Source organism: Mytilus californianus, unplaced genomic scaffold (assembly GCF_021869535.1).
Source record: "Mytilus californianus isolate M0D057914Y unplaced genomic scaffold, xbMytCali1.0.p SCAF_8, whole genome shotgun sequence".
Classification (NCBI taxonomy): Eukaryota; Metazoa; Mollusca; class Bivalvia; order Mytilida; family Mytilidae; genus Mytilus; species Mytilus californianus.
Window position 1 is genome coordinate 7867988 of NW_026262734.1, and position 144179 is coordinate 8012166.

Sequence of the window (144179 nt, forward strand, 5' to 3'; positions counted from 1 at the left end):
TCGTGAAAATTGAACTTGACCTTCATTTAGTCACAGGAAATAACATAATTGTCTAAATTTGAAAATATTTTGTCAAAGGGTTTTCATGTAAATGAACGGACCCTGTTTGGTAGCCGCCTATACCGTCCACCTGCCCACCATACATCCCCAAATCAATAACTGTTTTTTTTCCTTTCGAAAATTCGGTTAAAAATGAATTAATCAAATGTTTTAATAAATGATATCTATGTAATGCATCTAAATCTACTTTATTTCTTTATGAAAATAATAAATGGGACAAACATTACAAGTTTCTGTATCTTTCCTATTTGAATATTTTTTTAGCTTTATGTCAGTTTTCAGCGATTAGATACCATCTGACGGTTCCTTGTCTCCCTTCATGAAACTGATTTCTGTAGCTTGGTCACTCTTGGTTTGCATATTTGAAGGAGCTTTAAGAGGTGGAAGCATATCCAATTGCCCATATTTCTTACGACTGCTGTCAACAAGATATCTGGAAAATCCATAGTTTGGTTGTGTGTCCCTATCTTTTTCACCATTCTTCATTATTAACGGCTTGTGGTGTGGTGACTTTTGACCAATTGTTGAAGTCAATACAGAAATAGGTTCCAGTGTTTTGGTAAATCTGTCTATGGTTTTCTCAGGCATCAACAAAATTCTGTCTGCAGTATCAGGGCTGTTTTTTGTGTTGATGCCTGCTTTCTCATCAAATGATTCACCAATGCCAACATTAATTTCTCTAACTGTACATGGGGGAATATGATCCCTACCAATGCCAACATTACTATTTTCACCTGTACATGGGGGAATAAGTTCTCTACCAATACCCACATTAATATCTTTAACAATAGGTGAGGGGATAAGGTCTTCAGTTGAACATGCTGATGATGGTCTAATAAATCTTCCTTTCTTCTGACCAAGGACCTCACTTCCAAAACTCCTGAAAATAAATTAGAATTATGAAACAAAGTTATTGCAAAGTGAGGTATCTCAGATGCCTGTGTGACAACTAAAAAACACTATGCATTTTCTTAATCTATGCATTTGCTTTCTTGACCTTTAATTTTGATACCATTTTCGTTTAAGCATGTGAATTAACTTCTGTATTTAGGTGTAATACCACCAAATCATAGTAAGTCACATCCGGTTGCATACGAAAATAGGTCGAAAAAAAATATTCCCTTGAATTTGACAGTTGTAGGTAATTGATCCTACATTTCATTGCAGTAAAACATTTCTGGGTCATAAACATATATCTTGGGTATTTCAAAGCACCATTATTTTTTTATTTGGGGTTTCTATAGAATATTTTGGAAACTTGAGGTTACATGGTTACTAAAGCTTGTACACAGGTTAAAAAAGGGGGAAAATTTGATTGGTTAACTTCCAGTGATGGTTATTTTCTTATATGCAATGAAATGTTATGTGAATTTTTTTCTATAGTACTGGACAGGATAAAACTTTACTCATGCCAAGTATTTCTTTATTTGAAACAAAGATAAATTCTGCACAATTTTTTGAAAAGTGCAAATTTAACAAAGACTAATAGTGGAAAATCAATGGTGGTATTACACCTAATATTGGAAGCTGTACATGCACTTTTGACCTTGTGAGTACTCTCATGTGTTAAAATTTCTTGCTATTTAAGTGAAATAATACAAATAATGAAATATTCTGAGTGGATTGAGTCTCCAAAACACATTTTATGAGAAAATTTCCTTGAAATAGGACTTTACCATGAATATTAGTTGACAGAACAAGCCATACTTTGAGTTTTGGAGAGCTTTTTCTCCTTATTTCTTATATTCTGCTATACTAGAAAATTTTTCCCAAGAAATACTTTAACAAATATATAGTTTGAAATAAATGAAATTATTTTTAAAGCAGTAACAACAAATTATTCACCAAAAGAGAAGCTTTTTATGTCCCTCTCTGGAATGCGGCGTAAATTTAAGTTTTACGTAAGGACTTATTGAAACCTCCTTGGAGACAGTAAACTTTTATACGGATAGTTCATTCAGCTTGATTACTTCAATTAATCATTTATTATAACATTTCTATCATAAATGAATGAAAGTTACCCCCAATTTTTTATTTATTAGCCTAAAAAGTAGAAATTTTGAGGAAATGAGAGGTATAAATGGACCAAAAGAGACCTTATAAGGAAGACAAAGAGGTCCATTAGTAGTATTTATCATCCTAAAGTCATCTCTTGTATCACATTCAACTGTTTGTAGGCAGATGAGATAAATATTTGATCATTTATTGGTCCACACTATATTCTATCATGATGTGGCTTGGTTTGGATTTTTTCGAAGAAATTTTGCTCGAATCGCTGTAGATGTCGTCTTACATTATACTAGATTTTTCTCAAACTATTGAACTGATTATGACAAAACTTGACAGGAATGCTTGAAATAACCAGTATTACAAAGGAAAAAAGTCACATTCAGTTTATTTAACAAAAAAGTCTTCTTTAGGTGTAATACCACCAAATCATAGTAAGTCACATCCGGTTGCATACGAAAATAGGTCGAAAAAAAATATTCCCTTGAATTTGACAGTTGTAGGTAATTGATCCTACATTTCATTGCAGTAAAACATTTCTGGGTCATAAACATATATCTTGGGTATTTCAAAGCACCATTATTTTTTTATTTGGGGTTTCTATAGAATATTTTGGAAACTTGAGGTTACATGGTTACTAAAGCTTGTACACAGGTTAAAAAAGGGGGAAAATTTGATTGGTTAACTTCCAGTGATGGTTATTTTCTTATATGCAATGAAATGTTATGTGAATTTTTTTCTATAGTACTGGACAGGATAAAACTTTACTCATGCCAAGTATTTCTTTATTTGAAACAAAGATAAATTCTGCACAATTTTTTGAAAAGTGCAAATTTAACAAAGACTAATAGTGGAAAATCAATGGTGGTATTACACCTTTATTGATTTACCATTATTTACACTTGCTTCTGAATTAAATTTTGAGTGTACTTTTCTCATATTTGAATGAATAATAAAACAATATTTATAAAGATGAGAGAGAGGCTGTGAGGTAGACCATGTTCCAAGCAAGAAACATCTCCTAAAAATCAGTTTAAGTTTGAAAGACAAAGGGCCTGACTTTTCAAACAAATATATGTTATCATATTTAAAAAAGGGAGGCAACAACATCAAAAACCATAAGTGGACAACTTCTATGTACTCCTCTTAATAAAAATGGTGGTTCATGAATTATAGTTTTAGGGTAGATTAGAAATTTCCTCTTGCAGCCACATTACTTTTGTCTCATAATAATGACAATAACAGTTCTAACACATGTGATGGCACCTCATTTACCTGTCCTTTTGGAACCTGCAGACCTGAACTCAATATCTCTTACAGACTAAAACATACCATGTATTTGATCCAGGATCTATTTTGTTGGGTCTTTTCTTCTTGTAGTATCGTCTGATTAACATGAAACACATAACCAGAGTCAGTAAAACTGCAAGAGTCAACAAGATCGTCTTGACAACATTCAAGTTACATTTCTGGTACCCAATCAAATCCTCACAATCATAGAACACAGAACAGGGATTAGGATCACACTCGTTAATATCTGTCTGACACCACTCATCAGTATATCCACGGTTACATCTACAAGAATATTTCTCAAAACTGGAAGCTCGTTCAATGTCATTACATTCAGTCGATGTTTTATTATGGCAGTTGCCATGGACACACGGTGCAATTAAGATGTAAACATTGACCTCTATATTTTTGGTTGTGTATCTGGCTTGATCATAACCTCTGGCTGTAAAAACTGTTCTTCCACAAAATGTTTTGTCAACTGAAAAACTCAGCTTTAATTTCTTTTTAAGTAAGCCATGAAACTGGACTGGTTCAAAGGAAAAATTGGTGAGTATAGTATTGTTTATTCTCATTGTGTAGTTTATTTCATTAATTGAAGGATCGACAAAATCAACGTCCAAGAAAGTCACATGTCCCAATTCATACTTCTTTGTAACATTTCCATCCAATAAAATTTGAACTGATTTCAAACCCTTGCCAGGAATTTCTACTTCTTCAAATTTTAAATCTGATTCAAACGGCATAAGCACTGGAGCATCATTTATAGGAGCAATGTTAATTGTTATATTTCTGGTAGCAGATAGCGGATGGAATGGTGGCACTAGTCCTGTTTCTACTACTTTTACAATGATAAAGTCTACTCCATTATAATTACTATCTGGAAGATAATAAAGTGTCCCATCCGGTGTCATGTTGGCATGTCCATGGAATGGTGGCTGAAGAATTGTGAATTCAACATCATCTGATTCATTGTCTTCATACTGTATTACTCTCTGTCCATTCTTGTCCTGGATGTCATCCATGTCTTCACTAACAAATAGTTCTGATGTAGTGATGTGAGGTGGTGTGTTTGGTGCTCTCCTCGACATCACCATTAATGACCACATTCTAGGTAATGGTATACTGCTGGGTACCGATCTTTTCTTTCTTGTTGAAGGTCCAGTTGTTGTCTTTGAGAATACTTCTTTACATGCCTACATTAATAAGAAGAAAAAACCTGTTTAGAGAAGACAAATCAAGTTCTTCTAATCTACTGGAGATTCATTATTATTTGTTGGATACCAATTTTCGTGGTTTCATGGGTACAGGTGAACCATGAATACAAATTTTCAATGAATTACAAATTTTATATAGGCTTTGTATGCAGAGATTGGCAAATTCCTGAAATCAAATATTCACGAAAATGCAAGCTTTCCTCACTCCACAAAAAAAGATACCCATGAAAATAAATGAATCCACAGTATTCCACTGAGAATTTTGACAGAAATGCTGGATTTCATTAATAAAGAATACAGTTTAAAAAAATTATGAAATAAAATGATTTTGTGTTTTTAAGGCAATGCATTACATTTGTAGTCTGCGTGATTTAGCTTGTAAGAAAATCAAATATCAAGATAGAGATATACATAGTTATATAGAACATCTACTTACCTGTGTAGTGAACATTTTGTTGACAAAGTCTGTGTTATCTTCTACATCATTACATGTGTCAGTAGGGTGCTTCCATAATTCGTCAACTATTAAATATACAAAATATAAAGTCTTAAAGAAGAATGTGTATGAGGACAAGAATGCCCCTCCCTCAAGCTTTGCAATTTTCTAAGTTAAAAAGGGGCATTACTCTAGATCGGTAAGTGACTCGCTTACCAAATTCGAACTCTGAGTGTCTGTAAGTTTTTATTCTTAACATTGTGTATGAGTTTCATAAAATTTGCATGAGGCAAACATAAGTTAGAGTGCGGAAATGAAAATAGGACAGACGGACGGACGGACGGTCAAGGGTAACACTTAATGCCCCCATTTCCTACCGCAGGGGCATAAAAAGGGAAATAATATTGTATTCTCCCAAATCATATGAAATATCTTTTAAGTATATCAAAAGATCTTAATAATCTCAAAGGAATAAATCAATGGTTTCATATCGTGTTCATTTTATTTAAATGAAGTATTAATATAGGGGGAACTTGATCTAATATGTTGCTAAGAGATACAATTGCATTTAACCAATCAGATTGAGTTTTTCCCAGTATCTGCAGCCCTTACTAATAAATTAAGTTGCTATTTAGGTTACTAAGACATTAGCCAATCAGTACCCAGTATTTATTTGAATTATCCAATCAGGGCACTAATAAGTGGCTCTTGTTTTATCAAAAGCGCAATTATTCACTTTCAAATTTACATTTTCAGTTTTTGGCAGAAAAAATTTCTATTTTTATACACATCGTTTTTGTGTGAATAATGGATTATAATACAAGGATTTAATTCTATATTTATTGCTAACTCTATGTTTAAATATGAGTGAACGTGATTACAATCGTGCAGACCAGAAAATTAGAAACATTTTGAAAATCCCAAGCTGGTATCTTCTGTCCAAAGCTGAAATTCGTTATGTGGCAAGAAATATAAAAAACTGCAATGGAAATATATCCCAATTAAATTGGATTTTTCGATTAGATTGTGCAGCTGCCTGCAATGGATGTTATTTTTGTGGAGGCGTTTCTGATTTGTGTGACACTAGATGTCAATGGCCGGAGTAAATTTATTCATCTTTAGACTATCATTATACGCATTATTTTTATTTTCTAAGAATAACTTTGAATTTGTTCAAACACACAGTAATTATGCCGGAGGATATATGTGTACCAAGGTTTATATATTTTATACCGAAAAATATGCACAAGCCCTAATTTTTCCACTTCTAAATTTTTTGAGTTGCTAACTTAATTGTTGTTTGCTTGATGTCCACTGCCAAGTATTTCATAAGTATCCAAACTCTTTCCATGTCAAACATAAAATGTATATAAATATAACTTACAATTATCCCAATAAACCAGGACAGGAACTTCTGTGTTTGTATCAAATAAACTGCTGTCAAACGTTACACTGATACTGATTTCTGTCAAGCTTTCTACTGAACTTGATGGTGATAAGTAAAACATCAATCCAGCATACTGCTTCAGTCTGGAATTAAACAAGCATTCTGAGAGTATTGCATGGCAATACATAGTCCCCTACCGGGTAAAAATTCATTTTACTGGAACAAAATGCTAACTTGTTCTATAACTTGTCATGGTGCAAACAAAAAGTAAATATCATGTCAATATCTTCAAGCATGACTAAAAACAGTGTGGAAAACTGATTATATGAGTGAAAAAAACATTAGATATAATTAATAGTTCTCTAAAATTAGATATGATGTAATACAGTGTATGTCTATTTTCAAATTATAATCAAATATAATTAATAGTTCCAAATATTTTTTTTTTCATTTGTTACAAACTAATATAGATTTGTAACTTATCTATAAAATGTCAACAACTTTTATCTACACAATGTAATGTATTGAAATATATACATTAATAAAAATAGATTATTATCATAATTTTTTTTTTTATCTATAGCATTCAGAAAGTTAGTTTATACTAAATAACAAACAAACCTGCCAAAAAATTCTTCAAATAATTTAACAAAGAATGCCTTTTAAAAAATGAGTTATCTCCCTTTGTACAGAAATATGGTTTAACATAGTACTCTAACATTAGATATGGTCCATAACTCTGGACTCAATCATCAGACCGGAACAAAATTCAAACTTGATCTATAACTTGTAATGATAAAACTATATACCAAATATCAAATCAATATCTTCAAGAAGGGGGCATAAAAAAGTTTGGAAAGCTGATTTGCCGGACTGACGGATGGACAGACGGAAAGATAGACAGACAGACAGACGGACAGAGTGCAAACCTAAATTCCCCTTCGACTTCGTCGGTAGGGGACTAAAAACAGCTATTATGACATATTGCTTTTATTTGGAACTTTAGAAAGTGGCATAACGGTAAATGACTCACTGCCCAAATTCAAACTCTCTCTGCTTGTTGTGGTTCTTAGCTTTGTGTATGAGTTTCATAAAATTTGCATGAGGCAAACTCAAGTAAGAGTGCGAAAATGAAAAAATTTGCAATTTTCCAAGTTATAAATGGGCATAACTCTAGAACGGTAAATGACTCACTGCCCAAATTCAAACTCTGTCTGCAATTTTAGTTCTTAGTATTGCATATGAGTTTTATAAAATTTGGATGAGGAAACTTAAGTTAGAGTGCAGAAACGAAAATGGGAGGGACAGACAAAAAGACAGACGGAGGAAAGGACAGAAAGACAGACAGTCAAGGGTAACACTTAATGCCCCAATTACCTACGGCGGAGGCATAAAAACACACAAATAAGTAACTATAGAGATGACAAATAAGACTGAATTAATTGACCATTCAAACTCACACCATGGTGTATTATTAAAATGTATTAAACATTTAAGCAATATCATAAAGACTTTGCTTTATTCATTTGTCACAGAGAGGTGGAAGGTGACCTCAGAATTTATTTTAATTGTTAATTTTTTTTTATAATAAGGCTACTTCTCCTTAGAGTTAGATACTTAATTTCAATCAGAGAACCTATATATAGACGGATAATTAATTTCCAAAATACTGAAAAGTAGGCAAATGGTTCAATGATAAATATATGCAGGAAGATAACATTGTTAGATATGACTGGTTATATGTCTATGTTTGTACAGATGTTTGATTAACATTTCATATTAAAGAAATCAGCATGATACATTTGTATAGCACAAGTCCATTTCTTTTAAAAAGCAAAATCAGCACCATGCAGCCAATACTAAAAGAAAAGTTGTTTCATTTGTATTAACATGCAAGATAAAAAAAAATTCCCAAAAGCTAGATGACACTTTATCCAAAATATGCAAAATGTGCACCATTTTTAGCATTCATATCAAATTTCTGAAAGATTTATTCAGAAAAAACAGACAATTTGACTATTGATGACATTTTATCAAAATCAATGCTCTTGTATTCATCAGTGTTTCTGATTGTTTTACTCTCAATTGAACTCTGATAAAGTATTGCAGATTTTACCTATATAATTACCATGAATCTGAAAAACAATGATTTTTGGAATATCAATGATATTTTCACCAAATAATAAAAAGATACTAACAATTCAATACAGCTTGAATAAGCATGTATATAATTTACCATATTAAAAACTAACCTATTTTTACCATTTAACTAACCTATTTCTAAGAAATCTAGATGTATCATTCTGTCTAGTATGAGGATCTATAAGATATCTAGTATATTTAGCAGAGGCTGCAGTTCCATAGTCAGCTGTCACATCTGTCTTATTTAATATTCCCGCCGAGATGGTCACATTTAAACCTAAAAAGATATATAATTCTTTTAAATTTAAACAAAACAAAGAAGTGGCTATACGAAAAATACTATAAAATGGAATCCCATTCTCCAGGTGAGTTGTACATTATATATAAAAGCCAGTAGTGAAACCTGTGCCCATAATTAGGAGTTTGAGGTTAGTAAAGGACTATGGGTTCAGTCGTTAGCTTTTTATGTTGTGTTTTATAGACTAATGTCTATCTTTTTGTTTTTTGCCATAATGCTGTCAGTTTGTCTTCAACTTATGAGTGTAAATATCCCTGTTGTATCTCCCACCTCCTCTCTCTTTTTGATGACCTTAGTATTGATTTTACAATTAAATATCAGAATCCTATTGATTTTTCAAGTTATGAGAAGGTATGTCTCTTGAACTAAAAAACCAACAAGTACAATACAATTCTTAAAATACACTCTTCACAATGTTCATAATATAAAAATAAGGAGATGAGGTATAATTGCCAATGAGACAACTATCCACCAAAGTTAGAATAAAGTGGATGTAAGCAATTAATCAAAAATCTAAATACATGTTTAGATTCAGCATATCAAAGAACCCTAAGAATTCAATTTTTGTTAAAATCAAACTAAGTTTAATTTTGGACCCTTTGGACCTTAATGTAGACCAATTTGAAAATGGAACCAAAAATTAAGAATCTAAATACACGGTTAGATTCGGCATATCAAAGAACCCCAATAATTCAATTTTGGACCCTTTGGACCTCAATGTGGACCAATTTAAAAACGGGGCCCAAAATCCAAAAACTAAATACACGGTTAGATTCAGCATATTAAGGAACCCCAAGAATTCAAGAATAAAACCCCATTGAAATTGGTCAAGAAATAAGCAATTTATACGAAGTATCTTCTTTTGCACAATACTGTGCAATTAAATATTTCTTCCTATTGCGCAATACTGTACAATTGACAATTGCGCAATATTGTGCTATTGGATATTTCTTGCTATTGCGCAATACTGTGCAATTGAAGATTTCTTGCTATTGCGCAATACTGTGCAATTGAAGATTTCTTGCTATTGTGCAATACTGTGCAATTGAAAATTTCTTGCTATTGCACAATACTTATTATATAATAATTTACACATCCTGTTTGGTGTGTATCTCCTACCATATCATTATTATTTGCTTTTAAATATAAATCAGAAATAACCAACTTAAAATGGAAAATTTTAAAAGAAAAAAAAAAAGGAAAAAAAGGGGAAAAAACATCCCCCCCCCCAAAATTTTTTGAACCCCCTTAAGATTCATCACCCCCAAACTCAATCCCAGCCTTCCCTTTGTGGTATGGTACCTTGCAGTACAATTTCAGAGAGATCCATACACTTGAACACAAGTTATTGTCTGGAAACTAGAAAAATGCTTGTTTTTTGCCCCTTTTTGGCCCCCAGTTCCTAAACGTTTCGGCAATTACCCCCAAACTCAATTCCAGCTTTCCCTTTGTGATATGGAACCTTGTAGTACAATTTCAGAAAGATCCATACACTTACACACAAGTTATTGTCATGAAACTAGAAAAATGCTTGTTTTTTGCCCCTTTTTTGGCCCCTAATTCCTAAAATTTTGAGGCAATTACCCCCAAAATCAATCCCAGCATTCCTTTTGTGATATGGAACCTTGTGGTACAATGTCAGAGAGATCCATACACTAACACACAAGTTATGTCTGGAAGTTACAAAAATGCTTATTTTTGGCCCCTAATTCCTTTACTGTTGGTACCATAACCCCCAAAATCAATCCCAACCTTCCTTTTGTGGTATTGAACCTTGTGGTAAAATTTCATAGAGATCCATTCACTTAAACTAAAGTTAGAGTGTGAAAACCAATGTGTCTTCGGACGACGCAGGACGAAGATGACAACGACGACGACGACGCCAACGTCATACCAATATACGACCACAAAATTTTTTTTGCGGTCGTATAAAAACCCATACCGTATAGTCGGCTTTAAAAGGCCCTGACATGAAAACTATGAAACTATTTGAGAAAAAATAACGACCTAACTTTTAACAAAACCATCAATGAAAAACAAATATGACAGACATGAACCAATGACAACCACTGAACTACAGGCTCCTGACTTGGGACAGGCACATAAAGAATGTGACGGGGTTAAACATGTTTGTGAGCACCAAACCCTCCCCCTGACCTGGGACAGTGGTGTAACAGCACAACATAAGAACAAACTATAATCAAAGCGCGAAAGCGCTGTAAAGGCAGTTAATTACAGGTTGTGTGTATTTTTAGTCCAGTTATATCATTATCTTGCATAGTACAGTGTACTTATCAGAGGTGGCTTTCAGTATTTAAGATTTAGAGTTCTCTAATGATATTGAACAAGTTTTATGAATGTCATATTCTGAGCACTATATGAAGGCGATTGTTCTCACTTGTTTATGAACTAGTGCATTATGTCCAGTTTGTACCTTTTTTATCTATGTTTATAGTCAAATTAGTTATCAAAGGTACCAGGATTATAATTTAATACGCCAGACGCGTGTTTCGTCTACATACACTACAAACCAGTAAAAGTCTGAAATGGCCTATATCTGTACTCGACTGTACTGATTTTTACTCGACCAGTCTGAATTGGTCTGAATTTTACTCGACATTACTCGACCCCAGTCTTAACCATACTCGACTGTACTGATTTGTACTTGACCCTTATCTTTGCCATTAAAAATAGTCTGAACTATTACTCGACCAGTCTGAAACAGTCTTAACCCATTCTCGACCTGTACTCGACCTATTTTTTTCAGTCTCAACCATACTCGACCAAAGGTCTGAACAATACTCGACCAGTCTGAAGCATACTTGACCAAATAACCTCTACTTTTTCTAAATTCTAACTGTTAAAATAAATTTCTTTTTAACTGACATGACAACAGCCACAATAAAATAAAGATATATTATAAAAACACAGATTTTTACATTCTTACATGATTCTCAAATTTATCGAATAGAGATAGTTAAACAAAATTATCTTATATAATGATTTAATTATATTAATTTTAAAGTTTTAGAGTTTTGTTAAAAAAAGATTTTCTTTTACATAAAAACCACACCTATACTGAGGGTAATTAACCCTTATTAAGGTGCTTCTTGTTTGGCATGTGTTTTTTTTAAATTAATTTTCCTAAATTCCTAAATAAAAACTACATAGGTTTCATGGTTACATACAAAAAATGTAAAATAGTTATATAATTATCTTTTTAATGAGGTAACAACAGCCAACAAAATCACTGAAATTGTTTAACCTTATTTTAGAAATATATCTATTATTATAATTTGGGATATATTATATACAATATATATCAAAAAGGGATAAAAATTAAAGAAATTAATAAAATTGTTCTTCTGATTAGTGGTGAAGTATAAAGTAATACCTCCTGCTTGGGGCAAACTCATGAAAAAGATCACACCTGGTCAGAGGGTATTAAAATCTAAATAACATTCATTCAAAATTGCAACATCCTGTGAAACTTAAATCGCAAGGCCTTTTGAATTCACTAGATAAGTAATACACGAGTTTAAGAAAAATAGGGCTTTCTTTTTACCTGTAAAACACACATGTACTGAGGTAATTAAACCTTATTAAAGTGCTTCTTGTATGCCATGTCTTTAATTTTGACAAAAATTATTTAAATTTAATTGAAATAATTGTTTACTGTAACTTTGGAACACATTTCCTTTTTTAAAAGTTTATCACAGGATTACTATGGAAGTTCTATTATCATGATTATATTAAATTCTTGGTTTAACAAAACAAAGGTGTCATTTTTTTAATTTATTAAGTTGCTTTATATGCTATTTTATATATATTTTGATAAAAAAAAAATGTTCACTGCATTATTAACTAAACTCAACTGACACCATAAATCTATACGAGGCTTAAGTTAATGGTGAAAATTGTCCAGTAACCATAAAATATATCTGAAAAATTCAAAAAATTTTGAATAACATTGAAAATATTAGTCACAATTCAGTTTTGAGATTATTTGATCAGCTTGTTTTATTTTTATTCTAAAGGAGATATATATGTATGTATATAAGTGTTGATGAATATGGTGATGAAGTTATATTATGTATATTGTGAAATTTTGGTTTCAATGCTATATTGAATACATTTTTAATTTCAAATTGTTGTTCAAATTTCTAGCCAGGGGAAATAGCTGTTGTTAAAAACAGTTCCTAAATTGATGAAATAAAATAGGTAGATACAAAAAATTGGTCTAGGTTGGTTAAGACTTGGTCGAGTATGGTTCAGACTAGGTCGAGTATGGTTCAGACTAGGTCGAGCATGGTTCAGACTACGTCGAGCATGGTTCAGACGCGTATAAAATGGTTAAGTACTGGTCGAGTAAGGGTCGAGTACAAGTTCAGACTGTTAAGTATGGTTCAGACTACAGTCGAGTATTATCAAGTAAATTTCAGACCAATTCAGACTGGTCGAGTAAAAATCAGTACAGTCGAGTACAGATATAGGCCATTTCAGACTTTTACTGGTTTGTAGTGATAAGACTCATCAGTGACGTTCAGATCAAAATAGCAATAAAGCCAAACAAGTACAAAGTTGAAGAGCATTGAGGACCCAAAATTCCAAAAAGTTGTGCCAAATATGGCTAAGGTAATCTATTCCTTGGATAAGAAAATCCTTAGTTTTTTCATTGGCAATCATAACACATCTCCTTATTTATATAATGATCTATATTCAACGACCTCAGGTACAAAAAAGATGTATGTAACTAAACTATGATGGGAAACCTTTGACTTCTTTCTTTTATATAAACTTTTGATTTGGTACCATAGAACTATGTAGAATAAATGTACATTGCAACATGTCAACTCTTTCAACTCCAAGCAAAATTATATTTCCAAGCATAAAGTAATTTATGAATGAAAAAAGGAGTTCTTAATTAAGAAATAAACTGATTCGCTGAGCACAGCTGGATACACCCGCAGAGGTCCAACCCTGAACAGTTGGAGCAAAAATGGACACAATATTCAAGCTTGATACAGGTCTGAATTTGGATTGTAATTAAATATTTGACATATTATAGTTTCTGAATAAATGTAGTCAATGAACTTGAAATCGGTTATATGAATTGAATTTATATTCAATTAAAGATTTCTTGCTGTTGTGCAATACACTGTGCTGTTGCGCAATACTTAATAAATCTGTTGCCAGACTATAAACAAATAAAGTTCAATTTCTTCTCAATGTCATATTTGAAATTTATGAAAATCAATAAGGAGATTACATCAATAGCTATAAATAATTCACCAAAGTTTCATGTGAACTGCTTAAAGCATTTTTGAGTTGTTGTCCAAAAACTGGAAAATCCCCCCTTTTTTAATGAATAAAACCCCATAACTCAGAAATGTAAAATCTAAAATTTATAAAATTCTAAAGGGAGCTTACGGATTGATAATTTAGTCTTAGATGCAAGATTTTTTTATCAGTTGTTAGTGGCTTTGAACTAGCTGTCAGTAACTGTGAGTACTCTCAGATCTGTACTTGATGTCTTTTTGTTGTTTGGATGTACAACTACCCGACCACGTCCACTTGTATTTGTATTTATCCATCTGATGAGTTAAGCCTCTTTCAACTGATTTTTATAGTTCTTTCTTATATTGTACTGTTACACCACTGTCCCAGGTTAGGGGAGGGTTGGGATCCCACTAACATGTTTAAGCCCGCCACATTCTGTATGTACATGTATGTGCCTGTCCCAAGTCAGGAGCCTGTAAAAGTGTAATTCAGTGGTTGTCGTTTGTTTATGTGTTGCATATTTGTTATATTTGTTCATTTTTTGTACATAAATTAGGCCGTTAGTTTTCTTGTTTGAATTGTTTAACATTGTCATTTCGGGGCCTTTTATAGCTGACTGTGCGGTATGGGCTTTGCTCATTGTTGAAGGCCGTACTGTGACCTATAGCTGTTAATTTCTGTGTAATTTGGTCTCTTGTGGAGAGTTGTCTCATTGGCAATCATACCACATCTTCTTTTTTATATATACATCAACAGATATAAAAAATTCACCAAAGTCAAGGTGAGACAACAAAACTCTGAAATTTTTTACAGGGTACGAGTTTTTCTCATTGTTGGAGATTGTACGGTGACAGTAACACTTGTAACTGCTTAAACCCATTTCTTTTGCACTTTAGTTCGATAAACTCACTGAATATCATACCACATCTCCTTATTTTTACAATGTTTTATATGCATTACAATTTACATGTGCATGTAATTGTAAATGTATATATATCAGAACAAAATTCATTGCGTCACTTTTATTTATGCATCCTTTGGCACAATACAAGTTCTAAAATGACACAACATAAAACAACTAAATGTTATTTCAGATGAAAGTTTTGTTTCAGTTCCATTCATAGGATTTATTGGAATTTTGTATGTTTTGCCAAGTCCAATAATTCGCTCTATGTGACATAGAGACATAGTTGACTTAACCACCAGGTGTCGAACATTCAAGAATTTTCAGTGTTTCTGTTTTTATTTGATGAAAAGGTTGCCTGAGCTCTAGGAGCTTTAGGTTTTATCACGGGATATTCTGTGCTGTCAATAATAATCCAATTCGTAGGAAACTTTAATTTGAAGTTGGATGGTGAAAAATTCCTGACTAAACCACTAGATGGCCAAGTGTTAGCCTCACACCACTGTTTAGACATAAAAACAATCCATGTATACACAATATTCTTAACACTAGATTCAATCTAGAATCTAGACAGTTCAAAGTTGGTTGTATAATGCCTCAATTTCATCAAAGTCATAAAAAAACTGATTTTCAACTGACACCCTATCAATTTGAAAATATATGTATCTCAAACAATGTGCTGCTGGACCAAGTGTGGTCAAAACAAATAAAAATTTAGTATACAACTCTAAACCGGTATAAAAATGCATGGCTGTGTCACGTGTCTTCATTTCAAAATTCTCTGCTGAAAACATAGGCATTGATGGTGTTTGCGTTATTCCATCTGTGAAGCTCAACATTAGCTCGGCAGTTGGTGGTGGACAGTCATAAATCCTTTCTGCAGTATGAATTACTTCTTCAGGAAAACCAACTTTACAATCAAAACTTTCCTCTAGATTTCTACTACAATATTCATCAAGTTTAGTTCTTTTGTTTTCACAGGAAACTGCCCTGATTTTTCTTTTTGTGGACGATTCAGTCTCTTGCTTGGTCCAGCAAAATAGGCTGGGAATGGCAGTAGACTTAAGTCTCTGTATGGTGGGTTTGCGCCCTGAAAAAGGTTATAAAACATTAGTTTTTTGATAATTAAATGAACTTCCATTAGTAATGTATACTTTGTACTACCTGGCGAAATATTAACTAGATTTATTCATTACAATCTGGATAAAACTATGTTTGCCTGATTCAATGTATGTTATATGTAAATCCAAAGGACAAACAATGAGAGACTTATGCAACAAACGTACATTGTTTGTACCTAAATAACTATAATATAGATGAGAGCATGTCATTGTTTTGTTCCTGTTAACATTGTCATTGATATTTTTCAAGAAAGTCTATGAGGCATAGCTTATGCATTCCTGTCATTACTACATTAGCATAATTACTGCTAAAATAATTCTCAGTATGATATACCTCTTGTAAGAAATCATTATAATTGTAGCAATCACCAAAAAATCTCAAACAGATCACATTGAATCGTAATCCAAAAAATTATGACGTCTTGAATTACCCACCCCCTTTTATTCTAAAACGATAATTGCGGTTGTAAACAGACTTTGGTTTATTCGCATGGCGATTACATATATAACTATATATTTCACAAAGAAAATAGAGTTTTACCATGAATAGTTTCCTGCACGTAGTCTTTTTCAGTAAAACGTGCCTTGCAAACAACAGCTGATTGAGATGGACTCCACGATATCATCGTGTTCTGGTCCAATCTGTGTATGGGCAATGGCGTTGATCCAACTTTTCCTTCTTTTTAAGTCATTTGGAAATGCATGTCCTCCTCTTAAATGACATCCAGGTACACAACAACAAGTACTTGGCATCGTTAATTAAAAATATAACTGAAATAGTTGCACTGTGCAGAAACCGGAAGTTGAGGAACAGGATCCGCTACCACGGCGCCACCTATTCAGGAACGATAATTTGCTACTTTACATAACTGCGAAATAACAATAACGTTAGACGGGTTTACGTGCATAAACAGAAATGCGCTTCAAATTGTATAATATAATTCATGTTCAGTCGACCTTTAATTATTATATCAACGACTGAAATGATTTATAAACATCTAGATTGCAGATAACACTCGAAATTAACCCGAGCTCTTTCCCACAGAATTCAAATAATTCTAGTTTGTCAATCGGTTGACTGCTTATAATGCAAAATACTAATATATCAAAAGTTTTTAAAACTAACAAAACACAATGATCGTTTCTCTATTTCCCAATGTAAATGAAATGAAACAAAAAACATTTTATATCGCAATAAGAAGAGGAGAGAATTCAACATTTCCGGATCTACTTGGAGCCTAATGACCCCCCACGTAGATAAGTTGGATATCGCGGAAGGAAGGATTAACCCGGCAACCAGAAAGGCATTAAAGCACTGCCTTTAAAAATCAGTTGAAAAAGCCTTAACTCATTCATAAGTCTGTATCAAATTGTATTAAATAAAGTCCATATTCACTGACAAAGTGTTAAACTAATAAAATTCAATCAATATTTCTCACAAACAATACCTTTGATAATAATATCAGCAGATACTCTGCTTGTAGTATCTTGTAATTTTATTTCTCCATGAAGCTTGCTACTTTTACGTTTTCTTTTGTCTGGAGATCCTAGTTCCAGATGAGAATCTCCTGTGCCTATAACAAACAAAACAAATAAGATTTTATTAAAGATTTACCGGTATATTCAAATATTCATGTCAAATTTTCATGAAAATATTGATTTAAATACTGTGACATTATAAAATAATGAGATGTGGTATAATTACCAATCAGACATCTATCCACCAGAGTCCAAATGACATGGATTTAAGCAACTATAGGTTACTGTACCTACAATCAGCAAAACCAATACCAACTACTATCTCAATTGTTTGTAAAATAATTGAAAGGTCTTTCCCTTAAAAGTCTGATATTTGTAATGCACCCTTTACGACCTTTCATTTGATATGCGACGAGCATACCTTCTCAAACTTTTCACTTTTAGCACTGTATGACCCTATCCACCTAAATTTTTAAGATCAGAAGTATGATGTTTGTAATGTTGAATTGATGACCTTTCATTTGAAATGCGACAACACCATTTTCTAGAAAGTTTGATTTTTGCACTTAATAACCCCATCCAACTCATTTTTGGGGAACAGGAATTTGATATTTGAAATGTACATATTATGACCTTTCATTTGATATATGAGAACCTTACCTTAGAAGTCAATTTATTTTTTTTTGCACTCAATGACCCCACCCAATACGTTTTTTGGGGATGTAAAATTGATATTTGAAATATAAGCTTTACGGACTTTCATTTGATATGCAACAACCTTACCATCCTAGAAATAATTTTTTTTTTTCACTTAATGACTCAACCCTCTTCTTTCGGAAGGGAAAGGGGGTTTAAAATTTTTATTTTTGAATAAAACTCATTTGGATTTTCAATTTCATATGTCACATGAGACATGACCCCAATTGGCAAAGTCCAAAAATTGATGCAATATCAATTCTATAAATAGAACCTATGAAACTTACAAAGTCAATGTAAATATGAAATTTTCAAACTGCTTATTTTTCTTTATTTTTTATCAAATGTTTTTGGTATTTAGTCAAACATAAAACCATGTTAAACTCTTCAATTTCTGAAAATTTCAGGTCGCTAGCTTTTGTTGATTCAGAAATATATGCTCCCCCCTTCACAAAATTTCAATCTGCAATACCTCTAAAACGACAACAAATATCTCAAATAAAATGATCTGCAGACAAAGTACAACATTTAAAAAAAAAAAAAAAAAAAAATTGGGGCAATTCCATAGCTCATTAAGGGCACAATGAATAATTAAATGTATGATGCAATACCGAACTTGAGAAAAGATGTAAAGACTTGGGACTACCACCAATCAACTCAGGACCACTTGGTCTTTCAAAAGGTCACAAGGTCAAGGTTAAGTACCCTTTGAAGGTCAAGGTGAAATTTCCTCATGACCTTGACCTCAAATTGAAGGTCTTGAAATACTGATCATTTTTGCAGTTTATAGTAGGTTGACATTTGTTACGATTTCAAAGGGGCCATGTTGAAATAAAAACAATAAAAGGAAGATAACTTCTAAAGGGGATGATCAAATCCTACACAGCCTCATTTGGTAATATTTCATGATGAGGTCTATCGATGGTCCAAATTTGGTTATGATAACTTCCAACAGAAAAATAAAATAAAAAATTAAATGTTGGAAGAAAAAAAAACATTAGAAAAACAATAAGGTCTTTCCTCAGGTAGGGAAAGAACTTAAATAGACAGCTATAAACAGCCTCAACATGACAAAATGTAAAACTATTGAAAGAAACAACCACCAGAATGATTCATGACAAAATAATAAACTGAAATGATGGACAGTAACCAATGATAACCACTGAAATACAGGCTCCTGATTAGGGACAGGCACATATATAATGCAGCAGGGTTACACATGTTTGTGAGTGATTGACCCTCCACTAACCTGAGACAGTAGCGTAACAGCACAACATCATAAAGTACAAACTGTAAATAAACTGTTAACACAGAGATATGACTCGCCTTTTTGTACCTTTGATAATGCAAATGTGGAAATTAAAATAGCAATATTTTAACATGTAAGTTATGCAAATATTCAAAGTCAATGAACCATGACTGAAGGTACATGGCAAAACAATCTCCATGGAAATGAGATGTGCCAATGCTAATACAACTACATACCAAATACCATAGACTTATCATAAGTCGTTCCCTTTCAACAAACCTAAACACAAACATTGACTTGTAAAACTATGTAAAAGTTTCAAAGTCAATGAACCATGATGAGGGGGTGGGGCTATATAATCTCCATGGAAACGAGACTTGCAAATGCCAATAAATTTGCATACCAAATATCACTGACTTAAAAGAGGGACAGTTAAACTCATAGATCGAAAACAAACTGACAACGCCATGGCCATAAATAAAGAGACAAATAGACAAATAATAGTAGAGATGACACAACATAGAAAACTAAAGAATAAGCAACACGAACCCCACCAAAAACTGGGGGTGATCTCAGGTGCTCCGGAAGGGTAAGCAGATCCTGCTCCACATGTGGCACCCGTCGTGTTGCTTATGTTATTACAAATCCAGTAAATAGTCTAATTCGGTAGGTCACATTCGTGAAAAGGGAAGGGTATTGTAGTTATGACATAAGGAACATATCCGATATCATCTGTGAAACGGTTATTCCATAACAGTCAACCAACTCGTGATGGCGTCCGTAAAATTTACGAAGGGATGATTTCAACTTCACCATTTGGAACTCTTGGTTTAATACCTTCCTTGTGAGCAGCAATCCTCTATCAAGGAAATCATGATAGGAAATACAAGCCCAGGAATATCGTATCAATTGGGAGATATATACTCCGTATGCAGGCGCTGCTGGAATGTTGCTACATAGAAATGGAAAGTTCACAATTGGGAAGCTGAAATCATCTCTTTTGTTGTAAAGTTTTGTTTTCAATTGACCCTCATTGTCAATTTCTAGATGTAAGTCAAGATATGAGGCAGACTTAACTGTATCTGCATTAGAGGTTCATCTTAAACTGATCTAATCACAAACTAATACATGTAAACTAAGCAAAAGTTTCAAAGTCAATAGACCATGACTGAGGCGGCGGGACCAAATATTCTCCATGGAAATAAGATGTGCCGATGCTTATACAATTGCATACCAAATATCATTGACTTACCACTAGTGGTTCCCCCTGAACTGACCTAATCACAAACTAATACATGTAAACTAAGCAAAAGTTTTAAAGTCAATAGACCATGACTGAGGGGGCGGAGCCAAATAATCTCCATGGAAATAAGATATGCCAATGCTTATACAACTGCATACCAAATATCATTGACTTACCACTAGTGGTTCCCCATAAACTGACCTAATCACAAACTAATACCTGTAAACTAAGCAAAAGTTTCAAAGTCAATAGACCATGACTGAGGGTGCAGGGCCAAATAATCTCCATGGAAATGAGATGTGCCAGTGCTAATACTACTGCATACCAAATATCATTGACCAACCACTAGTGGTTCACCTAAAACTAGACCTAATCACAAACTAATACGCTGGAAACAGCATACCTATGTCTCGCTTTTTGACTCCGTCAAGGCGAGACAAAAATCAGTTGAAAATCTCCTGACTCATCAGATGAAGCACAAAAAAATACCTATCTAACAAAAAGGTGAAAGACATAAAGTACCGATCTAAGAGTACTTGCAGTTTATACTGAAAGCTAGTTTAAAGCCAATAACAACTAATAAAAAACTCATTTTCTATCAGACTGAGGTCATTATACTTTGATAATAGACCTTACCAAGTGTTAACAATTTAAGGGTTATAACATTTTGCCTTTACAACTTTTTTTTAAAGACAGGCATTAAATTAAATCAAGCCAGTTAAAGATTTTGTATCTTTCAAAAAGATATTAAATTCTACTGTTATCCTGTATAACAATCTAATAGCTTCTTTTGTTTCTATTTTTTTTTTTTTTTTAATATTCATGGTTCACATTTTTTTAGATTTGTTAATTGCCTGTTTAATAGAATGTAAGTTACTTATCCATACTCTAGATGGTCATAGGAGGGAGTAACCTAGCTACTGCATAACAACATTCTAAGATAACATTGTAAGGCCACAACTCTTAAACAGCAAAAGTGGAAAATGTTTAATTGAACTTGATATAATTTTTTTTCATAAGAAACAGTATATCATAATTTGAAAAGACTTGGTTCAAAGTTCTACAGTTGATGCAAGGAGACAATAATTATATTAGTCAATCAATAAAGGACTATAACTCCTAAATGGACAAAACTGAAATCATCAAAATCAAACTTGATCTATATTTTGTCATGAAAACAACACATCAAATTGGAGAATTGGTTGAAAAGTTCTGAATTTAGTACATGGAAACAACATGAAGTGCCATTTTTCAATGAATCAAGGACCGTTACTCCTGAATGGCAAAAATAGCAAGAGGCTCTCAAGAGCCTGAATTGCTCACCTGTAGTTTTTTATTTAAATTTTTCACCACAGTTTTTCTTTTGCTTTTAAGTTTTTAATGTATAATTATTAAGTGTGGACACAAACCAGTGTGGATAGTATCCAGCATTCTGAGAGTATTGCATGGCAATTAGGAAAGGTGAGCTAAAAACAAGAAACGAAAAGCAAATATGAAACACAGCAACAAATGAAAACCACTAAAATTATTGGATTTTGAGTTGTGCAAGGAGGGATAAAATTTATGTACTGTATCCAAACATTGTCTATAACATGGGACTGTGGTGTTACAGCACAACATAAGAACAAACATTTATTTTTTTTTAAATAGACTTCCTGTATGTATCAGTGAGTTTATTTATTCCACATTAGCTAGAGGTATAAAATTTATTGGTGATAGGTTTATATCTCGCAAAACATGTATAACTTGCTGAATCTTTGTGCATGTTCTAATTCAGGAACATCCAGGTAGCTTTTGTTAGTCTTGTATGTTTTTTTATCTTAGTTCGGGAGGTAGATCTTGTCCTAATGAACACTTTAACTCATTGTCAGATTTGCTCAAATGAGCTAAAAATTGTTGAAAAATCAAATATGACTTCAATTCAGTCATGAAAAACTGCATATTTAAATTTGGAAAAGTATTAGTTCAAATGTTCTTAACTTATTGCATAAAAATTACAGTATAAAACGATAATAAAGACAACAACACCCATCAATTACAGCATGGTAAGAGTTTATTCTGTTCGACATGTCTTCACGCTTGATGGCGAAACATGTCGACCAGAATAAACTCTTACCATGCGGTAATTGATGGGTGTTGTTGTCTTTATTATCATTTTATTTACTTATCTAGTGAAAGACAACTGTGAATACCTTTCGGTATCCACCCACTATTACCTAACCGCACGATTACCACTTCAGGTGTTGGTTCACCATATATAAATTCTAATTTATGTATAAGTTTTGTTGCTTCTCCAAACATCTCTAATATTAAAATACTTACATTAAACATACATATAATGGAATAAAGTAAACAATACATGACAGCTGAAATGCCATAAACATTTACATATTATTAAAGATGCATTATATTATATTACATTATACTTTAAACACTTATTGAAATAGACAAAACAACAGATGATAGATAAAATACTTACGTTTAATACATAATGGGCTAGAGTAAACAGTCGATGACAGATGAGATCTTCCTACAGCATACAATGTCACATAGACACATTTACCAGGCTCCAGATTGAAGAAGGTGTTCATTTTAGCAGCCTTCATTGTCTCATTATTCCAGGTTGTGTTAGCAAATTCTCCGACTGACGCATTGAGTGGAGTCTCATCAATCCAAAGTTTTCCATCTCTGATGTAGGCTTTCTTTGATTCTGTGATACCAACCATAATTCTGGGGAAGACATCATCTGTACCTGGCTCAGATCCTATCTCCCATTCTGAAAAATGAAGCATAAATATTAGCTTGAATTGTTCCTCATTCTTCCATGCTGGAGACTTTTATAGCTTACAGTATGGGTTTTGGTAATTTTTAAAGGCCATACAGTGACCTATAGTTTACATCCTTGTCATTTAGTCTCTGATTGGTAGTTTAACTTGTCTCATTGACAATCATACCATATTCCTTTATTTTTATCTATAAGCTAACCGGTATAGTGTAATCACTCACATGATATCTATAAGCTAACCGGTATAGTGTAATCACTCACATGATATCTATAAGCTAACCGGTATAATGTAATCACTCACATGATATCTATAAACTAACCGGTATAGTGTAATCACTCACATGATATCTATAAGCTAACCGGTATAGTGTAATCACTCACATGATATCTATAAGCTAACCGGTATAGTGTAATCACTCACATGATATCTATAAGCTAACCGGTATAGTGTAATCACTCACATGATATCTATAAGCTAACCGGTATAATGTAATCACTCACATGATATCTATAAGCTAACCGGTATAATGTAATCACTCACATGATATCTATAAACTAACAGGTATAGTGTAATCACTCACATGATATCTATAAACTAACAGGTATAATGTAATCACTCACATGATATCTATAAACTAATAATTCACAACTTGAAAAATTATTGGTTCACACATGAAATATTTTGGTTGTAAAAGTTATCTCATTCGATCTCTGTATTCATAAAACATAAGTAATAACTCATCAAATATAACAGGCTTAGATAAGCTACCAGACTATGAAGTCATTCATGTAGATTTGTCATTCATGTTTTTTGGTTTGGTTTTATTGTGTTGTTGTATTGTTTCTTTTCTTTTTCTGTTCATTTTTATCACTTGAACTGAATTACTCTTTTTTCAAGCATCCCTGCATCATACAAAATTCTGAAAACTTTCTGAAAAGCTAAATATCAAATCAGAGGGGTATTATGAAAGTTCATGTGTAAAATTAATAATCAAACAAATTCAGTTATGTAACTATTCATATACTAAAGTGTATGATTTTAACTGTCTCTGTGGTCTTGTGGTAGCATGCTTGCCTTGATTGTGGGATGTCAGGAGATTTAGCCCCTGCAAGTTCAAACCATACACTTTAAAAATAAATTGGTACATGTATCTGCCTCATCTGGGTATGTTTCATTAACTAGTAAAGGTCTGCTTGGAATCAGAATACTGTGTTAGGGCATGCCATATAGTCAGCTATAAATGTCCCCGACATGAAAAATGTGAAACAATTATTATGAAATTAAAGAACCTTTGTGAGCACATCTCCACATTGTCACTTGGCAAACTCAAAGACTCATAACTCCTACAAAAGTCAACTGATACAAAGTTCTTGTGAATATGCACATATACATAGTATGTCCTTGTTATTAAAAAAATTTCATGAAATTCTGTTGTATGGATTCAGATGACAAACTTGCAGTAGTATATTTAGGCCAAAGTTCTATGTTCAAAGGGGCATAACTTCTAGAAATAAACTGTTATCACAGAGATATGTCTCGCTTTTTTGTAATTTTGATTATGCAAATGTTGAAATTAAAATGGCAATAGTTAACAAGTTAGGCTAATATTCAAAGTCAATGAACCATGACGTAGGTACATGGCTAAACCATCTCCATGTAAATCAGATGCGCCAATGCTAATACAACGGCATAATAAATATCATTGACTTATTATACGTTGTTCCCTTTAAGGTAGCACAATACAAAAGCAACTAAATTTTATCAAAATTTCATTTTCAGTTGTTTTTGTTACTTCTTAATATTACAAAACCACAGAAGAAAAAAATATTTATATATCTTGCACTGTTAATGAGTTTTGATGATAATTAGTTTTATAAACAAATGCATGTGTCTGACTGATACAAGATAAGAACATGTGGGCAGTACTCTGTGGTTAATCAATAGAAATGTTTGATAGCTTTATGACCACTGACCCGCAATAAAATTAACAGTTATGAAAAAAGAGGTGGATTAGGGATTTATGAAAAAAATAAGATAAAGAATTCCAAATAATAATACATTTCTATATTGGAGCTGCCAGGAGAAAAAACAAAACAACTATTTGGAGATGTAGAGGGAATCAAAATATAAATGTACAGATATTAAACAAATATAATAATTGTACAACAAGTAATGTTGCTGATGTTTATACTTGAATTTCTTGAGGAGAATGTTTAAATATGAATTCTTTTTAAAGGAAAATACATTTTTAATATTTCATTTTCAAACTGCAAAAAATGAAAAAAATCTACCTTGTGTAAAACACTGTATTGGCATTGTTTACAATTATAATTCTTGAAATCCCCCATAAGGATCCTCTAGACTGACCAACTGATCATTTTGTGTACACATATGCATAACTTACTTTTTGTAACAATGCAAAAAACAAAATATATTATTTTATGTACTAAAAGAATAAAATCCATATGGAAAAAAGTAAATGCAATGTGTAATTAAACTTCTCAGATCATTAATAGTAAAGGTTTATCATGGTGGGCGGAGTTTTGACCATATCGGTAGCAACTGACTTACAGCAAGGTCAATAATGATATAACATCTCCCGCCAGATCTGATTTTTGATGCATAGGGTGTGCATTTTCTTTATATATTTAGAATTGCTGAAATGGAATGCTTTCTTACTGGTCAACACCTAATTGATTTATGATTAAAGGCCAATCCTGAAGTATCCCCATGGTACATGTGTGAATTGACTTGAAGTTAATGAGGTATAATTAGGAAAATTCTTATTTATTCAATTGTGACACATTCATTTTCGTCATGAAAATGTAGTTTTAAATGAATTTAACTCCTAGATGGGTGCCCCTATATGCCTCATTTTCACACATGTTGTTCCTTGACCAGTTATCTTCAAAACCGTGTCTCAGATTTCTTAAAACATCAATAAAACAAATTTTATACCCAATCAAATTTAGTGATCTCTTATGAATTGAGGTTGCAAACTTCATTGAAGGTTTATGAGAGAATGAAATACAATAGGGAAAATCTGAGACACGGTTTTGGAGATCAAACTGTGTTGTGCAAGAATCTATAAAATATTTTGGGATGGTATGAATAACACAGTGGCTAATTTCATTGAAGTGTGGACATCACAATATAGCCACTAATTACATGATAATCACAAACTAATACATGTTAACTAAGCAAAATTTTCAAAGTCAATAGACCATGACTAAGGGGGCTGAGCCAAATAATCTCCATGGAAATGAGATGTGCCAATGTTAATACAACTGCATACCAAATATCATTGACCCACCAATAATGGTCCCCCATAAACTGACCTAATCACAAACTAATACATGTAAAATAAGCAAAAGTTTCAAAGTCAATAGACCATGACTGAGGGGGCAGGGCCAAATAATCTCCATGGAAATGAGATGTGCCAATGCTAATACAACTGTATACCAAATATGATTGACCTACAACTTGTGGTTCACCACAAACTAGACATAATCACAAACTAATACATTGTTGCTGCCGCAGCCGCCGAAGCCGGAAACAACATACCTATGTCTCGCTTTTTGACTCCGTAAAGCGAGACAAAAAATGGAATCATAATTGCCTGTTGATATGCACATCTACATAGTACAGTGATATTGTTGTCTTTTTTCAAAACTACCTCTACCGTTTTTTATTGGGAAAAATGCATATTTTTTATGGAAATTGGGAAATTTGGAAATTTTGTTCTAAACACATCTCCGATTTTTTGCTGACCTTTGCTGTCTTTTTTGCACTGTTGTTTTCATGTATATTTTGGTTGTCAGACATTTTCAACCTGAAAGGTACTTTTCGAAGAGGGGAAAGAAACAGAAGCAATGATGGTACTTAATGCATTGAAAACCACGTGTTACAAACACCATGATGATTCTGATCAGAAAACCGGATCTCAAAAGTGCTTTCTAATATCAAAATAATAACATGAGTACGATATTTACAAACATTACTACCAATGCCATCACTGTTTGGGGAAAATGTAAAACTTTTTGGGAGGAATTTTAAGCCATTTTTTTTAGTAATTGGGAATTTTCTATAGGGGAAAAGGTCCAATTTCGGCTGTAATCTGAGGCAAACAATATCACTGTAGTATGTCCTTATTATCTACAAAGTTTCATGAAATTCTGTTGTGTGGTTTCAGAGGAGTTGTCATAACAAACTGTTGCAGTAGTATATTTAGGCCAAAATTCTAAGTAAAATTGGGCGAAACGCCTACAAAAAAAAATTAATCATAATTTCCTGTTGATATGCACATCTACAAAGTATGTTCTTATTATCTTTAAAGTTTTATGAAATTCTGTACTGTAGTGTAAATTCAGAGAAGTTGTGATGACAAACCCTGCAGTAGTACATTTAGACAGAAATTCTAAGTTCAAAGGGGCATAACTCCTAGAAAAACTGTGTTGTCACCTAGGTCTATGTGCATATTCAACAATGGACTTTCTCCGACATTGTAGCCAAAATTAGAATTCATGACAAAAATCTCTTTTTTGTTGATCTTGTATTGCTGATCATTTTGTCTGTTTAATTTCTCTCTTTTTTCTTCAGTTTTTGCTCAAAACACAAATGAGGGCGAAAAAAATCCTATTTAACGGCAAACATTCCTATGAAGAGAGACAGTCTACTAAATATAAAGGCAAAAATTTACTTGTTTGTGGATCTTGTCTTGCTGATCATTTTTGTTATTCAAAGTTTCTACTTATCTGTTATAATTTTTATCATAAAAGGCAAAATGCAAAAAATTGGTAAAAAGCATCATTAAAGGGCAATAACTTCAATAATGAGTTGTCGGAAAATTTCCTTCATCATTATCTTAAATGTAGATCTTGTCTTCTTTTCTAAAGGCAATTAATTGAGGTAAAAGGTATAATGAAGCATTACTGATCACTCTTTAAAATCACAGAAGCCAAGAACATTTTGATGATAATTTTCTTTGTACAATGAAATGTAAAATGTAGTATATTTACGCTTTCATCTTCACAATGTATCCATAAATAAGTCTAAATTTAGCACTCATAATAAAACACATAAACACATAGTAAAAAGATTATAATACTGACCATAAAATGCAACATCATCTCTCCCTCCATCCCATTTTAATCCAATATCATGTTCTTCTGCTGTAAATATGGTATCATCTACAACATCATCACTGTACATGTATGACAGGGTGACATTACTAACATCTGGTGGTATGATCTCCACGGTAACATTACAGGAATCCTGGGACGTCAGGCCTGCTGAGTTAACAGCTGTCACAGTGAGAAAATAGATATGGTCATGCAGGAGTTTACCCCTCAGTCCATCTATCTTGATTTTCTTACTGAATCCAACAGAAACAGGTGGCTTGATGTCAGATTTACCTGCAAAATAATTTTAGGGTTAGGGTTAGGGTTAGGGTTATTAATTTAATATTATATTTCAGACAAATAATATGCTATTAATATCTTAACAGTATTTTGGTTTTTCTTGTAGGTGGGATGATACTGCTATTCTCTTAAATATCAACATAGAAATAGACCCAATATTAAAAAACACACTAAGCACATTTTTTGCAAGTCTGTTTGAAGACGTTTATAACCTGATAGATACTTAATTCACAGGGGTTTGTTACAATTTGCCGGGTTTACTATCAATACGGAATGGAAAAAAATTTTCGGGGTTCGTATGGATAGTAAACCCGGCAAATTGTAACAAACCCCTGTGCTTAATTGAAACTTTTGGATTTTTTTATAAAAAGAGTAACATTTATTTGTTGAAGGGCATAGAATTCATTTAAACTGTACACATAACCAAAAGCATACACCTTTCATATCATGTACAATAATTCATTAACTTTTGATGTAAATCAAGACAAAAGAGCTACAAAGTTGGTCATGACAGACGGATTGACAGACTATCACAAATATATTCATATTGCCTTAAAAACATTCAGGGGGAGATAACTTAAATATCATACCTGCTTCTGTTCCAATTTGTATGATATAATCCACAGTTTCAGGGGGAGATAACTTAAATATCATACCTGCTTCTGTTCCAATTTGTATGATATAATCCACAATGTTTCAGGGGGAGATAACTTAAATATCATACCTGCTTCTGTTCCAATTTGTATGATATAATCCACAATGTTTCAGGGGGAGATAACTTAAATATCATACCTGTCTCTGTTCAAATTTGTATGATATAATCCACAATGTTTCAGGGGGAGATAACTTAAATATCATTCCCGTCTCTGTTCCAATTTGTATGATATAATCTACAATGTTTCAGGGGGAGAAAACTTAAATATCATTCCCGTCTCTGTTCCAATTTGTATGATATAATCTACAATGTTTCAGGGGGAGATAACTTAAATATCATTCCTGTCTCTGTTCCAATTTATATGATATAATCCACAATGTTTCAGGGGGAGATAACTTAAATATCATACCTGCTTCTGTTCCAATTTGTATCATATAATCCACAATGTTTCAGGGGGAGATAACTTAAATATCATACCTGTCTCTGTTCCAATTTGTATGATATAATCCACAATGTTTCAGGGGGAGATAACTTAAATATCATTCCTGTCTCTGTTCCAATTTGTATGATATAATCTACAATGTTTCAGGGGGAGATAACTGAAATATTATACCTGTCTCTGTTCCAATTTGTATGATATAATCTACAATGTTTCAGGGGGAGGTAACTTAAATATCATACCTGTTTCTGTTCCAATTTGTATGATATAATCCACAATGTTTCAGGGGGAGATAACTTAAATATCATTCCTGTTTCTGTTCCAATTTGTATGATATAATCCACAATGTTTCAGGGGGAGATAACTTAAATATCATACCTGTTTCTGTTCCAATTTGTATGATATAATCCACAATGTCTCCCACATCTTCACTACATTCCCAGTAAGCTCCCATACTACTGTTAGTACCCTGGTATGTAGTTGGTTCTTCCATAGAGTTAGAAGGATCCACACATCTCACATACTGCAAGTCTGGAGGAGTTGTATCCACCATAATTCCCTTTGAATGAATCAGAGTTTCTTGTCCAGCAAAATTAACTGCCTTGACATTGTAATAATATGTGGTGGCATTGAATTGATTGTCGTCTACAGAACTGTAGTTTGACTTCTCCACTGTAGCAGGTGTAAGTGACAGGTTTCTAACAACAATATTGATTATCTCAAAATCTTCTGTACGTTTTTCTGCACATGACTTTTCACATCCGATGTTACAACCAGATTGACACTGAATACAAAATGTACTATACAAAGTCATTGGGGCAATGGAATCTGTGTTGTTTGTAGAATCTGATATTCCTACCCACAATTCCTTTATTTGACTTTCTCCATCATAAAATGCTGCTCCATATACACATTTCATACTATCAACTTTAGGCAATGGTATTTTCAGACTTGTTATAACAGCTTCTCCAATGAAAGGATCCATTATGTTTTCTATCGGAGGAAAATAATTATCTTTATTCCAGGTATAAAGTCCAGAGACACCAAAGTCCTTAAACTGTATTCCGTTAAACTGGACAATGGTTTCTCCATTCAGAAACACTTGAATACTCCAAGTTGTAGTAATAGGAGTCATGACCTTTTCTAGATTGACAATAAAGTTGTTATAAGTTACAGTGGGGTCAAATTTAAGTTCAACTTGTCGTGTGATTGTTTTATACTTGTCTCTTATCCATATGAAACCATACCATTTCACATTAAACTGGTAACCAGGAATGTGGAAGCCGACTCCGTAATGATCTAGAAGTTCTGTACCAGGGTCATTTGAGCCATTCAGTTGTATATTCCCATGACCTTTGGTTGTTTTAATTTGGTTAGCAATTACTGGATTCAATGTTGAAGTAATGAAACCTGTTACAGTTTTATAGGCTGCAGTTGTATTATCTAATCCATCATCAGTTGTATTGTCGCTGATCTCATCATCAGCCTTCAAATCTGTGGAGTAAGTAGTCTCTGCAGTAAACATCTTGCTTCTAGTTGTACTGGTCAGTATAGGGACAGCTAAGGAGTTTCCAATACCTTCCATTTCCACATTGCTATCATTATCTGGGAGACTGAAAACAAAGTCAGAGAACACAGAATCAAAATTGGAAGCCAGGAACCAACTAGTAACCATCTGGTTCCCAGATGCAGCTTTCAGTATGGTACTATAGTTACCCTCTAGGATCTTATGAGAAGATAATTTTACACCACCCTTTATTATATGCTGTAACTGGTCATCGTGGCGAATGAACAAGGATAATGTGTCATCTTTACGAACTATACATTCTGAATGAAAGTCTAATCCTATTGGTTCTATCTGCACTGATGACTGGAATTCTGGGAAGACTTGAACTTGTCTCGGACATTTTGATGCCTTCTCTGTATGAGCTATCCCAATCATTCCCTCCATCTTGTCTGTAGAAGACTGGAAGGTTATGTCAGATTTCCAGTCAGTTCCCATTTTGACAGCCCCAGGAACAGGTGGTGTTGTATCTAACCGTACTGGAGGGGACCTGACTGTTGTCGTCAATCCAGCTCCATTGATAGCTCTTATAGTTATTACATAGGTAAATGCTCTATTAAGTTTTAAATCGTAGAATTCAGTTTGAAGGTCACTGGTTACATCAGTTGATCTTATAACAGAATAACTACTACCAATGCCATCTTCTAGGAGTTTTCCTTCATCATAACATGTGGTTCCAGAATACAGTTTGACTTCATACTTGTGTACAGAACTTTCTGGGTCCTTAAATTCAGTCCAGGATATTCCCAGTCTCTTTGGATCAAAAACATATGCAGCATTTGGACCAACTCCACCAGGCAGATATAATTCTCCAGCTGAAGGGGGTGTGGCATCTATCATTAGGGATGGACCAAAAGATCCCATACATCTGTGTGTAGAGTCTGTGGCTATTACTGCAACATAATACTGATGACTATGAATTAAAGACAAATTCTTCATTTCGGTAAAGGTATCAATTCCAACATCATAGAGAGGAACCACATCAAATTCAGGAATGTACTTATCATACTCTTTACAGTTAAGTGTTATATTTGGCAACTGTATTGGTTTAAATGTAGAAACACCGACTCTGAATTGATCAATGCCCATATCAGCTTGGAACCCACTCCAGGATACGTATAGTTTATCAGTGTATGATTGTACTGTACTATACTCTACCAATCCAGGGAATATTTCATCATGGTAGCCTACTTTAATCCCATTAGAGCTTTCTTCCTGGTAGCTGCCAGCATTGCTGTAGCCTCTTACTGTCATATAATATGTTACAGTTTTGGCCGTTAAGTTCATGTTTTTGAATGAATATGAGGTGTTCAGTCCAACATCAACAAAGTAGTGTACATTGCTCCTGGTTTTAGCATATCTTCTGTCAGTACCTATAGCTACTTCATACTTTCTGATTTTCTGTGTTGGATCATGAGACTTGGCATTTCCAAAGGGATCCCAGTTAACAAGTAATTCATGTATAGATTCTTGATAAGTTAAATCGTCTCTCTCCCCATCCCTGACTGTCCCTGGAACAGGGGGTTCTATCTTTACAGCTATCCCATCAGACCTAGCAATTCTTGTCCTATTAAGTGCATCGACTGTTCGAATGATACTAATGTAAGTTATTCCATTTGTAAGATTCATGACATCAGAGTAGAAATGAGATCCTGCTGCAGGCAAGGGGAGGTAATCCTGTAATACATTTCCAGCAATATCCTCGACAGACCATTCCGCAGATATAATCTTACATCTGTCTGAATACTTCCAATAACCTTGAATGACATTCAGTGACGTCTGGTAGTCCTCATCCTCAAGACTGTTTCCATCAATTACAGTTAGCTGAGGTACCAGGCTAATAATCACAGGGTCAGAGGTCATCTGTCCATACAATCCAGCTTTGTTGAATGCTCGAACTGTTACTGTAACATCACTGCCATCATCCATATTTAAGTAAGGGATTAAAACTTTGTCTATACCATTTATTGAAGAGAAATCTTGGATATTTGTTGTCCTTCCATATGCTCCAATGGCTGCTTCATACCTGAAATTGAGCAATAAAAGCATTGCTGAAATATCACAATGTATTATGGGGATTATCATTTAGTTTAAAGTAATTATAACAATGTTTCCAAATCCCAACAAACATGATTTTTGATAACAAGTAAACATTTAGTATGCAGCTCTGTTTAAGTATAAACTCAAATGAAGTTAAACTATAAAAAAAACTATATCTCAGTGATGTACTGTGTGGTACAATACTTGTGTGTATCTCAGTGATGTACTGTGTGGTACAATACTTGTGTGTATCTCCATGATGTACTGTGTGGTACAATACTTGTGTATGTCTCGGTGATGTACTGTGTGGTACAATACTTGTGTATGTCCCCGTGATGTACTGTGTGGTACAATACTTATGTCTCCGTGATGTACTGTGTGGTACAATACTTGTGTATGTCTCTGTGATGTACTGTGTGGTACAATACTTGTGTATGTCTCCATGATGTACTGTGTGGTACAATACTTGTGTATGTCTGTGATGTACTGTGTGGTACAATACTTGTGTATATCTGTGATGTACTGTGTGGTACAATACTTGTGTATGTCTCCATGATGTACTGTGTGGTACAATACTTGTGTATGTCTCCATGATGTACTGTGTGGTACAATACTTGTGTATGTCTCCGTGATGTACTGTGTGGTACAATACTTGTGTATGTCTCCATGATGTACTGTGTGGTACAATACTTGTGTATATCTCAGTGATGTACTGTGTGATACAATACTTGTGTATGTTCTTTTTTTTAGGTTCATTTAATTTAATTTTTTTTCAAATAGATATATTACTGCATAATGGAAGTAACAGAATTACTTAATCTAAGTGATATCTCAACAAACAACCAACTTAAAGAAAAACAACATGCATTATATAACATGTATAAGGAGTTTTGGTATGATTGCCAATAACCAAAGTTCAAATAAAGTAGATGTAAGCAATTATAGGCAACCGTAAGGCCTTCAACAATGAGAAAAACCTATACAGTATAGTCTGCTATAAAAGGCCCCGACATAAAAAATATGAAACAATCCAATTAAGAAAACTAACAGCCTAATCTATAACAAAAAAATTTACGAAAAACAAATATGACAAGACATGAACCAACGACAACCACTGAAATACAGACTTGACTTGGGACAGGCACATAGAGAATGTGGCAGGGTTTGTGAGCGCTCAACCCTCCCCTAACCTGGGACAGTGGTGTTATGACACAACATACATGTAAGAACAAACTATAAAAATAAGAATATATGAATCAACCTGACCAATAACTGGTGAAAAATAAATCTTGTTTATACACACAACAGTTTAGTCATTTGACCTATCCAACATGCACATCCTTTTCAAATTTAATCACATATTTTATTTAGAATATTGAAACAAAAGTTCAACTCATTTTCCAAGATATTGTATGTGAAAGTCTAATCTAAGAAAGAAATGACATGTTATACTAAGAGCTATTCCTATTCTACAGTAGAGAATATCAATTACCTCTCTATGCCTGATTCATCATCCTGCCATCCATTCACTGTAAATTCAATAAAGCTAAGTGGGATCTGACAATACTGCTTCATGATTGGTTCATCCAAGTCAATACTGGTCACAATGTCAACTTTTCCACCAATGGGTATACTTCTGTCCACTATGATCTTATATGGTAATGTTTTAGCCATTCCAAGTACATTTTCTAATTTGAAGATGATGTATATTTCTGTTAGGTTATTGTTCTTAATTCTGGTTAATAAATCTCTTGTCCAGGAACGTCTATTTGTGTCCTGCTTGTGGAAAAGAGATATGTCTGTCTTTGTTTCTACAGATCCAACTCCAACAGTGAAATTCTTTATGGTACTTTCAAATTCCCTGATCATTTCCCATTTACAGTCCACAAGAGACTTGAGAACTGATATATGTTGTGTACATCTCAAATCTAAGATCTCTGGTATGGTTGTATCAACAGTTATGGAAGGAGACGATACGACTCTCTGGTTCCCTGCTTTATCTATGGCACCAGTATTCAGGAAGAATGTCTGTCCATGTTTAAATGAGACTGATCCTGCTGGTATATAATTGTCCTTAGTTACGGTAACTTGATGAATGTCATGCTTCCCAGGTAAAGAACCAATAGACCACCAGTTCTTAACAATGCCGAAAGCATCCTTAGACTCCCATCTGAAATCAAGTGAATCTGTTCTATTTTGATACAAGCTTGTTGTGATAGTTTCTGGGTTGATCTTTTCCTCTCCAAAACTGATCATTCTGATGTCAGGAGGAGTAGTATCTAATGAGAAACCATTGGAGCATGACAGGATATATTCCTCTTTACACCGATGCCCTGTCTGTGCCCTAACTGTTACATAATAAGTTGATCCCTCATAAAGTTCTGTGTGGATTTGACCTCGTCCATATGTATCATTCACTAGAACTATTCCATATCTAGTGAACGGAAGGACATCATAATAAAATGGCTGACTGCCAATGGCCCATTCATATCCTACAATGCTGCATTGCTCACTTTCAAAACCAACAAATGACATTCCTACCGAAGTTCTGTCAATTGTAAAATCAACATCCTCAAGGTCATTCCTGCCATCAAAAACTTTACCAGGGATGTTATCCTTCAGAACTTTAATTGGTAATGATAAGTTCTTTATTTCGGAGAACATTCCAGCACCATTTTCAACTTTGACCTGGACATAGTAATATACAGAATCATTTCCAGAAGCTGGTTTAAGATTTAGGTCATTCAGGATAACCTTACGTTCAGCTCCAAATTCCAGGAAACCTTTTGTTACAGAAGTGTCACCATAATAGGAACCAATGGCTACATAACTTTTAATAATGCTACTTTGGAAATCATGTGACTTCCAGGTCAAGGTTATGCTATGCTGATCATCATGTTCAATAAAGCGTTTATCATCACTAATTTCCTGAGGAGCTGTCTGAAGTCCAAGATGAATCTGGAAAGTAAGAAGAACATGTGATAAAATTTAATGTTTGTTAACTTGGCATAACAATATTTTGAATGAACAAGAATATGTATCCATAAGACATCACATTCTTCGTCGTGCAAAATAAATGGATCAAAACCCTAATTTGGCATTTTATTTTAAAGTTCACTTCAAAATGAACATATGTACTAATTTTCAAGTCATTTTGATGCACACTGAAAATGTTTAATTTGAAAATCTGAAAAAATATTTTAGAAATTTTCTTGAGATCTGAACTTTATCACCACATTGGGGCTTATTCATATTCATTGCAGAACAAAAGATACTTAAATTCTAGTGGGAGTACACATTTATCTTCATATGTTACAGTCTAATCTTTTTAATTCTAAAATTGTATTACCTTATCCAGTACAGGAGGTGTAGTATCTACAAGAACACCTGAAGATTCCAGTCAGTATTACCTTGTCCAGAACAGGAGGTGTAGTATCTATCATAACACCTGTAGATTCCTGTGTATTACCTTGTTCAGAACAGGAGGTGTAGTATCTATCATAACACCTGTAGATTCCTGAGTATTACCTTATCCAGTACAGGTGGTGTAGTATCTATCATAACACCTGTAGATTCCTGAGTATTACCTTATCCAGTACAGGTGGTGTAGTATCTATCACAACACCTGTGGATTCCTGAGTATTACCTTATCCAGTACAGTAGGTGTAGTATCTATCATAACACCTGTGGATTCCTGAGTATTACCTTATCCAGAACAGGAGGTGTAGTATCTATCATTACACCTGTGGATTCCTGTGTATTACCTTATCCAGTACAGGAGGTGTAGTATCTATCATAACACCTGTGGATTCCTGTGTATTACCTTATCCAGAACAGGAGGTGTAGTATCTATCATTACACCTGTGGATTCCTGTGTATTACCTTATCCAGTACAGGAGGTGTAGTATCTATCACAACACCTGTGGATTCCTGAGTATTACCTTATCCAGTACAGGAGGTGTAGTATCTATCACAACACCTGTGGATTCCTGTGTATTACCTTATCCAGTACAGGAGGTGTAGTATCTATCATAACACCTGTAGATTCCTGTGTATTACCTTATCAGTACAGGAGGTGTAGTATCTATCATAACACCTGTAGATTCCTGTGTATTACCTTATCCAGTACAGGAGGTGTAGTATCTATCATAACACCTGTCGATTCCTGAGTATTACCTTATCCAGTACAGGAGGTGTAGTATCTATCATAACACCTGTTGATTCCTGAGTATTACCTTGTCTAGTACAGGAACATGAGGAAGTGTAGTATCTACCATAACACCTGTAGATTCCTGAGTATTACCTTGTCTAGAACAGGAGGTGTAGTATCTATCATAACACCTGTAGATTCCTGAGTATTACCTTATCCAGTACAGGAGGTGTAGTATCTATCATAACACCTATAGATTCCTGTGTATTACCTTATCCAGTACAGGAGGTGTAGTATCTATCATAACACGTGTAGATTCCTGTGTATTACCTTATCCAGTACAGGAGGTGTAGTATCTATCATAACACCTGTAGATTCCTGTGTATTACCTTGTCCAGTACAGGAGGTGTAGTATCTATCATGAAACCTGTAGATTCCTGTGTATTACCTTATCCAGTACAGGAGGTGTAGTATCTGTAATAACACCTGTAGATTCCTCAGTATTACCTTATCCAGTACAGGAGGTGTAGTATCTATCATAACACTTGTCGATTCCTGAGTATTACCTTATCCAGTACAGGAGGTGTAGTAACTTTCATAACACGTGTAGATTCCTGAGTATTACCTTTTCCAGTACAGGAGGTGTAGTATCTATCATAACACCTGTAGATTCCTGAGTATTACCTTATCCAGTACAGGAGGTGTAGTATCTATCATAACACCTGTCGATTCCTGAGTATTACCTTGTCTAGTACAGGAACATGAGGAAGTGTAGTATCTTCCATAACACCTGTAGATTCCTGAGTATTACCTTGTCTAGAACAGGAGGTGTAGTATCTATCATAACACCTGTAGATTCCTGAGTATTACCTTGTCTAGAACAGGAGGTGTAGTATCTATCATAACACCTGTAGATTCCTGAGTATTACCTTGTCTAGAACAGGAGGTGTAGTATCTATCATAACACCTGTCGATTCCTGAGTATTACCTTGTCTAGTACAGGAACATGAGGAAGTGTAGTATCTACCATAACACCTGTAGATTCCTGAGTATTACCTTGTCTAGAACAGGAGGTGTAGTATCTATCATAACACCTGTAGATTCCTGAGTATTACCTTGTCTAGAACAGGAGGTGTAGTATCTATCATAACACCTGTAGATTCCTGTGAATTACCTTATCCAGTACAGGAGGTGCAGTATCTATCATAACACCTGTCGATTCTGGAGTATTACCTTATCTAGAACATGAGGAGTAGTATCTATCATAACACCTGTCGATTCCTGAGTATTACCTTATCCAGTACAGGAGGTGTAGTATCTATCATAACACCTGTGGATTCCTGTGTATTACCTTATCCAGTACAGGAGGTGTAGTATCTATCATAACACCTGTGGATTCCTGAGTATTACCTTATCCAGTACAGGAGGTGTAGTATCTATCATAACACCTGTAGATTCCTGTGTATTACCTTATCCAGTACAGGAGGTGTAGTATCTATCATAACACCTGTGGATTCCTGAGTATTACCTTATCCAGTACAGGAGGTGTAGTATCTATCATAACACCTGTGGATTCCTGAGTATTACCTATCCAGTACAGGAGGTGTAGTATCTATCATATCACCTGTAGATTCCTGTGTATTACCTTATCCAGTACAGGAGGTGTAGTATCTATCATAACACCTGTAGATTCCTGAGTATTACGTTATCCAGTACAGGAGATGTAGTATCTATCATAACACCTGTAGATTCCTGAGTATTACCTTGTCTAAAACAGGTGGTGTAGTATTTATCATAACACCTGTAGATTCCTGTGTATTACCTTATCCAGTACAGGTGGTGTAGTTATCTATCATAACACCTGTCGATTCCTGAGTATTACCTTATCCAGTACAGGAGGTGTAGTATCTATCATAACACCTGTGGATTCCTGAGCATTACCTTATCCAGAACAGGAGGTGTTAAGTATCTATCATAACACCTGTAGATTCCTGAGTTTTACCTTATCCAGTACAGGAGGTGTAGTATCTATCATAACACCTGTCATTTCCTGAGTATTACTTTATCCAGTACAGGAGGTGTAGTATCTATCATGACACCTGTAGATTCCTGTGTATTACCTTATCCAGAACAGGAGGTGTAGTATCTATCATAACACCTGTGGATTCCTGAGCATTACCTTATCCAGTACAGGTGGTGTAGTATCTATCATAACACCTGTTGATTCCTGAGTATTACCTTATCCAGAACAGGAGGTGTAGTATCTATCATAACACCTGTCGATTCCTGAGAGGTTGGCATATCTGCATGGTTAATGGCCACAACCTTCACTGAATACTTGTGTCCACTTAGGAGATTTAAGTTAGAGAGAACTACAGTGGCCGTAATATTTTTTTCAGTTATGGGAAGTGTGATGTAATCTTGTCCTTTTGGATAAAACTTTTGTCCTTGACCTTGATGAAAGTCTTCAATATAATAGCGATATTCCTTCATCCCAGATTCAGGATCTTCAAACTCCCACTTCAGATTGAGGCGTGTGCCATTACTTTGATAATGTTTTCCATCTTCTGTGTCATACAGGTATTTAACAATGGGTGGAGTTTGGTCAATAGTAAAACCATCTGATCTCATGACGCTGGAAATATCAGCTCCATTTTTAGCTGTCAGTTTGACATAAATATGATCGCCATGTTTCATACTCAGTGAGTAATCCACAAACTCTGTCTTTATACCATTGTCAAATGTTTGTGAGAGTTTATTGTTTATATAAACGTCTAGGTTGTAGGAGACAATTCCACTTTCTGGGTCACTAAATCCACCCCACATTGAGGAGACCTCAGCTGTCTCTGAAGAAAAGTTCATGTCATGTTTCTTTCCAATATTTCCATCCACAATCCATCCTTTTACAGGTGCTGTTGTGTCAATAAGTACTATAATAAACAGGTTTATGTTTAATATTTACATAAAAACTTTTATAAACGAGAGTGCAAATGCTGAAATGTCTAACCTGCTTAACTAATTAATTTTAATCTTATTTTGAAAGTCTTTTAGATAAAGGTTTTACTACAAACAGTACATGAACACCTTACAGTAATTCTATATAATAAAATAAGTTAACTTATTGCTTATAGAACAGACCTAACCATGAAACTCAATATTAACCAAAAACCACAAAATGAGGTCAAGATTATATGGTACCTGCCAGACAGACATGTACAACTTACAATCATTCAATACACCAAATATAGTTGATCTATTGCTTATAGTATCTGAGAAACAGACCAAAACACAAAAACTTTACATTGAACAATGAACTATGAAAATGAGGCCAAGGTGAGATATTAACTACCAGACAGACTTGGAGCCTGTTGTTCAGTGGTTGTAGTTTGTTGGTGTTTCATAAGTGTTTCTCGTTTTTTATAAAGATTAGACCGTTGTTTTCCTGTTTTAATTGTTTTACACTAGTCATTTTGGAGCCTTTTATAGCTTGCTGTTTGGTGTGAGCCAAGGCTCCGTGGTGAAGGCCGTACTTTGACCTATAATTGTTTACTTTTTATACATTATGACTTGGATGGAGAGTTGTCTCATTGGCACTCATACCACATCTTCTTATTTGTATGTACACCTAACAATAATTCCATTCACCAAATATAATTGACCTGAGAAATGGACCATATCACCTGACTTTAACATTGATAACTGATTCATGAAATGAGGTCGAGGTCAGGTGAACCCAGTATGATGGTAAATAATTAAAAGAGCTAGGAGTTTAATGTGAAAAAGATGGGATCAACTTAAGTTCACTAAAACTAGACACATGCACCCAGATAACCATTATAACATTTTTTTTTCTATTTCTACATGATCCCAAACATTTGTATAAATTACCTCCATTAGAATATCCCTTCACAGTTTTAGGATTCAGTGCACTATTTTTAGCTATAACAGTGGAGTAATATGTCATGTTGTGTTGTAACTGTACGTCAGCACAGGAATCCTTCACATCACGGGAAAATGTTTTATTTTTAAACGGTACAATATCATCTCTTCCAACTGTTGTTCCTACTCCCCATCTGTATCTGAAATTAAAGTGTATTATCAAACTACATATTCTGTTTTTAGTTCACAAAATGTATACCCATCTCTAAAAAAATTCATACCCATATCAAAAAAAACATTTGGATACCAAACGACATATTCTGTCAGCCGAAGTCCTAGCATTTATACCTCCTTTCCACAAATATCGATAGGTATGGAAAGCCTCAGCTGTCATATATTAGACATTTACAAAACGTTATGCTGAAGCTTAAAATGTAAAGTTAAGACAGCGTGATGATGAATTGAGTTATCAAAATGCTAACTCTAAATAACAATATGCGAAGTTGAATCTGCGCAATGTTGACTTGCAATGACAAGTGCTTTAGTCGTATTAGTATAATGATAAGTCACAGTGTTGTGATGATATGCCAAACACACGTAACGTTGGGTTTAAAGTACATGATGTGAAGTTGACGTTGCATGATGTTAGCTTGCAGATGGATACTGCTCAGTCATCCACATCGACAGCAATGATAACAAATAAAATGAATAGCTAAAATGTATGGTGCTGACTTGTTATTAATAAATGTTGAGCTGAGATAGTACGATGTTATATCATTGTGATATTACGATTGGTCTATCATGCAATCTGTTGATTTAAAACACCATGATGCACAGTTGAAAGTACATGATGTTAAGTTAAGATAACACGATGCTACACCACTATATTGAAACGAAAGGCTAACCATACAATTTGTTGACTTAAAACAACACGATGCAACGTGTTAATCTCAGATGCTCACTTAAAACTACAGGACGTACAGTTGAAATTTTGTAATGTTAAGCTGCGATAGCACGATGTTTTATCATTATAATATCACGATAGGCTTATTATACAATTTGCTCATTTAAAACTATACAACGTACAGTTGAAAGTACGTGATGTTAAGCTAAAATGGCACGTTGTTATATCATTTGAATGTCACGATAGGCTTACCACACGATATGCTTGTTTAAAACTACACGACGTACAGTTGAAAGTACGTGATGTTGAGCTATGATAGCAATATCTTATATCATAATCATATCACGATAGGCTTGCCATACAATATGCTCATTTAAAAATACACGACGTACAGTTGGAAGTACGTGTTGTTCAGCTAAGACAGCACGATGTTATATCATTATAATGTCACGATAGGCTTATTATACAATTTGCTCATTTAAAATTACACCACGAACAGCTGAAAGTACGTGATGTTAAGCTAAGACAGCACGTTGTTATATCATTATAATGTCACGATTGGCTTACCACACGTTATGCTCATTTAAAACTACATGATTTTCAGTTGAAACTAGGTGTTGTTGAGCTAAGATAGCATGTTTTTATATCATTTGAATGTCACGATAGGCTTACCATACAATATGCTCATTTAAAACTACACAACGTACAGTTGAAAGTATGTGATGTTGAGCTATGATAGCACGATGTTATATCATAATAATATCACGATAGGCTTGCCATACAATATGCTCAGTCAAAACTACACGACGTACAGTTGAAAGTACGTGTTGTTGAGCTCAGATAGCACGATGTTATATCATTATGACGTCACGAGAGGCTTATCATACAATGTGTTGACTTGAAACTACACGATGTAAATTTGAAGTAGTTTGGTCTTGACTTGAAACAGTAAAATGTTAAGTTAAAAAAACAGAACGTAAATTCAAAATAAAACAATGATAGGATGACATATACTTGTGCAGAATTGAAGATTTGTGGTGTTGACTTCGAATATTGTACAAATATTAGATCGTTTTATGTTAAATTGAAAGACAATAATGATGCGTAAAACATTACAGAATTATGTGAATTGAAACTGCAGTTCTATGGAAAAGAATGAGGGACAAATCCCCAGGATTTTTTCTTCTTCATTTGCAAGTTCGGAGGCAAAATGATATACAAAGAAAGTTTTCCATAAATTCATAAAGCAAAAGAATTACCCATCGCTATGTATTATTTTTACATGTTTTGTTTGAATTTTTTTTTTATGATTAAAAACCAGACTTTTTTTTATGAACAATATTTCAGAAAATATTTATCGATGTTGTGTGTTAATATATACAACATAATATTGTGCTTATAAGTTGTCTTGTAACAAAGCAGGGTTTATTCATATTCATATCACACTTACATGTTCTCGTCCTGATATGCATGTAATATTTGCCACTGTACGTAAAACGCACCCCTTTTTCCCGAAATAAAACAAAAAAATCTGGACTTCCTCCCCCTGAACAGTATAATAGATAGATAAATGAAAACAGAAACCCTTTTCAAGAAAAGGAGATCTACAAGTAACTCGACGTGACCGAAATTGTAAATTTCTTCCTCATTAGATATATTGCCCTTAGGATAGATCGAGTGTCTTCCGCCATCTTAGGGAGCTACCATTTGATTTTTATTGGGGACTAGAATGAAATTTGAGAAAAAGGCAGGACAGGAGTTTTGAGTAAAAAAAAGGCATGATGCGCAATTTGGCAAAAAAAAGGCAGGATGCGCAACTTGGCAAAAAAAAGGCAGGATGACAATTTATGTAAAAAAAGTCAGAATAAACTAATAGAAAAAAAATGCAGGACCGAATAGAGTGAAAAATAAAAAGGCAGGACAGAGATTACAACTACAAAAAAGGCAGGACAAAATTTTTCGTCCTAGCCCACCCCCTCTCCCCCATAAAAATCACATGGTAGCTCCCTTAGCTCAACACAATCGGTCTAGATCTAAAAAAATATACACATTTTGAGAGAGGAATGTTATTCATATGTAGTACTTTTCATCTTGATGAAGAAAATTATGAGATTTATCTGATTAAAACGACTATTTGTTTTTGAATACAGAACGTTTTTTGCATATGTTTTTCAACTTTTCCATATAACTCGGATAACATTATTTTTCTGTCGTTTTTTATTTTTTTTGTTTTTTGCCATGGCATTGTCATTCTGTTTTCGACTTATGAGTTTGAAATCATTTTGGCATATTTCGTCTCTAATGATGGAATGTGTAGGGACTTTATCTATTTCGTTTTGTAGACAGAAAACGAGTCTCGTGATCCCAATTTTTATTTTTATTTCTAACATTGAGTTTTCCATGTATAGTTTATACTAAATCTGACAATACTGCATAACCTGCATAAAAAAAATATATCGATTTTAATTTAGACCACACTCATGAAAACTATAAGAGAGAGAGAGAGACAGAGAGACATAAAAAAACATATCTACAAATTAATTAAAGCAATACCAAAATAATTCATGGACTTTAACAATTTTTAAAGATTTTTGATTTTTTTCTTTTTCTTTGAAAACACATATAGATAGAGAGAAGCTGCAAAGAACCAAGAAAATCACTATGGACAAGAAAATAAGTGACGGAAATCATTAATTGGCTTCTTATTATAAGTTATAGGGGTCATTGTCCATTAATGACTTTACCAATTTAAAAAAATAAAATATTCTTCGAGTGGATATATACATAAACCTGGGCACTATCTTACTTGGTGCTGGAAAAATGGTTGGCACTGCTGTAAATGATGTATTTCTTTTTTTGAAAGTTGACGATTTAGACTGGAGGCTCTAGGTCAAATTTCATTCGGTTTCATATAGACTTCATGTATGAGCGAAAAGTATACAACAAAATCTACCATACTTTATATTTGGGTTGGCCCCCTAGCAGTAGGATTCTTCCACCTATCAATTCTTTTTGTTTTATTTCAAGGAAAAGAAAATTCAAATTTTCAGATACCTCTAACAAGGCCGGGGGTGGGTCACATTCTCATAAAGCTCTGACCCTCTCAGTCCAACGCTTTACCGTATTATTTGTCATATCAGTTGATCTTTGTTTTTTAAGATTAAGACTCCAGATTCTTATGTTTTATTTCGTGGAAAACGGGAGTGGTAAATACAAATTCTCCGCTAACTCTTACATAGATGAGATTTTATATGAGTAAAATTTGACCCTCACAGTCATAACCGAAGTCTTATAAGCACAATATTATGTTAATTGTATATATTAACACACAACATAGATAAATATTTTCTTAAATATTGTTCATAAAAAAAAGTCTAGTTTTTAATCATAAAAAAAATCCAAACAAAACATGTAAAATATACGGCAAAACTGTATTCAAGTGTAATATATAGCGATGGGTAATTCTTTTGCTTTATGAATTTATGGAAAACTTTCTTTGTATATCATTTTGCCTCCGAACTTGCAAATGAAGAAGAAAAAATCCTGGGGATTTGTCCCTCATTCTTTTCCATAGAATTGCAGTTTCAATTCACATAATTCTGTAATGTTTTACGCATCATTATTGTCTTTCAATTTAACATAAAACGATCTAATATTTGTACTATATTCGAAGTCAACACCAAAAATCTTCAATTCTGCACAAGTATATGTCATCCTATCATTGTTTTATTTTGACTTTACGTTCTGTTTTTTTAACTTAACATTTTACTGTTTCAAGTCAAGACCAAACTACTTCAAATTTACATCGTGTAGTTTCAAGTCAACACATTGTATGATAAGCCTCTCGTGACGTCATAATGATATAACATCGTGCTATCTGAGCTCAACAACACGTACTTTCAACTGTACGTCGTGTAGTTTTGACTGAGCATATTGTATGGCAAGCCTATCGTGATATTATTATGATATAACATCGTGCTATCATAGCTCAACATCACATACTTTCAACTGTACGTTGTGTAGTTTTAAATGAGCATATTGTATGGTAAGCCTATCGTGACATTCAAATGATATAAAAACATGCTATCTTAGCTCAACAACACCTAGTTTCAACTGAAAATCATGTAGTTTTAAATGAGCATAACGTGTGGTAAGCCAATCGTGACATTATAATGATATAACAACGTGCTGTCTTAGCTTAACATCACGTACTTTCAGCTGTTCGTGGTGTAATTTTAAATGAGCAAATTGTATAATAAGCCTATCGTGACATTATAATGATATAACATCGTGCTGTCTTAGCTGAACAACACGTACTTCCAACTGTACGTCGTGTATTTTTAAATGAGCATATTGTATGGCAATCCTATCGTGATATGATTATGATATAAGATATTGCTATCATAGCTCAACATCACGTACTTTCAACTGTACGTCGTGTAGTTTTAAACCAGCATATCGTGTGGTAAGCCTATCGTGAAATTCTAATGATATAACAACGTGCCATTTTAGCTTAACATCACGTACTTTCAACTGTACGTTGTGTAGTTTTAAATGAGCAAATTGTATAATAAGCCTATCGTGATATTATAATGATAAAACATCGTGCTATCGCAGCTTAACATTACAAAATTTCAACTGTACGTCCGGTAGTTTTAAGTGAGCATCTGAGATTAACACGTTGCATCGTGTTGTTTTAAGTCAACAAATTGTATGGTTAGCCTTTCGTTTCAATATAGTGGTGTAGCATCGTGTTATCTTAACTTAGCATCATGTACTTTCAACTGTGCATCATGGTGTTTTAAATCAACAGATTGCATGATAGACCAATCGTAATATCACAATGATATAACATCGTACTATCTCAGCTCAACATTTATTAATAACAAGTCAGCACCATACATTTTAGCTATTCATTTTATTTGTTATCATTGCTGTCGATGTGGATGACTGAGCAGTATCCATCTGCAAGCTAACATCATGCAACGTCAACTTCACATCATGTACTTTAAACCTAACGTTACGTGTGTTTGGCATATCATCACAACATCGTGACTTATCATTATACAATCACGACTAAAGCACTTGTCATTGCAAGTCAACATTGCGCAGATTCAACTTCGCATATTGTAATTTAGAGTTAGCATTTTGATAACTCAATTCATCATCACGCTGTCTTAACTTTACATTTTAAGCTTCAGCATAACGTTTTGTAAATGTCTAATATATGACAGCTGAGGCTTTCCATAGATAGGGATATAACAAATACATTCTGGTATCAAAAAAGATAAATTAGGTATGCCTATTTATAAATACTACTTATGATATTATGAAAGTTTAACATGCTGAACCCCCCCAGATCAGGATTGTCTTAATTCGAAAATCAGGATTCTTTGTCACTGAAGCGTGTGATAAACATTGTCACTGAAATAAAAGAAAATAACCAAAATAAATTATTATTTGACATGTGTGAGAAAAAACCCAATAAATTGACTTTAACTTGTTACAGAACTTTACTCATTAGTACTGATAGTTCCTTACTCAATTAACCCTGATTCAGGATCATAAAACCCATTCCACTGAGCACAAACTTTACTGCTATCAGACTGATACTTCAGGTCTTCATCCATAATGTCTCCATCTAAAACATGACCAGCTACTGGCTGGGTTCTGTCTATCAAGATAGGGTTGTCACTGTGAGCTGTTGTAAACAGGTCCACTGAAATAGTGAATACATAATACATGACTAGCTAATGGATAGGATAGGGTTTACATTTCAAAGTGTCGAGAACAGAACAGGTTCACTGAAACACAAAAATTAGGCATATGCTGACTTTTATATGATTTTGATTATTTGTGCCTAGGGTTGCTGTTTCATTAAATAACATAAATATTTCCACATCTCCATTTTTCATCAGCCATTGACTTGGTTCTGCCAATCAAGTGTTCTGTGTAGTGAGAAACATTTCATGCCTGAATGTCAATGATTATTGTTGGTCCTAATTTAAATAGACCTACCATTTCAATGGTTTTCAATTTTTCTATTGTTGTCTTAAATTTGTCACATTTATGTTTAGTATTCTTGCAATTTCCTGAATAGTTGATTTCCTGGATTTGCAAGCCTATAGAAATTATATACTTTGTTGAACATTTCAGTTCTTGTGTTACCTTTAACCATGAAATTATGAAAAATCGGTACCCCAGGAATGATAAATCCACAGATTATTTGCAAATCCAATTAAAAGTGTTATAAATTATTTAACCTTCTATCATCAGATCCTTATAGAATCACCATATACTGTGGATTCATATATTTTAGATGGGTACCAATTTTCATGGATTGAGGATAAATTGTATTTCTTGGATATTTGATTTCAGGTTTTACCAAAGGGTGCATACTAGCCTATAGGAAACTTCATTTAAATTTGTGGTTTACCTTTACCCAGGAAATCCACAAAAATTGGTATCCAACGAATAATAATGAAGCCACAGTATATTAAAAATGTCCTTTAAAGATATAATTACCATTGTTAACTGATCGTAGTCTAATCCAGACAGGTTCTCCTGAGGCAAGGTTTAAATCATCAATTACAATAAAGGTTTGGTTCTCTTTGTAATCAAATGTGGAGTATCCTCTCACATCCACATCATGTTTTGTTAGTCCTAGACCAAAATCTATGTTCTTTATCTTAGATCCTGGATCAAATGTATCAAAATACATAGCCATCAAGTTAAAATCCTCGTCAAAAACAATGTCGTCATCTGTCACACCTCTGGAAAAGAAGGGTGGTGTAGTATCAACCGTGATGGGTGTCGAGTGACACACTGTTGTTATCATGGCACCACCGTGGACCACATTGTTAATAGCTTGGACTGTGACATAATAGGGACCATCAGGCAGATGTAGGTTCCTGGCATATCCTGTGTTGGTCCAGAACTTAGGACTAGACAAGTGAGCATGTGGATCAGAGAAGGTGGCAATATCTGTTCCACAAACTGTTGTACCAACGGACCAAGTATATCCAAAGATACCCGTCTCATTGTCATTAAAGCCATCCCAGTTAGCTGTAATATATAATGATAATAAAGGTATTAATCCATTCATTAAAAGATTTTAACTACAGCCTATATAGAGCCTTTAAATCTTTTTTGCCTAAAAATCTTTTTTAACATATTTTGATAAAATGAAGTTACAGATGATAGGTTGAAATACTTCTCATCTTGGTCCTTCTTAATGTTTCTATCATAATTCTATAAGTGGGTTTTTTTTTATATAAGGACGGTCATCTTTGATAGTGGATAGTGGATAATCAAAATAACAAAAGTTTGAAAAATTCTCTATCACCTTACTAACATTTAATCAACACTGGCAATTAGGGTTTCAGTAGAAAGGATTTTTTTAAAAGCAGTTTTATTTTACCTTCAAACCTATTTTTTAAGTTGTTAATAAACCAGAACTGTGAGTGAACTCACAAAAAAAAATACCCCTGCCTTACTAGAGAATATTACCACATATGGTCTATTATAGAAATATTTAAGTAAGTAAATTGATTATCTCCCCTTTAACAAGTTAAAATGGGAATATATTCCTTTAGGCACATCCTTATGTAGTGTTCTACTACTGTGTACAGTTTAATCAATTTTTGTCTAAATTTAAAACTGATTTTTCATTCAGATTAATTTCAAGTTTGACATTTAGGGCCTTTCTATGTCAACTTTATGATAATTACCTGACATAAATGATTGGCTAGTGTGTATAGAGTTACTACTCCACCTTCATGTCAACCGTGTAATAATTACCTGACATAAAATGATTGGCCAGGGTGTAGAGAGTTACTACTCCACCTTCATGTCAACTGTGTAATAATGACCTGATATAAAATGATTGGCCAGGGTGTAGAGAGTTTCTACTCCACCCTCATGTCAACCCTGTAATAATTACCTGATATAAAATGATTGGCCAGTGTGTATAGAGTTTCTACTCCACCTTCATGTCAACCCTGTAAAAATTACCCGACATAAAATGATTGGCCAGGGTGTATAGAGTTTCTACTCCACCTTCTTGTCAACTCTGTAATAATTACCTGATATAAAATGATTGGCCAGGTTGTAGAGAGTTACTACTCCACCCTCATGTCAACCCTGTAATAATTACCTGATATAAAATGATTGGCCAGGGTGTATAGAGTTACTACTCCACCTTCATGTCAACCCTGTAATAATTACCTGATATAAAATGATTGGCCAGGGTGTACAGAGTTTCTACTCCACCTTCATGTCAACCCTGTAATAATTACCTGATATAAAATGATTGGCCAGGGTGTAGAGAGTTACTACTCCACCTTCATGTCAACCCTGTAATAATTACCTGACATAAAATGATTGGCTAGTGTGTATAGAGTTTCTACTCCACCTTCATGTCAACCCTGTAATAATTACCTGATATAAAATGATTGGCCAGTGTGTATAGAGTTTCTACTCCACCCTCATGTCAACCCTGTAATAATTACCTGACATAAAATGATTGGCCAGTGTGTATAGAGTTTCTACTCCACCCTCATGTCAACCCTGTAATAATTACCTGACATAAAATGATTGGCCAGTGTGTATAGAGTTTCTACTCCACCCTCATGTCAACCCTGTAATAATTACCTGATATAAAATGATTGGCCAGTGTGTATAGAGTTTCTACTCCACCTTCATGTCAACCCTGTAATAATTACCTGGCATAAAATGATTGGCCAGGGTGTATAGAGTTTCTACTCCACCTTCATGTCAACCCTGTAATAATTACCTGACATAAAATGATTGGCCAGGGTGTATAGAGTTACTACTCCACCCTCATGTAAACCCTGTAATAATTACCTGACATAAAATGATTGGCCAGGGTGTACAGAGTTTCTACTCCACCCTCATGTCAACCCTGTAATAATTACCTGACATAAAATGATTGGCCAGGGTGTATAGAGTTACTACTCCACCTTCATGTCAACCCTGTAATAATTACCTGACATAAAATGATTGGCCAGTGTGTATAGAGTTTCTACTCCACCCTCATGTCAATCCTGTAATAATTACCTGATATAAAATGATTGGCTAGTGTGTACGGAGTTTCTACTCCACCATCATGTCAACCCTGTAATAATTACCTGATATAAAATGATTGGCCAGGGTGTATAGAGTTACTACTCCACCTTCATGTCAACCCTGTAATAATTACCTGATATAAAATGATTGGCCAGGGTGTACAGAGTTTCTACTCCACCTTCATGTCAACCCTGTAATAATTACCTGATATAAAATGATTGGCCAGGGTGTAGAGAGTTACTACTCCACCTTCATGTCAACTGTGTAATAATTACCTGATATAAAATGATTGACCAGGGTGTAGAGAGTTACTACTCCACCTTCATGTCAACCCTGTAATAATTACCTGACATAAAGTGATTGGCTAGTGTGTATAGAGTTTCTACTCCACCCTCATGTCAACCCTGTAATAATTACCTGACATAAAATGATTGGCCAGTGTGTATAGAGTTTCTACTCCACCCTCATGTCCATTGAATACTGTGGAACCTTCAGGTCCATCTATTATCTTTCTATAAAATAAAATAATGTTTAACTTTCATACAATCCACAAATACATTGTGTAACATTAATAAAATTATTTCTGAAAAGTGCCCTATGAAAATCACACAAGTTCACATGTGCCAGAGCAGGATCTGCCTACACTTCAGGAGCACCGGAGATCACATGTTTTTTTTCGTAGTTTCTCAATGCTTAGTTTGCTATGTTGTTTTTTGTCTGTTGATCAGTTTTAGCTTTTTGACATGGCATGGTCAGTTTGTTTTCGACTTATGAGTTTGAATACCGCTTTGGTTTCTTTTGCCTATCTCTCATAGAAACTTTAATAAAAAAACTTTTTTACATACAATTATTAAACATTATAAAATAAGGACTTACTGCATTGACTATATTATTACTATGCTATAGTTACCTATGATTTGGTAGAGACGTTAGGTCAATGCATCTTTGTGTGATTGCAGCCTTACATCCATCAAACTTTGTCTGATCAAAAGTAGCCTTGCCCACAGATCCTGGCTCTGGAGGGGTGTGGTCTACCATTGTTCCACCTGATGACACATAACCTTTGTACCCAAGTTTGTTTGTTATCTCAGCATTAAGGATGTATACCATTCCATGTTGTAAATCTAAATTATGTTCTATAAAAGAGCTATAACCCACTCCGAGTCGTTCATAGTTTTTGTATGTTCCACTGATCCGTAACTCTGCATTAGGCCCTTCCACAGTGGCATGGAGGTCACAGGTTTCTGAATGATGTTCATAGTCAAAAGCAACACATTTTCTGCCAAAATTGACACATTTCTGAGCACACTCCTCAACATGATCAGTTTTACTACTTGAAATCTTCTCTGCAGTTAATTTCCCCTCTTTACCAATAGTGAAGAATTTGAGGGGGGAATTAGTCTTTGATACATTACGTTCTGTAGTAGATTTCAAAACAAGTGATTGCCATGGAATGACCTCTGACCCTGATCCACCTTGACTTTTAGTAAATCCAACTGCCTCTGAATGAGTGTTCACTAACTCAGAATCATCAAAAACAACAACATTACCACTGATCTTCTTGGTATGACTTGTATAGGGATATGATTCATCTATTCTACCATCAGGTACAGTGTTATCAAATGTTTTAAGATTACACTCAGTTATACTGGAATCACCTTGGCTATTCTTAGCTTTGACAGTCCAGTATAGAGGTATTCCGTAATGTTCCTTATGTAGTTGGACTGGGGCAGTCAGAGAGTTTCCAGTCATCCCTGTCCAGTCTTGGACATTTGTACCAGATCTGTGTGTTCCTATAACATAAGATAATGTAATGTCACTGACATCAGACTTAGCAGACACTTCTAAAAGAAAGGCTGTGTCTGTTACGTCACGACCTTCCAGCTGTTTGACCTCACATCCACCAGGACTTGACCTTCTCTGACGAGGATTGGTTGCTGCAGCTGATATCCTTGGTTTGTTTGGATCTCTTTTCTCAAATGGTTTGTCGAAGAGGTTTTTTCTATAAGTTGGCAGCTTGAACTTCCAAATACAAGCATCAAATACAGTTACAGAAAAAAATATTAGTCGTAACTTAGCAAATGCTTTAAGTTTCAGCTCAAGTGGTACAATTTCTAGATCAAGACGGAACCTGAAATAAAGAAAATATCAGATCAAGTTAAAAAGAACTTGTAATACAAGTATGAGCATGAATTTCTCTGTAGCTTAAGGATGTTCGCTTGTCATGTTTTGGAATTTTTGTCAGATTTTCGGAATCCTCTAGTTTTATCCATTTGAATGCCTTAAAAAAAATTTGCCCATAGACCCCCATTTTTCTTTTTATAAATCTTTTGCATGTATAATTATAAGCCATCTGTAAAAGCCTTATAAAATCTTTGTTATTTTTTAATAGTTTTTGAGAACTTAAGGATGTATTCTTCTGACGTTTCAGTCTCGTTGAAATCTCATTCTGGAATTATTTCCAAAATGTGTGATACAAGTGGAAAATATCAATGAATTTAAGAAATGCTACAATCAAACTTAACTCTGTGAAAAAATTGTGTATTTACAATAAGCAGTTTTTGAGTAATAAATTTTTCAAAATTTTTTACCAATCAAGTCAGTCTTTTTATCCAAATTTTGAGAAAATAGGTGAGGGATACAAGAAATAATTTTACAAGAAACATAAACATCCCATATCACTTTTTTCTTTTCAAATTACTTAGATATATATTTTTTCAATCATTTATAACAAAATAGTTGAAATAATATGCATTTTGTTCTTAAAACAGAGAAAAATCACAAATTTACAAAATTGACAGCATGGTAAATTTGGCACGAAAAAGCATCAAAATATCATAAAACTTTCTAATATCAACACCTACCTATACTTTTTTCAGTTAAATTTATTCAAATTGTTCCTTTTCATCTTTATGGAAAGTATGAAAAAAAGTTTAATTGTGGAACTGTGATTTTTTTCACGACAATAGCCCAAAAAAGGGTAAAAATTGATGAAAAATTCGTAAGGGTTCAGCGGAACCCAGTATCTCGCCTACTTTTGCTGTTAACCGCAGGCTCAACAAAAATGAGGAAAAAAATTAATAAAAATATTCCTCTCTATACTATCTTTTGATTGTAAGTAGCTTCTGTCCAAGTTTGGTAAAAATCCAGGATAGTTTATGAATCTAATAAATGTTTTAAAAACTTAAACTGCAGACTGTATGTAATTATAACTGGAAGAAAAACTAAGTCCATTTATAAGAAAAATATGGAAAAAATGGAATTTTTTTTTCTCCAAAATTTCCTTCTAGATACTAGCTTTTAATAATAAACAAGCTTCTGTCCAAGTTTGGTACAAATCCAGGATAGTTTAAGAAAGTTGTTAAAATTTTAAAAACTTTAACCACAGAGTGAATGTAATGTTAACTGGCAGAAAAACTAAGTCAATTTATAAGTAAAATACGGAAAAAATGGAATTTTTTTTTCCAAAATTTACTTCTGGATACTATCTTATGATCATAAACAAGCTTCTTTCCAAGTTTGGTAGAAATCCAGGATAGTTTAAGAAAGTTATTAAAATATCAAAAACTTTAACCACAGAGTGAATGTAATGTTTCCTGGCAGAAAAACTAAGTCCATTTATAAGTAAAATATGGTAAAAATGGAAATTTTTTTTTACAAAATTTACTTTTGAATATTATCTTATGATCTAAACAAGCTTCTGTCCAAGTTTGGTAGAAATCCAGGATAGTTTAAGAAAGTTATTAAAATTTCAAAAACTTTATTTGTGGACGCCGCCGCCAACGACAACGACGATGACGGAATGTAGGATCGCTATGTCTCGCTTTTTCGACAAAAGTCGAAGGCTCGACAAAAATGGGAAAATCACCAAAAATTGGGTACTTTCAAAGGGCCATAGCAAAAAAAGAAGTGCACCACCATATGATTTTTTCTTCACCAATTATTTATTTACAGTCATATAAACCTAAAAATCAGGTTAAGAAAATAAATTTAATTCTAGAAATTTTTGGCTCCTCAGAGGTGTACATCCTTAAACTTGTCAATGAAAAAGCTATGAAAAATCAAGAGAGAACATTTTCCCGCCAAAATTTCAATGGCTAATATCTCGAAAAACAAGCACATTGACCTATATTTTTTTTTGCTCTTTTGGTTCCTTTAATAATCCCCTATCAATCTATACTAGTTTTATGAAAAGCTTGTTAATTTGAAACTGAGTAGCGAACCTCCTTAAGTATAAAGCATTCTTTTTTACAGCCAATGACCCTTATCATGCTTATTGAAATATAACATACATAAATTCACAGGTATATTGTCAGATAATGTTTTCATACTTCATATGAATTCATACTATGCATGCTTTTTCAGAGGAAATTGTGACGCCACAATGCATCAAAGTATGAAAACCCATGAGACAAGGATAAATTGAAAAATCAAATAATTCTTTGACTAGATTTCCATATTTTACTTATTTTAATGATATGTATATTTCTCAGGTAATTCAATATGCATGTGTTTTCAGTGAAGTCTTAGAGCTTAATAATTTTACACAAGAATTTGTGTCCATAGGACAAGGTGCTTACTTGCACTATCATTTACAATGTTCCATGAAATGTGAAATTGGAGCCAAAACCATAATCTGTCATACAATTTTAGAAGTTCGTTTTTATCATAAAAAATATTTGTGTATTTAACACTTGAAATAAAAGCTATAAGCAGTATATATTGTTACAAAATAAATAAAACCTTTGATGATTAGACGGTACTAATTAATACATTTTGATTGAATTTTAAATATTAAAAGTATTCTGTTTTCCAACATACCCTATTTTTATTGGGAATTTGTTAAATTTAAACTCTGCAGTGATTGGAAATCTAGTTTCTAACAGGTGCCCCTCCAGTCTGATTCCACCATAGGCAAATCCAATATCTACAGCAAGTTCTCCCCACACACCAGCACCTATATGAGGTGTTACAACAGCCTGTAATAAAAGAATAATAAAAGAAAAACTTTTTATATGATTTCACCAACTACTGGAAAATATTACAAATATGGCATAGTATTTCCTGTTCTGGAAATTAAGTGGTCAGATTATTTCTTGTATCCAAAATAAAAAAAACAGAATATTTCCTGTACCCAAAGTAAAATAGTCAGAATATTTCTTGGTCCAAAAATAAAACAGTCAGAATATTTTGTCATGAAGTCAGAATATGTCCTGTAGCCGAAATGAAATAGTTAGAATATTTCCTGTTTCGGAAATAAAATGGTCAGAATATTTCCTGTTTCAGAAATATGATGGTCAAAATATTTCCTGTTTCAGAAATATGATGGTCAGAATATTTCCTGTTTTCAGAAATTTCTAGTTTCCAGAATAAAATGGTCAGAATATTTCCTTTTCCTGAAATCAAGTGGTCAGAATATTTCTTTTTTTTTTTTCGAAAAATGTCGTCAAAATATTTCCTTTTCTTAGAAATAAAATTATTATAATATTTCCTTTCTCTGAAATTAAGTGGTCAGAATATTTTCTGCTCCAGAAATAAAGTGGTCAGTATATTTCTTTTTCCCGAAATAAAATGGTCAGAATATTTCCTGTTTCAGAAATAAAGTGGTCAAAGGGGATCTTTTTTTACTTGGGTTAAATTACAAAGCTAAAATGATTCTTGGTGATTGAGGGGGTACCCAACACTTTGGCTAAAATAGATTTGGCTCGTTTAGTTTTCATTAAAATTTTACAAAATATTTACTCTGACCTGTTGACAAAAATATGAAAATTTCTAGAAAGGAGTAGTTCCAGTAAGACCCCTTTTTGGCCCCAAAATATAGCAGTTTTACAAAATTGTTAAAATGTAAACTTTTAGCTATTTATTGGAAAGAAGAATACTTCTGTTACATAAATATGGGCTGTTTTTGACAATACAATGCACATGTATCGGGTACTAGCATCATTAAGTCATGCTAAATTACTGAAATCTTCACAATTTGAGCATTTGAGTTAATTTTTAGACGGTTTTCGTCTTAAATGGAAGTGGCCGCATTCGTGTTCATTCTTAATATTTAAATATAAGTTGTATTTGATGATAATACATATCATATATAAAGGTCGAGGATGAACACGAATGCGGCCACTTTCATTTTTGACAAAATCCATTGGAAAAGTGACATATTATGGCATAATTGATAGATTTTTAATATTTAAACCTGCATTTGAGCGTCTTTAATGACTAAATCGGTCCAAATCTTTCAGATAAACTAATGGAATCTACTAAAGTAGACACTTGAGTGTTTAAAAAGTGTCCAAAATATTTTATCATATGAACCTGAAATTTGAGGCCAAAATCGGCCCTTACCGGACCTACTCCTTTGAACCCAACAATTTACAGGAATAAAATCTGAATAATTTGGTTGGATATATATAGCAGTTTGACAAATACTAATTTTGATCGTTGAAAAGCTTGATTTCTCCTTACTGACAGTTCATGATTAAAACGTTCAGCTGAATTTTAAGTTCTTATGTGTTCTGAAGGTGTAATACCACCAAATCATGGTACGTCATATCCAGTTGCATACGAAAATAGGTTGAAAAAAAATATTCCCTTGAATTTGACAGTTGTAGGTAATTAATCCTACATTTTATTGCAGTAAAACATTTCTGGGTCATAAACATATATCTTGGGTATTTCAAAGCACCATTATTTTTTTTATTTGGGGTTTCTATAGAATATTTTGGAAACTTGAGGTTACATGGTTACTAAAGCTTGTACACAGGTTAAATAAGGGGGGAAATTTGATTGGTTAACTTCCAGTGATGGTTATTGTCTTATAATTTAATTTTGGATGTAACGCGTCTTCTGTTTGGCTGACGTTGTTTTGTTTATCAGCTCATTGACATAATTTTGTCATGTGACCGTGACGTCATCAACGTTTTTTCGTGGTTTATTCCGGTTTAAAATGGAATTTAGAATTAAATTATAAGAAATGACTGTAATATTTTTTCTGTCTATTCGAAATAACATCAAAAATGTGGTGCACACTTTAAAATAACCCGCTACGCGGGTTATTCAGTGTGCACCACATTTTTTATGTTATTTCTTCATAGACAGAAAAAATATTACAGTCATTCCTTAAATATGCAATGAAATGTTATGTGAAATTTTTTCTATAGTACTGGACAGGATAAAACTCGACTCATGCCAAGTATTTCTTTATTTGAAACAAAGATAAATTCTGCACAATTATTTGAAAAGTGCAAATTTAACAAAGACTAATTGGGGGAAATCAATGGTGGTATTACACCTGAACCCACTTAAATAGTTATCAAAGGTACCAGGATTATAATTTAATACGCCAGACGTGCGTTTCATCTACATAAGACTCATCAGTGACGCTCAGATCCAAATAGTTATAAAGCCAAACAAGTACAAAGTTGAAGAACATTGAGGACCCCAAATTCCAAAAAGTTGTGCCAAATACGGCTAAGGTAATCTATTCCAGTTATTGTAAAATACGAATAATAGTATGCCTGGAACAAAAGAATTACTGTAAATTAAGAATTTTTACATGCATTTATTTTTATGGTTTTGAGGATTTCAGCATACAAATAATGTTTTCAAAATTTAAATTGCAAGATATTATTTTTGAAAAACCTATCCCATGTCAATTAATATTTAAATAAACAAATACATCACAAAAAATATCTGAATCTGCAATATTTTACAACTTCATGTGTCGAGGACAATGAGATTCCTATATATCCCCCCCAAGCTTTCTTTGAAGAGCGTATAATAACTTACTTTAGCTTTCATACTCATAATACACATCTCTAGTTTTAAATCAATTCCCATTCTAGCTGTCGCTCCAAAGGCTGAAAAATAGATAATAATAATGGTTGCAGTTTAAAGCACTTTGCGTCTTATGTTTTTTGGTTATTCTGTTGCTGTTTCATTACTGTCTCATCCCTGCATCTATTTTACTCTCTACTATAACTACTATAAATATCAGCACAACATTATTCTTCCCTCACCGGGATTCTAACTCATGCTTATGGATATCATGAAAACACAGCCTGCCCTATGTCCAGCGCTCTAGACAAGACCGAACTAAAAATTCACCTTTTGGTGGCCTAGTGTTACCTTTCCTCATCAGTAGAATCTAGAGTTGTAACATAGTACATGATATATTAGACATGAAGATGGAATTGATTGCAGATTTGCTAAATTATCTATCATAAAGGATCATAAGATGCAGTTGCAGAAATAATTATTTTGAAAAGTACTTCTTAACAAGTGAATCCTCTGCAACAGATCCACCCATTTGATCATCAGTGAAGGTATTATATGCCTGAAAACACATATTACATTCATAACTATAATAAATATCAGCACAACAATGTTAAACCTGCAAAGTTGCAGAAGCAAAATTTTGTTCTTCCCTTGCTGGGATTCAAACTCATGCTATTGGGATATCGTGACAACACTGCCTACTCTGTGTCCAGCGCCTAAGCTTTCGATGGCCTGATATGGTATTACTCCATATGTTTTGCTTTCTAATTATATTTGTCTGAAAGCATTAAAGCCATTTAAGATTAGTCATTTGCATTCTGCATTTTTACTGTCAATATTTGTTTCGATATACAATATAACCATGGAAGTGTAAAGTTAAAGTTCCATGCAAATTATAGGGTTAAAGTTCCATGCAAATTATAAGATTAAAGTTCCATGCTAATTATAAAGTTAAAGTTCCATGCAAATTGTAAGGTTAAAGTTCCATGCAAATTAAAAGATTAAGTTTCCATGCATATTATAAAATCAAAGTGCCATGCAAATAGCCATGCTCTCTCCCCAGTTGACTCCAATATTCACCAATAGCTCCCTTTTTAATAACACTTTTTTTCATTTCTGTGAACAAAAGTAATAAAATAATACCAGTAGCTATGACCCATTTCATAATTACCTAAATGTAATGGTATTGGTCCTACAAAGAATAAGAATGTGATACCAGGAGGAGGACTAGGATATGTTGGCACAGGTCCAGGGTTAATAATCTGCATATCTAAGTCAGCCAATGGGAAACTTCCCTCAAAACAAAAATCTTCTTTCTCTGGAAATTCACCTTCCCCATGGTCACCTTTCTCTCTCAATTCCATCAACTAAAGTACAATATAGATTAATAGTTTTCTTTTGTTCAAATATTTTATACAAGTCCATGCTTTAGTAAGGAAATCCCCCAAGATCATTCTGATAAAAAACAAAATAAGAGTGCCCAAATACATCATATGGTTTAGAAAATTTCAATAAATTGTAATAAGGTGTTAAGGAGAACTTCCATAGTAAACAGATATGACTAAGTTCATGATATCCAAAAATAAACTAATTTACGTGAAGAAATGAAATATAAACTGCAAAAGTATGGTTACGAATCTGTGATACACAATTCTGTCAAGTGTTTTAAGAGGAGCAGTTTTGAATACAACAGTGGAGAATACAAACAAACTGGCAAAAGGACAATCAGATGGATAGACTGTCTCCCAAGTCACTACATACTGTAGTTTTAGTATAAAAAGATATGTAAAATACTCACTGCATACAAAGTGGCATTTCTAATCTCATTAATAAGAATTAGACACTTTGTCATATCCAAACCAAACTCAGATACTTCTTCAAGAAGGTCAGGTAAGGTCAAGGAATAAACTCTGTCTTCAAATGGATCTCGTGCTTGTTCTGAGGTAAAAAGTAAAAGTGAATAATTTAAAAAAAAAAATTCATTTGGAAGATAAAGTTAACAAGAAAAGATCATTTTTTTTTAATATCTTCCAATTTTGATTATGATGGTCTGAATATAACACAGCCTGTAATTCAGTGGTTGTCGTTTGTTACTGTATATAATACTGTGGATTCATTATTATTCGTTGGATACCAATTTTCTTGGATAATGTGGGTAAGGGTGAACCACAAAATTAAATGTTCAACAAATGACAACTTTTGTATAGGCTTGTATGCAGACTTTGGTAAAACCACGAAACTAAATATCCATGAACATGCCAGTTTTCCTTCATCCACAAAATTGGTATCCACAAAAATAAAAAAATACACAGTATTTGTTTTTGTTCATTAATTTGTAAATAAATCAGGCTGTTAGTTTTCTTCTTTGAATTGTTTTACATTTGTCATTTCAGTGCCTTTTACAGCTGACTATAAGGTAGGAGTTTTACTCATTGTTGAAAGCCATACATATATATAGTTGTTCATTTGTCTGTCATTTGGTCTGATGGAGTGTTGTCTCATTGGCAATCATACCATTTCTTTACTTAAGATGTTTTTGTGCCTGAGCTACTGATCTTTTGAGTAAAGTTCATTACAACTGATATTTACAGTTTTCTAATGTTGTGCTGCTACACCACAGTCTCAGTTAGGGGAGGGTTGTGCATTCACAAATATGTTTATCCCGTCACATATCTTCATGTGCATGTCCCAAGTTAGGAGCCTGTAGTTCAGTGGTTTTTGTTTGTTCCTGACTGTCATATTTGGTTTTTGCTTATTGTTTTGTTCATAAATCAGGCCACTAGTTTTGTCGTTTGAATGTTTCATTTTTTTTTTTATTATAGTGACTATACTGTATGGGTTTTTTACTTACTGTTGTAACACACAGTATTATTAGTATCAATAGGTAAATCTCTCAGAAGTTCTACATCTTCAAAGCATGAGTAATGAGTTGTTGAACACACTGCTCCAGATAATGTAACATTTACTGTGTCATTTGACGAGTCAATTCTAATATCAAACACTAACTCTCTGTCCTCTGTCTTAGATAAATCAACTACCATGATCTGTTTCTGTGCTGTAAATAAAACAATTAAATGTTGAAGACAAACTTCATATCAGAGAAAATTTTAAGAATTCCTATTTGATGGAACTAAAGGATAATATGCTGGGCTTTATTCAGTTAGTTAGTTGGTTTTTTTTTAGTTTTTCTTGGTCTAATTGGCTTTTCATTTTGCATTAGAACTGGTCTTCTTTTCTTATTTTATTGCAAAGCAACCTCTGGACCTACAGATATTCTTTTTGTAATTTGGGGTTGGTTTTCTTTGTCATTGACCTGTATCAACATCTCATTAGTCCATACATGTGATGGACTAAAATTCAGATCAGGAGATTTGGAAATTTTGGTAAGGAGTTTCAGATCAGGAGGTTTTTTATCGACATATTTTTCATCCTAAATTTAACCATATGATGTAAAAACCTGTCTTTTTTGTGTGCTTTTTCTTCAATCTTCCTTCTGAATGGCATCAGTTAAAGTCTGTCTATTTTAAGGAATTATTGAAAAGAAATTTTTTTCTTTTGTTTTACATTGTTGATTGCTGATGATGATCTTTTTTTATTTGTTTTTCATTGGCATTGGCTTAGAGATATAAGAGAGAAACATGCTATACATTTATTACATAATAAATTAATAGTCACTTAACAATTGTTTATCAATTTTATCGTAAATGGTCATTTCTATTTTAGATTCATTATACATAGATTCTACCACTGTATTGAGTGTGATACGATATTTATCAACTTGAGACAGTTAACTTTTCAAATTTAAAACACGAGGCTCGCAGAGCGTTTTTAAATATTTTAAATTTAACTGTAGAGAGTGGATAAATATAGTATTGCATGAGATATGGTGGTGGAATTTGTTTCTCTAATGATTTTAGATGATATGCAGACAATCTTAATTTATTCACACTACATGATCTTTAATTACCCAATAGATTTTATTCAATTGTATTGCAAATTATCATAATGGTTATTATTGAATCAAAACTGCTGATGTTGAAGTTTGGTTAAGGCACCACCTGAAGCAAGCTGTTTCATCTTGATAATTGATATTCAATTAGGTCTATATATAATCACCATTATACCTTACACTACAATTAAATATATTTGTTGAACACCAGTTTTGTCTTTTGAAGGGTTTTATTTGTAATAAATTGCTTTGCCGAGCGCAGCTGGATACGACCGCATAGGTCCAACCCTGAACAGTTGGGGCAAAATGGACACAATATTCACACTTGATACAGGTCTGAATTTGGATTGTAATTAAATATTTGACACATAATAGGTTTCTAACACAGAATAACTGTAGTCAAAGAAATTGAATTGGTTATGTGTTTTGAATTTTTCTTTTTTTTGCTTTTGTGCAATACACTATGCTGTTGCAAATTGACCACCCCCCCTTTTTTTTTTTGCAAAAAAAAAAAACATTTTTGAAGAAATTTCCTTTTCAATTTCTGAAATCTTGAGAATTAATTGTCCCCACCTCCCCAATTTTTTTTTAACCTCCACCCCCCCCCCCCCCACCCCTTTTCCAAAAAAATTTCTTTCCCTCAAGATATGGTCATAATCTCAATTCTAATATGACGTTCTTCTTTAGCTTTGGATACAAGGCAACGTTCTAATTCCAATAAAATATGGGCTGCACGTGATTGACATCACAATTGAAAATGTAACGTTAGAGATCAAAATGGACATTTTTGTTGGTGTGGCTCGCTAGGAAATTAAATAAAAACATTACAAAAGTAAGTTTAAATGTGCCTGTTCTTTTTTTAGTGTTAAACTGTCGATTTTCTATAACGTTTTTGGTTCTTCAAATCAAAATGGCGACCTTTCGAGCGTGTATTATAGGTCTGCTTCAAAGAACAAAAGTTCAAATTATTCCTATTAGAATCGAAATAATTCTTTCATGCCATGGTCTATGCTCATTTTAACATGGGTAGCCATTATATTTGTCAACATTTAATACCTCGCTAACGCTCAGTATTAAGATATTGACAAATATAATGCCTACCCATGTTAAAATGAGCATAGAGCATGGCATGAAAGAATTATTTCTTAATTCAAATTTCCATTTGGAGTTTGCAACCATAATAACCAATTTAAATACATCATAAAAGTCTTAAAATAGAAAATGACCTACATAATCATGGCTAAAATTAAATTACCATTTATCAGCATTTTTAAAATAGTAACTTCAAAAATAAATTGACATCTAATCACCTGGAGACAATACAACATTTCTGTGTACATAATTTAACTGCAGTGTAAGGGAGGTAATTCAAAATGTTGTGTTTGAATTACCTCCCTTACACTTCTTTTAAATAATGTTTATTGTCCATTAACCAGGACACCCTTGTTTTTCTCCCTTTTTTACCCCTAATTCCTAAACGATTTGAGCCATTACCCTCCAAAGCCAATTCTTACTATCCCTTTGTGGTATGAAAACTTGTGATATAATTACAGAGAGATCCATACACAATTCCACAAGTAATTGTCTGGAAACTAGAAAAATGCTTATTTTGGGCCCTTTTTTGTTTTACACGTCATTTTGGGGCCCTTTATAGCTAGCTGTTGGGTAAAAGGCAAAGCCAAGGCTCCATGTCAAAGGCCATCCAACTGATTACTTTTTACACATTGTGACTTGGATGGAGAGTTGTGAACTTTTCTCATACCACATCATCTTATTTCTATTAAAAGATTTGTTTCAAAGGATATTTAATAATTGTTTTCCACTTACAAGTTAGTGTAAAGTTTGTCATTTGATCCTTTATGGTGACATGAATCTGATTAGAACAGCTGTCGAGTCTAACGTCCACCTTGACCAAAGCCCTTTCAAATCCATCCCTGAAGACCATTCCACACGTAATACCATGGCAATCTTCATGGGCTTCACAGTAATGGCCATACCCTGCTATTATGGCCTTTTCAAAACTTCCACATTCTGGAAAAAATAGGGATATGTTTTATTTTATTAATACGTATTTCCAAAACCTGCTCAATAGCAAATTTGAGATCACATAAATTTGGAAACAGTCAAATTTTGCAAATTTTCATTTCAAGTAGATTTATACATATAGTTTATCAACTTAAATTGTCTCCCCTGTTTTGGGGCTAGAGTTGTATCCCTTTATTATGAAAGAATGAACATTCATTTTGTTTTGGGCCAATATAATTTTTTAAAGGTGGTACATAACACAACAGGGAGATATCTCTGAAATAAACTGTTATCACAGAGATATGTCTCACTTTTTGGTAATTTCGATAATGCAAATGTTGAAATTAATATAGCAACACTTTAACATGTAAGTTTTGCAAATATTCATGTTTGAAAGTACATGGCTAAACAATCTCCATGGAAATGAGATGTGCCAATGCTAATACAACTGCATACCAAATACCATTGACTTATCACAAGTAGTTCCCTTTAAACAAACCTAAACACAAACAAATACATGTAAACTAAGCAAAATGTCAAAGTCAATAAACCATAACTGAGGGGGCGGGGTAAAAAAATTTCCATGGTAATGAGATGTGCCAATGCTAATACAACTGCATACCAAATATCATTGAACAACCAATAGTGGTTCCCCATAAATTGACTTAATCACAAACTAATACATGAAAACTAATCAAGTTTCAAAGTCAATAGACCATGACTGAGGGGGCAGGGCCAAATAATCTCCATGGAAATGAGATATGCCAATGCTTATACAACTGCATACCAATTATCATTAACTTACCACTAGTGGTTCCCCATAAACTGACCTTATCACAAACTAATACATGAAAACTAAGCAAAAATTTTCAAAGTCAATAGACCATGACAGAGGGGGCAGAATCCAATAATCTCCATGGAAATGAGATATGCCAATGCTTATACAACTGCATACCAATTATCATTAAATTACCACTAGCGGTTCTCCATAAACTGACCAAACACAAACTAATACATGAAAACTAAGCAATATTTTCAAAGTCAATAGACCCTAACTGAGGGGGTGTGGCCAAATAATCTCCATGGTAATGAGATGTGCCAATACTAATACAACTGCAGACGAAATATCTTTGACTTATTACTAGTGGTTCACCATAAACTAGACCTAATCACAAACAAAATTATTGTTGACCCTGCCGCTGCCGTCGACGCCGAAATATTTGCCAAAATTCTATTGTTCTTGGCCAAACATTACTAAATTACAGTATTTATCTAAATTAATGTCTGTTTTACATATTAAAAAATTGTGTAATTACATAAAATCTGTGTGGTCAATCAGATCACATATTGTTACTTAATGTTATTTGTTTTCTTATAATGATTTATTTGTATTGATCTCTGCTGTTTGTCATTTGTCAAATTGTAAATATGTTTTCGTTGCTATAGCATATATATGTGTTTTGCAATAAAGTATTCATTCATTCATATTGTCAAGGAAATATTAAGCTTCCTTCTCAATGATCAAAATTTGTGTTTGTCAAACTGCTCTTTATCCAATCAAATTTTTCCAATAAGGTGTGTGGTTTTTTGAAATTTTTTACATTTGTGTAAAAGGGTCAAAGTAAATATTTTGTCAAAAGTTAATGAAAATTAAACAAGCCAAAAACTGTTAAATTGAGAAAGAAATGCATATCCACAATTATTTTCAAATGTTCAGAATAAGGATCACCAATAAGACAACTATCTACAAGAGACATGTTAACAAGCCTTCCACAATTTTCATTTTAAATTACAAACCATGCACAGCCATTTCCAGTAACTTGTCAATCATAGAAAGTCTATCTCCTGTCACTGTAGTATGAGCTTTCTTTAGTTTACGTCTGATTTGATGTAATGGCATCCCATCAGGATACATCAATGGTTCTGTTCTTAGTTTCTGTGCTACTTCTTTAACAATGTCATCTAACTGCTGTATCAATGGTGAACCAGCTAACAAATGCTTAAGTTCTGTCAGGGGCTTGTCATTAATATCAAATTGAGGCAGGAATGACCTGAAATAAAATACTAGGTTATCTAAGATCCAATAGTTTAAAACATTTGACAATATTTATCTAATCTCCTTTTGAGGTAATAAATTTTACATCCAGTTAAACTATATACTGTGTTTGCGTGGGGCAATTTTGAGATTGACAGATGGTGAAGTTTAAAAATTTTGAACTTAAAAATTTTAAATTTTGCCTTGAAAAAAGTAATCTGAAAACACATCCTAATCTCTATGTCAGATCCTTTCGCAGGTGTCATTTTATAATTTTAATATCCATACCATTTCATGCTAGTACAGATACAGAAGTAAAGAAACTAGATATCATTGAGATGGGAGCCATCTCTGTGGGCCCCGCTCTGAATTGGTATCAAATTTGTATCTTTACCATAGGACAAGGGGTTGTCATCTAAAGTTTTTTACCTTGACCTTTGACCTAGGAAGTTGTACATACATTATGACACACCCTCTGGTGTTGGTTAATATACATGTCATGTATAAACTTTGAAATCATAATAGTTTTCTAGATATAGAGTGGACACATTTGTTACGGACAGACAGACGGACTGACAGACTGATCACTATAGGGGGTCTGCCATTCAGAGGGGCCCTAATAAACCTCATTGAATCTCACATAACAAAAGTGAAAAAAAAATTCTTAAATAATAATTTGTTTTTATAAATCAAAACCTAAGAATTCCCTATTTATTGTTTCAAAGACAAAAATTGATTAAATGTTTTAATGTTTTTTTTTTTTCAAAAATGATATGAGTTTCAAACTTACTTAGCTGCTTTAGACAATATATTCTTGTATTTATCAAACTTTCCAGTCATATTGTGAAACTTCTCCTTAAAATGTTGCATCCACACAGGATGCTCTGGTTGGTTCTCCACAGATCTTCCATGACGATGGCCGCCAAATGGTGACTGAGATTTACTTCCGTCGTCATGACGATCGATCTCATCTTTGTCGTCTTCAGGCTCTCCAGTCATGTCCCCTTCCTCTGCATTCATACCGATGTAATAATAGGAGAAACCATTACATGTTGACTTGTGACCAGGCCTTGGGAATCTCTTCTTCAGATAAGGAGCTGGATCAATATATGAGTAACTACTAGCTGGTAAACCTGATATAGATTCAGTATTGTTTGGTCTTTTCCTCATTGATACAAACAAGAAGTTATCTTCACAATCAGACAATTTTTTGGACACTCCAATCTGCTTACCAGCCTTTTTGAAAATTCCTTTTTTATCTTCATCAATTCTGGTGTCCAGTTCAAAGCCACTGACCACTACTTCATACATAATTAGATCCGCTCTAGTTGGTCGTACTAATACTTCTGAGTCACTTATTCTATAGACTGTACCATGGAATGGACTTACAACTTTCTATTATATAAAAATATTTTTTTTGTTAAATTGAAAGATATAAAAGCAGTTTAAATATAACTTGAATACTTTTTCTATAGAATATATAACATCCACAAAACTAACACTGGAAAGATGTACATGTCTAAAAAATGTATATAAACTTGACTTAATCTTTATTGTTATTTACAACTGTATTAAGTTAACAGATATTTATACACTTTATACAGAAATTTCTAAGCTTGACACTTCACATTTTTTAACATCTAAAACATTTGTGTGCACATCTAAATATATTATGATGTTTTAATTGTAATATTTTTAACATACCTGATAATTTTTTTTGAAAGCTAGTTCTACACCAAATCTTCCTTTGTTATCTCGGTGATACTCCCCACATCCACAACTTGACTCACAGGACGCAGGAATTCTGGGAAATTTACGATGAAACTTTGACCCAAATAGCTTCTGCATGTAGTACTTTCCTTTATGAATTCTGCATTTAAAAGTGTAAACTCTCATATAAATGTTTAACTTAACGATGTATGATAATAGAAATAAAAAGATGCGGTAAGAGTGCAAATGAGACAACTCTCCATCTAAGTTACAATGTTTAAAAAGTAAATATTTATAGGTCAAAGTATGGCCTTTAACATGAACAGCAAGCTACAATTCAATCAGGAAAACCAATGGTCGAATATATATGAAAAACGAAAAACATGAAACACTAATGAACAACATCAACTAACGACAACCAGTGAACAACAGGTCGCATTTTTTTTGATTTTGTTATAACAAAATCCATTCAATAAAATATTGTACAAGTTATCAGTGAATTTTAGTCAAATTTTGTACAAATTGTAATTTGTACAAGCACTTTTTGTAAAAATTACAATTTGTACAAAGTCAAAATACAAATTATAATTTGTACATTTTTTTTGTAAAAGATGATAACTTGTACACAACATATACAAGCTTCAAACTCATACAGAAACATCAAGAAGAAGAGTCAAACTCAACAACAAAGAACTAAAACAGAATGCCTATCTATAATATTTGTCATACCAACAGTATAGGCCTTTTACAAAGCTACCTAAACAGAACTTTTACTTACACATCCCGTAGAAATGTATATGCATGTTTTATTTTCTTGAACATGTCCATGAGATGAGAGATCTTTTCCCAGAATGGTTTAGCTATGTTGATTACACCAGATAAAGTGGAATTAACTTCTTCTACAACTCCTTTGATAGTCTCGTGAATGAAGCTCTTGGATCCCTGAAAATGTACAATACAATATTATAACTAGTGAGTTATTTCCCTTTGAAAAGATGTAATGAAAATGTTGCAAGCATTGAAGTAGTAGATGAAATAAAAACATATCATCCCATTACATGGAATATATTATGTGTTTTACTCTGAGGTTTACTCAAAACATCAGTGTACAAAATAAGCTACAGCTATATACATTACGGTATTTTTTTCAAAAATGATAATATTTGGAACTGTCCAGCTTGTGGCTCTCACTTATGAAACAGTGAACACAATATCAATTGTATAAAGTGAACATAATTCTTCAAAACCATAGATTAATCTTTATATTTGGAATACCAGTATTTGTAGATGTCATGTGTATAAGCTTAAGTGAAATGAACATGTACACATTTTCTATAGGTTTATTGGCAGATTTTTCAAATAACCATGAAAATACAATTTTTGCTCAGTAAATCCTGAAATTGGTACACATAAAAATAAAGGAATCCATACATGTAGCATATAAAAAATAAAGTAAAAAATTACTGAAACAAGAGTGCACACGCTGAAATGTCTCGCCTTCTTTACTAATCATTGATATTATGTTGATAGTCCTAAATAGAAAGCTTTACTACAACTATTACATAAACTTAACATGATCCAAGAAGATGAGGTCAAGTTCATATAAACCAAACAAGAAATACATGTACACCTTACAATCATTCAATACACTAAATATAGTTCACCTATTGTTTATAGTTTCTAAGAAACAGACTTAACCAAGAAAACTGAACATTGACCAATGAACCATGAAAATGAGGTCAAGGTCAGATTAACCATGCCAGGCAGATATGTACAGCTTACAATTCTTCAATACAACAAATATATTTGACCTATTGCTTATAGTTTAGGAAAAACAGACCAAAACACAAAACTTAACACTGAGCAATTAACCGTGAAAATGAGGTCAAATAAAACCTGCGAGACTGACATGTACATCATAAAATATTTCCATACACCAAATATAGTTGACCAATTGCATATACATTTTGTAGTATTAGAAAAAAAAAAGACCAAAACTCAAAAACCTAACTTTGACCACTGAACCATGAAAATGAGGTCAAGGTCAGATGACACCTGACTGCTAGACATGTACACCTTACAATCATTCCATACTTAACTATATCCTATTACTCATAATAAGAGAAAAATTAACATTACAAAAAATCTTAACTTTTTTATCAAGTAGTCACTGAACAATGAAAATGAGGTCAACGAAAAGTCACAGGCTCGACAAAAACTAAAACATGTAAAATGTATGGGTGCCACATGAAACTTTTAATTAGCTGATCTAGTGATCTAGTGATCACAGTGCCGTGCCCTTTAAGTGGAATATGCCAAAACCAAAATTAAAATTGAACATGACCTGTATTCTATATTTGTAACATTTGTTTTAAAATCTAAAGTGATTTTGTCAAACATTATTCGAGTAAAAGTAACATATAAAACAAAACTGAAAAGGGTGATAACTTATGCTTTACAAGATGTTCAAATCTGTGTGAACAGGATGATTTGTGAGCTATTGCTTACTTATGATACCCCTGCTATAAATAAGTGATAAACAGGAAGGGGAAAAACCATGGATGTGGAAATGCATAACACATTAAAGCATGCTCACATAAATTTCAGGAAGTTATGCTCTGTATTTAATGTGATGAAAAATTTATTCATTGGAAACACAGGTGGAAAGACACACAGACTGATGGATGGATGGGAGAAGAGATGTTATCAATTTATGGATGTATTATGTAAAATTATAAAAAATAACAGCATACCAATTAGCAATTAGAAACAATGAATTTGGTAGAATTTCTTATCATGGTAAAAAATACACTTACACTGACATTAAACCCATCAGTTATAATATCTGGTGACAGACTTGAACCAGCTGATGGATTATGGTATATATCAAGGATTTCATCTTGAGCCATTCTCAGTACAACATTCAAGTCATCTAGGATACCTTTAATTTCTTCTCCTGGATGGAACCAGTATGGGGTTTGTCCTGGAAATATATGTCATGTAAAATTTGATTACATAAAAGAAATATGCCTTTTGATAAATAAAAAACATGATAGGCACTGTGTCAATGATTGAAAACTAATGGTTGACCATCCAGGGAACCTGTGTTCACTACATTTTCTAGCAGAATTTGTGGTACTCTATCGTTAGTTTTCTTTTCTATGTTTTTTGTCATATCTTCCCCTTTGTGCAATGATGTCTGTCCTCAAACTCCTGATTTTAAAGTGTCTCTTTAGTAGTTAACTATATATATACTTACTCGATCTGTCATAGAGTTGTCATTTGTTTAGACATACTTATACTTACTTTATATATATCTAGATATATCTTAATGGCAAAAATGTCCAACCTGCTCTTTTAGTTAAATACCCTATACAGGCAAAATACAACATTTTTAAGTAAATATTTTGTTCAGTGTGAAGTAATTATAACTCAATCATACCTTTAGCAAAGAAACAGGAATCCATTATTTTATTCTTGGCTTCAATAAATGTTGCAACAGCTAATTTAAACCTGAAAATTATTACAAACCTTATTTTCTTCAGTTTTTAATGACATTTATTTTTTGTTTAAACAGATGAGGAAGAGACATTTTTTTTAATCATTTGTAAACTAAAATTCATACAATTTGAGTAAAGAGCAAAATCATTCAACATATTCCATGTCAATATATATAATTATATTCAATACTATCTGACACTTCTAATATTTTCTGTTCATTCAACAATACATTTTCCAGCAGTGCTATCATTGTTTATTCTATGAGGTAATAAATGTTACTTCTATTTGTGCAACTTTCTTAAACTCAGGCAACTAAGACCTTGACACATAGTATTGCTGCTTGCACCTCATTATAGACTTTATGCTCATTGCCACTTATGTTTAAAATACTGGAGAAGAACCCCTCATAATAATTGGCTGTTTCAGAATCTAAAGGACTATGGATAATTTAGTTGTTTGCACTCTAAAATAACTAATAGGTATTGATTAAATTGCCATTGTTTATGACATTTTTAACCCTATTACAATGTTTTGGTACACACTTTGAAAATATTACCCAGAGTTTGATAATTGATCATGATCGTTGTGTACTTACTTTAGAAGTGCCATTTCAATGCCATTAAATGATTGCACAGGATTTTCCCAGAATTTCCAGCTGTCTTTGATTAAAGTAAATCCTTCTCCCATCTCATGGGCCACAAATGGTAGAGTTACTGTCATTACATCTGCTATACTCTATAACATACAATATTCATTTTACAATCCAATACAATGAAACAAACAATACTTAAACTATCTTTACAACTGCTTTATTATAAAACATACAATATTTGGTAAAGGTGTAATACCACCACATCATAGTACGTCACATCCAGTTTCATACAAAAAAGGGTTGAAAAAAATATTCCCTTGAATGAATTTGACAGTTGCAGAAAATTTATCCTACATTTCATTGCAGTAAAAAATCAAAGCACTGTAAGCGCTATAGGCAGTTAACCAAAAACCAAGGCAAACATAATTATGAAAACTGTGGCAGTGTTACTTCAATTTTTGTTTTAAAGATTTGTAAGAACAAACATTAAACATTCGTATATTGTACATGTATGTTTATTCAATGAATTGATTATTACCGGTAAGGCAAATTAGGTTTTCAAAAGCAATGCATATATCAATGTATATTTTTAATGGTGAGTCTGCAGTGGTACAAGTTCGTAATGATTGCAGTTGTTCTAGTTGGTAGTTAATGTTGGTACCATTTGACTTTTATATGCACAATTTGAAGTAGTACAAGTTTGTAATAGTATGAATGAAACACTGAGTTTGGGTTCTACAGTACTAAAGTTATGAGACACAAATCAGACAAATGTTTACTACTACAGGGATCAAAGGTGAGGTCTGATTGACCTGCCCATGGTAAATGTAAATGACCCCCACCTTCACCCCAAGTCCATGATGTCACTCCATACCAAGTTTGGAATAAAATGACAGATGATTATAAAACAGTTGGTCAAACATTCTTGGGCTTTACACTGGTTGAAAGATTTATATGATTTCTTTTAAAATGAGCCATAAATGAATTTTTTATAGGCCCAGAAATAATTAAAACAAGAAATGATTGTAACAGGATGCTGTTACGAAGTCTCCCAAACAAAGCTCCCATAATTCTTCATTCCCAGGGTCGCCTGACATTAGGCAAAGTCCAGTGAAAATTGGTTTGGTCCAGTAAAGTTATATGCATTAGTGATGCCTGGGGACTGACTGGCATGACAAACCAGAATATATATGGTTTAGGGGTGGGGATCTCTACCATTTACAAGATATTAAATCATTGGGGGTGAGGGACCCCTGGGGACTGACCCTATATATCTTTCGAATCTTTGTGACATGACGAACAGGAATATATATGGTTTAGGGGTGGGGATCTCAACCATTTACAAGATATTAGAACTTTTTCAAATGGCAGGGGGTGGGGGTGATCCCTGGGGACTGACCCTGTATATTATTCAAATCTTCTTGACATGATGAATAGGAATATATACGGTTTAGGGGTGGGGATCTCAACCATTTACAAGATATTAGATCATTGGGGGTGAGGGGACCCCTGGGGACTAACCCTATATATCATTCGAATCTTTGTGACACAACGAACAGGAATATATATGGTTTAGGGGAGGGGATCTCAACCATTTACAAGATATTAAAACTTTCTCAAATGGCAGGGGGTGGGGGTAACCCCTGGGGACTAAAACTTGACTTCATTTAATGTGCTGTATCATGACTAACCAGAATATATATGGTTTAGGGGTGGGGATCTCGACCATTTACAAGATATTAAAACTTTCTCAAATGGAAGGGGGTGGGGGTGACCCCTGGGGACTAATACTTTATTTCATTTAATGCGCTGTATCATGACTAACCAGAATATATATGGTTAATGGGTGGGGATCTCGACCATTTACAAGATATTAGAACTTTCTCAAATGGCAGGGGGTTGGGGTGACCCCTGGGAACTAATCCTTTTTTTTTATTCGATAGACTGTATCATGACAAACAAGAATATATATGGTTTAGGGGTGGGGATCTCGACAACTTACAAGATATTAAAACTTTCTCAAATGACAGGGGGTGGGGGTGATCCCTGGGGACTTACCCTTTATTTCATTTGATGTGCTTTATCATGACAAACCAGAATATATATGGTTTAGGGGTGGGGATCTTGACCACTTACAAGATATTAGAACTTTGTCTAATGGCAGGGGGTGGGGTGACCCCTGGGGACGAAACCGTTATTTCATTTGATGTGCTTTATCATGACAAACCAGAATATATATGGTTTAGGGGTGGGGATCTTGACCACTTGCAAGATATTAGAACTTTGTCAAATGGCAGGGGGTGGGGTGACCCCTGGGGAAGAAACCCTTATTTCATTTGATTTGCTTTATCATTAAGAACATTTTCAATTATAAAGATTGTGTTTATCACTAACGGTTTTCAAGTTATAATCATTTGAAAAAAAAAAATCCCATAGGGTTCTATAGTTAACCCCTCCCTTTTTTTGGCCCCTCAAAGTACCCCTTTTTAGACCCCAATGCACAAACGAAACCCTAATTGCACCACTAGACATGTTATTCTAACATATTGTGAAACCTTAAGTAAATCTGACTAGCGGTTTTGGAGAAATGGTGCTGACAAGTTCATTCAAAAAAGCGGCGGAAGACGAAGAATAATAATTAATAAGAAGAACTGAGCAAAAACAATAAGTCTTCACAAACTTCTTTTGGGAGACTTAAAAATAATTAAAGTAAATTCAATTAACCTGGACTTATTTTACTGCATCAATTAAAGTTTATAATAAACAAGAAATAATTGTAACAGGATGCTGTTAGGAAGTCTCCCAAACAAAGCTCCCATAATTTGTCATTCCCATTATTGCCTGACATTGGGCCAAGTCCAGTACACATTGGTTTGGTCTAGTAAAGTGATATGCATATGTGACTCCTAGGAGATTGATCCTGTTTGTCATTCAAATCTTCTTGAAATGACAAACAGGAATAAAAATGGTTTAGGGGTGGGTATCTCAACAGTTTAAAAGTTCTGGAAAGGGGGGGGGGGGGGGGGGGGGAGTGATCCCCAGGAGACTCGCCCTTTATTTCCTTTGATTTGGTTTATTGTCCCATACAAGAATATATATGGTTTCGGGGTAGGGATCTCAACTGTTTACAAGTTCTCAAACAGGAGGGGTGGGGGTGCCCCCTTAATTCAAATTGATTTGTTTTATTGTCCCATACAAGAATATATATGGTTTAAGGGTGGGGATTTTGTCCCTTTACAGGTTCTCAAACAGGAGGGGGTGGGGTTGACCCCCTGGGACTCCCCCTAAATTTCATTTGATTTGTTATATTGTCCCATACATGAATATATATGGTTTAGGGGTAGGGATCTCCCCCGTTGACAAGTTCTCAAACAGAAGGGGGTGGGGTGACGCCGGGGACTCCCCCAAATTATCATTGATTTGTTTTGTTGTCCCATACAAGTTAATTTATGGTTTAGGGGTGGGGATCGTGACTGGGGGGGGGGGGGGGGAGGATGACCCCCAAGGGACTCACCCTATATTTAATTTGATTTGTTTTATTGTCCTGTTATCATTACTGAAGACAGCATGTGTCTATCACTTATTGTTTTCAAGTAAGAGTCATTTTAAAATTATTAAAAAAAAAAATCCCATAGGTTTCTATAGTAAACCCCTCCCTTCTTTAGGCCCCTCAAAATACCCCTAAATGGACCCCAATGCACAAATGAAAGATTGGTGGCTCTGCTAAACATGTTAGTCTAACATTTTATGAAACCCTAAGTAAATCTGACAAGTTGTCTGCATTTCTTAAAATATTGATTTAATCAACGTCAATTTCTGGTTCTTTTTTATTCATAAAATAACAAAAACTTTAATTAATTTATTTGGCAAGGTCAGTGATAAACAGAATGATATTATAAAAGAAAGGAATTTAAATGTGCATACATTTAATTGAAATCAATTAAATAATCACAATCTTGGCAATACTTACTTTTAATCAGGTTTTTATATCATCAGAATCAATGTATACTTTTCAAGTTAAAATTACCACCAATTTAGACTACTATATATAACTTTATTTCCACTATAATAGAGATTTGGTGTACATGAACAATATTCCTGCTCCTTTTTGTCCAATTAGTTATTAGTAACATATTAGCCTGCTCAATAATAACAATGGCACTTTTTTCAGCATTCGATCATTGGGTAGAACACAAATCTATGGTGCTAGCATAAGGCAGCTTAACTGCCTAAAAATCTGTATCATAGACATATATCTTGGGTGTTTCAAAGCACCATTATTTTTTTATTTGGTGTTTCTATAGAATATACTGGAAACTTGAGGTCACATGGTTACTAAAGCTTGTACACAGGAAGAATAAGGGTGAAAATTTCCAAAAACCTTTTTCAAAACTTCCAGTGATGGTTATTTTCTTATATGCAATGAAACATTATGTGCAATTTTGTCTTTAGTAATGGACAGGATAAAACTTGACTCATGCCAAATATTTCTTTATTTGAAACAAAGATAAATTCTGAACAATTTTTGAAAAGTGCAAATTTAATAAAGACTCAAAGGGGAGAATCAATGGTTGTATGTATTACACCTAAACTGTAGCCTCAAAAACACTTCTGCTCTTCCTCACACATACTAATAAAATATTTGAGTAATTTTCGTTTTGATTATCTCCCCTTGACTAAATGATGACATGCCATTACATTTATGGTTTAAAACATTTCAATATGCAAATTAGATTCTGATCAAGTTTATATCAACAATTTTAATTTAAAGCAAGATTAAAACAGGTTTTTTTCAATAAGGAGATACTTCTTTGAACCTGAAATTACTTGGAAAATTTATCTACACTCCATAAATGTTCAACCCTATTTTACTCTACATTCCTCAATGCCTGACAGACATGTTGTTAAACAGCGAACTTACATGGTAAAATCCTAACACATCCGATTTTACATCAGTGATGAAGGTAGTGACTCTGTTAACCACTTTCTTGAATCTGTCTATTAACGGATATCCATCATAATCAATCAATTTATGATATTCTGTGACTACTGACTCAACTATTTTGTGAATTATATCTGGAAGATTTTTGAATATTTGTATGATTTCCTTGACAAGTTGAACAAATGTCATTTCCTTCACCATCTCAATAAGTTCCTTTATAACGTTAACAGCTTCTACGATCGGATCTATAATCTTGTGGAAAAGTCTGTCAAAAGCTGAAGCTATATTCTGGATATCATCAAAACCAAAGTCCTAAAAAAAGAAATTAAAACATGTAATTTCAAGTAATTACTTTTGATTCATTAACTTTTGTTGAATGCCATTTTCTATGGGTTAAAGAGGCAACAACAAAGTAAAATACTTAAAAGAATACAATAAAATGCTTCGCTGAGCGCAGCCTGATACGACCACAGAAGTAGAACCCTGAACAATTGGGGCAAATTTGGACACAATATTCAAGCTTGATACTGTCTGAATTTGGATTGTGATCAAATTTTTGACATAAGATAGGTTTCTGGCACAAAATAAATGTGGTCAAAGATCTTACAAATCTATTGCACAATACTGTGCAAATGAAGGTTTCATCTTTCTTCTTGAAACTTTTCAAACATTTGAAATTTGAAAATTTTTGGAAAAAAAAAATGAACCCCTTAAAAAAATTGGAAAAAAATCCCCCCCCCCCCCCCCCCCCAACTTTTTGAATCCCCCTTGGAGCAATTACCCCCAAACTCAATCCCAGCCTTTCCTTTGTAGTATGGAACCTTGTAGTACAATTTCAGAAAGATCCATTCACTTAAATACAAGTTTTTGTCTGGAAACTAGAAAAATGCTTGTTTTGGCCCCTAATTCCTGCATGTTTGGGGCAATTACTCCAAAACTCAACTCCAGACTTCCCTTTAATTTCTGAATTTATAGTATATCTTTAGGTGATTAAAAATGAAACACAACCTGTAATTAATGAATATATGTTCTATTATTCTTACTTTAATTTCCTATCAAATCTTTGAAAGTTCTTAAATTCTAAAAACCTGTTACCTTCAAAATATTGAGATTGTATTGGACTTTTTTCTTGTAACAAAGAGACACTCTAAAGATGTCAAATTTCATCCCAATAAGACCAACATTAACTTCAGCAAAAGCTAAGTTATCAACTTTCAATTCAAACTTCCCTTTGAATGGCTCTGAAAAAGAGAACAAATATTTCGTGAATTTTTGTATACTTGTGGCCTAGATGAAAGTGCCTAAATTTAACACACTAAAAGAAAATATTGATCATAAAGATATAATAAAAGAAATTATGGGGGAAGGTGTCTTTGGGCCACAGATGCCCCCACTTGTAAATATGCATGAATTAACTTCCACATACCAATGCCAGTGACTAAACTTAAATGTTTTCCTCCAGGGGCCAGCTAGGCCCCTAAAATATTTTTTTCAGGGGCCCAGTTGAAATTTTAGGAGCCCAACCAATTTTTGTACTGATAAAAATAAAACTGAAGCGTACTTTTCATATACTTATATTTTTGAAGATTTATTAAGTAATCCTACTTGTACTTGTGTGGTTACTTTATATATTTGAGTTATTGCCAATAGAAATATATCATAAGATTTGGCAATACTTATTTTAGTTCATTTCCTACGAAAATTGTCTCCCTTCAATTTCAACTTCCTGTTGACCTTTTGACAATATGGCTGTTTCTATCAATCTTTAAATGATATTTCAAATCCAAGCCATCCTCTAAAAGTGTTGATCAAAAATATTATTCATTAACTTTTTGATAAGACAAGCAGGTTTCCTTTCGGGAACAGTTTTCGTTGTTATCGTTGGGGAAAGGGTAGAAATGGGATTCACTTCAAAATATTTTAGTCGCCAGCTGGGCGATCAGGATGATTAAATATATTCGCTCAGCCGAAAATCTGGTCGCATTGGGCGACTGGGCGAGTGTTAAGTTTAGTCCCTGCGATGCAGGATTCATGTTGTTAAGACTGTTTTGTGATTATTAGCATTGTGTATAAGTTTGATATGAGACTTTATTTGTCATTAAAGTATCCACAAAATATAAAGATTTGGTTCAGACAAACTAAAGTTAGAGAACAGAAACGATAGATTAAGCAATTTTTCCATTTATAAAGGGACATAACTCAAGAAGGGTATAAGTGACGCCATCCAATTTCAAGAATTGTGTATAAGTTTAATAACATTTTGTTGAAGCAAGCTAAAATTTGACAAACTGATATTTTACTGCAAATTTTTAGTAAAAGCTGCCAAAATATCCCTACACCAGGATATTGTAAACCAACTTTTTTTTATATTATCTTTAGCCCTTTCCAGTAGAATTAGCTGCAACTCATTTTTACCTTTTTCTCGCTCTCTTAATATATTTATATAATAAAAATTTTAATATTTGCGGCAACTTATATTCTTGCTATATTCGAATTCCTGCTCATGAAAATCATGAAAAAGTTAATTTCTTGCATAATGTTCTTGATTTTATGGTACTTATCTGACAATGATTATTTTTAAATAATATTTTCCCGATAATTTTATCTTCTATATATGTATGTATGGAAACAAATTTGGTTTGTCAATTCGCCATGTCCATGTTGAAGATCTAACAGTCAACTACCTTACATGAAGAAATATTGTCACCTACTTTAATTGCAGGAGAATATATATGTACCATACCTAGGTGCAAGTCTACAAAATTTTCCTCTCTAAATCCAAAGGATGCTCCTAACTTCTTACTGCCAACTGTCTTACTCCAATCAAACTTTGGCATGCCAAGATGGAAACTTAAAGCCTTAAGAATGTCTGCTAGAGTTCCTCGTCTTACTCTTGTGATCATTGGGTAAGTGTACTTTTGTCTGCAATGAAAGATAAATAACAAGTGAAACTGCGAGCTACTGCTCACAGCTGATGATACCCCAGCCTGCCCAGGAAGTTGTTGAGTGGTGTATCTGAAAAGGCATCACATGATATATCTGACTTATATTAAGCCTGAAACCAAATTTTAGAAATCCTTGTATAGTCATGATAGTAGTTCCTGTGAAAAATTTGACGAAAATTTTCACCTTAGCTATCATGTGTAAAATGATACAAGTGTTCGGTAAACAGAAAATTGTTGAGTGATGAATCTGAAAACACATCACACAGTATAGCTGACTTATATAAACCCTGGAACAAAATTTCAGCAATCCTTTTAATCAGATGCTGTAGTTCTGGAGAATGATGTGACGAAAAATATTCATGGGACGGATGGATGGACAAACAGACAGAGGTAAAATAGTATACCCCTACTTTTTTAAAGCAGGGGTATAATAACATTTTGTTGGATATCTATTGTTATTTAAAGCCCAATCTTTAATAATCACACCATCTTGGTGTACACTTTTGAAATATGACCCAGAAAGCATTAAATTCTATACTGTGCTTTCAACTGAAATGCAAGCAAAAAGAGCATATAATGAGAATATAAAATAAAAGATGTTTGTCATGAAAAGTAAACTTACGCCAGCACAGCATCTTCTTGCTCTTTGGTCAGCTGTTTACTCTCAGGGTGTTCTACATAAATCTCATAGGCGCTATGTCTGACTACATCTTCAGAGTCAAACAAGGTTGATTTTAAAAGATGAGCAGCACTCTAAAATATAAAGTAAAATAGGCTGTTGAGCTTTACCCTAACAATAAAAAATGCAGATATAAATAAAAATAAAATAGGCTGTTTAATAAAAGAGCAGCATTGCATAATATAAGCATACAATTGATATAAAAACATTTATTTCCATTTTAATATGACTGGATTGTTATGGGAGATAACTCTTCCAAATAGTGGATTTTGTTACAGAAAATAGATGGCCTTGAACACATAGATCATTTTCAAGTATTCAACTGTTTCATCAACATCCATACAATACCATACCATTCCCTTTCTTTTACAAATTCAACAGCAAGACAAAGAACAATCTACAAGTCAAGACTTTTTTTTTTTAAATAGCTCAGACTAGACTGAAATATCAATATAAATGAATATTTTTTCTGTGTAAGTCTTGCAATATTTTTGTTTTAATTGTCATATGAATACCTCATTACAGGTATATTGTCTCAATGCCTGAGTTGCAGCCCTCCTTAACTCAGGGTTGGCTTTATTCAGCTCCATATAAGATGTGATATGCTGGAGAGATCTAGGATGGCCAGCGTTCCCCAGGACATGTATCAATGATCTCTTCAGAGCTACATGGTTGTCTCTATCATGGTACTTTCTACCTATGGAACGTCTTTCTCTTGGTTTTACTATCTCTATAAACTCCTCTAACAAAAATTAAAAGAATAATAAGACATAATAAAGATTCACATTTATAACAGCCAGCAAGGAGTAAAAAAACTACACTTACCTGTATTTTTTTTTTTAATTTCATAAAAAAAATTAAATTCTGAGAGAAACTATGCTACATCAAATTCTAGTTTTTCAAAACATTAATAAGTAAAAGATGAAGATCAAAATGAACAAAATTTAACAGAAAGATAATGATCTCTGCAAGTGAAATTCAAATTTTAAATATATGATATATGACCATGATCTTTATGTGAATCTGAGAAATATAACTTAAAACGAGTATTCAGTTTGAGGCAAGGCTTGTGTTAAAGGCAGTACTTTGACCTATAATTGTTAACTTTTTATTGTGTGACTTGGATAGAGAGTTTTCTCATTGGCACTCATACCACATCTTCTTATTCATATGAATTGTATATCATGCTAAATCAAACAGTTTTGAAAAATAATATGATACTTTATAATAGCATATTGATATTAAAGATATAATTATAAAAAAAAAATCTTTGGTATGATTCATGACCTATTCTGCAAGGATTGAACTAAATAACACTATATTCTTTTTCTGTACCTTCATTATGTATTCCTAGCCAGGTCTCAAACTTTTCTATTATTCTTTGAGCTTCTGTATCATTATCAATGTCTTTGAGGTTCTTAGCCAGAGCTCCTAGGGTAAGACAAGCTCTCTTCTGTGTCAGGGTCATATTTTTATTACCTGTTTAAAAATAGAGAATAAAATCATAGTTCTTTACTGTTTAATATTAAATTTCAATGCACTACACAAGGTGTTATGGCCAGAATTTTATATTGTTGTCATCATTAGTTTGCTTTGTATTCATTACTTTTTGTTAACAATATGTTTTGCTTGAACTTTAGTCAAGTTCCTTTTTCTACTGTTAAATTTTCAGCATATGGAAAATGTTGTGCTTTAATAAGGTAAAACTTAGATAATTGTTAACTTTTGCCATATCAAGATGAGTTTTCTTTTGTCATTTGGGAAATTTGATACTGTTGTCATTTTTGTTTGTCTAAGGACGATTCAGAGCATGGCATATTCATCTGTATATTGTTGAAGACATTCGTTACCTATTAATATCTTTTAAAACATTACCATGAAATGAGTGATTCTTTCCAAGACATAAATGTTCTACAGCTTGTACAAGGCTCTGAAACAATAGAAAAATAATACATTGGTAAAAAAAATCGATTAATTTTGACCAATTACCATGGTTACATGAATGCTACTAGAAAAATATTTAAGAAACTGTTCTAAAAGTGTACATGCAAAAATTATGATAATGTTAGAAAAATATATCAAATTAAGATAATTCTTCTGCTCAGAGAGATAAAAAATGTAAAATAAGACCAATACTGATAAGAAAAGATTATTAATAAATGTGACATGGTATATTACTGATCAGCCTGAGTATCAGTCTAATACTGTGAATCTAATACCAATGTATGAGCCATCTACATATAGTTCCTAGGAATTGTTGTTCCTATTATTTTAATTAACATGATTAAGTATAGGTCATATTTCAAAACATTTATACCATTAGTAAAATAGTGAAATAATTAAAAGTTGAACTTTATAACACCAATTATTTTTTTGTTAATGTTCCCATTTTAAAGAAAAAAGCAATCACCTGTATTTAAACACTTGTTACTTTTTTGCCTTTATTCTAAACCTTAAATAGAGCTACTTTCATAGTGTTGGTGCTGGTTTATGGCTAAAACTGATAAATCAAACTCATGTCTACTTCTGGTTAACTTGTATTGTTGGTTTGCTGTCCCATTGACATTTTTACTATGTGTCCATTCATATGTACCTTATATTGAAATGACATAAGTTTACTTACAGGTATAGGTTGTTTTATAGCTATACTGTGAATCATACATCTCCTAACTTCTTCTACACTGTTGTTCCTCTCCAAGACATAGTCTACAAGAATTTGTTGTGATACATTGGATCTCATCTGAGATATCACATCTATCATGAGATATCTCTCCTCCAGACATTTGATATCTGAGATACTACATGTCTTATTCAAGGCTGAGTGAGACAGTTGTAGAAAACTCTCCTCGTCCAGCTTACCAACCTCCCGTGTAAGGTTCCTGACACAATGTGTTCTGTTGGGTGCATCTGTAAAAAAAGAACTAAATTAAGTATTATCTGTTGACACAAAGATATGTTTGGCCTTTACCATGTTTACTTAGTTTTGCTAGTATAATGCAAATGTTGAAATTAAACATATATAATCATGCAAAACATTGTATATCAATGAACCAAGACTTAAAATCTATGTTTAAATATCAATTTGTTATTTGCCTTATTTTCACATACATTATCATGACTGATTGATTGATTGGTGTTTGCTTTACGCCGCATGAGCACAAAAAGGCTAAATCGCGGCAAAGCTTATTCAAATATTTTTACAATTTACAGTATAGTTTTAAAATCAGACAGAAGGTCCTTCAATAAATACATTATCATGATTATTGATGCATGTTTGTCAAATCAAAATTAAGAAAATCTGACACAAATCATATTTATTCCCTATCAAAAGTATACCTACATTTATTTTCATGTCTCTGCACACATGAGATTAAATCCTTGATTATTTCTCCCGTCTCTTTTAAAGTTGTTGGCTTTGGAGGTTTCTACAAAACAAGTGTATATGATAAGAAAAGAAAAACCTTCAGATAAATATACTTTCTATCATTTCAGAAATATCATGCATCAAATATTTTATCTGTAATATGAAAGTATCTATAAACATGATAAAAAAGAAGATGTGGTATGATTGCCAATGAGACAACTCTCCACAAGAGACAAAATGACACAGAAATAAACAGCTATAGGTCAGCGTAAGGCCTTCAACAATGAGCAAAGCCTGTAACCCATAGTCAGCTATAAAAGGCCCTGAAATCACAAATGTAAAACAATTCAAACGAGAAAACTAACGGCCTAATTAATGTACAAAAAAATGAATGAAAAATAAATATGTAACACAGCAACAAATGACAACCACTGAATAACAGGCTCCTGACTTGGGAAAGGCACATACATACAGAATATGGGGGATTAAACATGTTTGCTATGTAGAGTTTTGTGGACTATTTGGTCTTTTGTCATTTTTCACCATGGCGTTTTCAGGTACATTGTACTCTTCAAATTGTGAGTTTTGGATGTCCACTCGGTTTCTGCCACTTTTTTTTTTTGCTTAGATATATTCTGCTGTGGTTTGCTGTTTGTTTTGTCATTTTTTTTTAATGGAAGAAAAGGGTATGTAGAGGAGGATAAGAGCAGAATGGTATTTACCTTAATTACTACTATACTGTCTCTAACTAAACCATCACTGACTGAATCACTAGAATCAACTTTCCTGCAAAATCAAAAGAAATGTAAACCAATCAATTATTCTCCAGAGTAAATTACCAACACCCATATACAGTTAATAATCTGTATTGTTCCAACTTGTAATGTTTTACAGTGTTACATCTTAACTTGCATGTTAATTTGTATGATCTGTATTACAATCTCTTATTCTAACATGACGTTCTTCAAACGCTTTGAGTACACACCCGTGGTAAAATATGATTCTAACATGACGTTCTTCAAACGCTTTGAGTACACACCCGTGGTAAAATATGATTCTAACATGACGTTCTTCAAACGCTTTGAGTACACACCCGTGGTAAAATATGATTCTAACATGACGTTCTTCAAACGCTTTGAGTACACATCCGTGGTAAAATATGATTCTAACATGACGTTCTTCAAACGCTTTGAGTACACACCCGTGGTAAAATATGATTCTAACATGACGTTCTTCAAACGCTTTGAGTACACACCCGTGGTAAAATATGAATATATTGTTTGGGCTGTTCCGATCGTACTCCCGCGTCATATGCTTTTTTGTGAATGAGCTACCCGACGTCATAGAACGATGACGTAAGAATATAAGCATTTTACGGGAAAATACACGCTTGTGAAACCAAAAATCATCACAACAAGGAAATGTAAACAAACGATGCTAAAATGCGTTATATAAGCCTTTTTTGTATACATATAAGACATATAAGTACAATTATCATTTAGATTCATCCAAACCTATCTAAATATGTTATTGTAAATAGTTTAAGCATGTCATTTATTCAGTTTGCTCCGGTCTTTTACGTCAATTTAATAGTGCGTTTATTTATGGGAACGGCAAATAATGCCTTCATCTAGAGCGCTTCGATCCAAAACAATTGCCGTATTTGTCCTATAAGAATCGAAATAATTCATGGGGGCTTGAATATATCGTGATTTTACCACGGGTTGTCCCTTTATGCCGATATTTTACCCCTTGCTATCGCTCAGGGTAAAATATTTGTCATAAAGGGCCAACCCGTGGTAAAATCACGATATATTCAAGCCCCCATGAATTATTTCTTAATTCATATAGGTTATTTAGCTTTCTCTTTTTTTTCCATACTGTCAGACTTACAATTCGTCCACGATGCCATTGATGGTCTTTTCCATCTGGCATCAATTCATAATTCTAACTTCAGATCAATAAAATATCTAACTTTGAAGTGAACAAAAAATTAGCACATTGTATCATGTAAATTTAAAACAAAACTTGGAATACTGTCTGTTTATTTTGAGTAATCAAATATTATTTTCAGACAATTCCAAAATCTACAAATAAATGAATTACACATGAAGTGTATTGTAATTTCCAAAATTCTGTATTCATGGTAAATGTGCCTACGAATATAATCATGATAATGATGCACTTTTGAAGTACACCAATCCATGTTTTTAATCTTTAGTTAAACAGTACATATCAGTAAAATCATGAAAATATGCATTATACATAACAGACATGATTTTAATGAAAACAGACCTTTTCAGTGTTAGGTGTACTCTTGTTTCAGCTGTGGCTGAGATACCTGGAAAATCTACAATACAAAATATTTGAACTTAAGATGTCTTCAGTTTTTGTGTGTTGTTGAGTTGATATCTCACTCTTTTGTTATATATACATGTATCTACATCTCATTTCACTCATATTATTTCAATTTTTAATATAAACATCAATACATCAAAGTGAGATAAACCTGAAACTACTATGTGTTATAGAAGTCTCAGGATAAACCAGTATCAAAATGGATCTCATCAGATGAATGTATTAGCTATAACTATAATAGTTCTATAATCATGATAAAATTTGCCTTCACATTATATTTTCATTATTTTAAAATCCTTTTCATGCTCATGATGCTGATAAATTCATTTTTTTTAATTAAAGGCCTAAGTGTTCATCAAGTTAGTAAAGGTTCATCTAAAAGAATGGAAAAATATCATTAAATGACCATCACACGTGTTTAAGTAATGGTTTATTTCTTCCTCTGTGATATTTTATCCATCTGAGAATTTGTAACAGTAAATTTTTTCCAGACATGGTACAATGTATACTAAGGGTAGATTTTTTCCACAGGAGAGAAATTCTATCCATCTTATACGGTTAGTATTTAACAGTAAATCTTGTCCATTCCATATCTTACAGAAGTTTGTGAAATACAATCTCATTGTCTACTATGTATATATATATGGAAGATTTTAACGACCTTGACTTTACTCTACTATGCAAGGTATTCACAATCAATATATACCTGACCACAATGATAAATGTGTCACCAAGGTAGAACATATTTGCATAATTTATTAATCAAAGGGAGGTAATTTTAAAACATTTTTCATTTTACAGATATTATATTTCAGAATCAATTTCATAGTGAAATTTTTCCTTTATTTAAAATTTTTATATTAATCTATATAAAAGGATGACTTTAATATGACAGAAAATATTTCACGGGTAAATACTATCCAGCTGCAGAAATGGTTTTTGCTCCTATCAGCCTATATCATGTGTATCACATATATTGCTGTGTTATGAATCATCTTATTTTGTCACATTATCAACAATTCCAATGCGATAATTCTCGTGTATTTAGTCAGTTAAAAATATATTATAAACGTACTCAGATTTTTACTGTTTACTGTAGAAATGCAACTTAGTCTTGTTTAAATATAGAACTTAATTATTTAAGTCCATAGTATTTGCAAATATTTAGTTGTTTTTTTATCAACTAACTTCAATATTTTAACTTCCCAGAAATAATTTCACGGCAATGGAAAATATCTCACAGTGAAATATGTTCCTCCGAAAAAAAAACTTATAACATCATCTGTAACATTTTTTCCGCCGGATGATATTTCATCCGGATAGAATTTTGCTTTACATTTACACCACAAAATCTACTGGGAGCACAGACAAACCAATGCATCTCGGAAGGTTTTAAAGCCTGGCTGGACCTTGATATATGAAAGTTATATGTACAATGTAGTTTATGTTTCAGAAAATTTTAAATTTACCTTGATCATGTTGATTTTGATTTGCATTTTTTTTCAGGTCTGCAGAAGATAGCAAAAATAAACTAACACCTGAGTTTCATTTGATATGGTCCACTCAGTTACATGTGACAGTTTAAATCACCTTATATTCAATGGTAAATATCTATTGTCCATTTTAATCACTACAACTCACAAAATCAGAACGAGCCAACATTATGACCGATTATAGACAACGGTAGGATATATGAGGGGAGTTTCTCATCAAACCTTTTTATTTTTGGTACCTTCTGCAGGAACGAAAAAAAAATGATTAGCAAAATCTTGCTAGTAAGAATATTCTACTTCTTAAAATGCATTTAATACTTATTTATCTAAGTCCAGCCATGCTCTAAAACTTTTCCAGGTGTACAGACTGAAATTTTTGGTGTAAATACGGTCTGCAAAAAGGTTATTTTAGATTTTTTTCTGACTCAGTGACTGTGTTTCCAATGCCATCATTACTTTGGAAAAGGGATGTAACAAACATTAAGTTTACAATATTACCTCCTGAAGAATAGACTTTTATATCTCTGTCTACTGGCAAAGGTGTACTGTAAAAAATAATCAAATAATTAATATAATTATATGTATGCAATAGGTCTTAACCATTTATTGTTAATGAGTTTGTGCCAATAAAAATATTTGTATTTGTATACTGTAAGAAACAAATAAAAACTTCAGTTCCAACTTCTTCTTCTTCTATACGTATTAAATTCCAATTATGGAACACCTTCTGAGACATATTGGAATTATTTCCGGATGAGGAGTTATAAAAAAGTTTGTCGCACACATAAAAGTTTCTAGTAAAACTAAAAATATATACACTAAAATCCAAAGTTCACGGATTAAAATATAAAAGAAAAACAAGATGAGGGGCCTGATGGGGGGTTCTCATCACGAGTTGATTTTTTTGTCAATCACGATTCACAGAAAATAAATTTCCATGATCATGGATCACGAAAATATAAAAAAAAAAATCTGTAAAAAAACGGATCACGATAGCGAAAATACGCCGATCACGAAGAACGAAAATAACCCATCAGGCCCCTCCAAGATCACTTACAATGTAAGCTTTATACAATAAAAAAAAAAAAGAGGGAGACCCCTACCTCTACCTTATCACAAATGTACAAACAGCTCATATCACAAATGTTCAATATTTATTAGGTTTCACCTTATTTAATTAATTGGACGGATTTATGATTTCTGCAAAATGAAAGTTCTCTGCCTCTGGGTACACATATCGGTAGACATTTTCTGAATTTTGTCTAAATCGGTACGACTGTTAATATCAGGCAACAAAAACGTACTGTCAATAATCAATTTAACTATATCTAATTGATTTTTAAATCTTGCTATCCATCCTGACGTGCCAATAATGGAGATCACTAAGGCCTTTAGATTAGAGAATTCTCTGCTGATGCAATGCTGGACAGAGAAGTAAAAAGTGTGTTATGTCCTCATTAGATGTTCCACAGCATCTGCATAAAGAAGACTCTTTTCCACCACTAAATTTGTGTTCATTTGACTCAAAGAGGTAAGTTCCAGTTAAAAGACGTATTTTTATTAACCAACTTTAAAAAACGCGCTTCTAAAGAGTTGTCTTACTTTCTATAAATTGGTACGTCTAATAACCTATCAACATTTAATCTTGTATCTTGTATTCCATATCTTCCTCCAATAAAGGAGCACCTCAATCAATGAGTAATCCACCACCAGATTAAAAGTACACGTATAGCTTAATGTTTAAAATATAAAATTCACGTAGGTAGTCATCCATCAACTTTAAATGTTAATATATTTTAATATTAAATATACATATATATACCGGCGTAAAAATATGAACTACTGAGTTCAATATCATGAAATTTAAAATTTAAAACACCTCTACAATATTTACAGTTTATTTACATGTATATATATGAACCACGGAAATCGTTATTCTGCAAGTTCACTGATTTTACTTAGGTAGTTAACTTTTATCTGCATTGCACAGTATAGTGTGGCAACATACCCACGCTTACTGCTTCAAAGGACTTTATTGGATTGAGTTGTAGTAAATTAGTATAGTGTGGCATAATCCACGCTTACTCTCAAATAAATGATGACATGTATTAAGCCTTTTCAGTAAAGTGTGGCGAGATCCACGCTTTTGTTGTAGTGACGTAAACTTGTAGAGGACGATATTGTTGACCGTCATAGAAGTGTGGCGATACCCACGCTGATCATGGACCGGATAGGACCACTGGGCCACCACTTTCCCAAGTGAGTTTATAAATTTAAATTATATAACATAAGATAGGTAAAGACATATGAATATATGGATTTGTTCAACTATGGTAATAAATAATCCATTTGCAGTGAATGGATTGAAGTTGGCATATTTTTAAGGCACAACTTGATTCGGACAAACCTGATTATTTTTGGCCTTTAAAACGTTAATAAATTCAGTCTCATCAGTCTCTCCCCGTACGCGACTCGTAAAATTCTTTAGGTCACTGGCTCCTTATTAATAAAAAATCCTGGAGTTTATAAATTGTAACACGTTCATGACACTGGAGCCAGTAACTTTACAAAGTAGATTTAGTTTTTATGAGGGATAAATTTTTGAGATTTTCTAGGCTATTTTACTTTTTTTTCGTATAAATTAGGCGTCACAGAAAGAAAAAAAAATAGCATTTCAAGACGTCAAAAAGTTATTTGGGCTAATATCAACTATAGTAAATGAATCATTTCATCGATTTCGAAAAAGTTTGCAAAGTACTCTAGCTTGTAGAATTGTAACTGAACATCGAAAATAAAACAATGCACATGTATTCTCATTTATTAAATAAATATTACTGTTTGATTTATTTTTCAAAATACGTGAATATTTATTTTGTAGAAAGCAAATACAAATTATCAGCGAAAACGTTCTAAAAATTTTCCTAAATTCTTCAAATCTCCATAAAATCTCTAATTGCAAATCCTTAGATTTGACTTTTAAAATGACTATAATTACAATATATGTTGCCGAGGTCAATTGACGATTTTACAGTCGCGAATGCAGTTTTACTGGCGATGTTTAGCCATCATTCAAAGTAATGTTATATACTTGAAAAAAGACCACAATATCGAAAAAAGCGTAACGTTATATATAGCGTTGTAAGCCGTGAAACGTCTATTTATGGCGTTTTTTACTTCCTACTTGCTAGGTTGACTATTTTTCATCGTGCCTTTACGGTCATACGCAACTCATTATTGTTTTTGCTGAGAGGATTTTTTTGGGTCCAACTTAAATCAAATATCACAAAGAATAACACATATGATAATGTATTAGGGTTATAGAACATGTTGATTTTGTACCAATGATTTATTGGGTAAAATGAAATACATTTATTTATCCAAATGACCAGAAACTTATGAGAAACCAGAGCACATGATTTCGACCCCGATTGTTGACGTAATAAGTGAGCATTAATTTTGTCGACTGGTGTTTTTTTTTACCATAATCGCGATAATGATGTCTATCTTTCTTCAAATTATGGTTCTGATTGACTCTTTAATTGGTATCTCTTTAATTTTCTGCAGTGTACATTTGCCCAAAAAAGGGACAGCAATCTGAACTTAATTACCATGGGAAGATACTACCAGACTACTACTACAAAACGGTGATCAGTTTTTTTAGAAGTTTGCGAAATTGCCTATGCGTATGGCTCCTACATATTACATTACATACCCGAGAGTGCGCTGTGTGGCTGGAGCATCACCATTCATAGTTATATTATCAAACGCTTTTACTTCTTTTATATTATAAGAATGGTCAATATGCATCACCTGAAATACAAGGGATTAGATATGAAAAAATCTTAGAATTCTACCGAAGAATAAAGTAATAAAAAGCAAAGTCATTCTTTTGAATAAATATTCCAACACATCTAGAGGTTGGTGGATTTAAGCTTATCAAAATGTTTGTTTTGCAGAAACATTGATTTTTGTTTGTAAATAAATCATGTGAAGAAAAGATTGATTATTAAATTAGTCTAAAAAATAATTTTTATCAACACAAGAAGGGTAGTTGCAACTTTCATTGAACCATTTCAACAAAAACCGTTTGGTAAATCTTAACCAATATTCACAGATCAAAATTTCATGTAGATATGTTCTTACAAAGTGGGGGTGAATTTATGAACATGAAAACCAAATTAATAATTACATAAATTAATGCACAAAGAAGGCCATAAATTTTGGCACAATTTCATTGCAAAAAAAAAAACTTTGGTTTATGAAAAAAAGTTCGAATGGAAAGTAAAGCTGTGTTTTATCTTATCCTTTTCTTTTGGATTCTTAGTCCGGATCAATCGGTATCATCCAAATAGGGAAATCGATCCTAATTCCGAATCCCAAAATTGATTATGGTTTATCATGCTGGTTTTATAACTAAAGGATATCTGTAGATTCAATATATTACACATCTTCGCTAGCCAAGGGTTACGCTCCACTCCCCTCCTGTACTTTGGCAACTTCCCTGAATGATTTAATGGTGCCAATTTGTCAAATTGCATGAAACTAAAAGATTTAAACGTTTATTTGCAAAAATGAGAGGAGGGAGTGGATCGTAACCCTTGGCTAGCGAAGATGTATATTACAAAGACATTTAAAACTGCCTTCAATTGCAACTGCTATATATAGCTAGTAATAACATTTTCATTCCGGTATATATTTAATAAGAAATGTCGAATTACAATAGGTATTCTAAGAGAGATAAAATCCAAGTGAAATCGGCTACACCTCTCGATCTTTTGACTTTACCATGTATAACTTATTTCCCTCAGTATTTGTTTTTCACAATGATTATTCTCTTCTTGATATATGATATTTGAATATCGGTAAATAATTGTTGCTAGGAAATTAAAGCTATCTGTCAAATTCCATTCATATACAAAAAATAAAGTTGTGAATTAGTTTCAAATCTATTCATTTTGTTCCGTTTAAGTGTCTCTTTGTTGAACTCTTACAATATAACTACTTGGTATGTTAACATTTTGACAAAAAATGTTCTGATCTGCAATTATTCGAATGAGTAAAGTTTATCTTTGTGTAGAAAAAAATCCGGAATATTTCCAAAACGTTCTGTTGTCATTATCATTCTATTAATTCATAAGAGAAAAGAAATTATAAAAAAAATACTTAACTCCAAATAAATTCTAAAAAAATACTTAACTCCAAATAAATTCTAAAAAAGGGAAATCTGTAAAACCTGACAAAAGAAAACATTCGACTATACCAAGCAAGCAACGGAACGAATGAAAAAAACCCACAATAACTGTCATGTTCTGACATGGTACAAGATTTTTCTAAGAAAATGGTGAGTAAAATATGGTTTTATGAAAAGCTGAACCTTCCACTTGTATGACAGTTTTACCCAGAAACAGTACTTACTTTTGCATGTGTTCTGAGAACAGTCTTGGAACTGGTATGTTCACGTGTCAGAGTGTATCCAGTATCCGTTTTCTTTCCTTCATACTTATGGTCAAGATACCCTGGAACGAGGTTAGATAGATATAAGAAGATGTGGTATTAGTGTCAATGAGACAACTCTCCATCCAAGTCACAATATGTAAAAGTAAACCATTATAGATCCGAGAGTTTGCTTATGGCTTTTCGTAATATTTAATATTTTTATTTTCTTAGCTTCATAGTAGATTTGGAAAAATGTATTTGATTTTTAGATAATTAAGTTTCTAAAGGATAGATACATTTTGATGATCTGATTCTACGTGAAGTACATGAAATTGCCATAAAGGAAAATCTATTTATGGTGATTTATTGCTCAGAATAGTCTTTGTTTTAAGTGTATTACCGCCATGATCTCTTTCTTTTGAGGAATACATCCATCTCTCGTTGTCGCTTCTCTACAAAATAATTGTAATGATAATGGGTACAATATGATGACAAACAAAAGTGAATGTTTATCAGACAAAGTCACAGAAATTAACTGCAAGCTAAAAAAAATTTGTGTAAAAATATAAGTATCATGTTTTCTAAAAACAGTCACCCAGAACTTTTTTTTTTAAAATGAAACATCCAACAAATGCAGTATTACTAATAAATCAAGGTCTGCTTAACCAACGGGATAATTTCAATGTTTGCTTTTGGTGGAAATGATCGAAGTTTCAAGTATTATTGTATTTTGTTGACCATAAGTTTTTCAATTTGTCTCTCCGTCTTTTTCTTTATGCTCTTGTTTCCTTTTTCTACTTGATTTTTTTTTATCACTGTTGTTTGTCTCTTGGAAAAAATACAATTATAGTAAATTTTAAATCATAATTTTCCAGTATCATTTTCATTAATTTCATATGTATACTTCTTTTACTTGGAATTTAGCTGACATTGTTCCAACCAAAGCTTTCTTTAAGGTGACCATTTCGTCATTGTCTTCTTTGTGATAATGGATAAAATGAACGAGACCGTCAGGTTCCATTTCAAATAAAAAACTGAAAATATAAAACATTTCCTCGCATTAATCACTAAATCAATTCATACAAATTTGTCAATAACAAGTGTATACAATTTGATAACAAAAACATTTTAAAATAAAAAAAAAAGGGGGATAAGGTCATTTGTCAACAAATTAATGCGCATAAATTTGAATCAATTTCTATATAAAAAAAAACAAGTTTACATAGCAGAAATTCAGTCACACTGTTAGTTATAATAAATAAATCGTAAAAGAAAATTTTGCGACAAAAGTAATACTAACGAAATAATAGAAAAATAGACATTATGCATCATAGACCGCTGCACTTTCACAAATGTAATAAACTAATAAACCATACCTCCTAGTAAGATCCCATTTGAACGGATTGTCAGCATCTACAAGATATAAACGGGAAGCACAAAAATATTTATTCATATTCAAGTTTGTCTGGTTTACATGCATATAAAGTTATTTTGTAAAGACATAAAGAAAAAAGACATAATACTGAGACTTCGTATTATAATATTGACTTTATTGTGCAAGACTTGGATTCGGATGGAAGAAGCAATCATATACTGTGTGCAGGACACGTGTTTCTGCAACAAAATTCACCCGGTGTGCATGTAACGTTGAGATTTGGCAATACAATTGAGAATATAGAAATGGGGAATGTGTCAAGAGACAACAACCCGACCAAAGGGCAGCTTAAAACAATATTTAATTCTTATCAAGTTCATTTTTGATAATGATCTTAAATATTCACATGTTATCGATACTTTTATCAACAAACCCAAACTCTTATAATATGAAAACAGAAGACAATAAATTTGCTTTCCTTTTAAAATTGTATAACCTGAAGAAAAGTGACGTTAGGAACGTTTACCATAATTCGCAAAGTACTTTATATGAACTCTCGTTTTAGATTGAATATTTCTATGAACTCTCGTTTTAGATTCAATATTTCTCATTTTAGTTTTAAGTTGAATATTTCTTGTTTTAAATAATTCTTTATTCTTAAATATAATGTTTCTTTATTTCAAATACCCAAAGAGATTATAGATTTACTATTTTACAACTTAATCCGATGGCAGTTAAAAGTGCGAAAGATAATACATGTATCTTACACTCGAACTACAAAAGAAGCAATTATCGCTATTTTCTTAAGTTTAGCCGGGAATAAATTTGTATATATTGTATATATACGGTCTTGCGTTTAAAGCAGCCACAGTGTCGATTATAGACCTACAGACTTTAATGTAATCCGTACCGAAGTTCACGGGGTTATAATTGGGGAGGATCCCTCGCCGATGATTACCGTAACTTTTGCAGCCAAGCGAGTGTTTTACTTATGAACTAGTCCCAGTATACGAAAATTTAAAAATGGAGTTGCCGAAGTTTGAACATTTTAATGCGTTCGAAACCGAAAATGCAGATGTATGGATAAAAACATACGAACTCATGTGTGAATTTGCAAAGTGGGATGATGTGCAAACCACAAGAGCATTTACATGTTTTATTGACAATTACGCTCTGGCATGGTATATGCTACTAGACGCCGAAGACCGAAACAGCAAAGAAAAATTATTCCGTAAATTTAAGGAGCGCTTTGGAAGAAAAGGAATAGATAAAGTTGGATTTTGGAAAGATGCGGCCGATCTAAAACAAAAAGACGATGAAACCGTTTCACAATTCATATCTAGGATCGAGAAACTGTGCTTTCCAGCTGGTCAAACGGCATTGATGGAGCAATTTATTCATCGTGGACTAAGACCAGAGCTTGTTGTCCCATTTGTTAGAGCAACCGGTCTTAAACAAAATTTTAATATTAGTGAGGCCATAGATGCTGCTTTGCTTGCAGACATCACCATGCAGATGGGGTCGAAGCCAGAACCAATCGTCATCAGTGCTATCAAGGACAAGCCTTAACCACAGAACCAACCCAGAAGTGATGGTAAGTGTGATACATAATGTCAAAGTTACGAACATTTTAAGAATGCACATCTTTACGTCCCCCTGTTAATGTACTTAATCATATTAATAGACAACAGAAACGCCCCCCAAATAAAAGGCTTCAGAAAAACAAATTCAATTTTTATCCAAGTAATAAGTCCAACCCATCCAATAATTCAACCAAAGACAGGTTTATGAATTCTAGAAATAGCCCCCTATTCCGAATATTGTAAATCTTTTTTGCAAATACAGGCTGTTCAAGAGACGATTGTAAAATAAATGTTAGAATAGTTTCATCGGTTATACATACTCTTGTCGATACCGGTGCAGCAGTATCCGTCATAAATACCAATACATATAAGGCATTACAAGTAGATACACCTTACCCTATAGATAAATCAGATTTGTTAGGTGTACGTGGTGTAAATGACAATTTTATCCGAGTGCTAGGCAAAGTTACACTGCCCGTTGAAATAGGAAAACTCACTTTATTTCATGATTTTTATATTTTGGATGATGTCAATATGCCACTTATTTTAGGCCGAGACTTCATGCATGATCAAAAAGCTGAGATAAGTTTTTCCAAACAAGTACTATCATTACAAAACGGAATGACAGAAGTTTCTTTAAGTCAGGGTCAAGATCGGGATGGCACCCACAATTTTGTTCGTGTGCTATCCGATGTTACATTTCAACCTAGACAAAGAGTTATTTTTCCTGTTAAAATCGATAATTTTAGCGAAAACACAGCAGGAGTAATTGACAAACTTTTCACTTGCTGGCAAACACAATATTATGGGAGCACGGTGCTTAATACAAACAAACACATAACAACAATTCTGTATTTGAAATTTTAAACCCTACCAATGCTGCAATAACATTGACACAAAATACTATAGTTGGAAATTTTATTAAAATTCAAGATGATAAAATTTTTGGAGAATTAAAAGAAAATTTTGAGTTTATAGATAGTATCAGAACTGGCGAAGCTTTAAATTCAAATAATAATTATATCAAAATTGCTACCGAGATGGGTATTGATCGATCTATCAAAGTCCGATTTAAACGAAACACAAAAATATCAGTTGTTGACTCTGTTAGGGCAATATAGGCAAGCTTTTGCTAATGATATAACCGAATTTGGCTGTACCAAAATAGGCAAACACATCATTGATACAGGCGATGCAAATCCAGTCAGACAATTTCCGTACCGGACTACCCCGAAAACAAAGGAAGAAATCAACGTACATCTGGACGAAATGGAGGAACAAGGTATCATTCGGAAAAGCATGTCACCATGGAGCATCCCCATCTTGCTAGTAGCCAAGCCGATGGCGAAAAGAGAGTATGTGTGGACTATCGAAAACTTAACCGTCTGACAAAAATCTATACACAATCGCTCCCAAACCTTTCAGATGTCCTACTGAATATGAATTGTTTATTTTTAATGTAATTATTATTGTATTAAGAGAGCCTTATTGAAAATTGGTGTAATCCAAATGAGTTACTCTCTCTAAATAAAGATATTATTATTATTATTATTATTATTATACACTTGGGGAAAAGCAGGCGCAGACATATAGCGTCTGTGATGTGCGACAGGGCTTCTGGCAGCTGGAACTTGATGAACAATCCAAAGAAAAGACTGCTTTTATGACGCATCGAGGTAAGTACGAGTTCAACCGACTTCCATATGGCCTAGCAAATTCGCCTGCAACCTTCAACATGACCATGAATGAAGTGATCCGGAATCTCAACTGGAAAAGCGCATTAGTTTATGTAGACGACATTCTGATTTATAGTAAGAACTTTAAAGAACACCTTTGTCACTTAGCAGCTCTATTTCATAAATTAATCGAAGCCAACTTAAAATTAAAGCCGTCAAAGTGCCAGTTCGCATGTAAAGAAGTCCAATATTTAGGCCATATTATCACCAAAGAAGGCATATCAGTAGATCCATAGAAAACAGCATCTGTACAATCCTTTTGCAGCGCCGAAAAATGTTAAAGAAGTACGTATGTTCCTTGGATTATGCAATTATTACCGGAAGTTCATACACAACTATTCCAAAATAACTTCTCCTCTAAATCAGCTTCTGCATAAAGATCAGAAATTTCATGTTTATACTGACCATATAGCTTTGCAATACCTTCATCGCATTAAAGAGAGTACCGGACGTTTAGCAAGATGGTCCATGTATCTCCAGTCATACAATTTTGAGGTTCACTACCAAACCGGAAAAGACAACGTATGCGCAGATTTCCTCTCCAGAATTCAGCACCCAGAAAACCAGCGTCAGCGTCGACTCAGTATAGGCGAAATCGAGGCTACATATACAGCAACCGATCAATCCAGAAAAGAAACCAACCAACAGATTTACAACGAAAATCAAAGTTCAGTCGTCCAGCTAGTCCAGTTAAAAGACACAGACAAATCAAAACATGAATCAGTATCAGCAATTAAGGCAATCACTGAAGCAGATAACTACTACCGAAATATAGATCCATTAATCATGATGATCGAAACCACAAAGCTCACACAGGATAGAATCCAAGCCGCTCAAAATGAAGATGAAGACGCAGGGCAAATGCTACATTACATTGAACAAAACACGCTACCTCAAGACAAAAAGAAAGCTGATGTAATAGTCCGAGAGTCAAATCACTACGTTGTTTCTAATGGTATACTGTTTCACCATTATTATCCGAGAGGGAAAGGATAGGGTCATTAAACAACTTGTTGTACCAAAATCCTTACAAAACGATGTACTTTTATCGTACCATGATGCAATTATTGCAGCTCACCCAGGGATTGACAGAACCTACAACAACATCCGAATGAAATATTACTGGAAGAGAATGTACTCTGACATTGAAGAGTATGTTAAGACGTGCATTGAATGTCAACAGGGCAAAACTAATCCACACTCTAAAAGAGCACCATTACAGCCTCTTCCGGCAACAGGCGTTTTTGAAAGAATACACATGGACATTCTTTGCAACTTACCACAGTCAGCAGGTGGATTCAACCAAATTTTACTGGTAGTATGTCCATTCTCGAAATGATGCGAAGCCTTTCCATAGAAAAATGGAGCAGCAGTAGAGACTGCAAGAGTCCTGTACAACGAAATTCTATGTAGATATGATCCATGTAGAGAAATTCTCACAGATTTGGGGAAAAACTTCACTTCAAACCTCGTAAAAGAAATCTGCAAAACTTTCCAGATCACTAAGCTTAATACGTCATCCTATCACCCAGAATGCAATGCAGCAACCGAAAGACAGAATCCTACATTAGCAACATCTCTGCGAATTTATTGCCATGACAACCAGTCGACATGGCCCGACTATTTACAAGGCGTTATGATGGCTTTCAGAAACACAATACAAACCGAGTCGACACAATATAGTCCATATTATTTGGTCTTTGGAAAAGAGGATCGGAATCCCATAGACATTGCACTAATTCCAGAAACTACAAACGGATTGAGCAAAGACGCAGAGTCAGCCCTAAAATTGATTATCGATAATCTCGCCCTTGCCAAAAAAATAGCTAAGACGAATATTGAAGCGGCACAACAGAATTACAAAACGCAACACGACAAAAACGTAGAGGAACCGAAGTTTTACATATTAGACAAAGTATGCCTTTACTGTACACGAACTCACCCGATGAAGTTAATGAAGATCACGACCTAAACCCAGAGGAACTCATGGACATGCCTGAAATCCTTGACATAGTCAATGACACAATTATTAACCATACACAAAATCAAGTAGGGAAAAATAATCAAAAGGGTCAAGAACATTTACACAAAAATTATCAACCGTCACAAAATACAAACAATCAACAGGACATGTATGATGTCGAAAGAATAATTAAGTGTAGAAAACGAGGCAATATTAAACAGTACCTTATTAAATGGCGAGGTTATAGTAGTTCACAAAATACATGGGAACCATCAAACCACATACCAAATCATTTAATCCAACACTTTCATGCTCAGAGTCAAAGTAAAAATAAGCGAAAACGACATGGATAACTTTTTTAAAAATAAACAAGGCAAAAATTATTGTTTTCAGTACCTGGTTTTTATCGAGTCTAGTTAATCAACTGAGAAAAGTCTATTTTTGTTTTTCATTTTTACATTCAGAATCTATTTTATTAAGAAAACTTCATTGTTCTAAGATTACAATCAACTTTGTTCTGATTATGTCTGAGATATTTGCCACTAGCATTAAGAAACAAACAATAAGTCTATATAAAGTCTGTGTATCCTGGTTGTATCATAGAACCTAGTATTTTACACAAGTGAAGGTTGTAACTTTGAACAAAGATCACTGACTATAGTATACAAAATAACCACAATTATTGTTTTAGTTGTCGTTATTGTAACTTTTCACGCAACATAAGTAGTTGAATTTACACGTGTGAGCCTCCTTATACATACATAGATTATCAGTGGTATAACAAAATCATTTCTTATTCGTAAATACAATTTTGGTCCGAAACAGGAGTACAAGATTGACTCGTCACCTATCTTGTGGTCTTGTGTCCATTTGGTGTACAGGAGTGACGACCTGTATACTACATGTCAGAAAAATCCATTATTATGTTTGATCCAACCTGTTTACAAGGTAAAAATATAGCCACTGATAATCTGATAATCGGTTCATATTCTTGATAGTGTTTTCGAAACCTTTCAGTATAGTGTAGAATTTGAGGATCATAAACTGCGGGCCAATAATCATTATTGCCCCCTCCTTTTCCTCCAATTCCTTGAATACTTAGTCCTACTTTTATGATTATGATAAAAGCAGCCCCGTTTTGTTTTATATATCTACACAATTAATGGAGTCATGACATTTGTGCTATTTATGTCTGTCCCCCTCCTCATAATATTTTAGTATATTTATGAAGTTCCCCCTCCTCAGAATATTTTAGTATATTTATGTTTATCCCCTTCTCATAACCCCCTTTGTATATTAATTAAAAGGTCCAATATGTGCATTTTCTATGTTCGTGATGTTTTCAGTATGTACACACTTTCAGCGACCAGAAAGATGAATTACTCAAAGACGATTTACCCACAGATGGAATACCATTACCAACACGAATACGAAATGTAGTAATTTGTGCTCGGGACGTGCACTTCGGGGAAGTAGTGGAGAATATAACCGGAAGAAAAGTGACGTTAGGAACGTTTACCATAATTCGCAAAGTGCTTTATATGAACTCTCGTTTTAGATTGAATATTTCTATGAACTCTCGTTTTAGATTCAATATTTCTCATTTTAGTTTTAAGTTGAATATTTCTTGTTTTAAACGTTTCTTTATTCTTGAATATAATGTTTCTTTATTTCAAATACCCAAAGAGATTATAGATTTACTATTTTACAACTTAATCCGATGGCAGTTAAAAGTGCGAAAGATAACACATGTATCTTACACTCGAACTACAAAAGAAGCAATTATCGCTATGTTCTTAAGTTTAGCCGGAGGACAATAATCCGTTTATGATTACATAAGATTAGACATTGATAGATATATTTTATGAGAACCTTTTATAATGTTTTTAAGATCCTTAACTTGGGATTAAAGAATTATTGTATGTTTTGTAAACTGTTGCTTGGGCAGTCTTCCCCTAGCTCTCAAGCTGTACACTTGTGAATAAATTTGTATATATTGTATACGGTCTTGCGTTTAAAGCAGCCACAGTGTCGATTATAGACCTACAGACTTTAATGTAACCCGTACCGAAATTCACGGGTTATAATTGCACCGATTCATGCTACACATTTAAGAGATGTCAAACACACATAATTACCCTCTTTGAATGGGCGGATAAAGTTTCTCCGAATGCTGATCTTTGATAGTCTCTGCATGTAGGACTAGGTAGCAACATTTTAAAGCTTAAACAAATATTTTGTATAATATTCTTTAAAAAATTGTTTTGCCACGAATCACGTATACGAAAAAGACACCAACAACAGTCCTTAACTCAACATGAAGGAAATCAAAAGAGTTCTTACATTCACCATTCTGTGCATGTTGAACAAAACTGTCTACAAACAACTGATGGAATTTTATACCAGTGTCTGATTCGTTGATCTTCAGTATTCGGAACTGAAAAGAAAAGAAAAAATACACAAACTAACGTGTATTATAAGGAGTGACAATTTATATAAATACAAATAACGTTGCAATAAAATTGAGAATGGAAATGGGGAATATGTCAAAGAGACAACAACCCGACCAAACAGCAGACAACAGCCGAAGGCCACCAATGGTCTTCAACGCAGCGAAAAAATCCCGCACCCGGAGGTGGTCCTCAGCTGGTCCCTAAATAAAATTGTGTACAAGTTCAGTGAAAATGGACGTCACACTAAACTACAAAACATATAAATGAACTAAAATTAAAAAAAACATACAAGACTAACAAAGGCCAGAGGCTTCTGACTTGGGACAGGCGCTAAAATGCGGCGGGGTTAAACATGTTTTGTGAGATCTCAACCCTCCCCCTATACCTCTAGCCAATGTAGAATAAAGAAACACATAGCAATACGCACAGTAAAACTCAGTTCAAAAGAAGTCCGAGTCCGATGTCAGAATAGGTTACAAAAGAAACTAAGCAAAATAACAATGATACATAAATGAACAAAGGACTACTAGCAGTTACTGACATGCCAGACCTCAATTAAACTGATTGAAAGATTATGTCTTCATCATATGAAAATCAAGTACAATCCCTCCCGTAAGGGGTTTAGTATCATACCATCATAAAATATGTTAGAAGAACATAACCCGTATCATGCCAATAACTGGTTTTAGAATAAATGTGTTTATTTCCGATGCAAAGACCCTATGAGTGAATCAATATTAATACCAAAATATGCAATCCTTAATGACTTGACAACAGTATCGTAACTATATCCTTTCCGAATAAGTCTGTTTAAAGGTTTGGTTAGCTTTTGAGATGAATGCCGACATTTTTGTGCTTTGTAAAGAATATTACCATAAAATATTTGATGTGAAATACCCGAACGTATAAGATGTCTGCATGTTGCTTTTATATTTACGAATGATGTCCTTGTACCGATGATAAAATTTAGTAAATGTTTTGTGATATCGAAAATCCTGGTGTAATAATTTTTCAGTAATACAGAGATTTCTTTCGTTAAAATCAAATACGTTGTTACATACACGAGCGAATCGGACAAGTTGAGATATATAAACACCATAAGATGGTGACAAAGGAACGTCACCATCTAAAAATGGATAATTAACAATAGGAAATGAAAAATCATCTCTTATATCATAAATTTTGGTATTACGCTTCCCGTTAAAGATATAGATATCAAGATCCAGGAAAGGGCAGTTTTCATTATTGGTATTAGCTTTATTTAAAGTCAGTTCGACAGGATAAATCTCTTTAATGTACATACTGAAGTCGTCATTATTGAGAGCCAATATATCATCTAAATATCTAAAAGTTTTATTAAATTTTTGAATCAGATGTTTTTTCGATGGGTCTTTGCTGATTTTAGCAAATATACATCTTAGAATAAGTCACCTAAACTGATTATCATGCATTTAATTTAGTTCGGCGTTAGTATATTCCTAGCAAAATACATTCATATGGTCTATTAACGTAGTATGGGTGTATACAGTAGTCCTCACAGACAGCAGGCTTATAACTTTAAAATGAGCAAGATTAATGACTTCTTTCACGTTTTAAAAATGGAGTTTATATAGTTCTTATTTCCAAAACAATAAAAAAGTATGTTTAAAAGCTACTGGTTTTGCCCAAAAACATTTATCCGGGTGCGGGATTTTCTCGCTGCATTGAAACCCCATTGATGGCATTCGGCTGTTTTCTGATCTTTGGTCGGGTTGTTGTCTCTTTGACATATTTCCCATTTCCATTCTCAATTTTATTTGTTGAATGATTACTCATTGAAAAAGAACTAGTATGCTTTCTCTAGTCAAAATTAAAAAAACAATATCTAATCACCGACTTCGGTTTTTTTGCTACATAAAAAAATAGAAACGTTGACTCTTTTTTCAAAACTAATGATAAAACTAAAGTGTAATCATCCCCCCCCCCCCCCCCCCCCCCCCCAATTTATTTTTACCCTTAGAAAAAATATCCAAAGATATATTTTATTTTACCAGATGTAATTCATTAGCTCCTTCTAAAAGCTATGTTTTTTTACTACCTTAGACGTCGAAAGCCTTCCATAGATCTTGCAAGATATATAGTGCATGTACTTGAAATTAGAGAAAAACACACTTTTTAAGGAAACTATACATGTAAAAAATTATGAAGGTATAAAAACTTTTAATATTTAATAACTTCACAGTTTTTTTTTTATGATATATGACATAGTGTACTGGGTCTTGTCACCTAACTTTGTTGTATTTAATTAAAAATGTTCAATTTGATAATTAAACAAGGATACACGAAACATGGAAGCTTATACCAGCGTACCGTTTCACGGCATAACTAGAAATCATTTCACCAGTATTTATCCCGTTTCAACGTTTTAACAAAGAAATCAAATATTACATTTAAAGAACTGATTCCATTTTTTATAAGCCATAGACATACCTTTAGTACAGTGGTGACATTGTGCATCCCAAGTGTATCTGATGTTGACGAATAAGTATAATGATGCTCGTATCCTGCTTCATAATTAAAACCCTCCGCGGGACTCAAAAATAACAGTATGAGAAACAACATTATTACTTTGAAAAATAATTAAATTGACATTTTGTTTCTCAAAATAATACTATGGACAAAACACGCTGAATTTTCAAATCAATCTGTTTGTAGGTTCAACAAGGTACTCTTATTTTTACTTGAAGATTAAATTTAGGTACAGAGAAGTAGTTGAGATAAACCTGACGGGGTCGATATTGATTTTTTGTCATATCAGTTTTAACGCAAAGATTTGTTTTGAAGGACGGCTCTATAACAATAAGATCACTGTCTCTGGTTTAAATATATAAAAAATATACATAAACTATCAAATGTGTTTATAAGAATTCATATAAATTTAGATTTTTGATCTTTTTTCGGTTTCAGCAAAATTTTTGTTTTAACATTTTGAGACATCACAAACATTTTTAAAAATTATTAAAAGTATAAATATCAGTTTTGATTTTCTTTTATAAGACACGTGATCTTCATCATTCCCCTAAAAGAATTATGTTACAATTTATTATCTTGTTTTGTTTTCCTTGACATCTTTGTTTAGTTTTAATTTCTAGAATCTGCTTGTTCATCGGTTTTTTACCTACCGACGAATTATAAAAAACGATTGACGGCTAAGTACATTTAAATTTTGATGAATGATTTGGGTTAACGCTGGTAAAGGTGTGAAGGCACGGTAACCGGTGCACTTTACTATGGGAAAGTAGAATGTTTAAATCAGGAAGTACCCACACATGGTTCCAAAACAATGTTTCACTTTATATAGATGTAATTCAAATTAGTATACAAATATTCTCTGCACAAATTTTGAGTGTAAATGGTATTGCATTCTTTGTTCACCGAGGTGGATATTTACTTTGTTTGTACAGTTTTCTCTTTAAATGGTTAAGTATATAATTTGTGTATTGATTTATGATTATATCTACTAACTTAGACTTGTTGATTGAACGGTAAAGAACCTATCAGGAGAACCGACCAGTGGGTATATCAAACTGTAAGCTTAAATGTTTATTTTGATCAGCGGCATACTCTACTTTTCCATTGCTATTCGTTGAATTCTAAAACATAGATAGCAGCATCGGTCAATTTTACAAATCTATAGTCAACTTCCCGGTACACTAAACATACTAGCTTTAGATTTAAACGACATAATTTTCAGTTCATTCCAAGTAAACACTCATCTGTTCTGTCTTGTTCATGTCTGCAAGTCCTAGTTAAACATACATATTCGAATGCCTTAAATGTTTAATCAAAGAATTGTAGTTAGATCATAGCATCGTTGTCCATTTGAATGAGGGACATTAACTATCTTCTATCTTCAAGATGACACTAGACGACATTAAGCGGGTTTTGGTGAAGTTTTGTTATGCTTAACAAAATGTCAAAGGTCTCCACGTAAAGTGACCAATCAAATTCAATTGAAAGAAGACTCGCTTTTGATAAAGTAATGAGAGGTATTGGTCATAATTTAGGATTTCCTATTGATTATTTCACTTGAAATTTTCTTTGAATCTAAAAATAAAATTTTGTTTCCGAAGGGTTAAACTGACCTCGAGGTTGTCACGAGTTATTACAGTCGGAAGTTTATTTAATTAACGCAGACTTATATAATGAAATGATTCTAGTGAGCTGTTTATACTAACCAGGAATATGGCAGTTGTTATCAAATAGTCCGTTTATATGTATGTTGGCGTTTGTTTTGAAACAGTTCAGTGTTTATGTTGTTCGATTGTTTTCCTCTTATAGTTGATGTGACTCTATGTAAACCGGATATGTTTTCGCTTACTCGTAATCGATTTATTACTATTAAATCGCAGTATATTACTGTTGCCTTTATTTATAACGACTGAATTATTCATGTTACTGATTACACCAATAAGAAGCATGCGATTTGCAAAGACAATTTCCTGCAAATTGTATATTCGATAACAGTAAAGTATTATGTCTCATATTGACTGTAAGACAAAAGAATATAATATCATGACAACTAATAAGCTGTGGTAAGATTACCAATGAGACAATTCTCCACCAGAGACAAAATGACGCTAACGTACGTTAACAACTATAGGTTACTTTGACGATGTAAGGCTTTTCCAAATGAACAAAACACATACCGCATATATAGCGAGCTATAACATCCCTAACATGTTGAATGTAAAACAATCCAAAAGAGTAATCTAACGGTCATATATATGCACAAAACAATGTACGAAAACAAATATGAAATACAATAACAAACGATCAAACATTGAGTTACAAACTCCTAACTTGGGACGGGCATATCCAAAAGGTGGCGGGGTGAAGCATGTTTTGTATCGTTTTATCACTCCCATTTTGTCGTACATTTTTTGATATTATAGTTTCCCGTGTGAAACTGAAACTTCTTAATCTAATAAAGGTCAGTTCTTTCTTACTGTTTATGTTTTATTTATCTAATGCAAGTTATTTTTGATTCATTTCGGCAGTATATTTTGAGAATTATTGATTATTCAACGAACACATTCGTCAAGATAGCAGTAAATGTTTGTTTCTTTAATAACTTGAACCTGGAATCTTATTCACTTGAACCTGGTGTCTTTATCAATTGAACAAAGAAGCACTCTGTAATTTACAACCATACAATGAATGAATCAATGGTGCGATTTTATCTATTAAAAACAAACTAATAAAAAATGTATGTCAAAGCGCTTGATTAATGAACCTTTAAAACATTTTAATGTCAATCTTACTAGATAACTGCGCAATATATGTTTCATAAATCGATCGTTGTATTTATTTTACTAAGTGGAATTGGATTAGTTACTGACCATCCATCCTTAAAGTGTCACTAAAATTTAATCGACGATTAATATATGCATTTTCTTATTTGATCGCACTGCATAGACATATTGCATATCAAGTGCAAGTCTTAACTATGTTGATATATATCTTTATCGCACCGCGGGTAAATTATGACGTTGTGATTGGTTTAACGCCGTCACGTGGTGACCCCCTATGGATCCGTAGGGGGTTAGTAAATTTCATAGGGGATTCATGACGTCACGTCTACTGTTACTGGTGACGTCATCTATTAATGTTGTGTTTCATTTTTTATTTTTCTACAAAACGCAGCAGAAAAAGTCCCGCGTGCGATAAATTCGTTATACGGTTCACTACTGACCCCCTACGGACCATAGAGGTACTACGGTACTGACATGATTTATAACAAAACTTTCTAAAATTGTCCGTTTATAAATTTTGAAATTATAAAGAAACTAAGGTTTCAACTTGACTCCCCCAGGCAAAGTTGACCTTAGATGAATTTGGCTTTTTTTATTTATTTTTGTCATATAGCTCTTCAACTGTTTCGGTACTTTACATCCCTCGGATTTCAAATGTTTGGCTTTGAGCGTTCCTGACGAAGGTAAATCCAGAAAAACGCTTCGGACGCATGAAATTATTAAACGTGTTGTTTTCAATTTTTTTGCATAAATAACTATTCGATTTCATCATAAATACATCTGTAAAATGTTATCTAATCTTATTCTATTACAGACATGAAATGAAACCATGTCATGACCACCGTGAAACCACAATGATCGAGTCTCCAATAGATGTCATTATATTTCAAAATGACTATGAAAAATCAAATATATCGAATATTTTAGGCTTTGTCCTTCTACTTATCTTGTATCTAACATCACAGTTCTAACATCTGTTATTTATATTACATCACCGTAAAAAAAGGAAAACTAGCAAAACATCGTCTCCTTTGTCGTACATTTACTTTGAAGAGCTTTCCGTGTGAAACTGAAAATTCTATATCTGAGAAATAGTAATTGGAGATCCAGTTCCTTTTGCTTGGTTGAAACTTCAACTGAAAACAAATCCGATTTATGATTGCACAGTATTTCCTTTTTTGTATGTTTTGTGTTTAGGAGTATAAGTTCGGATTCGTCTGCAGAGGCAATCCTATATTTTCATAAAGGAATTAACAAAAGTAGGGTCTTTTTTTAATAACTTTACTTTTAAATGTGGAAAAAGTAACATCTGGTCATACCAGATTGCAAGTTATCCATTTATTTTGTCGGCTTCAAGGGTATTAAAATCGACGGCAACACAAAAGGCATGGTATTGTTTACGAAAGTGATACTTGTAGAATACAATTTAATAAGGATACAAGCATCTTACTAGTCAGGAGTTTTTACCTCAATGAATTATTTTCTCAAGGTATGGTCAAGATAAAATCACGCGCGATTTGTGTTATATAATTGCAAGTTTTAAATTAATGAGTTTTAGGCAGTTCAATTACGCCCAAGATCAACTTTTTAGAAAAATATTCGTTTTTATTGAACTTATTTTTTCAAAGATTAATATTTACCTGAATCAAAGTACTGAAGTACTGAACATCGGATGACCGCAAGTTCTTGTGGATGGTCACAAGAACTTGTCTCAGAAAGAAACAATCACATCTCTATACCTGAAAGTACGGTGAGTTTAAAGTACAGATATATTTCTTTTTTTTCTGAGACAAGTAAGTGCGTGGATGATAAATAAGAGACAAGGAATTCAACCTCATCGTAACTATTATATTGTAGTGATACAAATCTGGTTTGCTGTTATATATTATATTAATATTTGTATTATTTGGATGAAAATTATATATACATGTAGCTGTAACAGTTACATGTATATATAATTTTCATCCATTTGTATATCTTTCTATTCTACTATATCAATAATGGTGCAGTGCAAGTGCATGGTGGACACTCTTCTGTAATAATTCGATTTTTCTAATAGATTGGATTTGAGAAGGCGTTCATATTTTCCCGCAAAAAGTTCAATGTCCCATGCAGAGTTATCGGTCCTTCAGAGAGAGCAAGGCCCAATAAATCTGCATGGGAGATTGCAAACGTTCTTAAGATATTCTTCCGCATGCAGTAACACACTTTTTCTGTACGAGTGCATATATATATATATATATATCTAACGACAAAACATTTTCATATTATCAATTTATGTTCTAAAATATGAATTTATAACAAGCGATAAGGAATGTTATTTTGCACTCGATAATCTCCGCGTATTTATCATGTTTATAGATCGGTTACAATCTCAACACATAAGTTACGTAATGGAAATCTAGGCGACAGCAATACACCGGAATGCCCTCACGGTCATCCGATGTAAAAAAAAAACCTCTTATAAATGCTTAATATACATCGAACGGCACCAAATTTTAGAAAATTATTTTGACATTTTTCAAACTATATCGCTTGATTTTATTCATGACAATTAAACATTAGGATTTTGCAGTGAATGGTGATGTCGAATACCGCTACATTTGTCTCTTCAAAAATTAAAGAAAAGATGAAGCACAATAAAACTCGGACAGTAATCACGAGATAATGTATAATTTATTTCCATACATGTAATATGTAAAACAGACAAGAGTTCACCGTGATGACTTGTTTCTGACAAAAGAGCGCACTTCAATATGTTTGAAGTTGTCTTGTTTTTTACATTTTATTTCCTTGATAGAAGATACATCTGACAGGAAAGACATGGATCTTTATAATGTTATTGAAGCTTTGCGATCTGGCGTCACCGGTGAACGCGACTCTGTTGATTTTGTTGGGCTCGATTTTGGCTAAGTAATTTTAAGTAAAGTATTTTCAACGAACTGACAAAGTGGTGTTGATGTTTTAAAACGAATGCAATCTGTCACAGGGCATATCACAGTTATTTTGCAGGGTCTTTTAAAACGACATTGTAATTGCCAAAATATTAGCAATCCAGCTCTATTTTGGTTTAAATTGGATAAGTGTTGCTCATTTTGTAGTTTTCTGTTTGTAGATAATGGATATACTTTAATCCATGTGATGATGTCTAATTGTATTGTATTTTTGAATTCATTATTCAAATAATGCAACTATTCTACAATCAACCCCCATCCACCACACACTTAAATGAGTTTTTAGTTACATTAATGGCGTGTTAGTATGGTTATAATCCCTTTTAAATGTTTTTGTTTACCACTGCACTAATTAATATTATCAAATAATTTAATACAAGAAGAAACCATCACAAAGTCTATTTCCAGGACAGCCGAAATACAAGTAAAAAAGGAAGAATTCGGCTCTTACCATCATTATTACCTTACATTTGAACCGGGAAGTACGAATACTTGGTTTCCAAAATATGTTGTTCTTATATCATTTAAAAATTATTTCAAAGTAGTTATCATTCATATTCAAACAAATAAGATTAGTCAATTTTCTATGTTTTTATTTACTTAACCACAAGAGAGATGGACATTTACTTTGTTTGCTAAGGTTGTAATCATAATCTGTCCATTGTTTTGGGTTCGAGAAAAAATATTTTATCTTCTAACACTGACATATGTAACTATGTTACTATACAATTATACACACAAATTGTTATTTACAATTCTACATTGAATTATAATTTGTTATATATTTTTTTTTGTTATAAATGAAAATCAGTATATGTTAAACCAAACTCAACTGATAAAGTTCGAAATACATTCTGTAATATATATTCTAACATAATCCCTGGTGAGTCTTGTGTAGATGAAACGCGATTCTTGAATATCGCAATATTATACGTTGGGCGTCTGTTGAACGAGTTTTTAAGACAATTTGATCGATTTCACTTCCCGTGGATGTTTTCTCCTTGATGATTTAATCAACCTAGTAGTCAATGTTTAAAACTTTATGCCTTTACAAATTAGAAAAAAAATGTAAATACGACCGTAAAGATTGCATTTCTGTAAATATAGACAATGCAATTTACCATAGGAACTCCTTTTACAGCTAAACTATGAAGTTTATAAAAAATTTATCATAAAATGGAAAGTTCATATGCACTACTATTTTTTTCAAAATATAGGGCTGTGCGGCACATTTCTTCTAAGAGTGTAAAATTATAACTAAATTCTGTACTAACCTTAACTTTATTTTCGGTGTCCCTCAGAATTTAAGGCTGCCGCTATATTTTTTTTCAATCTATTACTGGTAATATTCCCAAGTTATGTCGCTATGAGATGAAACATAGAGATCATGTCTTGGAACCAGTACGTAAACAAAACAAAATATCATAAAATGGAAAGTTCATATGCACTACTATTTTTTTCAAAATATAGGGCTGTGCGGCACATTTCTACTAAGAGTGTAAAATTATAACTAAATTCTGTACTAACCTTAACTTTATTTTCGGTGTCCCACAGAATTTAAGGCTGCCGCTATATTTTTTTTCAATCTATTACTGGTAATATTCCCAAGTTATGTCGCTATGAGATGAAACATAGAGATCATGTCTTGGAACCAGTACGTAAACAAAACAAAATATCTACGAAATTTGTACATCTCCCCAAAAGAGGCGTGGTTTTGCTGCAGTCTGAAGGTGTCGATGTTAAGTGTGGAAAAGGTACAGGGTCAATTTCTATATATTTTTGTTTTAGTTAAATGGCCAAATGTGCTGTTATTAAAACCTACTAGATTTCAAAATACTGTCATACAAATACCGAAATTGGCAACAGAAAAACGAATTTCGAGTCTTATGTAGACAAAACACAGGGGGTACTAAATGATATGCTTGGTTTGTTTCAAGCTTTCATGTTTGAATAGTTTTTCCAAACTAAGAAAATTTAAACCAGAAAATACATTTCTTGAAAACTCCTTAATATCTTTTTTGATTTTTGGTTTTGTTGTATTTTTTTTAGCTCACCGGGTCCCGAAGGGCCCCATGTGAGCTTATGCCATCACTTGGCGTCCGTCGTCGTCCGTCGTCTGTCGTCGTCGTCTGTCGTCGTCTGTCGTCGTCGTCTGTCGTCGTCTGTCGTCGTCTGTCGTCGTCGTCTGTCGTCGTCTGTCGTCGTCGTCTGTCATCGTCTGTCGTCGTCGTCGTCTGTCGTCGTCTGTCGTCGTAAACTATTTCACAAATCTTCTCCTCTGAAACTACTGGGCCAAATACCTTCAAACTTTAACTAAATGTTCCTTAGGGTATCTAGTTTATAAATTGTATCCGAAGTTTTGATCCATCGACAAACATGGCCGCCATGGCTAAAAATAAAACATAGGGGTCAAATGCAGTTTTTTGCTTATATCTCAAAAACTAAAGCTTTTAGAGCAAATCTGACAGGGTCAAATTGTTCAATTGGTCAAGATCTATCAGCCCTGAAATTTTCAGACGAATCGAACAACTCATTGTTGGGTTGCTGCCACTAAATTGGAAGTTTTAAGGAAATTTTGCAGTTTTTTGTTATTATCTTGAATATTATAATAGATAGATATAAACTGTAAACAGAAATAATGTTCAGCAAAGTAAGGTCCACAAAAAAGTTTTTATATGACCAAAATTGTCAATTGACCCCTAAAGGAGTTATTGCCCTTTAAAGACAATTTTACACAATTTGTTCATCAAGTTTGCTAACATTTAAAATCTTCTCCTCTGAAACTACTGGGCCAAATACCTTCAAACTTCATCTAAATGTTTCTTAGGATATCTAGTTCATAAATTGTATCCGAAGTTTTAATCCATCGACAAACATGGCCGCCATGGCTAAAAATAGAACATAGGGGTCAAATGCAGTTTTTGGCTAATATCTCCAAAATTAAAGCTTTTAGAGCAAATCTGACATGATTAAAATTGTTCAATTGGTCAAGATCTATCAGCCCTGAAATTTTCAGACAAATCGAACAACCCATTGTTAGGTTGCTGCCACTAAATTGGTTGTTTTGAGGAAATTTTGCAGTTTTTTGTTATTATCTTGAATATTATTATAGATATATATAAACTGTAAACAGCAATAATGTTCAGCAAAGTAAGATCTACAGAAAAATTAAATGACCAAATTTGTCAATTGACCCCTTAAGGAGTTATTGCCCTTTAAAGACAATTTTACACAATTTGTTCATCAAGTTTGCTAACATTTAAAATCTTCTCTTCTGAAACTATTGTGCCTAATACTTCTTAACTTTGAATGAATGTTCCTTTAGAAATCTAGTTTATGAATTGTATCTGAAATTTTGATCCATCAACAAACATGGCCGCCATGGCTAAAAATAGAACATAGGGGTGAAATGCAGTTTTTGGCTTATATCTCAGAAACTAAAGCATTTAGAGCAAATCTTACATGGGGGTAAAAACGTTCCAAAGGTCAAGATCTATCAGCCCTGAAATTTTCAGACACATCGAACAACCCATTGTTGGGTGGCTGCCACTAAATTGGTTGTTTTAAGGAAATTTTGCAGTTTTTGGTTATTATCTTGAATATTATTGAAGATAAAGATAAACTGTAAACAGCAACAATGTTCAGCAAAGTGAGATCTACAAATAAGTTAATATGACCAAAATGGTCAATTGACCCCTTTAGGAGTTATTGCCCTTTAAGGACAATTTTACACAAGTTGTTTTATGTTTTTTAACTTTAAAAATCTTCTCAAATGAATCTAGTATAAATTTTGTACTTCATTTCCTTGTAAGTCAAGAAACATATACACTATGGCTAAAATGGAACATATGGGTAAAAAGCAAAAATAATCATTGATGAAAGATTTAAGCAAAAAAATTAACAGGTGAGCGATTCAGGCTCTTGAGAGCCTTTTGTCTTATTGACATATACATGTACCTTCGCTTCACATCTTATGCCTTAGTACTATATCATCCTTAAGATTTTTCAATTCAATAACTGTAATTGTGCTACCTTAGCATTCGTGCTACTTCGGGCGCTAATAAATGAGTCTTTCATGCAAAACATATTTTTCCTTATCCCAATAACTGGTTTCGACGACTTGACGATGTGATTCGACTTTGAACTGAGCTATATCAAAATGGAAATGAGAGGCTTTAAAAACAGGATTTCCCTATCAGTTTTTTGGTAGTTGTGTTTTATGTTCGTGTCCATATATGTATGTAAGTTGCATATATATAGCCTTAACAATAAAACTAATACGTTTTTTTTTTATTATTAAAATGCTATCTGGATTTACATTGTTTTATATTATAACTGTTTATTGTGTATAATTGTACAGACTCTTTTAAACAATTTACCTTCAAATAAATCTGTATGTCAACAAATTTTTATCTTAGGACTTTAAAAAGATAAGTCTACCAACCGAATATACTTAAGAAAATCATAGTAAAGTTGTGAGTGGCTTATTCTATTCTACAGAATTTGAGAAGTAAGTAGCATTCATATCTAAAATTTAAACTTTTTTTTACTCTTACTTAAATTTTCAAGACAAGGGCTTTTTTTAAGTAAACAGGAAATAAAAATGGATACAACAGATAAAACATATAATCATTGAAGATAAATAACAGTTTGATAGATTCATATTTAGGTCAGGTGGACTCACAGACGAATAGTCATTTCGTGCACATATTCATTTTGATTTGCCAGCAATATTGAATTGTATTTTCATCTTGCAACGATTAGGACAACAATCGGAATGAAAGTATATTGATGAATTACTATGATTATTGTCCCATTTTAGGAGAAGGTTGAGCGCTCACAAAATTAAATTGTTTAACCTGGCCACATCCTTTATGTGCCTGTCTTATGTCATATACCTGTATTACAGAGATTTTTGTAGGTTCATGTCCGCAAGTTTGTTTTGTAATTTGTGTTGTTATTAATCAGGCTGTTAGTTTTCTCGTTTAAATTATTTCACATTTTCTATATCGGTGGCTATTATTGCCGACTGCAAGGTTTGGTTTTTTGCTGATGGTTGAAAGCCATACGATGGTCTATAACGGTTTACTACTTCTTTAATTAGATAACTGTCTCACTGTCAAGCATACCACATCTCTTAATATTTATATTAAGCAAATTGTCGAAATCACAACCTTATAGCCAATCCAAAATTGTGATAGAAGTTACATCACAATGACCGGCAGTGTGCTACTTAAAGTTAATATTACCGTAGAAAATGAAAGGATATGGAGTAAATGTACATGGGACAAAATCGCACACAATACATAGAAAACATAGAAAATTATCAATGAACAGGGCTTTTATTCCTGCTCTTCATCTTGACAGTTGATGTAGGGTCTTCAACAATGAACGAATCATTCATACCCTACAACAAGGTCAAGACGGCCCCTAGCGTCGACTTAAGCGGTACTATTGATAAAAATAAACCACAGTTCACCTTCTTGCTCCCCACCCGCCTCGGAGTGGCAACTTGTGCGATGCTTGTGTACGACGGTTCTCCAGTCGAAAGCACCAGGGATACAAGAAAAGTGCAGTAATTTTGAAAGACATAGATCGCCGCTAAAATATGCCTTGAAGCTACACATGTCGGGAGCGGTCAATGAATTACATAATTTATAATTACGGGCGAGGTTTTTCAACATATATTTGTCATACATTGCCCAACAAAAGACCAATAACTTCGAAACAACAAATGATAGACAATACATATAAAACTAAACAACAAATGATAGACAGCACGGGGCACATCGAAATATATGCAAGAAAACCTAGCAGTTTAAAGTAGTATGATTCTTATTTTAATTTATTTGAGGAGTATGTTTTGCAAAATGTAAAAAAAATTGATTATTATACAGATGATATATTTAAAAGAATTGCCACTTTTGTCATTGCTTTTGGGTAATATTGCAACCTTGATATTAAACGTTTGTCTTTTTTTTTTCAAAACCATAAGCCGAATAATATACAGAACAATATAACCGAAAATTAAAACTACAGAAAGACAGAAATTGTTCACAATTCAAGAGATTCAACTTATATTTTCAGTTTTAAAATTCATTATGGAAAGCAAAATGTTATGTTTACCTTTACGTTCCCATTTACGTTCCTCTTCTTAGATGATGTCCTCTCGCTGCATGATTAAAAGTTTGGTGACAATATTGAACGCATCGAATCTGAATAAAGGATACACAAATTGTTTGATTTATTTTGTTTTTGACCTTTGTTAAAGGGGCACTAGCTGTCAAATTCATGTTCACCGATTTGACTCAAATTCTCATATTTGATTTATAACAATGTAAAACATTTATCCAAACTATTAAAAGGCTAAAATAAACAATTTACAGGACATGGGGTCGATAATATGTAGCTTTGTTTCGTGTGTATTTTAGTCTAGACGCCATCTAATTAACTATCGAGTTGACCTCCGAAGTCGTCCGATGACCATATAAGCGATGTAAACATAAATATAGATATAAATAGATTAAGCGAACTCGTGCAATGGGATTTTTCTATGTCTTTTTAATTTCGTATTATAGATTAAAAATATATGTTTATCATCGTTTTTACCTTTATAAGAATGATTTTTGTGGATCGAATCAGTCAATCAAATGATTTACTTTTGTTTCACTAGCTTATACTTTCAATGTTGACATTCTTTTCCTTTAAATAACTTTACACGAACAATTCATGCGTTATTCATCTCTAGCTAAAGGGTTAAATTAAAGTTCACATGAATACGGATTCAATGAGGTCGAATTATTCACTTGCAAGTGAATAATTTGTCATCAATGTTTCTTAGCTTATTTTGACAAAATTGAACCATACTGGCTGCTAAAAGCGAATAATTATTTCACTATTTCACTTTCATTAATGATTGAACAAAAAAAATCCTATTTTAGATTTTTTTATATATCTCGTAGCTAGTGACCCTTTAAATTGTTATTTTGTATAAGCAATGATACCGTTTACATTATTGCCTTTCAGCTATGAATAAAACATGGATGTAAAGTTGGTGCTCATCATTCTATATAGTAAGTTTTAAGAATACACGAAGACAGTAATACTGCTGTTCTTACCTTTCACTAGATGACATGACAGAGAAACGATATTGAAAAGCTATTGTAGCTTATTTAAACAGGACATTTATCAGAAATAACCCAACTTTTATACCGCCGCGAAATAATTGGCAAAATTTTACATCATATTAAAAAGTAAAATCACCAAAATACTGAACTCCGAGGAAAATTCAAAACGGAAAGTCCCTAATCAAATGATAAAACACATCATGGACAACAACTGTCATATTCCTGACTTGATACAGGCATTTTGAAATGTAGAAAATGGTAAAAGCAAGTAAATGAACTCATCAAAGAAACCAGGATTAACCTGCACAAGACTCGATTTCCATCAACAAAAGACTCATCAGTGAAGCTCGAATAAAACAGTTAAAAAGGCAAAAAAAAAGAAAAAAGCACGAAGTTAAAGTGCATGTCGTTTTGCTTATGTATGTACCGCGCCCGTGAAAAATCTAATTCGATAGGTCATATTCAAGGAGGAAAAGAGGACGAGATTGTGGTTTCGACAATTTAAACATATCTGTCAAGAAAATATTCTTTGATGGGGAACCAACTTGGGATGGCGTCCGTTAAATGTTCGATGGGATGATTTCAACTTCACCACTTGGAACGACAAGTTAGAATGGGTAAGAATTCCAACGAGCAAAATAACAAACGGCCTATTTTTAACAAAAAAAAAAAAATAAACGAAAAACAAGTACGACCCACAACAACCAACTATAACCACTGAATTGGTTTTTTTTCAGGTTGTGCGGTTTCGTGCTCATGCTCTACATATCAAATAGGTGACTATAAATTTACAATTCAATTAAAACTTGGTAAAGGCGTTAGAAATGACAACTGATTTGATCTGATTCTGAAAAATCTGTCTTAAATTTGATTTTTTTTCTGTCAAATTAAAAGCAAAACAATGTGACCACTGATAGATATGAAATACTGTTCATGGTATAGATTTACCTAATCAAACTTAATGGCCATCTCATATATGCATTTTGTTCTGCTTGACTATTTTATAGTAAAGATATAAAGTCTATAACATGTATACCTTATTTTCATGTGCATTCTGTTTAAAATGATAATATTTAAATACAATGAACTAATACTCAACCTGCAGAAAAAACAAATACAACAAGGAAAATTTGTGAAGATAGTGTAGCAGATTTAAGTTGTTATTGTGGAAGAGTTTTTGTCACATATGCTTTTTATGGTACAACTCCACATAACCCATGCACAAACACCGGAAGACACTGTGGGAGAGATGTAACATTGAGTACAAGACGTGAATGTAAGAACAAACCTTCCTGTAGGGTTAAAGCATTAAACGGCTGGTATGGAGATCCGTGTCAGGATACAGTGAAATACCTTGAAGTGTCATATAACTGTGTTGGAGGTTTGTACCACGAAAAGGTCACCTTAATTTCTAAACAATTTGTTCATTTAAAAATTCAAAAATTGAACTACAAAAGAGAAACGGATACACTGTATTATTAAATATTACTTTATTTGTTTAGAAAACAAGAACTAAATTGATAAGACTCGGATGCAAATACGTTTCAAATTTCAAGGACGGTCAATAACGATCTATAGTTAAAAAATGCGTTTTTTTGTAATCGATGCTCATTCTGTCTTAAAGTTTTTATGTGTTGCCCTCGGTTTAGTTTGTAACCCGGATTTGGTTTCTCTTAATCGATTAATGACTTTTGAACAGCGATATACTACTGTAGACTTTTATTTTACAGACGCAAGTCACGGTTGTAAACTCTGAAAACAATCATTAAGAATATTTTATTTATTTGCTCTCACCTTTTACTTCAAAAATATTTTATCCATCTTGGTTACAAATTATTATCAAATAAACTCAAATGATTCATCGACTATTTTTCAATCATATCGATACATATTATGCTCATTTATCATTGTTTTACCAGGTTCATTTCTCCCAAAACCAGCAAACTGTAAAGACGCTGTTTGCCATACTAGTAACAGTGTATGGTGTTCCAAATGTATCGACAATAAACTTTTTAAGCTTGTTTCTGGTACCTGTCAACGTAAGTATTTAAGATTTTTAATTGTCATCTTTAAATATCACATGCAACCACTCACCAAACCACTGCATTCGTTCGGTATATCCATACATTCGACAAAGTGTTCGTAACGGTAACAAGTATTACAGCTGACTCGCAAATAAAATGTTACCCAAAAGACAAGTGCAAGGTCAGTATTTAATCCAATTTATTTATTTATAAGAAAAAATATTGGAGACAATAACAGGTGTCAAAAAGTTTTAACATTATTATGATTATGGCCAGCATTTGATAACAAATCAACGTTTACCTACTCATCGTTTTAACAAATTTAAAAGAAAACCAGATTGCTGTTCAACTTTTCAATGACATACAAAGTTTAAACGCATATAGATTTTTCATAATATGATTGACATAATAAATTAATTTTTCTCTGAATAAAGAAGAACTTATTTTCAATATTTGTAATAGCATCTTTCATTCCTTTACAGTGGCGCATTCTCAATGTTTGCAAAATCTTAACCTTTATCTAAATTATATATTTTTAATCATGACCAGACACAGCCTATTAGTAATCTTGGTGTTTCCGAAACTTCCTCTAAAGTGTTACTATAATTTTATAAATGGTCAATTGGTGTATTTTGGGACTAAAATTATATGATTTATTTCTTTTTACTTTTTTGGCAAATAGATCTATAACAGTTCAATTTCAATATCAATTTTTCTGAAATTTAGTTTTCTGATGATTTAGTCTAATCACTTATGGTATATCACAATCAAAATACATGTTGTACGTTGCCTTATCTTACACGATAAGTTATAATTGTAAATTAACATACACTTGAGAATTGAAACGGGGAACGTACCAAAGAGACAATAACCCGACTTAAGAACAGAAAACAGCCCACGACCACCAATGGGTCTTCAACACAGCGAGAAAATCCCACAGAAGGTGGCGGACTTCAGCTGCCCCTAAATAATGATATATTCTAGTTCAGAGAAAATGGACGTCACACTAAACTCCGAAACATATAAATGAACAAAAATTAAAAACAAATTCAAGACTAACAAAGGCCAGAGGTTTCTGACTTTGGCCAAGTGCAAAATACTTTATCATTAATACAATCGCTTTTCGAGAAAAAAAAAACCCTCAGTAACACATTACCTGATTCATCTGACACAAAATCAATTGAGTTTTAAATGCAATACTAGAATGTGATCATGAATGATTTTAAACGTATGTTTGTCTTTGAAATTTCTTATGGTTACTAGTATGTGTCACATTTGGGGGTTTCTTCAAACTTATTGAAGTTTTCGTGCGCAGATTGCCAGTATTTTGACAAACATTTGTAGTTTCTGATTTCTTTTACCTTTGATTATACAACGATTTGTTTACACAGATTTTGAATTTTAAATGTATTAAGTTGCATATACGATCCGATATCATAAAATTCTTCTAAGACGTTTTTACCACTGCATTCGATGATTCAAAATGACGACCGTAAATACTGCCACTACAATTACGAAAATTTCAGCAATCTACAATAATCCTGTAAACCAAAATCTTAAGATGGGAATTCGGCTACTATTTTGATGAAAAAAAGACTGAGGACAACACTGAACAAAACTATGTACAGAACACAAAAGAATGTGCAGCACGTTATATAGTTTGCATGATCAGTAAAAACATTCACGTTTAGAATAATATGCAAAACATATAGATCATTGATATTCAAGATTCAGTTGCAGTGGGTGAATCTTTTATTCTTTTTTTATTTGCTTTTATTGTTTATTGTCAACATCAATTGTATAAAGGGAAATATCGTCGAAATACCACACGGTACAACAGATCACACCATCCACCAAAATCCGAATACAACCGTACAAAAAAAGACAAACAACATATGGTAAAAAAAAATTGCCCGATTTAGTTCAAACTACTATATGTTGAATTGTTAAACCGGTTTTACGTACGCATTGCCCTACCATCACACATTTGCCTTTGTGTGCAATATGTATTGAAATGAAATTCAAAATCTACGCAAAATTCAAATTAATGCGTTGCGTGTATTTATTATTGAGATTGTTGACTTATAGACAACAATGCAAGATTTATTAATGCGATTGCAGGAAAACCTGCACAGAGATCTATGTAATGGATATCATAATGCGTATTCTTATTATTGCTATTCATACACAGACGCATTATTCGCATTTATAAAACACTCGCAATAATTTCTGAATTCAACGAGTTTAAACGAGGAAATAAAATACAACAACGCAGTACATTATTTTTAAAAAGCAGGTTCAAATATACTTGATACTATAGGAAGCTAGATAAGTAGTTTCATCTGCTCGTTAGACAATGCGTTCAAGGAAACAAAAAAGTCAGTTGTACCTTGGTATTACGACAATTGATTTCAATTTTAAGACCGCTTTTTGTTTTATTAAAAATGAATGCCACTTTTATAAACACATAAAATATACCAGGCTGAGAAATTTATTACAACAGACGCAAATTTCATTTATAGTTGTCTCATCATTGGCACGGAATTTAAGAGAGTTAGAAAGTCAACTCAAATAGGAACTTGAAAAATAACGCAAACCGAAAAATCCGAAATGTTGTGGCAAATACGGCTGCTTAGTATAGCAATAAAAGTGTACGTTGCTGTACGCGTCAGAATTTCTGCGTTCAAATATGATACTTATTTTGGACGATGCATTTCATTTTAGGTACATGTTCCTGGGAAAATAGATGGTGTTGGCCTGGGAGGTGTAATAGTGACCTTGCATCAGGATGCATGTGCAGCATTGGATTTCGCACAGATAAAGATTCGACTTCAGCAAAATGTCAACGTAAGAAGAAAATATTTTTTACATGAGTAAAATTATTCCCGTGCCAAATACTAGTACAAATTATACTATTACTGTCTTGTGATGAGATAAATATGTGGTTTTATCGAATTTTGAAAAAAAACTGATATTCACTGAGGCATAGGGCCCTCAGTTTTTAAAAGGTCAATTAAACCCCATATATACCGAAAAAAAAATACAGAAATTGTTTTAATCTTTATTCCGAGAGAACACATGCATTGAATGACAATTGTTTACCAAAACCAATTGTACATCATACGATTTTATCATTATTTTACACGTAAAAGCTAGCGACTTTTTGCGATGTGAATACTTTTTTCTCAGGTAAATATGCTGTTTTGTTATATGACTGTAAACATTCTCTTTTCTCATTGTCTAAAACCATAAAAAAAAATCTTTCTTGACAAAACATTATATTCACCTCGGGAAAAATCATGAGAGGATAATATAAGATTTCAAACAGGTAACGAGTACAAATAAATAAAGTTATTTCAAGGCAACGTCAATCACGTAGGTTTATGACGTCAAGCAATCTTTCATTTTTCCCTCTTGTTTACAATGTATTTTTTTTTTTATTAAATTTAATTGAATATGCAACTTATAAAAAGCTATCAACTGTAAAAGCAGATGAAATATAAATCTTTAACAAGATGCAGTTAAATATCATGAGCAAAAACAAGAATATTAGAGACCGAAAAATAAAGTAATATAATAAACAATTGTTGACCGTTGGCCACGGTGAATATCTTATATCTGGGGTTGTAAAATCATTAAATTAACCTTATCAAAAGTCAATAATATTGTGTGCTATCCAAAACGCAATTCATATTTTTAAAAAAAACCCTACTAAAATTGTACATATATGGAATAACTTTATTATTTCACAAAGTTATCATGAAACATCATTTGCATGGTGTATGCATTAAGTCGACAGTAGTTTATCGATTTTCAAATCTCATAAAGGACACACACATAAAAACTTTACAAACAAAATCTGAGGGAATGGCATTAACACGAGACTGGATACTTCGACAAGGTGAGTATAAACATGTTGATATCATTGAAAAGAAGTAAAACGACAACAAATAATAAGCAATAAAAAGTTAAGAAATTAATAACAAGGCTGTTAAAAGACTATAGATGATTATTATAATCAGAACCCTATTTTAATTTAATAACATATAGAATCATTCAATATACAACCGTGTATTTACACATGACATTACTGTATAAATGTACCGCTAGAATTTTAAAAAGAATTAACTAGTTTTCCGATCAACTTTGTCAACTACCTTTTTTGCAGCTGAAAGAAAACCATCAATAGAAAGCTGTCGCACAAGAGCAATCGCAGCTGATAGAACCGAAGTTGCTTCAAATATGGGTTCTACCAAATGCTCAGATCAGAAAAATTTCTTTGGCAGAAACCAAATTGATCACTTCATAGTTGATTTGAATTTTGATTTCACAATTAACATCAGCATGTCCCCGAAACCGGCATTTGTACTAAATGAACTGTTCGGAATAACGGATGTAGACGTAGTGTTAGAAAAAATAACAGTTACAGGTAATGTTTTACAATAAAAACATCATTGTAGTAATTCACCACAAAAGATATGAAAACCATCGAGAAATAATCTTAAGCGTCCTAAATCGCCCTGGAATTGTTCTTGAAATAATATTTAATTGACTTCTTTGTTTTTCACATTTTTCATTAAAGAATTTGAACAGACAATTAGAGTTAAAAAATGTATTCATCAATTGAATATTAATGTAAATAGTTTATAAAAAGTTGTATCTAATTAATTGTTCTAGGAAGAAAACATTTAGTTGGTACTACACAAATTAAAAATGATGATCCATCCATCCCAGAACCAAGCTATAACGCGAAAAATTTTGAAATACCAGTGCATGTCAATTTGACACAAGGAGAAAGGTAATACAAATACACAAGGAGAAAGGTAATAAAAATACACAAGGAGAAAAGTGATAAAAATAAACAAGGAGAAAGGTAATAAAAATACAATTAGATATTTCATACCAAAGTTATTTAAACAAAATCTTCAAATACCAGGCTTGCAATGTTTTACTCTAGTAGCGCGAATCATCAGTGATGCTCGAATCAAAACAGTTTGATGACCAAATAACAATTCGACATTGAGGAGCATTCAAATCATAAAATTCAAAAAATGGTTGTCCACATAAAAGAGGGGAGAAAGATACCAGACAGGCAGTCAAACTCATAGATTAAAAATAAACTGATAACGCCATGGCTAAACAAGAAAAAGACAAACAGACAAATAATAGAACACAACAAACAACAAAAAAACTAAACTAAGCAACACATAAGGCTTAGGCAAATAGTTGATCTGAATATAGAAAACCTCTCTGAATCTTCACTATTAAAGCCGTTGTGAATTTTTGTTTAATCAGAATATTTTGTTCCAGTTTAGATGTTTTTAGCAACTCAAGGACTTTTCTAGGGACGAGAGAGTGTATAATTGTGTGAAGTCTACATTGATTGCCTTAGCCGTATTTGGAAAACTTTTCCAAATTTTGGCTTTTAATGCTCTTCGACTGTAGCTACTTACTTGATTGGGCCTTTTTAACTGTTATGATTCGAGCGATTAGTCCTTTGTAGACGAAACGCGCGTGTACCAAATTACAATCCTAGTATCATTGTTCAGTTTTTATCCGACTTTTGATTTTCAGTTCATTGTAGCTTCTTCCTCTTACAAACGGAATTTACAATAAACATCCTTCTCTTTTCGGGTTTTGGTAATTTGTTGTCTATCTGTCACATTAACACGACTTTATTATTGTATAAATAATACATTTTTGTATTTTTACTTATGTTTTAGTTTATGCTTGACTTATCGTGCCAAAGGTGGAGGATATCTTACATCAAAGAACATGACCATGACCACGCCCAAAGTAAAACAAATACTATATGAAAAAACTGAAAAATCTAGGCAACTTTGTTACATCTATGACAGGGAACCACCAGTATTTTGTCCAAAAAGTGATAAAGGTCCAGTTGAACCAATTACACTTTCAAAACGATTAACCACGTCAAGTCACATAACAGTGTCATTTCGTGGTTGGTCTGATAATGAATCATCGGTACTTGCATCTGGAATAGAATCATATGCAATAAGTGTGTTTGAAGTTAAAGATGCTACTCCTGAAATGTTATTGAGGGATATAACTGCTGTTGCAGGTCCATACAACTGTTCGAAAGACATTACAGAAGTTGATATACAATTACCAGAGAAAAATCCAATGTTATACGCCGTTTTATTGGAAGTGAAAGACAAAGCAAACAATGTGGGATATGCTAGGCGATTTGTACTGTACGACAATTCCTCATACATAGTGAAGAATGATAACATACCTTTCAGAGTCGTTTCAGCCTCAAACAAATCACACTTCACGTGGCAGGTGCAACATGGCAGTATCTGTTATTCATGGAAAAATCGATTTTTAAACAACAGATACAAAAAGTCAAATCCACTTCGTCCAATTAAGAGTGAAAACTCAATAGAAGGCATTTACGATCAAATGTCTGGTATTTTACCTGTGACCGGTATGAACAATGTCAACGGTTTGATTGATTTTTTCTTTGCTTTAATACGCAATGCTGGAACTGATGTAGGTTCTGGAAGAGTGATGAATTTTACGTCACAGTCCATTTGTCTCAATCCTAGTATGAACGATGGCGACACATTTTTACTACGTCTCCAAGCCAGAGATATCATGAACCATACACTCAATGATAATATACAAGTTCATATCGACCGATCTGTACCGGAAATAGCTGATATATGGTTAATTCGAAATGAAAAGAAACAGCTGTATGTCCATCATAGTTCGGACTTATCTACCATTTATTTTGAGTTTAAGGCATTCGATTTACATAGTGGAATTCGGGAAATCAAATGGGCGTTTGGTATCTACGAAAACAACACAGTTTTGATAGAAAAAGCAATAGCTGTGGAAGAAACCACCAATTCGGTAAGTACTTGAAATAAACTAGATACCATCATGATTATAAAATAGAAATGAAGAATACATAAGAATATAAAAAAGTTTATAAACTCATAAAACATACCAGGATTAAAATGGTGTACGCCAAAATTCCGAAAGGTTCTACCAACATACCGTTAAGATATTGGCTTAATGCAATTGTATTTTGTTATCGACTTTACGTTTTAAATTCACACATTCTTTCTGCATTACATTCCTTTACAACTAACAATGAAAATATCAAGTCATATTTGATTAATTAGTAATTTATCAGTAACAGTTTAAAAGGAATACTAGTAGTTTAGTTATTAATGTGAATAATACACAATTATGATAACCACCCAACGACGTCACAAACACAAACATCAACACTGGATAGTGCCTTTTATCTTGAACTTTCCTTACTTAACTACATTAAGTAGATTTAGAAAATCGCAAAATGAAATTGCCTTGAATGTCTTTAAAATGGCTAAACGCGAAATAAAGCATCCGTAAAATAAGATTTTCAGTAATGTCGCCGTAGCTATTTATCAGAAGAGTACAGCTATATACTAGTACTACACTTCATGTGATGTGTACTATGTTTACTACCTTTTACGCATTCATACATTCATTCATTCATTAATTTCAATACATAAACAATATCAATTATTTTAAAACAAATTAACTGTTATTTTACGCTGTCTGAATAAAAAGAAATACACTGTTCGGTTTATCTTTATCTTGAACACGTGATATGTCAATTTCTAGTTGATCCTCATTGAAATGTTATAAGAAGTCGTAATTAATCCTACGGTTGAGTAGATTTGTAGTAAAACAAAATAACAAATGAATATAAAAAAGAAGATGTGGCATGATTGCCAATGGGACAACTCTCCACAAGAGACCAAATGACACAGACATTAACAACTATAGGTCACCGTACGGCCTTCAACAATGAGCAAAGCTCATACCGCATAGTCAGCTATAAGTTCACTTCATAATCAATACATAATATACGGATATACTGATAAGCACATTATATGTAGTATTCACAAACTTTTTAATATGTTAGATTTATACATGTTCACATGAAACAATTCACAAAACTTTCTAAAAAGGTATGCGCTAAACACTGTAGAAATTAGACTTTTGCGTACCTTGTTACACGGAACACATTAAAAATAAACTATTGTAATAAAATATATGAAAATAGTGGAATAAACTATTTTTGGAGTGTAAAAAATTCTTTGGATGTTTTAGATAAATTACGTGCTTTTGATGGTCCTTTTGATTCTGTTGACAGTTTTGACTTTTCTACTCTTTACACTACACTTCAACACTATCTTATCAAACAAAAGTTTTCCTATTTAATTAAATGGTCGTTTGGTAAATCTGAATGAAAATATATTTGCTGCAACTCATTTAAAGCCTTCTTCTCTAATGAGAAAGGTAAATATGCTAGATATACATACTGGAGATGTGATGAAATGATTGAAGCTGTTAATTTTCTCCTTGATAATATTTATGTACGTTTCGGCAACAAAGTTTATCGACAGATTGTAGGTATTCCTATGGGTACTTATTGCGCCCCTTTAATAGCAGACTTGTTTTTGTACTGTAATAAATCACAGTTTATGACCAAACTTAGTAAAGACCCGTCTAAATTGCATTTAATTGATAAATTCAACAACACTTACCGTTATCTTGATGATATTGTTTCGTTAAATAATCAAGAATTTTGTCAATATATTGCGGACATTTACCCAAAGGAACTTACTTTAAATAAATCAAATTTAAACGGTAATAACTGTCCTTTCCTAATTTAGATATTTCGGTTTTAAACGGGAAACTCCACACTAAAATTTACGACAAAAGGGACAATTTTTCGTTCCCTATTGTTAATTTTTCCTTTTTGGATGGTGATGTTCCTTTGGCACCATCGTACGGTGTTTATATTTCACAACTCGTTCGCTATACCCGTGTCTGTTGTGACGTTTTTGATTTTAACGAACGTAATCTATGTATTACTGGTAAATTATTAAGCCAGGGATTTCGTTACCACAAATTACTTAAAACCTTTACTAATTCTTCCATAGATATAAAGATTTGGTTTTGAAGTTTGATTGTACCTGTAGAAAACTTATTTTAAACGAGTATCACATCCTCATTTTTACGGAAATTTAGAAAGGATCCTGGTAAACTTATCGATCCTTTCAATAAACTTATCCTAAAAGGTTACAAATTCAACACTGTAATTAGATCACTGAATATTGTTTTTATTGTTATTAATATTGGTTTTGTTATCAGTAAATTAAAAGCAAACTAAATATTATTGTTATATACATATACACATTCATGGATCTACAATCTGTCGATACCTGTATCTTGTCATTGCACTAGATCATGTTTTTCTCTGACTGTTTATGACGTCTTTATACTAAATCCATTAGATGTTGGATGTGTACTGATTGATAATTTAGTCTTAGATGCATGATTTTGTTATCATGTTTAACCCCGCCACATTCTCTATGTAGGTGCATGTCCCAAGTCAGGAGCCTGTAATTCAGTGGTTGTCGTTTGTTTATGTGTTACATATTTGTTTTTCGTTCAATTTTTTGTACATAAATTAGGCCGTAAGTTTTCTCGTTTTAATTGTTTTACATTGTCATTTCGGGGCCTTTTATAGCTGACTATGCGGTATGGGCATTGCTCGTTGTTGAAGGCCGTACGGTGACCTATAGTTGTTAATTTCTGTGTCATTTTGGTCTCTTGTGGAGAGTTGTCTCATTGGCAATCATACCACATCTTCTTTTATATATCTCCATAAGAATACAAGATTAGGCCGGCATGTACATTTTTCTCGTCCAACGGTTTTCGTTGTGTTCGTTGTGAGAAACTGTTAATTGACGAAATATGGAGAAGAACTGAGTCAAGTTGACAGGCTATAACCAGACATCTGTATTGTGCCGAATAAAAAACGGACAACGGACTTCATAAACAACAATGGAACATCATGAAGTAAGGATTGCTTTTAATAATCTCGGTGGAATCTCCAAATTGTCACATGGTAAATGGCCACTTGGTTCTAATTAATAGAGCGTTGATAATAGTGACGATAATAAAGTTGCAAACCATTTATTCACACTGAAAATACATAATTATACTAAACATCTATTTCAAATGTTAACTTGAAGTTTCCTTTTAATATGAACTGTGAATTGAATAGAAGTACATGCATTATAAGGCCTACAAAGGTAAATGTGCTTACCTGAAAATAGGGAAAAAGATATATGTCCCATATATAGCTCGTGCGTGCTAAAATGTGAAATTCGCATTAGTACGAGTACACCGTATATATAGTACTAGAAAAAGTGGCGGGGTTGCATGCATTATAAATTCGTGCAGAGTACAACATAGACTAAAGTCTTTTTCTAACTGTCCGTCAATGAATGAATGCATAAATTAATGAATAAATGAATGAATGTATGAATGCGTAAAAGGTAGTAAACATAGTACACACCACACATAGTGTAGTAATAGTATATAGCTGTACTCTTTTGATAAATAGCTACGGTGACAGTAATTCAATATTTAAAAAGTCAAGTTAAAAATGAAATACAGTTTATTTCTAGGTAGATATTATAAAACATGTTAGACCTTACCATGACAAGAACAAATAATAAATATATAACACCATGCAATGACAATAACAGGATAAACCATACCATAAAGTGATATTTACTTCTTATTCAGATGTAGCGGTATAAGCCTTTCTAAATAATAAATTTTTCTTCAATAGAGTTCATGCAACAGTACAACGACTTGTTACTGTCCGATGATTGGTGAGTGTACATCGACAACGTATGTTGCAGAACTGAAGAAGCTAAAAACATTGAAACGACATAACGGAAACCATAACAGGAGATATTTCTTTACCGTGACAGCAACAAACAACGCATTTCTTGTCGCTTACGATCATATAGACATATTAGTTGACGAATCTCCTCCAGATGTAGGCGTGGTTTTGGAAGGTCCAATCGGCAGTCCCGATATAGATTATACGAGTATAAATGAAGTCACTGTTCACTGGCACGGATTAATTGACCATGAGAGTGGTATTAAGTTTTATAAAGTAGCCATTAGTAGAGACTGCATCTACAATTTGAAAGACACGGTGATCGGTAATATTAACGGTTCTATTGTACTAGAAACTAATCATGAATCTACAAAAATGGTCTTTCCAGATGGTCAGGGTAAATACCATGTGACTGTTATAGCTTTTAATAACGCAATGAGTCCTTCAAAGATTGCTTGTTCTGATGGAATAATATTCGATGAAAGTGTTCCTGAAATAGTAAACGTAAGCATTAAACATGCAAAAACTGTAGAATCAATTGGTTGCCACAACGGTGTTCCTTGGCTTATGAAGGAGAATCTGTCAAAAGTTAAACTATTTGGGGATGAATGTAGTAATGTATGTAGAAACAAGAGCAACGACGACATTTTTACTTTACTACCGATTACATTAGAAACTATAAACGAAAACAATGCCGTATCAACATTTTTGTGTCGCACACTTAAACATTATAAACTAAACTATATCTACACTCCAACAGATCTCTTTCAGATCACGTGGGACGTCCGTGAAGATCATAGTCAGATTGCCCATGCCTTTGTAGGTTTTGGAAGAGACAAATCCTCAATTGATAGGCCAGATTTAATGGATTACACTAAAACGCATCATCTAGAAAGCTATATCCAGCATCATCCAGGCTTTATAGGGGAAAAACGAATGTTCGTATTCATCAAAGTGCAAAACAGAGCTGGTCTAGACCAGAAGATTTGGTTTGGACCACTATTAGCCGATGAAACACCACCAGTCTGTCAGGCAATTCCAAAGCCCGTTATTGATAATGATTATGTGATTGCTAAGTGGGACAAGGGAAACTTTTATGACACTGAACAAACAGAAGAAATAGGATCAGTAATGTTTCGTGTGGGTAAGTTGGAATTCAGACAATCCATATGACAAACAACGAGCGGAAATAAAATCAGTAATGTGTCAAATAGGTTAATCAAATGGGAAAAAAACCAGACCCCCAGTACATCGTTATAAATAAGGATTTATGGAGGAAAGTTGAAGTATCGGCAACATTAGTCACATTCAACTTGCAATAAAACTCATCATTACAGATGGCAATGTGTTAACGATCTACGAAAACAAGTTATTAACAATTACTTGCGTGATAAACATGTGAATTCAAAATAAAACTATATCTTAATAAGTGGTGCCCGAAACAAAGAGATAACATTAAGTATACAAAATTGTCGAGCAATTATTTTAAAATAAAGTAGACAAAGAATCTCAAAAGCTAAGAAAGATCGACTGTATTTTCAAGATATTTCTTTTATCAAAGCGAATTGTGCGAGTAAAGAAAACCTTAACAAACCGCGTTTACTTGCAGTCTAACAGCATAATGAAAATGAATAGGCGGTAATATAACACATTACATGCTCTTCATACTTAAAGCATATCATTGTTTTCACAAGATCATAAAATTGTTATTACAAGGCGTATTTCAAAATGTATTCCTTATCAGTACATATAGATCTTACATCCATACACTGGACATTCAATGCTGTCAAAAGCAATTATCGGAGATGGTTCAAGCAATTATCGCAGAAGGTTTTGAAACAATGGTTTGTTGTTTTTCAATCAAAGTAACATATTTTTTGTAATGAACAGATAACAATGGTTTTCAAATGTGTTATATATCATTCTATCAAAGTATCGAAATCAGAAATGTTTATTTTCTTTTAAATGCACAGTTTTACTGTAATTGTAGGCATCGACAATATGTACATCACTCCTTTTCTAGAGTGGAATATAAAATCACACGGTGGGCAGTGTGGTCTACACCACCAGTGCATCAGATACCCAGTTAAAAAGTTACAAGTGTATGATTCTGAGAAAAGTTTAGATTTCCATTTCCAAATGCATGTATATAACTATGCTGGACATTATTGCAGTGTAAATACACCTTCTTTCAAACTACCAAATATAATTCCACCAAGACATGGGACAGTTTTAGATGTTGACCCTGGAGGCAAACAACCTTACCAAGATGTAGATGCTATATATGACGCTAAGGTTTACTGTTTTATAATGAGAGGTTTTACAACTGAAAAAATACAATTTGAAGTAGGAGTCGGTACCATTAACAAATCCGATGATGCAATAGCTTTTCACGTGTTTAACGCAACCAATGAAGAAATAGCCTGCGAATCTATAGGCAAACTTAAGACAGAGAAACAGTATTATGTGACTATCAGGGCATCTTATAAAAGTCAGGAAATCTACAGAGTATCGTCCGATGGGTTTGTAATATTAAACAGTACCACTGTGACGTCATCTATGATGACTTATCATGGTATTCGTTGTGGCAAAGAAAACGAACTTGGAAGCTGGAATATTTCGTTCAAGAAGTCAGAACTTACACTTCATCAATCTCTTCAACGTGGTGTCACTTATTCTTTGCTAACAGATATTGCCTTGTTTGCAATTACAAATACTAATGTGCTTATCAAATATCAAAGGCAAAGTTCCGATCAGATGATAATAACATTCATGCCAATAGTTTCCGTCTCCAGCATTTTCATCGATGTACAGAATATCCATTCGAATCTCTCTTCTTACATCACATTATATCTCCATCAATGTGCTTCGGATATGGGAATACAATCTTCTACAACATTATTACCCGTTTACTGGTCAATTGATGAAAAATACGTAGAATATATATCAAACTATGAGATAGGAATATGCCGAATGTCGGACAATACTACTTGTGAAAACAAGGTATTGTTTGAATCTGTTGGGAAGGACAGATTTAAAAATTTCCTTGGAAATTTTAGGGAAGGGGGTTATACGGTGTTTGTCAAGACATGTTTTGGATTTAATTGTCTTTTACCTTCCATTTCTAATGAAATTATTATTGAAAGAGTAAAATCCACAGACATGAAAGTTCAAGCCTCGCTTGAATCTGCTAATCATTGCATCAATACAACTGTAAACTGGTGGAAACCACACTGCACCGTATTGTACAAGGAAACCTTTCCAGTCGGTTACAGATGGTCATTATTTAAAGATAAAGGCAATACCATGCTTACTGACTGGAAGTCAATCATAAGAAAGGAAGCTTTTACAAATAAAACACATTTAACGGTAAGATGTTCTGTAAGATATGAATTCTCAAAAAGTGATTACAATAAAAAATCAATCTGCGGCACATAGTTCATATGGCAATACTTTATATGGTTGTAATAGTCACAACTAAGGGAGTGGACGGATGTATTTACTCAATTTAAAGAACTACTCCAACTTTGTCGGTATTGTTTATCACAAAGGTGTTTTTTGGTCAACCATAGTTCTTTTCAGTCTCTTTTGGTTATATAGTTCTTCCGATTTGTTTGCAGGCATTGATAAAAATACAAATCTTTACACACACATGTGTGTGGCAACATTTGTATTTATTGTCATCGGTAAGCAAAGAAACATATTGATGTACGTTCTAGTGGTTTTAGTCGTAATTCTATTTTAAATCAACCTTTCATGACTTTTAAAATCAAGAATTAGACCGATAACATGTTATCGATTTAACATAAGTAACTCATCGAGAGCAATTAGTGTTTTATTCGATGTCCTTGTCGTAAACTTTTGTTCTGTCTTATGATTCTACCTTTTTAGCTTTTGAATTAAAACGTCATCAATAACCTTTAACTGCATGCAAAATAATTCTTTAATTTCTGTAATTTTGTTTAATAAAATTTTCTGCAAAAATACAATAGCTTTATCTTTCGTATATTACAGGACTCTGTCTGTCTTACTATACCAGTTTATCTTCACCATAACATATATGTTTGTATAGAAGCATTCTGTCCATCAGGCGATATCAAACGAGCTTGCAACAAATCTACTGTGATAGACGATCCTAACATCTATGATAAAAAGATCATTTACGATCTGAATATGAATAATCCAGTCATTAAGCGCATAGCAGAATTAAAACATAGTTCTAACATTGGAAAATATTTGACAGTTCTTCACGACAATGAATTGGATTTTGCCAAACGGAATGTTAAAATTGCAGGCTTCATTCTCGGTGTATTTGACCTTTCAGTCAGATGGTTTCTTATGAAACATAGTCAAATTCCATCTATTGATTGCTCACATGATTCATTGTGCTTGTTCTCAACAAATACAACAAACGGTTTTGTTAATTTTGATAATCCATATTTAAAGGACAACGGAATATTGAATATATGTGCTTTGACAGATTCGTTTCAAGGTTGTAGTGATGGATTCTTAGTGGATGATGACATACTTAAGGGTGGCAAAGTTTCTATAGTATCAAGAAATGGCTATGTAGTTGAAGGCTCATCAATAAATATTCAGTGGTCAGGATTTTATGGAAATTCAAAAGGAGCAGATATTGGATATCAAAATTCGATAGCATTTTACCAATACGCCATAGGTAAAAACGATAGACTCTGATTATCGAATGTAAAAATGAAGAAAATGATTTGACAAAAGTCGAACCTTCAAAAATTAAAAACAAAAAGAGTAAAACTAAATTAAACGATATACTTTATCAAATTGTTTTAAAGGTGTATAACCAATAGCACCATTAGTAATTGGTGAGGTTTGTGTTGCTCTAAAATTGGTTTTCTAAGAAGTGTTGTGATAGATTTTCGTTTTGTATTATAACTATAAAAAGTATTAAAACATCATTATTTACGTCATGGTGGTCCTCGTCCTCCTCCTCCTCCTCCTCCTCCTCCTCCTCTTCCTCCTTGTAAATATCAAAAATGATATCTTTGTTTTATGCTCACACACAGGTACAAGTGTTGGTGGACATGATGTTCAACCCTTTACCACAACTGGTTTGACAGACTTTGTTGTAGTAACAAACTTGCATTTACAATCAGGACAAGTATATTATGCTTCTGTACGAGGTAAGAATGACACCATAAATGTCTCAAAGTAATTATAGCTTAATTAAGCAATCAATTGCTGCAAACTAATAGTGGCAATAGTCAAGAACCAAACATTATATATAACCATGATAAGCTTTCAGACTTTAGTACGATCTTCATAGATGTTTTAGTGTGCATACATTGAAACGTAACGAAATTGTAAATTAAAAGTTTGAAATTGTTAAATAGATAGTCAGGGACATTACTTAAACAAGTTACTTTTAAAATAACCTAAACAAGGCATGTTGAAAACGAGGCTATTTTAAAAATTTCTTATATAAGTAATTTTTCTAAATATTATTTTCATAGGTGTCCAACTATACAGATTTAAATAGTTTTAACATGTGAATAACATCTGTCTCTAGGATGCTCGCGACAAAAGGGTTTTGAAGCCATTTGAGTCTAAAAAAACAAACGGCCTTGATAGACCAGCTGACATCGATTGATTTATTCACAGTAGCATTTTATCCATAAACAAAGTCTAATTATTTTCTTATATCATAATGAACTCATATTTGATATTGATATAATAACATTTTTGTCGAGCCTGAGACTTTTGTCGCAGAAAGCTCGACATAGGGATAGTGATCCGGCGGCGGCGGTGGCGTCGGCGTTAACTAACTTCTTAAAAGCTATATATTATTGAAGGTGGAAGACTTGGACGCTTCATACTTTGTATATGGATGCCTTATGTTACGAAGTTTCCGTCTGTAACATGTCAATGCTCCTTGACCTCATTTTAATGGTTCAGTGACTACTTGAAAAAAAGTTAAGATTTTTTGTAATGTTAATTTCTCTCTTATAATGAGTAATAGGATAACTATATTTGGTATGTGCATACCCTACAACGGTCTTCATGCCTGTCAGACAGTTTTCACTTGACCTCGACCTCATTTCATGGATCAGTGAACAAGGTTAAGTTTTGGTGGTCAAGTCCATATCTCAGATACTATAAACAATAGTTCTAGTATATTTGGTGTATGGAAGGATTGTAAGGTGTACATGTCCAACTGGCAGGTGTCATCTGACCTTGACCTCATTTTCATGGTTCAGTGGTTATAGTTAAGTTTTTGTGTTTTGGTCTGTTTTTCTTATACTATATGCAATAGGTCTACTATATTTAGTGTATTGAATGATTGTATTTTTCGTTTGATTAATACGACCTTGACCTCATTTTCTTGGATCGTGTTAAGTTTATGTGATAGTTGTAGTAAAGCTTTATACTTAGGACTATCAACATAATATCAATGGTTAGAAAAGAATGTGAGACATTTCAACGTGTGCACTCTTATTAAAAAAAAAACAACATTAAGTGAAACATGTGAATGCTGCTGAAGTTTTTGTTATCAAATTTTCCTGTTATTTTTTTGTATGTTCACATATAGTTCTATTTGACTGCTCCGTTACATAGATCATATCCGTTCCGTTCGATACACCGTAACAAAACATTCAATATTGATTGACATTTCTGAAGCACGTAAGGAAAATATAAACTCTGTGCTGGAGATTGCTGTAGCTAAAAAAAGGTCGGTTATATTATTTAATTATCGGTATTGTAATAACAATATATACATTGCATCTATAGCTTCGCATAGACTTTATATTTCGGTTTGCCCGAATCACTTTTCTGTATTTACTTTTATCAGAAAGAACTACTGAGGACGTTTCAAAAACACTTTCATCAATTAAAAAAATGTGGTATTTAGATGTCAAAATATTATCTGGAGAAATATTTTTGTAATCAAAGATATTTTGGTTTGCTGATTTAGTTTAATATTTTTAGCTTTTGATCATTTGAATCGATCTGTTGAAAAACATTCAGAAGGTGTTATTTACGACAACACCCCACCTTCAACTGGTACAACACAAGTTGAAGGACAACTTAGTTATGTCGTCAAAACTCATCAAATTTCGGTCCAATGGTTTGGAATTGAGGACAAGGAGAGTGGCATAATTCAGTTTGAAATCGGAATAGGTTCTACAAACCACTCTGCAGATATTGTTCCATTCCACGAATCTGAAACATTTGCAGAACTTAATGAAGGCAGTCAATTAGTTGATGGGCATCAGTATTATGCTATCGTAAAGGTACCATACTTGATGAATGTTTATAAAGTAAATTATTTAGTAAAATAATTTGTATTTACTCATTCCGTACTATTTAATGAATGACTGTAATATTTTTTCTGTCTATGAAGAAAAAACATCAAAAATGTGATGCACACTGAAGAACCCGCGTAGCGTGTTATTTTAAAGTGTGCACCACATTTTTTATGTTATTTCGAATAGACAGAAAAAATATTGCAGTAATTTCTTATAATTTGATTCTAAATTCCATTTTAAACCGGAGTAAACCATGAAAAATCGTTGATGACGTCACGGTCACATGACAAAATAATGTCTATGAGCTGATAAAAAAACAACGTCAGCCAATCAGAAAACGTGTTACATCCAAAATTAAATTATATTGACATAAAATAAATAATTATCATAATGATAATAATCAATGTTTAAACTACTGTGAATGAACATTCATGTTCACTGTGCGTTAAAGCTATGTTCGTATATAAAACACTTCGTATTTGATGTAAAAGAAGATAGAAATATTCAGTGATTCTAATTTCGTTTAATGTATATTTTGAATGCATATTTCCAAGTTTTGATATGAATATTCTATTCTTGTAGTCAATAACATTAATCGTGTGTATTATATTATAAATTATTCAACCATTTGAAGGAAAAAAAATTGATTAAAAAGAGATTGTTTTTTTTCGTTACGAAATGTACAATCGATCATTTATGGGTTGATTTGGCATACATAAATAAAATACAAAAATAAGTACGCTATGAACGAGGTTGTTAAATGTGATATATGCTTTTTTGTGCTTCTTTGTTAAATATTTGTTTGTTTTTGTTGTGATTAAGATTGTGACACGGTGTTGACTGCTGTACCCCTGTTTTGACATTTTTACCTTTTATGTCTATTTATTTTATTCACGCATCGTTGTCAATATAATGGAATGTAATGCGACTGTCATACAAGTGAGAGGTTTAGCGCTATAAAACCAGGTTCAATCCACCATTTTCTACATAAGAAAATGCATGTACCAAGTCAGAAATATGACAGTTGTTGTCATTTCGTTTTATATGTTTGTGCTTTTAATTTTGCCATTTGATTAGGGACTTTCCGTTTTGAATTTTCCTCGGAGTTTTATCCCCTTCGTTTTGAGGTTGGGAAAAAACACGTTTTTCAATCAATATGTTTTATTGAACCTTCTTTACAAATTGTATAGATTTTCTCCAACAATAAAAACAGAATTGGAGAATCGATTACGACGTTTTTTTAAATGAAACTCGTTAAAGGGAACATTTACATTTTTGTAATATTTCCTTGAAAAAAAAAAAAAAAAATGATAGCTTTCTTTCGTCACGCTATTTAACTACCTTTCCATTTCTATACACATAGACAACCTTTAACTAAAGTACTAATTTGTATTCTAAAGGAAAACACTATGCACATAATTATGTACATATTTAAAACATTTTCAATTTCTATTTAGGCGACAAATGGAGCAGGTCTTTACTCATTTTCTGTGTCTGCGCCATTCTTAGTTGATAGTACAGCTCCACTGCTTGGCCATGTCATGGATATTTCTACAGAGAACTTGCAAGTTGAAACAGATGTTGTAAGTATACAAAAAAAAGGACTTAACAAATCAGTTCTGAGAGTTCTAAATGTAATAGAAGTTGTTTCAATACTATATCTTGAACGTTTGATTATGTATTTTTATCAGCTTTAATTGCAATTATGTATTATCATACATGTATATGTCTTTTGATTGGGTTAAGCCATTTCAATTGATATTTTATAGTGTGCTTTTCTATATTGTGATGTTACAATATTGTTTCAGATAAGGGTGAAAGTTTGGTACCATTAAAACATTTAAACCAACTGCAATTGTTTGCACCTGTCCTAAGTCAGGAATCTGATGTTCAGTAGTTGTCGTTTGTTGATGTGGTTCATGAGTGTTTCTCGTTTCTCGTTTTTTATATAGATTAGACCGTTGGTTTTCCCGTTTGAATGGTTTTACACTAGTAACTTTTGGGGCCCTTTATAGCTTGCTGTTCGGTGTGAGCCAAGGTTCCGTGTTGAAGACCGTACTTTGACCTATAATGGTTTACTTTTATAAATTTTGACTTGGATGGAGAGTTGTCTCATTGGCACTCATACCACATCTTCTTATATCTATATATGTTTGGAATTATATAATCGGATATTACTGAATGTATCAATACCAATCGTTTGATCTATCAAATCGTTGGAGCATATATTTACAACTGTCATATCCCTGAATTTAGATTTGGTATATACTAACCACTCATGAAAGAGGGGCGAAAGATACCAGATCCTGCTCCAAATGTGGCACCCGTCGTGTTGCTTATGTTATTACAAACCCGGTAAATAGTCTAATTCGGTAGGTCATATTCGTGAAAAGGGAAGGGGATTGTAGCTACGACATAAGGAACATGTCCGATATCATCTGTGAAACGGTTATTCCATAACGGTCAACTAACTCGTGATGGCGTCCGTGAAATTTACGAAGGGATGATTTCAACTTCACCATTTGGAACTCTTGGTTTTCTAGCTTCCTTGTGAGCAGCAATCCTCTATCAAGAAAATCATGATAGGACATACAAGCCAGGGAATATCGTATTAATTGGACGATATATACTCCTTATGCAGGCACTGCTGGAATGTTGCTACATAGAAATGGAAAGTTCACAATTGGGAAGCTGAAATCATCTCTTTTGTCGTAAAGTTTTGTTTTCAACCGACACTCATTGTAAATTTCTAGATGTAAGTCAAGATATGAGGCCGACTTAACTGTATTTGTTGTATCCTTTATCTTTAGTTCGATGAGATATATGCTTTCAACATAGTCACCAAATTTTGAATTATTTTATTGAGAGAACATCATCTATATAACGGAAAGTAACGTTAACGGATATTGTTAACTTCTTATCTTTCTTCATAAGAAGTTCTTGTATGAAGTCAGCCTCATAATAATGAAGAAACAGGTCGGCAAGAAGAGGGGCACATATGGTTCCCATTAGAATGCCGACAGTCTGTTGAAAACCACGTCCTTCAAACGTAACAAATATGTTGTCAATAAAAAAAATCAAGCATCTTGATAATGTCAGTTTCAGAGAAATTTTTGTTTGATTCAGAGTGATTCTTTACAAAGTAGGAGTTATCACTCCCTAAGACAAGATACTTGTGTCTACGTTGACCATTCTTTTTTAGAGAACAAAGCAATACCAACTCTTTATGAATTATCTAGGAATCAGTCAAAATCTAAGTTTTTGTGAATGTTAGTGTTCATATATATGGTCTTCTAAATATTTGGTTCAAGGTCTGTCTTAGACTTGTACTTTATTCGCTAAACCCTAAAGTATAAAATGTAATCAGTCAAAAGTATAAAATGTAATCAGTCAAACTAGACTGTTGAAGTACATTATATTCAACATGTTAAAATGTGAAAATTTTAAATTTTAAAACATATTGTAGACGGATATAGACTACAAGAGAAATACAACACGTATATCTTGTCAGTGGAGAGGATTTCATGATCCACATTCACAGATTGAGAGTTATTATGTTGGACTTGGTTTAACAGCTGGAAATGACGACATAGAACCATTGACAAACGTCGGCTCGGGAAACGGTAAGAACAGATTAATATTATGTTATCCGTAAAATATCAAGGAAATCTGGACCATATATACGTCGCAGATGTTTACGCTACATTTATTGTATAATTTGATTGTTTACAAAACGTAATAAGAAGATTGTAGACATCAAGTGTAGAATTATAACGTTTATTTTTCTGTTTTACAGTGAAGACCTGGACATCAAAGTTTGTACAAGGAGTTAAATATTACTGCATAATGAAAGCCTGTAATGGAGCAAGACTTTGTAGTCATGGTTCATCTAATGGTGTAATTATTGACAACTCTGCTCCTATACCTGGCTTAGTAGTGGTTGGGGAACCTGGAATTCATTCAAGGTACCAGTCTGATAAGTAAGTATTTGTACAAAGACAAACATTATGTTAACTAATTGTAGACCATATGATACAGTAATAGAAAAGTAACCACAAAAGACTCAGGTTTGAATACGATCTGTAAAAATTCTTAATCGCCGACTGTATAAAATAAAGTTTGATAAACGTCTTAGACAACAAGCCAGTGAAGGTATCTTCCATTTCAACAAAACTATAAAAGACAGAAAAAGACTGATGACGCATAACAAGAGACTCTTATTCAGTTGGATTTGTCGACATCCACTCATTTATTTTTTTGTTGCCTTGATTTTTCTTTTTTTCAGTTAATATAAACATCGTGAACTATTTTCGTATTGTAAGCCTTAAGACAGCAAGCAGCTTGATAATGTTTGTAGCGCGACAGAGTTTATTATTACAAAAAAATCTACATTAACTACATACGATTTCTCACTAAAGGTTTGGACGTATACTAGTATATACATTTAAAAGTTGGAGTGATATATTTTGCACAGATAAGAAAATACAGTTGTCGGTAATATTATATTATCGGTCAAGAATTCATCTTATATCAAAATATGAAGAATGTCAATAGGAAAACAATCTTCCACATTCTATGTAAATGAAGTAGATATACACACTACTATTGGTCACTGGGTGGCTTTCAAAATTACGAAAATTAAATATAGTCAGCTTTATACTGGTTGGAAAAGAACAAATGTATATTTAAACTGGACAAATACATGGTCTGATCGATGTACAAAACAATAAAATAATTAACAGAAAGTGACAAACTGATTCACATGCACCTGTCTTTGGACAGACCCTTGCAGATATGTGGCGGGGTTAAATATTTTACTGTAAAATGAAAATAATAACATTTGTTATTACGTGTTTAAATGAACTAATAATATCATTCTAGCTCATCACTTCATGCCACCTGGATTGGATTTGAAGACCCACAATCAGGTATCGACCATTTTGAAGTATACATAGGTACTAGACCATTGTTATGCGATATTATGAACCGCTGGAATGTCTCTTTGTCGTCTGCATTTGTAAAAAGTCAACTCGAACTTAGAAATGATGTACCTATGTATGTGACTGTAAGAGCCTGTAATAAAGTGAAACTATGTGTAGAAAGATCTTCGCCCAGTTTTATAATAG

General features: G+C 33.0%; 3 protein-coding genes across 3 annotated transcripts in view; 1 reads left to right on the forward strand and 2 right to left on the reverse strand.

Annotated features, from left to right (window-relative positions):
- Window positions 1-229: 229 nt before the first annotated feature.
- Window positions 230-68535, reverse strand: LOC127711867 (uncharacterized). The gene is made up of 24 exons (XM_052218031.1): window positions 68306-68535; window positions 67278-67531; window positions 65283-65486; window positions 62358-62561; window positions 61305-61444; window positions 60678-60873; window positions 59519-59589; window positions 56552-56709; window positions 52641-53861; window positions 52148-52242; window positions 49169-49708; window positions 48185-48362; window positions 41749-41939; window positions 40099-40790; window positions 35203-36668; window positions 30485-33696; window positions 28704-29006; window positions 23286-23582; window positions 17588-17713; window positions 8669-8813; window positions 6392-6537; window positions 5008-5093; window positions 3400-4550; window positions 230-940 (listed from the first exon to the last, which is right to left on the reverse strand). The coding sequence occupies exons 1-24, from the start codon at window positions 68533-68535 to the stop codon at window positions 346-348; spliced, it is 11901 nt and encodes a 3966-aa protein (XP_052073991.1). The 3' UTR covers window positions 230-345.
- LOC127712755 (uncharacterized) lies at window positions 15122-17030 on the reverse strand. Its single transcript, XM_052219368.1, has 2 exons — window positions 16681-17030; window positions 15122-16108 (listed from the first exon to the last, which is right to left on the reverse strand). The coding sequence occupies exons 1-2, from the start codon at window positions 16763-16765 to the stop codon at window positions 15594-15596; spliced, it is 600 nt and encodes a 199-aa protein (XP_052075328.1). The 5' UTR covers window positions 16766-17030; the 3' UTR covers window positions 15122-15593.
- A 56376-nt stretch (window positions 68536-124911) lies between the features above and the next one.
- Window positions 124912-144179, forward strand: part of LOC127711868 (uncharacterized) — a gene marked incomplete at its 3' end in the record, with an annotated part of 22755 nt that continues 3487 nt past the window's right edge. Inside the window, exons 1-9 of the mRNA XM_052218032.1 lie at window positions 124912-124945; window positions 125722-125842; window positions 126903-127920; window positions 131714-132274; window positions 132542-132914; window positions 136251-136448; window positions 136813-136929; window positions 142850-143033; window positions 143935-144108. Coding sequence (XP_052073992.1) covers window positions 124912-124945; window positions 125722-125842; window positions 126903-127920; window positions 131714-132274; window positions 132542-132914; window positions 136251-136448; window positions 136813-136929; window positions 142850-143033; window positions 143935-144108 — 2780 coding nt within the window. The remainder of the gene's footprint in view (window positions 124946-125721; window positions 125843-126902; window positions 127921-131713; window positions 132275-132541; window positions 132915-136250; window positions 136449-136812; window positions 136930-142849; window positions 143034-143934; window positions 144109-144179) is intronic.

What these genes read in the sequence shown, in the direction of transcription:
- LOC127712755 (XM_052219368.1), bottom strand. Translation starts at nt 16,765, where the DNA reads ATGATATCGTGGAGTCCATCTCAATCAGCTGTTGTTTGCAAGGCACGT. An exon ending in CGTGCAGGAAACTATTCATG is followed by an intron (nt 16,109 to 16,680) that starts GTAAAACTCTAT and finishes AACCTTTTTCAG; the next exon opens with GGCGCAAACCCACCATACAG.
- LOC127711867 (XM_052218031.1), bottom strand. Translation starts at nt 68,535, where the DNA reads ATGAATGCAGAGGAAGGGGACATGACTGGAGAGCCTGAAGACGACAAA. An exon ending in ACTACGATCAGTTAACAATG is followed by an intron (nt 48,363 to 49,168) that starts GTAATTATATCT and finishes TCACTATTTCAG; the next exon opens with TGGACCTGTTTACAACAGCT. An exon ending in GAAGGGATATTCTAATGGAG is followed by an intron (nt 40,791 to 41,748) that starts GTAATTTATACA and finishes TGTTTATTATAG; the next exon opens with TACTTATTGACACAACAGCA.